General features: G+C 42.2%; 1 protein-coding gene across 3 annotated transcripts; it reads left to right on the forward strand.

The window, feature by feature from the left end:
• The first annotated feature begins 24,577 nt into the window (after positions 1-24,577).
• LOC120540425 lies at positions 24,578-109,956 on the forward strand. 3 transcript variants are annotated; one of them, XM_039771216.1, is made up of 4 exons: positions 24,578-25,030; positions 52,566-54,125; positions 54,217-54,351; positions 106,054-109,956. In XM_039771216.1, the coding sequence occupies exons 2-4, from the start codon at positions 52,625-52,627 to the stop codon at positions 108,207-108,209; spliced, it is 3,792 nt and encodes a 1,263-aa protein (XP_039627150.1). In that variant the 5' UTR covers positions 24,578-25,030; positions 52,566-52,624; the 3' UTR covers positions 108,210-109,956. The 3 variants fall into 3 exon arrangements, with proteins under 3 accessions (XP_039627150.1, XP_039627151.1, XP_039627152.1); XM_039771217.1 differs by lacking the exon at positions 24,578-25,030 and adding an exon at positions 41,696-41,808; XM_039771218.1 differs by lacking the exon at positions 24,578-25,030 and adding an exon at positions 47,635-47,830.
• The last annotated feature ends 34,223 nt before the right edge of the window (positions 109,957-144,179 follow it).

A 144,179-nucleotide genomic window follows, 5' to 3' on the forward strand; every position in this document is an offset into this window, starting at 1 on the left:
ATTCTTTGATGGAAACATTGCCAGGGCAGTAACACCCCTTTGATGGCACAAGGTTGGCTGAAATCCATGGATTGGAAAAGGAGCTCATGATGCCATTTAAGCAGACATGAGTGGTGCCATGGAAGAGCAGCTAGAGGTATGCATGCAAATAAAGAGAAACTGGCAGTCGGGTAGAAATATACTGTATTCCCCAAGAATCCTAGAAGGCAGGTGACACAACTGGAATGCAGATCTTCTTAACTGAGGGGAGATGCAGCAACCTGGGTGAATATGCACATGGCCATTCTTAAAACTGTAGACCGTTAGCCATCTGCATGTGGTCACTCCCAGACCATGCAAGACTCTACCTAAGAGACCTGGCCCTAGGTGTGCAGGAGACCTAAGAGCCAGCCTGACATCAGTTTAGCCAGTGAAATGCTTCCTCCTCTTAACTTGAAAGTGGTTCTTTCTCCAGGTGATCCATTTAAAGGCACTTCATGCAAGAAGAATATTAAGTCTGAAGAAGAGTTTAGGAGTGTGGGCTAACTTGGGGAAGGAAGAGGCATTAAGGTTGTGAAAAAGAGAAAGATGGGACTTGAGAGGGGAGCGCTTTGGTTTGGTTCTTGAGAGTCAAGTATGTGGGATGGCTGCACCAACTGATTTCCAGGTAGACACAACTCACCATACACTAATTAATGAGCCAGCAAAAAAAATGTCAGTGTGGTAAGAGAAGGGCAGTGGCTCGCCAGCATATTTCAAATAAGTAATTGACGTGCTCATTCTGGGGAGAGAAGTAGGTGCGAGTGATTGACGGAGGAGATGGCTCGTCTCTGTGTTGGTGTGAGGCCTGTGTGCTGCCTTGCCAACACATGCAGGCAGTCTGATTGTCTCGCTATCAACCCAGGGCGGCAATCACACAATCATACTGGGCAGAAAAGACCGCCAGAAGCACTTCTTAGCACACCATGGAGGTATAGGCATGTGACTAAAAGTGCACCAAGAGAACGCCTACTAGAGGGGATGGTGAGGATTTTTCATGATGGCACCCAATTTTGCTGCTGTCCTCCTTTCCACAACAGCTTCCAGTGAGTCCAGGGTTCACCCTGTGATGCAGCAGGCTTTCCCAGGTGACTGAGGTGTAGAACACCACACTGGCCTCTATGGACTGGTAGACAATTTCCAACAGCTTGCTGCACACATATAAGGACCTGAGTCTGCTTAGGAAGCCCAGTCTGCTCTGACCCTTCTACAGTGCCACTGTGTTGTCAGACCAGGTGGACTCAGGTACTTGTAGCACTGCACCACTTCCATGTGCTCCCCTGAATGGTGAGTGGTCTCAAAGGCTTCTTGGCACATCAGAAGTCCACCACCAGTTCCTTTGTCTTGCTGATGTTGAGTTGCAGGTTCTTGTCGATATGGCACAATGGTGTTAAAAGCACTGGAAAAACCAAGGAACATTATTCTGACAGTGGTGTTGCTTTTGTCCTAGTGGGAGTGGGCTCTGTGGAGCATGTAGACGAGAGCATCCTCCACAGCCATGAGTGTCTGATAGACAAACTGCAGAGGATCCAGTTGTGTAGAAACCGGAGGTCATAGATGTTTTAGTACCAGCCTCTCAAAGGTCTTCATGATATATGTAGTAAGAGCAACTGGTCTGAAGTCCTTGGGATCACTGGAATGCCCTTTCTTTCACACTGGGACCACACAGGATGTTTTCCACAGCTGTGAAGGCAGTTAAGTTGTGATTAGAAGCTGTGTAATGAACTTCAGCACACAGGCAAAATGATTAAAATCTGTATAGTGCAGGGTGATCCCCGAGAATTTACAGAAGAGTTCAGACAGCTAACCCCTAGATCTTCTTGAAGTTGCTTTTTTTTCACATACTAGGGTGCTCTGCCCCCTGCTCGCTTTGCTCGCCAACCCTGTGCGGACAGTATGAGCTAGTCACTTCACGGCTGTGCTGCTCATGTATGGGAATGCAGATGTACAATTTAAACAGATTGTTATTTTCATGGGAATTGTTGCATATGCATAATAGACCTAACTATTTTACATTACAGCGAGTAATTAACTATAGTAAAAAATAGTAAAACGTAATAATTTGAAAGAAAATTATGTTTCATGTTGCGTTAGAGGTATTCATTGCATTATACATTTTCATTCTGTTTGGCTTTGGAATTAACATACAAATACTTTTTAAACTTACACTTTTACTGTAAAACTTCAGTAAAAACAGTAGCTGGAGTTAACTTTTCTTCAATATTGCTTTGAATTTTTATTCTGTGTTTTGGAGTTACATCATGAAAATGCGGCGTATAACTGCCCGTGAGTGAATATCGTTTCTTTCTCTTTAATGAATAAACAGACTTTTTCGAATGTTTGTCCCTGTGATTTGTTGATTGTCATAGCAAAAGCTATTCTAACGAGAAACTGTAAACGTTTTAATATGAATGGCATATAAAGTTCTCCTTTGGTGTCTAATCTTATCTGCGGAAGATGTACTACATTACCTTTCTTGTCACGTGTTAAAATTTTTCGTGTCAGAATTATTCGACCAATTTTGAATACAACTAATCTTGTCCTATTGCATAGCCCATCACTCATACATAAATTATGCAATAACATTATGATACATTCCTCTTTCAACAGTAATTCCGTCAGTGGAAGACCAGACCGTGTTAACGGTTGTAGATATTTTTCGGGATATTGTAAGTTGATGTTTTCATCTTCCGCACAATCACCGCCAACTGTTTCAGCATAGTCTATTGATACGCATTTAACTAATTTGCTGTTTAACCAATCAACAATTGTTGCGTTAATTTGTTTGACTTCATCGTTTCTCGGTGTTAGGATTGCCCTTGTACCCATTTCTTCTGTTGATAACCCTTTGGGATGAAAGTCTTCAATATGATTTAGACATAATACGTCTTCTTTTATTGAGAACTTAAAGTGAGGAAAACATAACAATTTTTAAGAGCTGAGAGCGCAGGAACTGTGTCTGACAATTACATTCACACAAATGAGAGGTGAGAGGACTGTAGGTGTGGGCCGTTAACCGTAAATAGTTGAGAGGAGGGCGGGACTTGAAAAACTTTCTTGGCAATAGTCTCGTCTCAAGATTTTCTTTTATAATAGAGAGATTTGACCACTTAGATTATTATGCACCATTGTTGCATTTGTTTACTAATGCTGGAAGAATATTATAATGTTTGTTTTGTTGAAGAGTACCTCATACTGGCCAGTTCAGACAAGAGCCTGCATGTCATGGTAGATCACTTTGTGTGAGGTGACCTTGACACTGTGTGATCATTCTGTGGCGATGTTACAAGCAGGGATGTCTTACCAACATCATAGGCCCCCGGGCAAAGTAATGTACTGGGACTTTTGTTTTAACAGCAAAACAGAAACATACATAGGCATCAGAAAACGGCCAGTGCCCATACGCAAAATGGCCCTGGATACAAGTGATCTATAACCAGTGTGAGGCATTGAGTTCAGAGACGTTTTATGATGTTTGTTACTAAAAAAGGTAAACAGCAAAACTGATTTGTTTAAGAGGTTAACTGAGCACATAAAGACCACATGGATGACTGCAACTTGTGATAAATCATGTGTTTTTTTTGTAAAACATTTAATAACATAAATGCAGTGAGCTTTTTTTAATAACGCTTGTTTAATAACGGTGGGTTCTGCTGTGAGTCTGTGGCATGGTCTTTTTAAGCTTGCATTATAACATTTCTTCGAAAAAACTTTTGAGCTTCAACATTCTAGCCATTCGATGCGTTGTGCCAATTTATCATTTAAGAAAGTTACGGAGAGATGGCAAACTGGCAAAATTTTAACTCAAAATCACACACCGCAAGCCTGCTCTATTATTAGGAGCAATATTATGTATTTATGTATATATATATTTTTTTTTATGAAGAATGCTAAAATGTACTTTTTTATCTTTTTATAAATGCTGAAATAGTAGAAGTATGTTTACCGTGTGTAAAGAGTACAGTATACGCAAATATGGAAGGTTATCGTGTACTATACAGTATATTAAACTTAATGTTGTGAATACCTGCACAAAATGCTTTATACAAGAATAATGACATGATTTAAAATGACTTTTGCTAATTTGTATCCCTCCTCCCAAAAACAAATCACACTTTGCAGTGAGAGTCCTTCCTGCAGAGGTGCACCCTAAATGTTCCTTGTTGTTTCCATCTTGAACAGTAGATGGCAGTGTGTGACTAATGCTGATTGCAACCCTGGTCTCACCATGGAGTCCGATCGACACCTGAAGGGTATGCCTGGCACATTTCACAATTGCTGTGTTGGATTTAGCAGGTTTGAGAATTTTACTTTATGGGTGAAAGCGTCGCGTTTCCAAAAGAGAAATGTACTTTTGTAATAGTCCATTTTCAGTGCATACTATCAGACCCATGCTAGGATAAGCTTTTATTTTGGTATCAGTGGGACTGTCCAAATGCAGCTTTAAAGCCTTTGTAGAATTTAAGAATTTTAGGTTTATGTTACAATTGAGATGCTGTAGTATGTTTAATGTACAGTGGATTCCAAAGGTGTTCAGACCCCTTCACTTTTTCAATCTTTCATATTGCAGCCTTGTGCTAAAATCATTTTAATTAATTTTTCTCCACATCAAGCAACACTCAATACCCTAGAATGTAAGGCAAAAATGTGATTTTTGAAATTTTGCACATTTTTAAAGCTAAAAATGTGAAATCTCACATTAACACAAGTATTCAGACCCTCTGCTGTTACAATTGAAATTTGACTCAGATTGCGTCCCATTCTGTTGGTTATCATTGAGATGTTTGGAGATCCACCAGCGGTCAGTACAGTTGTTTGGACATGATCAGGAAATGGTCACACCTTCCATATAAGGTCCCCCAGTTGACAATGTGTATTAGAGCAAAACCCAAGTTATAAGGTTGGATGAATTGTCTGCAGAGCTTAGAGACAGGATTGTGTCAAGGTGCGGATCTTGGGAAATCTGCAACATTTTTTCTGCAGCATTTAAGTTTCCCAAGAGCACAGTTGACTTCTAAATTCCTCAGTGGAAGAAGTTTGGAACAACCATAACTCTCCCTAGTGCTTGTCTACCTGGCCAAACGGAGCAAACTTAGATAAGAGAGATGACCAAGATCCCAATGGTCACTCTGTCTAAGCTCTGGCAAACCTGTGTGGAGATGGAGGAAACTTCCAGAGGGACAAATATCACGGCAGCACACCACCAGTCTGGCAGAACAGAACAGAAAGAAGCCTCTCTTAGTAAAAGGCACACTCAGAGTCTACACAAAGGCAACTGAAGGACTCCCAGACTGTGAGAAATGAGATTCTTTAGTCTGATGGAACCAAGATTTGCATCAAACCAATTACCACTCATCACCTGTGGTGTGGGGTTGATTTTCAGCATCAGGGACTGAGGTACTGAGTGTTGCTTGATGTGGGAAAAAATGAATAATGACTTTAGCACAAGGCAGCAACATAGGAAAATGTGAAAAAAGTGAAGGAGGACCTTTTGAATCAACTGTACATATTGGGATATCTGGGTTGCTAGTACCAGGAATGGTGTTAAATGTGATGTGAAACAGGGTTTTACTTAACTGTGAACGCAGTTGTTCTATATAATTCTTACCGTAAGGCGATTTTATAAAGCTAAGAAAAGGGATAAAACCAGTGACTTGCTCAAAGTCTTATTGAGGTTGGACCACAGGCTTTATGTTTGCTTCCCTAGCCAGCAGACCATGATAGACAGATAGATATTACAAACAAACAAACAAACTTGAAAAAGTGTCTTTTAACAGAAGCTCATTAAATAAGTTAATATATTTCCATGTAGTATAGTAGGTCCACGGCTTAACATTTTAGTGGCCCACTGTTAAATAAATAAATAATTGAATGGCCGGTTCGACCTCAGTGGGTGGGTGTGCTCACGCAGCCGCAGGAGGTTGGTGAGGTAATTGAGGTGAGAAGCACTTACACATGAGGGTGCAGTCTGTCTCAATTGCTCTGTCGGCCTTCTGCAGTGTGCAATGGCATATAAGGGAGAGAAAAAAGGAAAAGAAGAAAGAAAGAAAGGAGGTTAAAAGAAGTAGAGAGAAAGGCAGGAGTGAACAAGAGCTGGTGCAAGATGGGAGTGAGCAGGCTGTCAGGCAGGTGAGCCCCAGGAAGGAGTTCAGGAGGGGGCCGTGTGAGCGCTTCTGTTGAGTGACCATTGTGCTTGGGGTGTGCTCTCGCCAGGAGGAGCCAGTGATTGACAGTGGTGGGAGGACAGTGCGTTCTCACCAGGAGAAGCCAGGTATCGGCAATGGTCCGAGCGGAGCAGGGCTTGGCGTCTCCCCATGGAACCTTGTAGGATTGGCAATGGGGACATGTGCTGGAATAAAATGTCTGTGCCTGTTACTCGACATCTCTCCAGGCTGCGAGGCCCAATCAGGGTAAGACAGAGAGATGTCAGTTTTTAAAGGAGGGCACCAGGGCTCAGAATAGTAAAGCACAGTTACCTGCCTGTGATTTTTAACATCGTTTTATTGGATTCATATTTACTTATTTTTAAACTCCACTTTACATATTTTTATAGATCACTGATGGAGCAGTGAACTGCTTTTGGACACTTGATTTGTTTTTTTATGATGGTTTGTTTTAATAAAAGCATTAATCATTTTTGCCCCATCCCTTGCTTTGTGTGTTGTGTCCTCATTTGCTGGCTCATGCCTTAGGTACGTTATTGACGGTAGAAGGTTTATGAGATTCCCAGGATGCAACCAGTAGCATACAGCTAACACGCACCACCACAATACACACACACACATACACACTATGGTCTGAACACTCATTGGAATGTCTAAAGAGAAAGAATACTTGCAGACATAGTGAGGCATTATGCAGGCCTATTGCCATTGCTGTGAAGGGGCCCTGTTTCTTAATACACTTCTAATGATTAATTGTTTAGTTGAAAGCAGTTATTAATAGTGTGTGTCACACTCTGGTCACAAAGAGAGGCAGGGGTGGGCGACCTTCTACTTTAAAGTCCAGTGCCTTAGCTTCCACACCATGTTGCTTGCCTGTGTGGTTCAGTGAGTATAAGCAAACATCCACCATGTAGTCATAAGTAAATCTTCGCTACCCATCCATTGAAAGTGACTGGTGGTATGGGGTTTCCCTGGTGTGTCTTTTTCTACATACAAGTTTGTTTAGCTCTGCATTGAGGCTGTGGCTAGGTCTATAATGAAAGGCAGCAGTGCCGACTAAGAGCGCCTCTACAAATAAACAGCTGAGATTTTCTCACCTTGTGCTCTTTGGCACATCTTGCCAACACTTGCCTAGGCTGTTGTGATGTTAGCAGCTTGCTGCTGCTATGTGCTGCCGTTACTCAGTGCAGGCGGCGGTGCATGTTGTCACAAAGTGTGCCAGGGTGAGCAATCTGTTCCACTTTCTTTCCCAGAGACTTGTTAATCTTTGGCTCCCTAACCCCCAGTTCAATTGTGGCCACCCTTCAAAAGGAACACAGGGATTTTGCCACTGGAAAAAATAAAAGTTCTAACCACAGCCTCCAGTACGCACCCCCCCTGTCTTGATTTAGAAAATTAAACCCAGAGAACAGCAATTGAGACTTAAGATTCAGCAAACTCATCCCCGTCACACACAGCAGGGCAGACCAGTGCGGGTGTGAAACTTGGTGAGAGTCCAGAACCAGGAAATTGTCTGGATCATATGGAAGGAAGTGACAGAACTTAAAGACAAAGCTATGCTGATAAAGTAGGTTGGCCCCAGGCAATAATTTCTCTCAGCTCTCCTGAGTACACATGCAAGCCTGTGGCTTTCTCTGTTTGTGTAGTCTTTCCAGGTTCAGCCCTGCGGCTGTTTGTTGGATAGTAGTGAAGAAATGGAGCGGGTGGGGACTGATATTTTAGGTGGAGCTACATCAACACAGACCCCTTGTGCAATGTGTTTCCTATAAATCATGCTGCAGCCTGAAAAACGTGCCCGCTTCTTTTTGAGAGAATGTTCACAGTTTGCAAGCAAGCCTCTCCGAACCCCCAGTGAGATGGCTTATGTTGAAGAGGTGCCACTTCAAAGTCAGATTTGGATGGCACTTTATTACATACTTATTAGTTGCAGCTGCTAGCTGCTTAGGAAGATCATCAAGAGGGTCTGCTTAAGAAGAGCACGGCCTGACAGTGGAAGCAGGGTAGAGAAAATCAGCTTGTGGAACTCTCCAACACTGCACTATTCTGTGCGGCCCTTTCAAATATTATTAGGAGGGCTGAGAAGAAGCACATGCTAATGATAAATATGCTCCTAGATTTTTCTGATTAGATACACCTTATTGCCAAAAAGTATTGCAACCCCTCTCCAAATCATTGAATTCAGGTATTCCAGTCACTTCCATGGCCACAGGTGTATAAACTCAAGCACCTCGGCATGCAGACTGCCTCTTCAAACATTTGTGAAAGAATGGGCCGCTCTCAGGAGTTCCGTGAATTCCAGCCTGGTACCGTGATAGGATGCCACCTGTGCAATAACTCCATTCATGAAATTTCCTCTCTACTAAATATTCCACAGTCAACTGTTAGTGGTATTATTACAAAGTGGAAGCAATTGGGAACAACAGCAACTTAGCCATGAAGTGGTAGGCCACATAAAATCACAGAGTGGGGACAGCGCATGCCGAGGTGTGCAGATGTCGGCAACTTTCTGCGGAATCAATAGCTATAGACGTCCAAGAGTCAAGAACACTGCGTAGTGAGCATCATGGAATGGGTTTCCATGGCCAAGCAGCTGCATCCAAGCCTTACATCACTAAGTGCAATGCAAAGCGTTGGGTGCAGTGGTGTAAAGCATACCACCAATGGACTCTAGAGCAGTGGGGACGTGTCCTCTGGATCCGATGGACAAGTCTGGGTTTGGTTTTTGCCTTGAGAATGGTACTCTCACCTGACTGCATTGTACCAAGTGTAAAGTTTGATGGAAGGGGGATTATGGTGTGGGGTTGTTTTTCAGGCATTGGGCTTGGCCCCTTAGTTCTAGTGAAAGGAACTGTTAATGCTTCAGCATACCAAGCCATTTTGGACAATTTCATGGTCCTAAGTTTGTGGGAACAGTTTGGGGATGGTAACATGACTGCGCACCAGTGCACAAAGCAAGGTCTACAAAGAAATGGACGAGTGAATTTGGTGTGGAGGAACTTGACTGGCCTGCACAAAGCCCTGACCTCAACCCAATAGAACACCTTTGGGATGAATTAGAGCAGGGACTGTTAGCGAGTCAGGCCTTCTCGTCCAACATCAATGCCTGACCTCACAAATGTTCAGCTGGTGTTGTAGTAACCGTGACCTCTAGGCCTGTGCCTCGGTCAACCGAACTAGAAGCAGATTCTCAACGTGTCAGCTCAACAAGCCGAAACGTGCTTCTAGAGGTGAAGGCACACTTCCTCATGCATCATGCTGTATTTGTTCTTCTGAGTGATGTCATTTACTTTTTCTTTTTTTTATTTTGGGGCTGATAACGGGTACTTACAGCGGTGGGTGGGGGAAGCAGGTGGTTTCCACAACAACCACAAAAACAAACAGACCTGAGCAGAGGTACTTTACCTGAGACCCGTCCACACCTCACTGAACGTTCAGGACAAACACAGTGGGCCCTTTTATTCTCTTTGCTACATACTTTGCATTTTTCTTCTGGAAATAACATTATAATACTCAATAGAATTTTTTTTCCAGTCAACTGTGATGACAATAATGTCCTGATGATAAGTGCAAGGAGGTTTATCTCTAATATCTAGCAGCAGTTTGTCAATCAGCAAAATAAGCTACATTTTGTTTCTCTTTTCTCCAGATAGGTGAGTTTAGCGTTCCTCTCCTTTGTCTGTGGGTCCTGTATGCAGGTCAGTTGAGAAAGTGGCAGCTTGGAGATCACCGCCTGATATGGAGTTGGAGTAAGTGAACAGCAGTTATGAGGTGAGCTGAGTATCAGTATCCCAATGCGTGTTTTATGGAGTGGTGCTCAGCTAACTGCGCAGTAGCCACGAGAAGAAGACCTTGTATTTATATAACGCTTTACACGAGGAGGGAGCCACTTCAACCACCACCACCAGATGATGCGTCAGTGGCCATTTTGTGCCAGTACGTTGGTGGTGAAGGGGTGAGCAAGATAAATTAGCCAATAAGGGACAAGGGATGATTAGGTGGCCAGAATGTCCTGGCGCTGATGGGCAATTTATCTTGGACGTCTGGAAACACCCTACTTTTTATGAAAGATGCCCGGGAATTTGTTATGAACACAGAGAGTCAGGACCTCAGTTTTATGTCTCATCTGAAAGACAGTGCCAGTTTTTACCACATAGTGTCCCCGTCATTGCACTGGGGCACAGTGGCGTAGCTAGAGTTCTTGCCTGAGTTGCCATTACCACCCTCGCTTACAAAATAAAACAAAAAATGAAAACAACAAAAAATGAAACTACATTTTTAATTATTAATTACAAGTGAGTTATTTCACTAATGCCTGTTCGTTCTTTTTTAATACTTTTTCCCTCTCCTTTTTCATTTTTCTAAAAGCAGCGCTGCTTTCTTTTGTTTGCGTCATCTTGAGATTGAGAGAATAATAAAATATTAATAATGAGACTGAAGGGTTCGATCCTTTCAGGCAAAATAAGTCAACGGAGAGAGTCTTCACACGGCAAAAAGATTTGCATTTGTTAAATTAGGGGGCTTTGCTCGCCAACCCCCGTGCCTGCGCTACATGCCAGCAACTTCCCATCTCTGCCGCTTGCTTAAGTGGATTTCACTTTCACCAAACAACAAAACTTTTAATTCTCATGGATAGGCCTCTTCATTGGGATGAATCACTACGTTTCCCTGATGGCAACAAAAATTAGACAATCTACAAGTCTCTGACTTAAAGTTTAAAGCCAAACAATATCTACATACTTCTATTATATCACCTATGTCCAAATATTCAATCTCTTTTCGCTTTTACCTTTTCGTCAATATCACATTGAATTTTGATTCCGTGTTTTGAATTACATTGTGACAACGCAACGTATAACTGCCTGTGAGTGAATATCGTTACTTTCTCTCAATTGCATTCACAGAAATGAGAAATGATTGAACCATGTGCGTGGTTGTAAATGTTTTAGATGTGGGCAGGACTTTTCCAAATCTCTTTGCATAACGTCTTGTCCCGTTGGGCTTGAAATTTTCTCTTGCACAATTTCACTTTCACCAAACAACAAATCTTTTAATTCTTGCAGATACGCCTCTTCATTGGGAAGAAACATTACTTTTCCCTGATGACAACACGACTTAGACGATCTACAAGTCTCCGACTTAAAGTTTAAATCCAAACAATATATTTGATCTCTTTTCGCTGTTCTGTTATTTCACCGAGTAATAATTTATGTTTGTTTGTGCTAATGCGATCTTTACTATCATTTTTTTGAGACTTTTGAATTTTCGTACTTCCATTATCTCTAACCTGCTTTGCATGTGTACTGCGCCAATGTTTTTGAATTCTTTACAACTTTGTCATCTACTCTTTGTCCTTTAGTTTTGTCCCCGGGTGTGGTTAAATCTCTTGGCACAAAGTCTCATCTCGTAACGTGAAAGTTATGGAACTTGAACTGGCAACCTTCTGATTTCCAGTGCAGATCCCTAGCCTCAGAGCCACCCCTCCAGATAGTAAGAAAATGTAAAAACTTTTTAGGGGTGAATACGTTTTATAGTCACTTATTTGTTCTTTCATGAAACAACCTGGATGAACAGCAATCAGGAGATGAATTTACAATGTGAATTCATATTTCATGGTGTCACACGTGTACGATTGGGAGGCAGCTGAAGGGCCTAAAAGATAGTAATTCCACGCCAGACCAGGGGGCGGCAGGGTGCACTGACTGTCTCTCTCAATCTCTTGCAGACCATCCATGGGAAATCTTGCGGGGTTCAGGTGCCACTGATGATGCCACTTCTGGTTCTGGCACCAATGATGATGTCACTTCCGGTTTTGGTGCCTTCGATGATGTCATTTCTGGTTCCAGCCCTGATGACGTCACTTCCTGTACTGGCCATTAAAGCCACCATCTTGGCTCCTTACCATCAGTTCTGTTTTGGACTCGTACCTGTGAACATCTGTGTTCAAATTTAATCAATTTTGCAGCCAAGGAACAATATACAGGTGGCTGCCCCAAACCTTTCTGTTGACTTTGAGTAACTTGTGTTTGAAACGTAACTAAGCAAACCACAGCAAGGGTCTGAGCATACTGTCATCTCAGTGTTTACGTTTCCTTGTGCACTCAAAAACGTGAACAGCAAGCAGGAGAATAGCTCAGTATTCCCCCTATTCTGAAGATAAGTCCAAGGATGGAGCTCAAATGGGAGAGCATCAGCCTGGAGCTTGGTGTCACTACCCATATTTTCCTTTATAGAGTTCAGCTCACTGAGCAGCAGCCATGACCTGAATATACTGTTCCTTTTCCACCCATTCACATTTCTTGCTATGGTGCACAAGTAGCGCACAGGAGAGTAGCTCAACATCCCTCATCCTGATTTTCTATAGTATGAAGCAATGGCCTGAGGGTGAGCTTATTGCCCATATCAATTATCAATGAGTCAAAATCAGATGAATGAGCAATCTCCAAGAGATGACCTTAGTTTACATGTGTCTAGCTGTGTAACCCGGCTAAGTTAACAGCATCCTACACATCACCCATATTCTTCTTTCTGTTCACTACCTGCTATGGGGCTTGACTGAGAGAGCACTGGCAAGGAGATGAACTCAGCATCTGGGTTTGAGCTCTCTGTTCTCTGATCCTGACAATATCTTCTACTATGGACCTCGGCTGAAGGAGCGGTGGCCAGGACATACATCACAGTGTTACTGTTTGCCAATTCTGGTATGAAAATTGACTGAGTGGGCAGCAGTCTGTAGGTGAGCTCAGTGTTCCTCTCCTTGTCCACACACATTGATGACGCTAATGAGGAGTGCACCACACCAGCAAGGAAGCTCATTTCACTATTTTTGCGATGCTAAATCAGGAGCAGGTTAATTTACGGCTGGCATTGCCTTGGATAGCCCCCTCGGTGCTCCTGAGAGCCCCTGGAAAGCCGTCAGATTAGCAATAATCCTACTAATAAACTTGAGTGTACTGACTGGCTAAATCCACTGTTTAACTGGTCTCCTGCTGGTTTCAGACCAGAATGGAAAAATAATCTTTGTGATGCATACGTTACTTGTACCACTTAGAAACCCTACACATTCAACAAAAGCCTCTCTTTGTGACCAAGGGCAGCATTAAATGTCCTGAGAAAAGAGTCTGGCAGGGGAGAAGCAGACTTGGGGCTGGCGCTCAGTTCCCAGCTTCAGTAATGTGCGCCTTGCGCTTATTTTTATGAGTCTCCACGTTAGCAGCTCACTCTGCCAAAGATCTGTATGGCACCGTGTGATGAGGGGTGCCTTGTGTGAAGTCTAGAGTGGCTGCCGCTGCACACCTGTGAAGCCGTGTCAGCCAGCATGGCACCAACCCCACCGTGATAAAGCCATTATGATAAATGATTTGTTTTCATTCCATTTTTTCTTTTTTTCTTCCACGCTCTCTCCCCTCAAAGGCCGTCAGGCAGATGGCACAGGCTGACCTCAGTAACTAAGAAATGTGTGTGTACTTTGGGGGAGGTAGTATAATATCTCCAAGAGGTTCTTTATCACTGTTTACACTTTAAAGAACAGCAGACTCCTGCAGGAAGGTCCTTGTTACAGACAAGGCCATCAAGTTAATCCAACAACACCCCTCCCCGCCACCACCAGTCATACGTGCTGTGTAGTGCCAGTAAGCAGGCTGACTCTGTCTGCTGGGCTCTGCTACTGAATATGCCAATCTCCAAAATGAGTTGCATCCCAGGAGGAAAAGCAGACATCTAAAGTTAAGAATCTAATACAGATGTGATGGCGAACCCTGAGAGCCATTATACTTCTGACCAATTCTACAAAGCCAAGAAAACATTTGTGTAGAGCAGTGCTTCTCAAGTTCAGACCTGGGGGCCCCCTGTGGCTGCAGCATTTTGTTCCTGCCAGTTTCACAATGAGCCAGTCATCATTTTACCTCTAATTGATCTCATTGTTTAACTAGTGTGGCCACAGGGGTTGGAACACCAGTTCCCCAAACCCAACACAGACAGACAGCAGGCACAAGTCCAGCAACACACACATTTACAAGGGGAAAATGCTTTCCCTTCAATCCCCCTAGAGCAAGCACAGTTCAATGAAGCACAATATGGAGCACATAATGCCTTCTCTGCTCTTCTCCTGTACCTTTTGCCTCCACTCCTCCTCGGGCAAGCTTCGTCCATCTTCCTCCCCTCTCTGGCTCCTCGAATGAAGTGAGGCGGTCCCTTTAATGCTGCACCTGAGAGTACTTCAGGTGGCCCATCAGCATTATCTGGAAGTACTCCCAGGTGTGGTGGAAACCCAAAGTAGAGCTTTGCAGTTCCCCCTGATGGCACTGATGGAACCCAACAAGGCTGTGCCATACTGCAACTCCCATGGAGCCCTGTGGGAATCCGAGATGCCACTGCCACCCATGGGGGCTGCCGTATAGCTCATCTGTTCCCCAGGCCCTTGCAGTATAATGGCCTCTATCATACTAGTCTCATTTCTTCTTATTCTTCTTTTTTTGTTTACCTTCAATTATGTTGTCTGTTAGGCTTTTCTCTGAATTTACTGTCTTAATCTTCTTTATTTATTTAGTTTGTACAATGCTATATACTGTATTCTCTGCTGTTCTTTCTTATATTCTGTAAGTGCCTTGAGCATGGGAAAGGCGCTATATAAATAAAATGTATTCTTCTTCTTCTTCTTCTTTCAGTAGTGTCAGATTAACATTTATAAGAAATTTAGAAATGTTACAACTTTTGCCACCACATTGAATACTTAACTTCCTTTTTTTGGTTTCTTATTAATTTACCTTTATGTCTCGGTGGTCTGCTAGGGAGCAGCTTGAGGAGACCCTGGAGAGGTGGAGATATCATCCAGAGTGGAGAGGAATAAAGGTTAGTAGGACCACCAATACTGAATACATGTGTGCGAATGAGAGGGAGGTCAGTGGAATGGTGAGGATGCAAGGAGTAGAGTTGGCGAAGGAGGATGAGTTTAAATACTTGGGATCAACAGTACAGAGTAATGGGGATTGTGGAAGAGAAGTGAAAAAGAGAGTGCAGGCAGGGTGGAATGGGTGGAGAAGAGTGTCAGGAGTGATTTGTGACAGACGGTATCAGCAAGAGTGAAAGGGAAGGTCTACAGGACGGTAGTGAGACCAGCTGTGTTATATGGGCTGGAGACGGTGGTACTGACCAGAAAGCAGGAGACAGAGCTGGAGGTGGCAGAGTTAAAGATGCTAAGATCTGCACTGGGTGTGACAAGGATGGACAGGATTAGAAATGAGGACATTAGAGGGTCAGCTCAGGTTGGAGAGTTGGGAGACAAAGTCAGAGAGGCGAGATTGCATTGGTTTGAACATGTGCAGAGGAGAGATGTTGGGTAGTTTAGGGAGAAGGATGTTAAAGATAGAGCTGGTAGGCAAGAGGAAAAGAAGAAGGCCTAAGAGAAGGTTTATGGATGTAGTGAAAGAGGACATGCAGGTGATGGGTGTAACAGAACAAGATGCAGAGGAGAGGAAGATATGGAAGAAGATGATCCGCTGTGACGATCCTTAACGGGACCAGCTGAATGATGAAGAAGATCTGGGTGGTCTGCTCCCTTAAGTGTATCTTAATATGATGTGAATTAACCAGAAGTGGAGTAGACATCTGAGAAAATGACAATGAATGCTGAAAGGCTGCAGTTACTTCAGTATCAGACTGACTTGTGTGGCCGCTAATAAATAATGGCTTAAATAATGAGAACACCTGAAAGAGTACAATAACAATGACAGTGATTCACAATGCCCTCCATAAAGCATTTTCTTTGATTTACCCCTCTGCTACACTGGTTAAAATTACAAATCAAACACTTCAGACATGATTACAGTGCACATTGCAGACTTATATTTAAAGGGAATTTGCATAACACCTCATTTGTTAAACATGGTGCTGGGGGTGTTAAGGATTATGCGTGTTGTGACAGATTAGGGGCTCTCTCGACCCCTTGAACCCTCAGGCACCACGTCAGACACCAGGTAAAAGTCCAGAATTCTTATTTATTATAATAATAATGTGCACAAAGCACCCTCCACTCCACAATACTCAATTAAAATCACAATCCTCCACTCCCAGACGCTTAGCCACCCTGCCTCCCAACTCAGCTCACTGCTGAGATTTCCCAGAGTCCTTTTAAAGTCTTTGACCCGGTGGTGCTTCTGAGCTCCCCAGTCCATGTGATTCCTAGCACTTCCGGGTCAGATCAAAACTCCTCCTTTCTTCAGCCCGGAACTATATCATTTCTTCCGTTTCCGTAATTGTGAATTACTTCCGGGCTATAAGGAAAGTATAAGTCCTTGGGCCTCCCTGCAGCATCCTCCGGTGGCCCCCATGGTATCCAGCAAGGCTGTTACGAAAGACTCCAATTTCCATGATGCCCTGCTGGAATTCGGGGCCCTTCTATTTTGCAGGGATGGCTCCATCTGGCGTTTTGGGGGTGTTGGCCGGGATACACGGCCGGCAATCCCTCACAGTGTACTGCTACCACAGGTGCTGGCACACTTCTCTTCATTGATGATGGAACTGCTGACGGTGAGGTGTACAGAAAACATCTTATCTGCTCAAAGTCCAGTAAATGCCCCAAACTCATTGGACGACATCCTATAACAAGATAATGATCCAAGCATACTGCTAAGGCAATGCAGGAGTTTGTCAAAGCTATAAAACAGAAAATTCTCGAATGGCCATTAGAGGCTTGGCAGAGCATCACCAGAGAAGATCCTGAGCGCCTGGTGATGTCTATGAATCGCAGAAGTCAAGCAGTCATTGCATGTGTTGGATACAGTTACATCTTGCTGATGCCGCAGTTATTCTTTGAAGTGTGTCATCCACAACTCTGTTGTCACTAAATGCTAATTTTGTAAACCCCTCAAAATTAAGTCTAGCCCCTACCTGTGTGGCGTCTCAGCAGAGCTGAGCAGGACCAGCTGAAAATTTGGCTGTCCCCGACAGGAATTGGCTCTTCTCATTCGTTACAAAGAATCGGCTCTTAGAGTCAATTTGTTTGCGAACGGCACATCACTAATGGGTGGGGGCTCCGAGGCTAAGGATTTGCGTTGGTATCTGGAAGGTTGCCAGTGTTACTGCTACAAGGGATCCTACTCTGTTGTGCCCTTGAGCAAGACCCTTAACCTGAAAATCTCTCCAGATGCGCTGTACAATGGGTTACCCTGCGCTCTGACCTGCAAAGGTCATGTGAAAACACAATTTCCTCTTGGGGACTAATAAAAGTATATAAAAAATAGTAGTAGTGTTCAGTAGAAATGGAGGTGGTGCTGTACTGTATAGTGTCAGGAGGCTGTAGGCGTGTAGTACTTTACACATCGGAAAATGGCAGTGCTGAGATCATGGTGTTGGGGGGCAAGTGGTAATATTTCTAAGTGAGTACATTGCATGGTCTTGAGGAAAAGGTAATATTCATGGTGTGGAGCAAGTGCATTGTTGGATAAAGAGCAGTGTTGTAGTGAATAACTGGGTGGCACTGTCGTATTGTATACTAGCTGAGTAAACCCACTATTCTGGGAAGATTGCGACTGCAAAACTACTGAAGTATAAACAGCATTTGGTTTAATTTTTTAAATACTACACTTTAAATAAATGTGATTGTATTATATTTATGGAAGTATTAGAATTACATTGAAAAAACTTTCTGTTATTTATGTAAAAGTCACCTGAGGCGTATAAAAGTCAGAAACCAAGCGATTGCTTCTTTGTTAACACCACTTCTCGCTGTGTTTTGTGGAGCGTAGATACAGTAAGCGAAGTCCTGTTTGATCGCACTCATGGGCCAGCAAAATGATGACAGAAACATGATAGAAACAATGTTTTCTTATATTAGTACCTGCATTTTCAGTGTCTGACATTGTGCTTTGTTTATGGTCCTAAGGAAACTGCAGACGTTTAAGACAACAGAGAATCACTTGCATTGAGGGGGATTCAAAACGAAAAAGACTGCGTGAGAAAATGATTGAAATGTTTAAAAACGATGTTCCTCAAAGAAAGATTGGAAGGGATTTGCGTATTTCTCCCGCTACAGTGCATAATATCATGAAACGATTCAAGGAATTTCAGTGAATAATGGGCAAGGGCACAAGCCTAAGATGAACACCCGTGTATCACCACATGGGAGTACAAGAGATGGCTTTGGCAAACCTTTGTCAAGGACACAGTGCGGAGTTACATTCACAAATCCCTCTTAAAACTTTACTGTGTTAACCCTGTCCAGAAGCGGCAGTGACTTCTCTGGGCTCTGAGGCATCTGGGATGGACCATCACATAGTGGGAACATGTATTGTGGCCAGATGAATTGGTATTCCAGATCTTTTTAGGAAGAAATGGACGCCGTGTTCTCTGGACCAGAGACAAAAAGGACCTTCTGGACTGTTATCAGTCCAAAAGTCAGGGTCGGTCGTTGTATGGAGTTTGTGTCACCACCCATTTATACTTCTTTGATGGCAGCATTAATGCAGAAAAGTATGTTGAGATATTAGAGCAACATATGCTGCCTTCAAGGCAACATCGTTTCCAGGGATGTCCATGCATTCTTCAACAAGACAATGCAAATGCACAATTTGCACACATTACAAGAAATGGCTAATGAAGAAGAGGGTCCTGAGCTGTCCCAAATAGAGAATGTGTGGAGAACTTTAAAATGAACAATTGGACATTGACGACCCCATACTGTTGCACAACTTAAGACAAGTCTGTAGGATGAACAGGACAACAACAAATAAAACACCTGAAATGCTTCATCGCTTGGTATCCTCAGCGCCAAAACATCTTCTGAGTGTTGTGAGAAGGAATGACGACATTACAAAGTGATGAATGCTTGACCGTCTCAGCTGTTTTTGGAATGTGTTACAGGCCTGTGAATATTAGCAAATGAAATGAAGTGAACCAGACAAAACACAAAATATATCTTGGGTTCATACTGTCTGCAATGAAATAAAAGTCAAAGTACTTTTAAGAATCACTGTGTTTGTTTAATATATTTGCATTTTCCATACTGTCCCCACTTTTTCTGATTTGGGGTTGTAGAAGTGCCAGGGAATGCCTTTTTTCAGGGTGAGAGATGTTGGCCAATTCCATATCAGAGCATTGGAATATAAGTACAGTAGAAGTGGGGAAAGGCACACAACTAAACAGCAATGCTTATCTACGCTCTGCTCATCTCTTCATTGTGCTAATTGCTCCATGATGTGTGAAAGGCCCTGCATTGAAAAGAGGCTGAAACAATGGAATCCAAAAAAGCTTAGAATCACTAAGGATAAAATCAGACAAGTCAGCACAGACAAGGCCAACATTTTGTACTTGTTGAATATCAGATGTTTCCATGGGAATTACAGACATTGGCAGATGTTCTAGGTTTTTGGATGTTGTGTATGGAAAAAGGTTTACACAAATATTTTATTTTTTTGCTCTTGTGTCAAAAAGAGCCACAGAAGAATTAAACTGTTTTCCAGTAATGTCACAGCTGCTCAAATGGAAACTTTGAAGATTATAGAAAATTCAAACCTGGAGACTGGATTCAAATTCTCAAAAGGTTGCAGTTTTGTGGAGTTTGCCTGCTCTCCCCATGTCAGTATTTGCTTTTTTGTCACATCCCAAAGACAAGCATGTTAGGTTCATGGCTGATTTCAAATTTCTCAAAAATTGGAGTGTGTCAGTGTACTGCTATGCACTGGTGCCCGTCTGAGGGTGACTTCTGCCCGGCGCCTGACACAGCTGGCATAAACTCCACTTTCCTGCAGACCTGACTTGGATTAAGCAGATTGGAAAATGGACAGGTGACTACATCCAACTTTTACACTGTGCATGGTGATGCCAAGGGATGGTGGTGGTTGAAATATTCTCTTGGAAGCTTGTTGTCAGTTGGCAGTATGATCAATTTTATCAATATCTGTTTATGTCATCTTGCACTATGAGCTTCCATTCATCCTTTTCCTTTAGCCATATTACTGTGCCACCTTTGCCCTTTTGAGTTGTGTGAAAATGGCTGGCTGCAGACTTCTGTGCCCTGCTTTAACCTGCACCCCTTCCAATATAATGATGCTCGCTGCCATCCCACTTTCATTTGTACAGACTCCCTTTTTTGCCGGTCTAATTTCTAGTTATTAAAGGTGTTCCACCAAGTCTCATTTTGCCCCGATATTTTTTATTACTAGCTGTACTTCACCGATGATATTTTGTGACACAATTGGCCTCTGCTGTATCAGAAGAACTTCTGTATGTAACTAAGTACTTTTCTGCATATAATAATTCATTAATTCTGTGTATATTTTATTAGTTCGTTGGATCTTCAAACTCTTCAACACGCTGCCATAGTTGAATTCTTGCTTTTCCTAGTGACGGATTTTGGGTTCTGTTGATGATCATTACATAACAAAGATTGACAGGTAATTTTAATTCAATTTTAATTGAAAGAATAATGGGAGTTTTGGGTATAAATGCAGTTTCATCTTTAAGTCATCTTGTAAGAACAGTTGATTCAATCAGGTTTTAATATAATGCCCTGATCTGTTATTTTGTAGTAATACAAATTTTTTCATTTGAGTGTCTGGGCTTGCGCATGTCCTGCTAATAACCAAGATCCAGGCCTTTGATGACCTCCTGGGCACAGCCATCAGCAGTGTGTCTGTCTGCGGAGAGAGTGTCGACCTCGTCATCGAGAGGTTTACTTACCTCGGTGGTGACATTCATGTGACTCTGGTGACTCTTCCTATGAAGTCAGTAGACGGATTGGGAGAGCATGAGGGGTCATGAGGTCGCTGGAAAGCAATGTGTGGTGCTCCTGATATCTCTGCAAAAGGATGACGGTCCAAGGCTTTAGAGTCCTGGTGCTTCCTGTCTTGCTATTTGGTTGTGAGACATGGACGCTATCCAGTTACCTGAGATGAAGACGGGACTCCTTCTGTACTGTGTCTCTTTGGAGAATCCTTGGGTACCGCTGGTTTGTTTTTGTGTTGAACGAGCATTTGCTCTTGGATTCCCAAAGGAGGTACATTGCCTGCATTGTGAGGGAGCGTCAGGAACTAAAGATTGCAACCATTAAGAACTGAAATAAACCTCAAATAATCTTACAAAATTGAGAAGAGTGGGAAGTCAAGTAAAAAGTACAGCAAATCGCAGCTCTAAACTTGTACTGCGGTAAGTGGCAAGGAAGCAGTTAGAAGCTTCGAGAAGTATTGGGGTAGCCCTGTTTAGTTGAATTGAACAAGAAAAGATAACTTACAAGACACTGTGGGGTTTCTCGTGCTCTGCTCTCTCTTGTAAGTGTCTCTGTCTCTTAACGGACTCAGACAACACCTTTTTGTGCCTTTGCTTTATATGGTGGTTCAGCGGGAAGGGGCGGGACTTGCTCCAGACGTCATGGCCAGGTGGGAGTGCCCTCACTGGGTGTCATCTCTGGGCTGTGGAGAAATGACAGGATACCGTTAGCAACAGCACCCCCTCTTGCCCTGGAGTTTGCTTATCTCCTTCAAGCTATTCTATGGATCACTTGGACACACATTCATGACATTAAGTATCACACAGAGGTAGCAAATCAGATTCAGCTTCAGATGTGGGATTTTTAATTTTTCTCAAGAATTTGTTTTGAAGTTTATTACCAGTTGTTTGTTCACCTGAATGTGCAGGAGGATGCAGTTTCATAGTCTTATTATTATGATTAGGTGCTTAGATGTGTCCTCCCTGGGAAGGCCTATGCCATGGTTCTGGAAAGCAGGGTCCAGCTTTCTGCTGAACCTCAGATCCAGGAAGAGCAATGTGGATTTTATCTCAGTTGTGGAGGAGTGGACCAGCTTTTTACCCTTACAAGGATTCTGGAGGGTTCATAGGAGAATGCCCAACCAGTCTGCATGTGTTTTACACACTTGGAAAAGCTATACTAACGTGTTCCTCATGGTGTCCTGTGAGCGGTGCTTCAGGAGTATGGGAAACAAGGCCTGCTCTTGCAACCTATTTGGTCCTTCTCAAACTGGAGCAAAAAATTTGGTGGTTCACATGGCTGGTGGTCAAAGTCATTCTTGCTTTGTTTGGGACTCCGCCAGGCTGCCTTCTGTCACTAATTCTGTTCATAATTTTTATGGACAGAATTTCTTGGCGCAGCCAAAGAGAGAAGAAGGCTTGCATCTCTGCTTTTTGCTGATGATGTGGTGCTGATGGCTTCATCAGGTTGTGACCGCAGACGTGCACTGGGGAGGTTTGCAGCCAGGTGTAAAGTGGCTGGGTTCAGGATCAGCACCTCCAAGTCTGAGATCATGGTTTTCAGTCAGAAAAGGGTGGATATTCCAGGTTGGGGATGAAGTGCTGGTTAAAGCACAAAAGTTTAAGTATCTTAGGGTCTTGTTCATGAGTGAGAGACTGACAGGCAGATTGGAACAGAGTCCACAGTCATGCAGACATTGTACAAGTCAGTTATGGTGAAGACAGAGCTGAGCCAGAAGACAAATCTCTCGATTGACCAGTCAATCTATGTCTCTTTCCTCATCTATGGTCATTTAGGTAATGACTAAAAGTACTATATCACAGATACAAGTGGTAAAAATGAGCTTCCCTTGCAGGGTGTCTGGGCTCAGCCTTAGAGATAGGGTAAGGAGTGCAGACATTCATGAGACGCTCAAAGTAGAAATGCTGCTCCTCTGCATTAAAATGGCCAGTTGAGGTAGTTCAGGTATCTGGTTAGGATGCCTCCTGGATGCCTTACTCTGGATGTGGTTCAAGCACACCCAACAGGGAGTAAACCTTAGGAATGACCCTGGACATGCTGGAGAGGCTATATCTCTCAGCTGTTCCGGGAATGGCTTAGTATCTCCCTGGACGAGTAGGTGGCGTGGAAAAGGGGCATCTGGGAATCTTTGTTTACACTGCTGTCCCCATGACCCTGACCCAGATAAGTGCCAGAAAATGGATGGATGGAACGATGGATAGGCAGATATGATTTTCATTCATGACCTTCCTTTGCAGGGTCACTGGGCTCAGTCTTAGAGATTCAGTGTATCCTCTTTTGTGTTTTTTTATCAGTTGTACATTTAAGCTTCTATATTTTTTCCTTACAATTTGTTTTTTTTTTTTTTAAATTTATCAATATGACTTTATCCCAAAAGCTATAGCCAGAAGATAAAGTTCTAACATTGAATAGTGTTTAACTTATTACAAACAGCAGTAATGTTTACAGGCTAGAGATTTACATGGTGCATGCAATGAAGTGAATGTGTTTAATTTTAGGGTTAGTTTGTCCCTGTAAATGTTTTGCAGCGACCTTTTCACAATTACACTCACAACCTCAAAGGCCGGCGTCCGGATTTGAGCTTTGTGGTGCACTTGCTAAGCACATCTTACTTCACTGAGCTTCCCTCCTGCTCTCTCTCTATGCCGTCACATATCATGCTGGATCTTTCGCCTTCCTAACTCGTCCACCCACCTTATTGGTCATTGCTGCTCTTCGTGTGCCCCTCCATTCACTTCTGCTGCCAGCCTTCATTTGCATAAACCAGAAAGCCACAAACAGCCAAGTGATGTGCTGTCTGTCCTGGCTGAAAAAATTATAGCCTACTTGGTACAGTATTATTAGGGACAAATATCGACAAATTAAAAAAAAGTGTGTCCTCTAATTTTCTTTTTTCTATAACATCATCAAATTTCAATGAAATCAGTCAAAGCAATTTATAGATTTTACAATATTTAGCTTTTCTATTTTTAACCCTAAATATTGATATATCAAAAATGTTCTTTCTTAGTAGCTGCTTGCTAGCCTAGTTCCAGTTGGAATACAGGCAAGTGGCATGCTCATAGTCACACAGTGCCTGTAGAGGGATCTGAACTCACCTCCTCACAGTTTGAGGTCCAAAGTCGTACCCATTATTCCACACTGTCTGCATGAGAACGCATGTTCCTGGCTCTATTTTAATGTCCTCTCTTACCTCTCACCTTCTCCCACCTTTTTAATGTGTCTTTCCTGCGGATTACACTCTTAATTGTTTTTTAACTGAACTCTATGTATGGCGCACACATTTATAGAGGGCGCTGTTCCCATGGGTTGAAAACTGCAAGTGTGAAAATATTTTTCCATCACTAAGGAATCTCTGACGTGATAAAAATTCAAGCGCAGCAGACCAAAGCGATTCTTTTGTCTTCCATGAGGGCTCTTCTAGGGTGTTCCGTTCAGCAGTTTGGTGATCTTACAGCCCCTTCGGCTGAGCACTTGAGTGACTGCCGGAGGCACTGACTGCCTTGGCTTAGGCAAAGCAAAGGAACACGTGAAGCTGCATCTAAGCTTGTTGACCCATATTAGCCTGGCTGTGTCAGAGCCAATTAGAGAGCAGGAGGAGGAAAGGGGGTGTGGCTTAAGCACTCGCTGATCTTCTTTCAATGGGCTGGTCTGCTGGGAACAGAGACGGCAGGCAGAGAGCAACAGCGGACAGCTCTGCCACAGGCAAGCGGTCTGACACGCGAGGAGGATTCAGGATCGGAGAAGGGAGATGGAGCAGAAGGACCTTTGAGAACGTGTTACAGTATCTTACTGCTTATTTACTGCAAAGAGGAGTTAAAAGATTCAAGCAGAGATATCTAGAAAACCTGGGTGTTTTTTGCTGTTTGAAGGAGACTTCGTTGCGCTATTGGAGATGTCCTGTCCAGGTTGACCGTGTGGCAAACGCAAGACCAGCGCATTCAGAAGACCCCAACAGCAAAATTTAGTTGTTCAGCTAGAGACAGGGACTCTCAGATAAGGAGTACAAGGCCCAAACTGCCTCTGTTCCTCGGCTGCACTTGAGCAGCCCACCGTGTTGCAGGTGTCATCCTTCAGCCGAGCGGATTCCTGATGACTGTCCTCACTTTGCAACTGCAGCTGTCCTGAGGTGAGTGTTTTCCTTTGGTACTCTGCATGCCAAACGTTAGAAGGAGCCCAGCTGTCCCACCCTCACTGTCTTTGGATTTAGCCGATTTCTGAGTGGCACATAACTGAAACTTTTTCAGTTACTTTTAAGTCAAGTGTGTAGATTTTTGTGGATTAGTCAGCTTTGTAGTGCCATATCCCTAAAAGTTGAGGGTCACCTCTCAGTTACAGTGCTTAACCTTAGACCCTTACATTAAACAGCAAATCTGCTCCCTTCACAGCCTACCTGGACTTTGAAGAATTTAAAAGACCACCCCGAGGAGTCCTTCAAAGAGACTCCTACATTAGGGACCCCACCCCAGTATTGTAGCTCATCTTATGATTACCTGGATATGATAGGCACTCGAAACACAAATGTCTTTCTGGTGCATTGCTTGGGATAATGCAAATCCCATACTTTGGAGCAGTGGCAGTAGCAAAGTCTAATAATTACAAGCAGCTTTTAATTAATTAAATTAATTAATTTAGTGTTTTAATTTAAACTGCGAAACCATATTCCAGCCGTCTCTTCTCCTTGTGTGAAGGAGATGAGCAGTTCCATTGGTGAATCCCTCCATTTCTACTTTGAATTAGGAAACTTGTGAATCTCCCAGTTGTCAGTTTGTCTAAGCTGGCAAGGTGTGAAGCCCCCCCCCCACCTAACATTTGGCTCTGAGAGGGCAATCCAATCAGGACAGGTTCTGTTTGGTTTGGTGAAAAAATGTTTTTGTTTGTGAGTTCTCCGTAAACCGTGCTCGGCGGTGGCAAAGTGAAACCACAGCACAAGTAACATGCAGGGAGCTGTGAGTGTGAAGTTATAGGAGTGCCATTGAAAGAGAAAGTGAATGGCTGTGGCATCATTCGCGGTCTGTGCCCGTATGTGTGCTTGAATTTGGCACGTCTGCTAGGGCTCCACATGAGATAAAGCGGGCGAGAGATAGGGGCGAGAGTACCATTTGCTGACTGAAAGCAGATTGTGGGACAATGATCAGTAAAAATAGTCTCCTTTTATGGAAACCACTAAAAATTCAGTGATGATGAGGTCACAGGTTCTGTGCAGTGAATATGTCAGTCTGCCGCTAGCTATAAACAGTAAATCACACTGTAAATCAACACCAATGTGCAGCATATGGAACTTCGCACTCAGGTAGTCACCTAAGGCCATAGATACACTGGCAGTTTGTGCAGATAGTTTAGAGAATCGGGAACAGCTGAACTGAGGGGGGATATATTTACAAGCTGGTAGTCGGAGGGCATACTGACTACCAAGCTGGCATTGTGTTTGAAGATCCAGAGTCACATTTTGCCCTGCCTGTGGATGCCTTCGCATTATATTTGAAAAAAATCAACCCGTAATGTGCCCCACAGGCTTTGTTAAAAAGTCAGGTGGCTTGCAGTACCCATAAATTCCCTGGAAATGTATTTAAAGGCTTGGAATCGGGGATACTGTACAACTGTGATTCAGTGCCAATTGTTTTATCTATACCCATAGATTAACATTGTATTTAAAGACAGATGGTCAAGGGTCTGCTGTACCAACAGATATCTGGGAAATGTTTTTAAAAGTGGTAAGCTGGTAGGGAGCACAATTGAACCTACAGATGTCTTCTTAAATTGTATGAGGGTTGTAAGCTGGAGGTGCTGCTCCCGTCCCCCACATTTAACTTGGCAGTGTGTTTGAAGGTTGAAGGAAAGGGGCATGCTGTGCAACAGATAACGTGGTAGACGGTGGTCCTGAACGGGGAAAAGTTCAAACAGCATTGTGTCTACAAGTCTTCTGGAAATGTGTCTGAAGTGCAAAGCTCAGGTCTTTACTAATGCCCAGGGTTCTGCCTCATTTTATATACAGCGAGCTGTCTCTCATCTTGCAAACTCTGGTTTTTGGTTATTAGTTATTAGTTTTAGTCAAACAATGTGTTCCTCTCTAACAGGTTAAATGCATAATGACACTGCATGGTGCTTCTCATGTACTGTCTGACGGTGGAGCTTATTTGCATTGTGCTGAAGTCTGAACTTCTTATTTGCATGGGTTGGGGCAGGAGATGAAAGACAAGGATAATGTCAGTATGGTATCTATCTATCTATCTATCTATCTATGAATCTATTATAGTGCCTTTTCCATATCTATATATCTTCCTATTATATAGTGCCTTTTAAATCCATCTATAATATGGTGCCTTTCATACTAATCTTTTATAAAGTGCCTTTCACAGCTGTCTGTTGTATTGTATTCTGTTATAAAGTGCCTTTTACATTACATCTGCCTATCATAGCTATTAATTATGTTCTTCAAATCTGTTATATAGCACCTTTCATATATCCCTATTAATTATATACTGCCTTTTACATCCATTTGTCTATCATAAGGTGTCTTTCATACTAATTAATCATATAATACCTTTCATATCAAACTAAGTGTGGTGCAGTGGGTAACAACAAGGAGACCAGAGTTCACTGTCCTGTGTCCTCCCTGCCTCTTTAGTTTACGTGTCCTCCCCGTGTCTGTGTAGGTTTCCTCCCCACGGTCCAATGACATGCAGGTTAGTTGAATTGGCGTTGTTAAATTGGCCTTTGTGTGTTTGTTCATCTTGTGGTAGACTGGCACCTTGTCCAGGTGTTGTTCCTGCTTTGGACCTGATGTTTCCTGGGATAGGCTCCGGCTGCACCATGAACCTGAACTGAGATAGCAGGTTTGGAAAATGGATAGATGGGTGGATAGCTGTCTGTCTTTGATTAAATGCAATATAGCTGTATAATATTTACATTTTATACAAATTTCCTGTATACACTAACCTGACCTCTTAGAAGTTAAAGTCACATGGTAAGGGTGATGTGTTGGGTGGGTAGCCAACAGAACTCGTCTGGGTAGCCAACAGAACTCATCTTGCCCCCCACACGTCTCCTTATTCTCTCTCTTCACTTCCTGAACACATTCCACTTCTCCAGCCCTCCATATGTATATTTCTATTTTCTCTCTACATCCACACTATTTCTGCACACCCCATATGCTGTAGATTCTCTTCTAAACCTCTTGTTGTAAAAGCCACAGATTTCCTGCCCTGCACCCCAAACTGCATATCTTATCCATATGTTGGGGTTTCATTCATTTTTATCTTGTGCTCTGAGTGTGTAATCAGTGGGATGTTTCTGATCTGCCCACAATGCCTCTTTGTTATTGTACTTCCAGGGAATTCCAGTCTTTATCTCTTGCCTTGCAGTCACTTGCCATTGTAAATGCGTCTGGTCTCTGTCACCTGGGAAGAGTTCAAGGGAGGAGAAACCCCTGATTAGCTGACCCCTAATCTCCATTCACAATCATTCTGCTATCAGTAATAAAGTAAGACACTGCCTTGCCTTCGAGCCCGAGACCCACTAAAGACTGGCTGTGCTGCTCTGGGAAGGGGGGTGGTTTGTGGCAAATATTGTGTCTGCTTAATGACTTTGAGTAACAGTACTTAAAATCGGGTGTGGCTGGATGCCTGCCAGCCAGGTCACTCTTCCTTTTCAGTCCAGTGAGGCCTCAGCACGAGGAGGAAAGTGTGTGTGTGTTTGTGTTTATAATGGGGGGAGGTTAGTGTGCTTTCCTCTTGAAATTCCAGACAAATCCTATAAGATATGTTTGATGAAAATGTCGGAGGAGGTGAGGAAGAGGAGACAGCTCTGCATGTGCTTGTGTGTTTTCAACATGGTACACCTAAGTGATATGACATAAACTGGGAAGGTCTGCCATGGACGCCTCCTCTCATGTTGCTTACACCTTTGGGTACTGGGAGGATTCTGACTGGCCCACCACATTGGCCAGGTGCCTCCGTGTCATCATGTGGACTAGTAATCTTCAGTCCAGGCACCCGAGTCCTCCTGAAGGTCTACTAAGATTATTTTCACCATATACAGTCCTCACTTTCAAAGAAATGACCACTTGGAGAGCATTCCTTGCTTTTACTGTTACTGTAAATGTGGAATGCATAATTGGAGACTTCACTGGAAATTTGACATTCAGATTGGCAGCCATGATTATAATTAGAAGTTTCTAATCTGGTATGTACAGTATTTGTTTAAAAAAAAAAACCTCAAAAATAATCTTTATATATATAAATAATAATTTTATTTTTTTCAGGATGACTTGGTAGCACTGCTCCAGAGGCCTGGGCTCAAATGGAGGCTTAGGCTATGTCCATACGACTACTTTTTCACTTAAAAACATAGACATTAATTAGTCTTCCTTTTTTGGCCTTCAAAAATGGAGACTATTAAAAAAATACCCACCAGAGCTATACACTTCTGAAAATGCCAGCCTGGTGTTGCAATGTGGACAGGTGAAAACACAGACTCAAATCGCATTCATGCCCTTCCCTGATTGGATCCTGCTCATTACATCCCCTGATTGGTCAGCCTTCACAGAAGAAAGCCCTGTTTGGCTGGGATTTGTGTAACACCAGCAGGACGAGTTAAGTAGTTCTTCCATGGGACCTCTGTGGTTTTAGTTCTATTTGAATCTCTCATGTCCATGTCTTTTTGTGGACTGCAAGTTCAACATCTCAGTAAAGATTATAGAGCCTTTACCTTCTAGAAAATGTCTGTTAAAAAAAATAATAATAATAATAATAATAAAAATAACCCCAGGTTAAACTAGATCCATGTCAATGAACATCAATCCTATATCCAATCTGCTATATCCTAATACAGGGTCACGGGGGGTCTGCTGGAGCCAATCCCAGGCAGCACAAGGCAGGAACAAATCCCGGGCAGGGTGCCAGCCCACCACAGGACACACGTACACACTAGGATCAATTTAGGATTGCCAATGCACCTAACCTGCATGTCTTTGGACTGTGGGAGGAAACCCACGCAGACACGGAGAGAACATGCAAACCAGTAAAATTCTGTCATTTGAGCAATTCAGATGGGACTAAAATTACAGAAGTCTTCCAGTACTAGGGTGTTGTATTGTGTTAGCCATTATGAATGTAGTGACAAGTCAAGTAAAATGACAACTTTTATTGGCTAACTAAAAGAGATTTCAATAAGCAAGCTTTCAAGGCAACTCGGGCCCCTTCTTTAGGCAAGAGATGCCTTGAAAGCTTGCATATCTTTTTTAGTTAGCCAATAAAAGGTGTCATTTTATTTGAGAGATCTTTCAATAATAATTACTGTTACCCAAGAGTGGCGTTTGGCAGTGGCAAATGGGGTGACCACCCTAGGCCCTGCACCTAAGGGGGTCCTGCTTTTGAGGTCTGCATGTCCTGTTCGAGCAGATTTGTCAAGTTATATTCTCCTGTTATATTTTGATAAAGTCCACGTGTTATCTTGCAAAAATTTACCTGAATACTGTAATGAGAAAATGTGGTGTATGTTAACATTATTTTTTATTAAATTCGTCCACAAGTTTATACAGTCCACATATATTGGTAACCATGTTTGTCGTAACCGGCCCTACGTGAGGTTGGTCAGCCCAAGGCCCCGCACACCCCTAAGGCCACCTCTGCTGTTACCTGACCTCCTGGTGTAAAACTAATCTTGTCCAAATAGGGCTATGGAAGAGTTGTTTTCCATGGCACTTGTTGTGTTGCCTATCTGTTATCCATCCATCCTCTTCTGCTTATCCGAGATCGGTTCACGGGGGCAGCAGCTTGAGCAGAGATGCCCAGATTTCCCTCTCCTCTGCCATTTCTTCTAGCTCTTCTGGGGTAACACCGAGGTGTTCCTAGGCCAGCCGGGAGACATAGTCCCTCCAGCGTGTCCTGGGTCTTCCCCAGGGCCTCCTCCCGGTTAGACGTACCCAGAAAACCTCACCAGGGAGGTGTCCGGGAGGCATCCAGATCGATGCGGAGGAGTAGCGGCTCTACTCTGCGCCCCTCCTGGATGACTGAGCTTCTCGCCCTATCTTTAAGGGAAAGCCCAGACACCCTGCGGAGGAGACTCATTTCAGCCGCTTGTATTCGCAATCTCGTTCTTTCGGTCACTACCCATAGCTCATCACCATTTGTGAGGGTAGGAACGTAGATCATCTGGTAAATTGAGAGCTTTGCCTTACGGCTAAGCTCCTTTTTCACCACGACAGACCGATGCAGAGCCCACATCACTGCGGGTGCCGCACCGATCTGCCTGTCAATCTCACGCTCCATTCTTCCCTCACTCGTGACCCCGAGATACTTGAACTCCTCCACTTGGGGCAGGATCTCTCCTCCAACCCTGAGCGGGCACTCCACCCTTTTCTGGCTAAGGACCATGGTCTCGGATTTGGAGGCGCTGATTCCCATCCCAGCCGCTTCACACTCAGCTGTGAACCAATCCAGAGAGAGCTGAAGATCACGGCCTAATGAAGCAAACAGAACAACATCATCTGCAAAAAGCAGTGACCCAATCCTTAGTCCACCAAACCGGACCCCCTCAACACACTGGCTGCACCTAGAAATTCTGTCCATAAAAGTTATGAACAGAATCGGTGACAAAGGGCAGCCCTGGCGGAGTCCAACTCTTACTGGAAACAGGTTCAACTTACTGCCGGCAATGCGGATCAAGCTCTGACACCGGTTGTACAAGGATCGAACAGCTCTTATCAGGGCATCTGTTATGTATCTAAATTTCCTTTTGGACAGTTTGAATGCTGCATACATGTGAAAAAGACTAATAAATTAACAGCGACAACAGATTTTCAATAAATTCAATGGCCGGCAGAAGGGGCATAGCACAGAACTCTGTGGGCTCGAAAACCAGCTTTAAAGCCCCTACTCCACCCCATCATAGGCCCTAGGTAATCATTACCCTTTTTCTCCCCACTATGACGCCTATGGCCGGTGTTATTACCAAACCTTCAAGGATTTTTCCATCGATGTGCTTATTCCCATGGTAGGCAAACATCTGTCATTTTGGTGTGGGTGGAGATGCTTTTGTAAATGATGTGAAAATGATTCTGTGGACGGAGATTGCTTTTTTTTAAAAGCACTCTATTTAAAAAGAAAATGTAGTTGTGTAGACGTAGTGTGGCGTTTGTATGTTCTCGTTGTGTATCTGTGTACTTTGCTTTCCTCCCATATCACAGACAGGAAAATCAAAATTTTCTGGTGCGAGTGTCGTCAGCCATGGAGGATGAATAGATTTTTTTTTTTATTTTCTTCAGGCACCCAAGTTTGAACATTAGAAATTTGACAAGCGAGAGGAGAGAGACCATTCACTCCATCACGCTTGTTTGTTTAGCTAAATACTAAGCTCTCCTAATATTTCAACCTGATGTTACTTAAAGATTGTCAAGGTCTCTGCTTCAATTCCATGATTTGGAGTTGGAGTTGGACTTGTTTGTTTCAGATTCCCATAATCCTTTAAGTAAAGAAGTGTTTTCTGGCTTAAGTCTTAAATGCATTTTCCTTTAGTTTCCATTGGTGTTCTCATGTAAGAATTCAGCTAGATCTTGCTGCTGGTTCTAGTCAAAGCGTGTTTCATTGATCTCAAGCTGGTGAGGAGGACAAAGGGAGTCCTTAAAAGAATAAAAGAGCGGGATATCTACTTCTGGGAATAGCATGACACACATTGCCAATCTTCTGTTTCCCTCTGTTTTCTTTGGCCACTGGCAGGATACACACAGGGGTGTTTCATGTAATTGGTCCTCTTGCACATCACATGACACAGGAGCTGTTCTAGAGTGCTGCCAGCCCATAGGTGGGTCTGTATACTTAGAGTCACATGTGCATTTTTACTGGATTATCCACTCTAAAGGTATAAGAGGAACCCACTTACAGGTTAACCAGGTGTAGAAACACTCACAGAAGATCTCCTTAACAACCACTGTGCTGCCATATTAAAGGCTGTTGAAGGTGTTGTCTGTTCCAGTAACAATGGACACACAGGGAATATGCTGTTACACCAGGCTGTGATGGACAGCAGTGCTGGGCTGACATCCCAGCCGGGATAAACTCCAAACTCTTTACCTATCAGGTAAAGGATGGATGGAGAAGGGGGCTGCCTCCCAAGAACACATACTCCCCTGACACACTTGATGGCACCATTCCTGGGCCAGTAGGCCCAGTCCTGTATCTGCAAGGCATGCAGGGAATTTTGGTCTCTACTGGGTTCCCTGGGCCCCAACAGGGTGAGCCCATGGGTTCCCTACTTTCAAGGGCTTCTGCCTGACCAGGGAGTACTTACTTCTTGACACCTTATTCCTGGGTCCAGCATAAATGGGACCACCTCCGTCCACTGGGTAGTCAGAGTCGGGAGGAGGTGGATGGGACTGCATGAGAGGTGTAGGAGGAGGAGGAGGAGGAGGAGAAGCGCAGTGCTTGTTGTGTGTTCTAGAAAGAAGGAAACTGAATCCCCATGGAAGTATTGTCTAAAATAAACCCCTTTTTTTTTTTCAAACCCAGGACCTTGTTGTGAAGTTGTGTCTGGGGGTTTTGGGTGCCTCAACGTCCCCTACAGGTCACAAGGCCAAAACTGAATTGGCCCAAGTTCATGTGTTTGTACTATGGAAGGAAGCACATGGGAACACAGGGAGAAGACACAAATGCCACACCAAAGGTACCCTGCAAGGAATCCACCTGGCCTCCAAGTGTGATGAGGTAGCTGTGCCACCCACTGTGCCTTAATTTGTTTGACATTAAAGGGATCCTCTAATAGGAATTAAACAGTAGAGTCTTGTCTACTGCAGACTGATGGGTCGATGGCAGGGCAAAAACAATCTTAGGAACAGTGCCGGTGCTTGGTTCGTTGGCGCCCTAGGCCAAGTGTATTAGTGTGTCGGACGACTCTTTGGTAGTTCACCCATGCAGCTGGGTTTTCTCCACTTATGATCTGTGCCCAAGGTGAATACCTAAATCGCCTTCATGGTGGTGCTGGCCCTGCTTGGAAAACGTGTGCCATCTTGTCATATCGTCATGCACATGATAGTTGTCCCCATGTGTAAAATGAAAAAGCACTTAGTCTTTTGAGAAAACAAATATGTCAAAAGGTGTAATAACTCGTATCTTTATTTCAGTGGAGGGAAGTGATGATTGTAGATAAAAATGCTGCGGGGTCCCGTGCTGTGTGCTCTCTTGTGGCGAGCCTGTAATTATAACTATTATCTTGTTGATGTCTGAGCTGCTTTTAATCACTCGGCCTGTGAAGGTACAGCCAGCCAGAGGCCCCCTGGTTCCCCCCTCCCTCCGTGGTCTTGGAGCTCCACAGTAATGTGGTCATTTTGAGCACGGCAGGCTAATCCTGCTTATATACTTCTTCTCTTTATGAGCTGCTCGGAGTTACTCAGAGAATGTGGAGCAGTCCCAGCTGTATGCATATTTATGGATATGACGGATCTCGCTCTTTCTTAGGTGAGTGCCATTTAAAATGAAGTCTGGTTTACCGGGGGGTTGGAATAAAGCAGAGGAGGCAATTCAGTTGTTGCTCAGTGTGAATGTGTCAACTACCGATTATAGATGTCCGTTAATTTAATTTTACATAGTGACCTCCGCAGAGCTTGATCATGCTCAATGTACGTTAGTGGTTTGCATTTCTGCCTTCCTTTAACAATTGTGGAGATAGGAGAAGAGCTGAGTGTACACTACGACCAAAAATCTGGCTGTCCTTCTGTACTCTCCACATTCTTCTCGATGATCACAAGTGATATTGGGTCGGCAATGCAAACAAACTCAAAATGGTGTGCAGCCTTGACTCTGGACTTTTGACTAGACAGCTGGAGTGTCTATGGAGACAAATGGGGATCCTGCTAGCATAGGCCTGCCAGAGTTTTATTGTCCCAAGGGCTTATTTTGTCCAAATCTGCAACACCCTGCAGTATGTTTGTCTTTCCTGTTGCCAGTTGACCTTAAGCCTAAGTGAAATTCACTACTCCCATAGCATCAAGTAGTATTTCAGTTTACGATGGAGTGCCTAGCTGGCCAGGATTTGTGTGAGGCAGCCAGAGAGGTTGGCACATATGCAGGGCTTACTGCCCCTTAGTGGCCCCTGCATGGTCACATTTGTTTACAGGATCAGGGGCACTCTGTGGGCAGGAGTCCTGATGCTGCCTTTGTCTCTGGCACCCCATAACTGCATGTTGATTGATGTTATGGACAATACTAATGTGCCGATATTCCATAGTGAACACAATACAAATTGGACATGTTTACTGAAAGAACAGTGGCTTTGTTTCAATTCTGCCAATAATATCAATAGGATGAATTTTCTCTAGAAATGATAATCCCATCCATCCTGTTTTTTGAAGCTGCGTTTATTGTGGGGGGAAAAATGTATGAGCAGGCATATTCACTTTGACAGCACCAACATACTGATTCTTTATAAACGTATTTGTTTTTGAAGTCCCAACCCTGGCTTGAACCAAGCATAGCGACCACATAGCAGTCATTACTGCCCTCCCTGCATAAACCTGTTTGACTCCAATGATATTCTGAAGCCAACTTCTAGTCATCCCAAAGTCCTGCTGTGCCACATATGGTTGTGAACTATATGAGTGCTCGCGTGGTAGACCACCTAGACCCACTGCAGTTTGCCTGTTGGACAAAGATTAGAGTGGAGGACGCAATTATTCATCTGCTCCACAAGGCTTATTCTCACCTGAACAAAGCTGGCAGCACTCGTAGGATTATATTTTTTGATTTCTCCAGTGCCTTCAATTCAAAGTATCCATCCATCCATCCCTATTAAGTGGTAAACTCTGAGATACGCAGGTGGTGACCTGGATGACGGACTATCTGTCATGCAGAACGCAGTTTGTTAGACTCAAGGACTGTGTGAGTAACACTGGAGCACCTCAAGGAACAGTCCTGTCTGCTTTTCTCTTCACATACACCTCTTGGTAGAAATATAACACCAGGTCATGTCACTTGCAGAAATTATTAGATGATTCCTACATTTATGGGGTGTATTGATAACAGGGGTGATGCAGAGTATACGAGTCAGTTGCAGAAGTTTTGTTTCTTGGTGCAGAAAGAATTGTCTGCATCTTAACATCAGTGAAACCAAAGAACTGGTGACTGACTTTCACCACCCCAAAGAGCCTCTACATCAGGTCACTAATTCAAGGAGTGGATGTAGAGGTGGCCCACTCCTACAGGTATTTGGGGGTCCACATTAATGACAGGTTGGACTGGTCTTGGGACACAGAGGAACTATACAAGACAGGGCAGAGCAGGCTGTTTTTCCTTCGGAGACTGTGTTCCTTTAATGTGGGAATTGGCATCGTTCACATCTTCAACAACTCTGTGATGGCCAGTGAGATTTTCTACACTGTGGTGGGCTGGGCTGGTAACATCACTTCACTTCAAGGGAGGTCCAGTGGATCACCCTGCTAATTACAGTAAAAGGGCAGACTCGGTTATGGGACACACTGTGGATGCCTTGGAAGTCGTAACAAAGGAGAGAATTAAAACAAAGCTGAGTGTCATTATGGACAATGCTGCACATCCACTCTCAGACACAACAACACTGAGGACTTTCAGCCATCAGATCATTCAGCAGAAGTGTCTCGGGTATCGCTACGCCAGCTCCTTTATACCAACTTTATATACTTTTATATACTTTTTAAAAAAAAAATATATATATATATATATATATATATATATATATATATATATATATATATATATATACTTTATACTGAGTCTGCCAACTTTTTCTTTATAATTTTCTTGCTTTATAGTCCTTCTGGTGTGTTTTCAGAACAAAGTGTGTGTGTATATATGTTTGTTTGTTTTATTTATTTATTTAAAGAGCGTCTCTGGAAAAGCCAAATCTCCCCCTGGGGACAAATTATCTATCTATCTATCTATCTATCTATCTATCTATCTATCTATCTATCTATCTATCTATCTATCTATCTATCTAATATAGTGCCTTTTATTGTCTGTCTATAGCGGGATTGTCTCCTCGGTCTGGCTGTGAGGCTCTGGCAATTGAAGTCCAAAGTTAGAAAGTCGTTGAAGAATATTTTGAACTCCTGATCTGACTCCAGATTTCATACACGCATAGTTTCTAGACGTTGCTTTTATAGGAGACATTGCTATTCTGTAATACTTGGCTGTTACGGTAGGTGTTAAAGTTATACGGCGAATGAGCGAGCTAACGAATTAAGAAGTGCGCCTCACATTTCAGCATTATTTCCATTAACCATTTTAATAAATTTCAGTTAAGACGTCTGATACAGATGTTAACACATCAAAGCAACTCTGATCTTGACATGTGATACATCTAACCTGTCAAAGCCAATCAGTCCGCTTCAGGCAGTATTATCCAAACCACGCGTCGCCGTTAAAACACGCTTGAAATCTCGCGGAGCGTTTGGGCTGACACTGGTCGCGTCGGCATTCGAACGGCACCCTGTTCGAGGTGAAGTCTCACTATATGTCCCCGAGGTTTTTTGTCATTTTAATCCGTATTCAAGTCAGACGACGGAACTTGTAAATACATCAGGGGTTCATTTATTTCATTGGTACTTTTCAATTGGGTTTTTAATCCGAAGTCATAATGAAAGAAATCAAGCCTATTAATTATATTACTGTCCTGACGTGTTTAATATAAATAGTGGACAGTTGAGCAATGCTGTATATGGCAGTTGTAATAAGTGATTTATGCATATAGTAATGCAAACAAGTGTTTAATTGTAGCATGTGGTTACTCTTTATAATTGTAATTATTTGCAAGGTTTTGGTAATATGGCACAGCAAGGGAAGATGGGCACTGCACTGTATGAATATTGTACATTCACTGATAATACATCTTTATTTATAACAAGTTGCAAAAGATAGTGATGATCCATCTTCCTTTGAGCAAAGTCATTTTAGATGTATGGATTCAGCTTTATTTGTCTTGGACAAGGGACACATGTCATTATTTTAATAATGCTTATTATTTTAAAATGACCAGAAAAGTTTTTATATTGATTTTTTTTTTTTAACTATGGGAACATTTGTAGTTTTCTGTTCCATTCTATCAAATGACAACAGTAAAGTTAAAGAAGACACCTTTTAATTGCCTTATACCTAGGCTATAATAGTAAGTGTAATAATAAAAGATAAAACAATGCAGTTTAAACTAAGTTTGTAGTCCCCATGTCCACGTAGGTGCTACAGTTATATCTCACAGTCCATACTGGTTAAGAGTACTGGCAATGTTAAACTGGCCTCTGTGTGTGTGTGTGTGTGTGTGTGTGTGTGTTCAGCCCGTGATGGACTGGCGCTCTTGTCCATCTTAGTAGCTGCCCTGCGCCCAGTGCTTGCTGGGACAGGCTCCAGTTTCTCCAGATGATGAATGGATGAAACATTCTGCAGTTTATCTGTGTAAGTGTGTTAGTCATGCCCAGCCGGTGGTTTAGTTCTACTTATGAAAGCCCTTGAGTGTTGGAATTGGAGTTTTGTGATTCTGACTCTTCTGAAATGATTGACTCAACATGGATGTAAGCTTTTGCTCTAACTCTATTGAAATCACTCACAATTTAGATATGCAGCCCCTGTGTCATGTGCTTTTAAAAATGGGCTCTTTTACACCTGCCAGGCAAATGCTGACTCAGTCAAAGCTAAGATGCACATTTAGTTCACTGTTCTGTTTTCACATCTGCTGTCAGGACATATGCACTTTCTTTTCTGTGTCCCAAAAAAGTTATTGGTGAATTTGTCTTGGGCTAGAATGGCCATGTAACCAACATTTTGTTTTTTCTCTTATTGCGCTTTAAAGTGCCTTGTCATAGGTTTTAAATAAAGAGAGGGGGTAATAACAAAGAGGTGCCATCAATTCATGGAATAACAATGAGTTGCTTGCTCAGAAACACAAGCAGCCATAGAGTTTTAGAGGAAAAACAAATTTGATGGGTTGGCAACAGAATGACGAATTTCACACACAGTAGAAAGAGGACTGGTGTGTTCAAAAATATGATATGATACAATAAAACACAATTTATTATTGTATAGCCCAAAATCAAACAAGAAGTGCCAATGTGGGCTTTAACAGGCCCTGCCTCTTGACAGCCCCCCAGCCTTGACTCTCTAAGATAGGAGTGTCAAACTCCAGGCCTAGAGGGCCGCAGTGTCTGCAGGTTTTCATTCTAACCATCTTCTTAATTAGTGACCAGTTTTTGCTGCTAATTACTTTCTTTTAATTAACTTGACTCCGGCCCTTTTAGTTGTTTCTTTTTCCTTAATTAGCAGCCAAACAATAATGAGACAAAAAACAAGCCGCCACATCACACAATATCTGAAAATAAAGAAAGGTGAAGGTCTTAGTAAGTCACCAAACCACTTTAATGATGTTCTTATGAAAAACAGAAAATCAACAGTTTTGGAAATGTCAGCTGTTGCAAAACGAGAGCAACAACAAGCCATGGAATTAAATAACAAGTTTAATTAACAGCAAGAATTGGCTTCTCATTAAGAAACTGGTTGGAGTTTGAAGCCCGAGTTTAGCTGGTCTTCTGTTGGCTCGTTTCACGTCTCATTTCTGTTTGGCTGCATTTTAAATAGGAAACGAACCAATTCAAAGGACTGAATCCTTCTAACAGGGCTATTAAAATGTGAATTAGCAGTGAAAACGGGTCACTGATTAGGAAAAGGGTTAGAATGAAAACCTGTAGCCGCTGCGGCCCCTCCAGGCCTGGAGTTCACCACCTGTGCTCTAAGAAGACAAGGTAGAACTCCCAAAAAAACCTTCTAGGGAATAAAATGGAAGAAACCTTGGGAAGAGGCAGTTGAAAGAGAGACTCCTTTCCAGGTAGGTTGGGCATGCAGTGGGTGTCAAAAAGAAAGGGGTCAGTACAATACAATACACAGAACAGAACACAAGTAATCCTCAATACAGTATAACAGTAAAATGAAAAAAATTACAAGTACAGAGCAGAATTCAACAGTAGATGATATCACATAATAGGATTTGGATTTGTTCCGAGTCTTGGGGACCTCGGCCATCAAGCTGCCTCCCCCTATTGGCCATTCCACAGCTGAGTCAGCGCTAGGCCAGCCAATCCGATGAAAGGGCCCCTCTACCCGATGATTCCTGTGATCCTCCATCAGAGATGACTTTACCTTAGGCAGGCAGAACAGCTTGGCAGGTCGGCAGTGACATGATCGTTCTAGTGTTGTATAGTCTTGGGCTAAAAGCATTCAGTTGTTTTCCCCTTATCAAACAACACTTGTTTCTAATAGGAGTTTATTTTTAATAAATCTAAAAAAACAATTTAAACTGAAAAATCACTTTGACACAAGTATTCAGGCTCGGGTGCTTCCCATTGCGTTGCTCATGGTTGAAGTGTTTGGAGTCCAGCTGTGGTCCGTTCCGTTGCTTGGACGCGATTAGGAAAGGCACACACCTGTCCAGAGAAGGCTCCGCAGCTGGCCACATGGATCAAAGCAAAAACCGAGCCATGAGGTCAAAGGATTTGACTGTAGAGCTTAGAGACAGGATTGGGGAAGGCTAGAAGAAAAGGCCTGCAGCATTTCCCAAGAACACAGTGGCCTCCATAATTCTTAGATATTTAGAAGTTCGGAGCAACAACAACTCTGCGGCCAAAGTGAGCAATCGGTGGAGAGGGCCTTGGCAAGAGAGCTTACCAAGAACTCGATAATCACTCTGGCTAAGCTCCAGAGAACCTGCGGGGAGATGAAAGAAACTTCCAGAAGGACAACCACTTCAACTAAATACTGAGTGTAGAGGGTCTGAATGTGTGTGCGAATTTGGTATTTCAGTTTGAAATTTGAAAAACTTCCTAAAATCCTGTTCTCATTTTGTCATTCTGGGATATTTGATAGTATTTTGGCATAAGGCTGCAACATAACAGAATGTGAAGTGAGATGCTAATCAATTTCAAGTCCCAACCACTAAATGGTGTTTTCCCTAAATTTTCCTTCAATTCCACACGCTGAAATGCCGGCCTTTGAACCCCCAAGGAAGAACTTTGATCTTGGGTCCAGAGTCCTTTAAGGCATCCATTAGGAACTGGGTTTAAGCTTTAAATCCCACCATCTAGTCCGAGCCCAGCTCCCATATTGTATGCCCACCCTTGCTCCCAAATCTTATTTGCGTCGGATGCACAAAGTTAAGTAGTCTGAAGGCAGCAACAGGACTGCACACGCCAGAGAGCAGGGGCTTGGGCGTTAATCTCTGCTCTCCAGGTGTATGCTTATGTCATCCCAGCAGCCCACCTAACACTTACATTGTGTAATATCTGCACCCTTGATTTTCTGGCACGCTTCCTCCGTGCCAAGCCTTACTTCATAATGACCCTCTTACTGAATTGCTGGGATCAAAAGTCCCTGATAGCACCTGACGGTTAGTGTGACTCATGTCTGAGTACTTCCTTTTTACAGTTTAGGCTGGAGGTTAAGTATGTGTTAGCGGTCAATGCAGCTGTCCCTTTTCGTCAAATGCTGAAATAGAAAACTGGGGACAAGTGGTTTCCTCTGCCTCCTTGCTGTGTTACCTGTTTTGTAAATTTATCATGGCAGTCTGGAGACATTCTTAAAGTGCTGGCTGCCTTTCTGATGTATAAAGGAATGGCCTTCTACCAGGAATGTGAAAGATGTTGAACTTGTGAGGAATGCTAATCAACAGCCGTAAAGAAAAAGAGGCTGACTGGTGACAGAGACTGAGAGTCCTACTCGGTGGCTCAGCACTCGTCTGCTCAGGCCTGCCTCTGGCTCTCCGAGTGGAGCTGTCAGATGAAGCAGCGAGGAGGAGAGCGTGAGTGAGAGCCAGGGATGCTGTGCGGCTCACAAGGTGATGCTGGGTACCGGCAAAGCAGAGGGACTTTCAAGGACCAGAGCACTAAGCACAAGAGAGAGGCAGGTATGAACAGACCGAGAGACACATCACTAGGGCTTCTGTGCATGCCTCCATTATTTACTTATTAGTAAGGTTAAGTAATAACAGGACTGTTTGATTGTTTTACTGTTAGTTTATGCTATACACATTTCATAAAGTCTACCCAGGCATGAGATACGTAATATGAAGCCCACGGTCTCCAGCGTTCCACAAAGGGGTATTTTTAGAAAGAGAGGAATTGTGAAAAATTCAGAGTGACTGTGCAATTGGAAGCCCCGCGGTTAGCTGTATTAACTCTCTACTTTCACTTGGCAATTTATATGTGTGATGAATGCATCAAAAATGTAAGAACAGATGTTTTCTCGGTGTTCAGCACTGGCTGACTAATGGACTTGGTGTATAGCTTTGAGATCCTTCGAGATGAGTGACTGGGAAACAGAAATGGGACAGAGGACTTCATGTCCTTCAAACTATGCAATGCTGCAGAGGAGACGCTGATTTGAATTTTGACAAACTCTGACAGCTGAGTACTAATAATCGACCGACAGTAGTACAGAGAGCTGAGATATGATGCACTTTGAACATTGCAGAGGACTAAGAACATAAAAAAATGTACAGTGTGGGAACTTCGAGTATGTTGGAGACTACATGGTCAGTGCACTTCAGGGAGCTGAACTCCATTCATTCAGTACTGAGAATCGGCCAACTCCATACAGCATAGACGTTCAGCTCCATACAATGCAGAGTGCTAAGGACCAGAAAGCTCCATACAGTGCCAAAACACACAGAGCAGCCAACTTCATTTAGTATTGTGAGCTAAGGACAATATGAGAGAGAGGTATGGCCGAGCAAACCCTATTTATTACATGGAAATGAAGACCAGCCAACTCTACGCAGTATAGAGAAGTAAGGAACAGCAAACTCCAAGTTATAAAAAGAGCCAAAGATCAACAGACTCCACTGGGAATATCTCTCTATTATAAAAGAAAATCTTATATGTGTGATGATTGATTACATCTTGCCTGAAGAAGAGGCCTGAGTTGCCTCGATAGCTTGCATACTGTAATCTTTTTAGTCAGCCAATAAAAGGTGTCATTTTGCTTGGCTTTTCTCTACATTCATAATGGCTAACACGGTACAACAACCTAGTACTAAAAAGAAAATCTTGAGATGAGACAAGACTATTACCAAGAGATTTTTCCCGTGAGACGAGACTATACCGTAATGTTATTGTGTAACTTATGTATGAGTGATGGGCTATGCAATAGAACAAGATTAGTTGTATTCAAAATTGATCGAACAATTCTGACATGTAAAATTTTAACAGGTGAAAAGAAAGGTAATGTAGCACATCTTCCGCCGATAACCTTAGACACCAAAGGAGATCTTGATATGCCGTTCGTATTAAAACGTTTACAGTTTCCCGTTAGAATAGCTTTTGCTATGACAATTAATAAATCACAGGGACAAACATTCAAAAAAGTCAGTTTATTTATTAGAGAGAAAGAAACGAAATTCACCCACGGGCAATTTATACGATGCGTTGTCACGATGGAACTCAAAACACGGAATCCAAATTCAGAGTGATATTGACGAAAAGTTAATTCCAAATATTGTTTTTACTAAAGTTTTACAGTTAAAGTGTAAGTTTAAAAAGTATTTGTGTGTTAATTTCAAAGCTAAACAGAACAAAAATGTATAATGCAACGAATGCCTGTAACGCGACATGAAACAATTTTCTTTCAATTTATTACGTTTTACTATTTTTTTGGTTAATTACTCACTGTAATGTACAGTAAAGTAGCTAGGTCTATTATGCATATGTAACAATTCCCATGAAAACAACTATCTGTTCAAATTGTCCATCTGCTTCCTCATATGTGAGCGGCAGATCCATGAAGTGGCTGGTTCATAATGCCCACATGGGAGTTGGCGAGCGAAACTAGCAGGGGGCAGAGGACCAGTCAATTGAATACAGTACGGAGAGGCAAGGCCTAGGCAGTACGGAGAGCACTGAAGCCAGTGAAACACCATTCAGTTAAAAGAGGTACGGATCGGCCAGGGCGTTGAGGGCTAGAAAACTTCATGCTAAATAAAGAGGTAGGGGTCGCACGTCTCCATACAGTAAATATTAGAAAGGACCCACAAACTTCATGCTGTGTTTAGTGAAGAGGACTTGCAAATTCCTTGACAACAACAACAACAACAACATTTATTTATATAGCACATTTTCATACAAACAGTAGCTCAAAGTGCTTTACATATTAAAGAATAGAAAAATGAAAGACATAATTATAAAAAATAAATCAACATTAACATCGAATAAGAGTAAGGTTCAATGGCCAGGGGGGACAGAAAAAACAAAAAAAACTCCAGACGGCTGGAGAAAAATAAAATCTGTAGGGATTCCAGACCATGAGACCACCCAGTCCCCTCTGGGGATTCTACCTAACATAAATGAAACAGTCCTCTTTGGATTTAGGGTTCTCACGGAAGGGCTTGATGATGATGATGGTCACGTAGACTTCTTCCTTTTAATCCGTCCATCATTGTTGGAGCATCATGAAGCTTTGAGTAGGTGGAGGTGGCGCAGGCCACCACCACAAAGAAACCGGAAAAAGAAACAGAAAAGAGAGTAGGGGTCAGTACCGATTTTAGAGCCACCATGAATAGTTGTTATGATGAATTGAACATACAGAGTATCAGGATTAAGTTAAATTACGATTAAAATGAAGTTATAAAAAGGCCATGTTAAAGTAATGTGTTTTCAGCAGTGTTTTAAAGTGCTCTACTGTATCAGCCTGGCGAATTCCTATTGGCAGGCTATTCCAGATTTTAGGTGCATAACAGCAGAAGGCCGCCTCACCACTTCTTTTAAGTTTTGTTCTTGGAATTCTAAGGAGACACTCATTTGAGGATCTGAGGTTACGATTTGGAATATAAGGTGTCAGACATTCCGATATATAAGATGGGGCGAGATTATTTAAGGCTTTATAAACCATAAGCAGAATTTTAAAGTCAATTCTGAATGACACAGGTAACCAGTGTAGTGACATCAAAACTGGAGAAATGTGTTCTGATTTTCTTTTCCTAGTTAGGATTCTAGCAGCTGCATTCTGCACTAGTTGCAAACGATTTATATCTTTTGGGTAGTCCTGAGAGGAGTGCGTTACAGTAATCTAGTCGACTGAAAACAAACGCGTGAACTAATTTCTCAGCATCTTTCAGTGATAAAGAGGTCTAACTTTACTTATGTTTCTTAAGTGAAAAATGCTGTCCTAATGATCTGATTAATATGTGATTTAAAATTCAGATTACAGTCAACAATCACCCCTAAGCTTTTTACCTCCGTCTTGACTTTTAATCCTAATGTATCCAGTTTATTTCTAATAGCCTCATTGTATCCATTATTGCTGATCACTAAAATTTCAGTTTTCTCTTTATTTAACTTGAGAAAATTACTATTCATCCATTCTGAGATACAGTCAGACATTGTGTTAGTGAATCAATAGAATCGGGTCATCAGGTGCTATTGATAAGTACAGCTGTGTGTCATCAGCATAGCTGTGGTAGCTCACGTTGTGCCCTGAGATAATCTGACCTAACGGAAGCATGTAGATTGAGAATAACAGCGGACCCAGGATAGAGCCTTGTGGAACACCATATTGGATATCATGTGTCTTGAGTTGTAATTCCCACAACTAACAAAATATTTTCTCCCTGTCAGGTAGGATTCAAACCAATTTAAGACACTGCCAGAGAGGCCCACCCATTGACTAAGGCGATTTCTAAGAATGTTGTGATCAATGGTGTCAAATGCAGCACTCAGATCTAAGAGGATGAGAACAGATAAATGGCCTCTGTCTGCATTTACCCAAAGTCATTTACTACTTTAACGAGTGCAGTTTCTGTGCTGTGATTTGTTCTAAAACCTGACTGAAATTTATCAAGAATAGCATGTTTATTTAGGTGGTCATTTAACTGCATAATGACTGCCTTCTCTAGAACTTTACTTAAGAAGGGCAAGTTAGAGATGGGTCTAAAATTTTCAAGAGCGAGGGGTCAAGATTATGTTTCTTAAGTAGGGGTTTAACTACAGCAGTCTTAAGACAGTCTGGGAAGACCCCAGTATCTAGTGACGAATTTACTATGTCAAGAACATTATCAATTAGCACGCCTGATACTTCTTTGAAAAACCTTGTTGGTATCGGGTCAAGGACGAGGTGGAGGGTTTTAATTGAGATATTATTTTTGTAAATCAGGTAAATCTATCCTAGTGAAAGAGTTTAATTTGTTTATAACAGGATGTTGGGGTTTAGGGGATCCTTAGTGTTGGGGAGATATACTATGTTATTTCTAATATCATTAATTTTTGATTGAAGAATACAGCGACAGCCTCACAGGTTTCACTGGAAGCACTTAGGAGGCATTCCTTTGAGCTACCTGGGTTTAGTAGGCGATCAATTGTTGAAAATAAGACTCTAGGATTACTAGCATTGTTATTTATAATATTAGAGAAATAGCAGCGTCTCTCAAGACGGACAGTGTTATTGTATTCTGTTATTTTGACTTTTAATATTTCGTGGTGGATAGTAAGTTTACTCTTCCTCCATTGACGCTCAGCTCTACGGCATGTTCTCTTTAAATCAGACACTCTTTGGGTCTTCCATGGTATACCAATGCTAGAAGATTTTTTCACTGTCTTTTCAGGTGCAACTATGTCAACAGCAGCTCTCACTTTAGAATTAAATCTTTCCACCTTACTATTTACATTGTCCTCGCTATTATAGCTGGCACTATAAACGGACTGATTGCTTAAAATGTTTGTAAGTTTTAAAGCTGCTGCGAATCAAAGAAGCGTTTTTAACAATATGCTTCTCATGAGTGTTTTTTATCATTATTTCTATATTAAAAAGTAGAAGAAAATGGTCTGATAGACCAATATCAATGATCTGTTTTATATCAACTTTCAGTCCTTTAGTAATCACTAAGTCTAATGTATGACCTGCTTTATGTGTAGGCTGATTTATGAGTTGTCTCAAATCAAAAGAATCCAGGAGGTTCATAAATTCTTTTACTTTTAGATCACACTGATTATCTATATGAAAATTAAAGTCGCCAACTATTAGGAGTGTGTCATAATTAGTAATTAAAATTGACATTAAGTCAGAGAATTCCTCAAAAAACGACGCGTTATATTTAGGAGGTCTATACACGGATAGTATTAGAACTTGAGAATCTCCATGAATAACAACGGCGAGATACTCAAAGGACTTGAACTTACCAAAACTGACATCTTTACATTTTAATCGGCTCGAGTAAATGTTAGCCAATCCGCCCCCCCTTTTTCCCTGGCGGTTTGAATGAGTAAAACTGTAATCCGGAGGCGCAGATTCGATTAAAACTGACGCGGCATCTGAATTCAGCCATGTTTCATTTAGTGCAATAAGATCTATTTTTTATCACTAATAAGATCGTTGATAAAAAACGTTTTGTTAGTTAAAGCTCTAACATTTAATAGTGCCATATTTAATGTTTCGGAGGTGCAGAGATGAGTACTATGTGCGTTATTGTTATTTGGAATAGGAACTAAATTATTATTATTAGCGCCGCTCTGTGTATATTTTTTGTTTAATCTGTGATCTGTTTTTATAGTTTTAATACATTGTTCCTCTAAAATAGTGATTTTAATTAGATTATTGGAGTTTATGCCGTATTTCCTAGGTTTTCTACGTGCATTGAGATTGCTTATTACAGTATTAATGGTGTGAACTTTAACGGAAGACTCTATTAAACATTCATCATGTCCTGGCACAGCAGTATTATTTCGGAAGGGGTTAAGAGCAGAGATAGATAGTCAAGAAAAACGAATTACCTTCGATATGTTTTTGGAGAGGACCCGGGCGCCGAAACTGTTCGGATGACGGCCAGCACCAGCTTACAGGGAGCTGCAGAATAGCACATAGCATGCTGTATAAAAAGCTGAGCAACTGCAGCCACATGGCATGTGGTGACAAATGCACTCAATATTGTTTAAACATTTCAGGTAAGGTAAACCCACTGGTAATAATTTATCCATTTTCTATCTATCTATCTATCTATCTATCTATCTATCTTTCTATTATATAGTGCCTTTCACATCTATCTATCTATCTATCTATCTATCTATCTATCTATCTATCTATCTATCTATCTATCTATAATTTCATTTGAGATCTATAAGTCTCTCTGATTTTACCATTTTAATAAGTAGTTTTATTTACTGGAAAGGGTTTTTTTTTATGCAAAACATAAAATGAAGAGAAGCACTACATGCAAATGGAGACAAAACAATAAACCATTTAAATTTAAGGGTAACTGTACTGTGCAATTTTTTCCGTGCCACATTATGTGCAATTTCTCCTAAAAAGTCTAAAGTGGCTCTCGTCCATATGTCGATATTAAATGTTGCTGGCAGTGAACAAGCTGGACCAGTTTTGATTTAGTCCCTTCTAGTTTGGGGTTAATGGTCATAAGCTCTTCAAAAAGCTCCAAGCAGCATCACAAGGCCAAAAAAAAGCTAATAACATTGTTTTACTATGCAAAAGAATTCTTTTTAATGTTTTTGTAAATGGCCACTAATTCAAATTCAATGCACGTTTCTTCAAGATGGAAAAAGAAACCCACAAGCCGCACCGCTGGGAAGACAGTTTTCCACACATTCTCACAAACCTGAACTGGGAATACCTGTTGGAAAAGGCGAGGTGATGCCTCAAATGTGTGCCTGTTTGTCGCTGTGTGCTTTTTTTGTTGGTTGGTTCTTCTCTCCTGCTACCATAGCCTGCATAGAGTAGTTACGGTTATGTAGTTAGTACAGCTGGAGACTACTCATCTCCATAAAATATACTGAGAGCTGAGAAGAAGCAAACCCCAATCGATAACAGAACTACTATCAAACTGCATACTGTGTGCAGAGGTCAGGTCAGACAAATGCTGAAATATTGTACGATGAGGCCTAGCAAACGTCATTCAGTATGGTACACCACATTAAGTAAGGAAGAGCAAGGATCAGAGTGAAGAGCCGAATAGTGGACTGGGACACTGGCGTCGCCCGTCTTCTGCCTCAGGCCTGGCCCTTCTGTTATTGCATTGCATAATTATTATGCCAGGGATCCTGGAATGTTTGCATTTGGGCTTTGCTATAGCCACTTTCTAGAGCTCCTTGTGTAGTGAGCGTGATTAGTGTGCTTTTCTTTTGACCTTCACTTAGTTTTTTTAGGATGTGGAGTTTGCCTAATGGTTTTTACTTAATTTAGATTTCTGCTCTTGACGTTTGGCTTATTTTGGATCCTGCCTTATGTATTGTAATTTTTGGAAAGCGTTGGCCAATGACTTTGCCACTTCTTTGTACGATTTCCTGCTTGAAGTTTAATATAATAAATGTCGTACATTAGTATGCCTGTATCTTCAGATCTGCATTATTGTTTTGCTGTGTCTTGTCTGCTGATCTCTATAGCATGTTGTTCCATGTGTGGGTTAAATTATTGTTCCACCATATGCAATTTGCTTTTGCTGTAACACTGCTTCCTTACGTAAGTTTTATTCTTTTGGTCCTGCTTTTAACTTTAATTTGTGTTTATCTGGGGGTCCTACTTTTGGATGCAATTCTTTTATCTTAACTCTGCTATGTGTTTTGCTCTATTCTGCATTTTTTGTTCTGGTGCTGTTTATTTTGTGGTTCAGTTCTTCTACATTAATTTTATTGACAGTTTTATCCAAAGCAACTTAAAAAAAAAAAAAAAGTGTGATATAATTGAATGTGGGCGGCACGGTGGCACAGTGGTAGTGCTGCTGCCTTGCTCCCCGGGTCCTCCCTGTGTGGAGTTTGCATGTTCTCCCCGTGTCTGCGTGGGTTTCCTCCCACAGTCCAAAGACATGCAGGTCAGGTGCATTGGCGATCCTAAATTGTCCCTGGTGGGTGGGTGAGTGTGTGCGTGTGCCCTGTGGTGGGCTGGCACCCTGCCCGGGGTTTGTTTCCTGCCTTGCGCCCTGTGCTGGCTGGGATTGGCTTCAGCAGACCCCTGTGACCCTGTAGTTAGGATATAGCAGGTTGGACAATGACTGACTGGCGGATTGTCTCCTTATTTCTACAGTGACAGATGAAATCCAATATTGCAATTAAACCTGCCGCCTTGCAGCGTGTAGTCCAGGCCTCCCTCATTACGCCACACTGCCCACAATATGCACCGCTGCACTCCATGTCCAAACTCGGGGAATGAAATTGCCTTGTTCCATTTTGTATTTATTGTAAATACAGTAACAATGCTAGGTACAGCAAGGAAGTACGGAGTGTAGTGCTGCTTCTTCACAGCTCCATGGACTTGAGTTTGACCCTCAGCCTGGTCATTTTCAATGTGGCATTCTCTTCTCTATACTACCCAATGATGTGCTTATGGTGACCCATAAATAGATAGATACTTTATTAATCCCAAGGGGAAATTCACATAATCCAGCAGCAGTATACTGATACAAAGAAACAATATTAAATTAAATAGTAATAAAAATGAAAAAAAAAATAATAAGCAGACAATAACTTTGAGTAATATAACATATTAACATATAACATAACTGGTCCTTTGAGTGTCCATGTGAGCACATTTTGTGATGGACCTGGCATCCCAACCTGAACTTGTTCCTACCGTATATCCAGTGCTGCTCAGATAGGCACCAACTTCTCATGTGACCCTGAATTGGGCATAAACGAATGATTCGAGGTTTTGACAGCTTTTTCCCCCCAGTAAGGGCTGCATGTTATCCAATAATCTTATCGATCTTGGTTTTGAGTGTTAGCAAAGGCAGAGAAGTGCTGTCCTTTTGTTGCGATCTTTACAGCAGGAGCATATGGCCGCACTCGGCCATTCATCTGTTTTCCAGATCCACTTTCCCCAGGAGAAGGCTATACTGAGTTGTAGCCTAACTTTGCAGTGAGGGCAGAAATGCAGGCCTGGGTGAGATGTCAGTCTGTCTGTGTCCACCCACCCAAAGTTGCTGGATTGCCCAACAGTAGATCTTTGCTCTGCAGGCCTTACTAACCACAGGTTTTATTTGTCACCCTGCCCCCTATTTAATGAGTCTTATGTGCGTATAACTTGGGCTTTTATGAGCAGCAATCCAGGAACATCTGAAGAAAAAATACAAAAAAAAAAACCAAGTCCTACACCTCTGTGTCTGTTTTGCCTTCTTTTCACAAGGGGAGATCTGGACCCTTGGTTACATAACAGTCCTGTACCCGCAGGTTGGCCTGTGCTGCAGCTTTGATGCTGCAATTATGTGTAACTTGGTAGAGAAAGACCACGTGATGGCAAAAAAAAAAAGGGACGCTTCAACACCCTGAGGTGGACGAGCATCCAGCAGAATAATGAGTAAGGCACTGACATTTGAAGTTGGCCGTTACACGAGCAGAAGGCGCCGGTGGCGTCATGTGCTCTTCTTTGCCAGTGCTGGGTGATAAGGAATAAAAGACGTGGGAAGTTTTCACCGTATGTGCACAACAAAGGCACAGAACCTGGGGGAGGTGGTGGTGGGGGGGTTTGAGTTTTAATTTGACATAATCAGGGTGGACTCATTTATGATTAATGCAGCAATCAGTCCAGCTCTTATTAATGTATGGTTAGGACTACTTTCTCATTGCTATAGGGAGCCAAGTTCAATTTTCATCCAGTGTAAGGGTGTCGGTCTGTTTGTGCAGGCATAGGTGGTCTCGTTGATGTCTTTGGTGAATCCCCTTACCAGACCAAACTGTGATAAAGTGGAAGCAGAAAATAAAGAAAGAATAAGAGGGCAGCACTTGAAAAGCCACCAATTAAGGATCTGATGGTTAGTTAAGAAATGCTGGAAAGACAAGACCAGCCTGCGTTTTGGTGCTCAACATGGAGAATAAGTGAGCTGCACTCACAGGCAAAGGTAGTAAGTTTTATGTAATGGCGTCAATAGTCGGACGTGCAGTAGTAACGCTGCCCAAGTGCTGTTTTGTCTCCCATTAACCAGATGATTCAAGGTTATAGCAACACTTGGACTCCATTCAGGATTGTCGCAAGGCTGAATCAGCTGTTAGTAGCAAGTGAATTAGTAACTGGAGGATGTGATTGATCAAGTGTTGCATGGTGGCTCAGTGGTTAGCTTTGTTGCCCCATTGAACCAGTCAGTCGGTTATTGTCCAACCCGCTATATCCTAACACAGGGTCACAGGGGGGTCTGCTGGAGCCAATCCCAGCAAAAACAGGGCGCAGGGCAGGAACAAATCCCTGGACAGGGCGCCAGCCCACCACAGGACACACACGCACACACTAGGGATAATTTAGGATTGCCAATGCACCTAACCTGCATGTCTTTGGACTGTGAGAGGAAACCAACGCAGACATGGGGAGAACTTGCAAAATGCATGCAGGGAGGACCTGGGAAGTGAACCCGGGTCTTCTTACAGTAAGGCAGCAGCGATACCACTGTGCCACCGTGCCGCCCCCCATTGAACCAGCATCCTAAAGTTTCATCAACATGATGTTTGTTTGTTCTCTCCATGTCTTTGTGGGATTTCCTCCTACATCCTAAAGACAGTGTCAATCCTAAATGGTCCCTTTATAGGTTTATGCGCGGGTGGGCCCTGCAGTTGACTGGTGCATCTTCCTGTGTTCAGATCTACTGGGATAGGCACTGCACCTTCACAAGCGGGAATTTTTATTTAGAATTTTAATGTCATGTAACTTTGCTGATCAATTCTTTACTTTTTTTTTTTCTGCCCTCAGGAGCCTGTGACCCTTCATCCACCATGTCCATTGAGTGAGTCCTTACCTTTGTCTTCCAAATGCACTGCTCTGCAGCCATGTCTTTAAGAAAGATGAGTCCTTTCGTACTGGTGATGGTCATAGCAGCCCTGCTGGATACAGTCACCAGCCAGTCCTCCACCCCAGCATCAACAAAACTTCTAGACAGCAAGATGGTTACCTTTGAACCAGGTGGTGTTTCCCGGACAACCTCCAGTCCTAAAGGGACTGATCAGACTGTTGGACAGACAACAGGTCAGTCCCCCAAATCAGTACGTCTCTCAACAAGTGGATCAATTAAAACAAGGGGCACAAAGCCACCAACAGAGATTATTCACACAAGTTCTCAGAGGACAACAGTGGGTTCAGATGTTTTCTTGGCTGGCACAATACCCGATAAAAGCATACTGAGCGCTACCTCCGCTTCAGAAACATCACATCCATATGCTGGGGAGAGTAACCATCAGAGCCTTGCAGTGACTGCATTAGAGAAGGAGACACATTTTCAGTTCACACCCACACCTCTGCCACCACAGCAGACCACAGTAAGGGCTTCTGACCAGGGGTCAATCACCAATCCTATGGAGAAGTTGGAAAGCAGTGAGCCACCCTCCTCTGCTACACCAGCACCATCCTATTCAATGATTACCACTGGGGTCATTTCGGAGGACACCTTAGGGCCATCATTTACACCCCAAGCAGAAGTCACATCTGCTCTACAAAGAGCTGACCAAACCAAGTCCTTTCCTTCTGTCTTAAATGGTGGAGATGATCACACCGAGTCCCAGGGTATAACACTTCCAAATGCTGGACTGTCAACTCAAAGTCCGGTTCAAAGTTCACTTGTGCCTGTTGCCAGAGATAAAATAGGAACTGGTCATACTAAAAAACCCACTCTGAGCTCTGATACCTTCCCACCAGAGGGCACTGTCCGAGCAGAGCCAGGAACAAATGTAACTTTTTCTGAAGCTTCATCTGCACTCTCCCCCACTTCATCACTGCCTCATGTAGATCTTACAATAAAGCCTACCAGAGACAGTGACTTCCTGCAGGTAACTCAATCAACGGCTACATTAAATCCACAGATCTACGAGGTAACTACAGTGCCTGGTCTCCAGTCAATGGTGGAAGAGACAAGTTCTGGTAACCTCACATCTTCATCTTCAGTGCAGCCCGAGGTTACAGATAGGGTGCCTTGGGTGTTCATTCCTGGCACTGTTCAACCAACTGTTGGCAGAACCTCTGAAGCCACAACTTTCACAAAGCTCGATCCCCTGTTGGAGTCTTCTACTACGACCCAACCAACATCTGGTGAACCGGAGGTGACAGGGGATGTAAGGTTTGCTGAAGCCCACACTGCCACCTACTCTGTTAGACTGGCCACCACTCAGACACAGAATATGACAACTTTGACTACACAAGCAGAAGCATGTTCTGATGGAAAATTGTGCACCACCGTCCCTCCTGCTGTCAGGAAGAAGCTGACCACGGAGAAGTTAGACACCACAATGGAGGGGTCTACACCCCAGACAGTGAGGAAAGGTAAGAAATTCCAAAGTAAATGCAGACCCCTTAGGCCATGTTTAACGCAGTGGGAAGTTGTTTCAATGGCAGTGTTTATTATGCTTGACAGGGCTGCAGAAGACACTGGGGACAACGGGGAAGACAACTGGGCACCCCTTTACAGGAATGTCACAGACGCCCCGGTCTTCAACGGTTTCAGTTGGTGGACCTGTCCTCACTACAACGGCTCCCCGGTCTTGGACAGGTATGTGGAGGTTTAGTGTTCACTTGACAAGTGGCTTACTAGATTAGTGGCAGTGAAAGCTCAGTTCAGTTATTTTTATCAACAAAGAAACATGAAAAAGGGCCAGTAACTGCTTTTCATTTTATACAGCCACTAGAGAAAAAACAGAACAAAAATTGAATCTGAGCAACTCGGGAGCGAAAATGACTGTCCACCTCCTGGGAGAGCACGTATGTCGGTGGACTGTCTGCGCGTTTCATTTTTCCTAATGCTAATCCTTCCTGTTAGCAATTGCCTGTGAAGTGGCAAGCGGTTTAGGGTCTGACCAGAATGTCTTGATGGGGGTCGTTTGATATGTATGGTGGGGGGGGCGGGGTTGGCAGCGGGTTTTTAACAAAAAAGTGTGGGAGAGGAGACAGACAAGTATTGGCTGAATGGAGAAAGCAGAGGCACAGTTTTCCTCTCGTGAGAGGAATTTTATATTTTGGAATACAAATATACAAAGTAAATGGGGCCAGATGGAAAAATGGGAGGAAGGAAGGCAGGCTACTCAGCCCCAGAGCAGAGGGAGCAGTGCTCTGTGCCGACGATGGATACCAGAGCAGCATTATGTGTTTTGAGGTGGTTTTGTGTTACTTGTGGTCCTGATTAAAAGCAGTCATTCCTGAACTCTGAAATCACTATATTTATAAATCCGACACGGATACTTTCAGACTTAACTGATCGGCACTGCGCTGGAGGCAGTGTGGTCTAAAGCCGAGGTGAGGGAGTGAGTGCAGCATGCGGAGCAGTGTGACCTCCTCAGAGGATCTTATCATTTTATTTACATGCGGGGCACCACGATCTGTTTAAGAGAAGATTCTTAGAAGATCTCAACAAGAATTGTGTTCTGTTACCAGCAAGATAGTTTAGAGATTTTAAGACACAAATTCATTTATTAATAGATTGCTGCCTGGCTTGGAAATGACGGGCAAGGGCAGAGGTGGCACACTGTGTGTAGGGGAAGCCACCTTGAGAAATGAGTAAGGATGCCAGGTTGGAACTGGAAGCTGTTCTTAATGTTCACATAAAAATGATACATTACGAGGCAACAGTCATCAAAGTGTGCCTATTAAAACCCCCTTGGAAGTTTTCCCATGTTATTATAATGCAATGTCAAATCACAGTGAATTTCATGATATTGATCAAAAGAAACAGACTCTTGTAATGTCACGGTGAGAACAGATCTCTGCAAAGTGGTCTAAATTAATTGCAGATTTAAAACTCAAAATAATTGATAACTTAACGTTTTCAGCCCCTTCAAGCCAGAGTTTAGTCGGTGCACCTCTGAGCATGTGCAAACTGCAACTGCACAGGGCCACCAAATCCCAGGGACCACCACGCCAATATATATTGAATATAAAACGGAAAGAGAAAATGAAGACGCAGCTGACAGCTGAAGCGAAGCTAGTGCACTTGGGCGAGTCGCCTTGCAAGTTAATGTTTCACCTGATACTTAATAAAGTATTAGTGTTAGCGCAATAGTCATAATGAATATCTGGTCGGATAGGGGACACTAGACATTCGCATATCCATTCTATGCAAAATGAAGAGATTTCGAGTACACAAATCTGGTTATTCGAAACGAAAGAGAGGCTTTCCTTGCGTCACAGGAAGGAGCAATCCTGAACTTTGATCATAAGTTAAACACTTGTGTCATGAGGACGTGGCCATCCGCCATGCATAAGATACATTAGGGCCTTTCAAAACTCGACTTGATGTTTTCTTGGAGGAAACAAGTGGATAGGACTGGCGAGCTTTGTTGGGCTGAATCGCCTGTTCTCGTCTGGAGTGTTCTAACAAGATACCATATTGACATTGGCGGGCGAAGGGGCCACCGATTCCTTCTCTGCCCAGGGCCGCCCCTGCTCTGAGTCTGCATACACCGGCCTCTCCCTGTCACTTTGCACATCTCTACTCTGCCATTGTTCTTTACAAAATCATGGAAGCTCTGTCAGGTTAAAGGTGATCAGCCTCCAGCCAGAATTTCTCACTTGGATTGAGATCTGCACTTTGACTTGGCCACACCAGGACATTCATATTGTTGTTTTGAAGCCATTCCTGTGTAACTTTGTCTTGCCAGAAAACAAATTTTCTCCCAAGGTGCAGTTAACTTGCAGATTGCATCAGGTTTTTCTCCAGGATTTCTCTAGGTTTTGCTGCATTCCTTTTTTTTTTTCCCTTCAGAATCCTTTCAGTCTTCCTGCAGTGAAGCATCCCCACAACATTGATGCTGCCATTACCATGCTTCAAGGAGGGGATGGTGTATTTGTGATGATGTCTTAGACAGCATTTAGTCTGATGGGTAAACCGCTTGATTTTGGTCTTATCAGATGACAGCTGACTCCAGAGTCTTCTATATGCCTTCTGGCACACTCTAGCTGAGATATTATTAGAATATTTTTTTTTTTTTTGGCTTTCTCTTTGCTGCTCCCATACAGCTGCAACTGGTGAAACACCTGGGTTGCAGTTGTTGTCAATTTCATCTGCTGTAGCTTGTTACTCCTTTAGAATAGTTCTAGGTCTCTCGGTGGCCTCCATTACTAGTCTTCACCTTGCACGATCGCTCAGTATCTGAACGGCCTGCTCTTGCAGATTTACATCTGTGCCAAGTCTTTCCATTTCTTAATGACTGACTGAACTAGACTCTGAAGGGATATTCAGTGACTTGGAGATTTTCGGGTTTCCATCCCTTGACATGTGCCTTTCATGGAGTTGTTTGGAGTGTTCTTGCAGGTTAGACCACCATACTGAGTCACCCCAAATGGGACCTTCCGGATCAGATGCATTTATACTGCAATCTGTTGATATCCCAGACAGGTGATCTCCAATGAACGACACCAATTGGCTGCACCATTCTTGATTTAAGGATGTCATATTACTTATGGGGCGGCACGGTGGCGCAGTGGTAGCGCTGCTGCCTCGCAGTTAGGAGACCCGGGTTCGCTTCCTGGGTCCTCCCTGCGTGGAGTTTGCATGTTCTCCCCGTGTCTGCGTGGGTTTCCTCCGGGCACTCCGGTTTCCTCCCACAATCCAAAGACATGCAGGTTAGGTGGATTGGAGATTCTAAATTGGCCCTAGTGTGTGCTTGGTGTGTGGGTGTGTTTGTGTGTGTCCTGCGGTGGGTTGGCACCCTGCCCAGGATTGGTTCCTGCCTTATGCCCTGTGTTGGCTGGGATTGGCTCCAGCAGACCCCCGTGACCCTGTATTCGGATTCAGCGGGTTAGAAAATGGATGGATGGATGGATATTACTTATGTGGGCGGCACGGTGGCGCAGTGGTAGCGCTGCTGCCTCGCAGTTAGGAGACCCAGGTTCGCTTCCCAGGTCCTCCCTGCGTGGCGTTTGCATGTTCTCCCTGTGTCTGCATGGGTTTCCTCCCACAGTCCAAAGACATGCAGGTTAGGGGCACTGGCGATTCTAAATTGTCTCTGGTGGGTGTGTGTGTGTGTGCGCCCTGTGGTGGGCTGGCGCCCTGCCCGGGGATTAGTTTCCTGCCTTGCGTCCTGTGTTGGCTGGGATTGGCTCCAGCAGACCCCCGTGACCCTGTATTAGGATATAGCGGGTTGGATAATGAGTGACTGACTGATATTACTTATGTAATAAATTTATTTTTCTAGTTTTATATTTGTAATTAATTCACACTTCTTTGCAGAGATCTGTTTTCACTTTGAAACAAGTTTGTTTCTAATGATCCATGTCAAAAGTGGCAAATCCCCCCCGTGATTCAATGTTGTGTTACAATTACACGTGAATATTTATATCGTACGTTCTTCTGCCATTTGCAGCTGTTACTTCTTCGTGAAATGATCATTATTTAAAGAAACAGGATCGCCACGGTCTTTGTTTACAATCCCTCAACAAGCAAACTGGTACCTGCCAAAGTTTAGCATACGCAAGAGAAAGATTTTTATCATGCAAACCATAAATTGTAAGAAATAAACATTTGGGAAGCTTGTTGATATTCACAGAGAGTCTAACTGCAGCATTGTTCAGATGGCATTCCCATTCCGAGGATATGGATATGGTACCCCAATGCCAGGAGCACAAGCGCCTTCAGTTCCAATGGGTGCTTCTGGAATCGGTGGCAGGCATGGGCAGTTTCCTAGGTGTTTTGGTGCACCCCTTGTGAATGATGGTGGGGGGATTTTACAGCATTTTCTAGGCAGGATGGCAAAATTGATTTAGAGGAGCTTCAGAGATGTTTGACACAGACTGGGATTCACGACACCCTTTCAGTTTAGAGATCTGCGTCGAATGATGATTTCAATGCTAGATGCAGATCTCATAGGAAAGATGGGATTTAATGAGTTTAAAGAGGTTTCTGTGGCTTTGAATGGCTGGAAAGAGAATTGCATGATGTTTAATCAACTGGTTACTTGATTCTTCTCATTTCTGCTGTAATTATTTTATCACTTGTGGCACCCGGCCGGAGTAGGAGCCTGGCCGGGATGCCCAGGAGGACCAGAGGAGGGCTTGTACCTCCTCTAGACCGCGAGGGGGCGTCCGTCCTGGTTACGCTGGTGGCCTCGGGTAGAGGGCATAGAAGCCCAGCCCTGTAGGGGCCTGTGGTCACCGCCAGGCGGCGCCCCACTTCCAGACCATCATCTGCCACATCCGGCTGAGGCAGGAGCCCGGCCGGGACACCCAGGAGGACCGGAGGAGGGCCTGTACCTCCACCAGACCACAAGGGGGTGTCCGCCCTGGTTATGTTGGTGGCCTCGGGTAAGGGGCATGGAAGCCCAGCCCTGTAGGGGCCCGTGGCCACCGCCAGGCGGCGCCCCGCTGCCTGAACAGCCCTGGAGCCCAGCACTTCCGCCACACCAGGAAGTGCTGGGGGGAAGACGACTGGGGACACCCGGACGGCTTCCGGGTGCGGAGCCGGCACTTCCGCCACACAAGGGCGTGTCTGCGGAGGAGTGCCGGGAAGCAGCTGGAGCCCATCCGGGTTCCCATAAAAGGGGCCGCCTCCCAGCAGTCGTGGCGAGAGTCGGGAGGAAGGAAGATGGAGCTAGAGCGAGGACGGGAGGCGGCCAGGAGAAAGGCACCAAGACTGGAAGAGTGTGGCCTGGACTTTGGGGGATCGGTGCTGGAGGCACTGGGGTGTGACTGCACGGTAGACTTTGTACGCAGTAGTTGTAAAATAAACGGTGTGTGGTGAAATTATGATGTCCGTCTGTCTGTGTCCGGGCCAGCGTTCACACACTTTTTTCATTGTATTCTCAATATTTCTTCTCCTTTGAGCAGAGGTCTCTTTTTAGCCTTTCCTTCCTCCCTTGTTCTCCTTGCCGATGCCCACATCCTCCACCTGTGACTTACCCTTAGCCCCATCTCTCACCTTTGGTTTGTCTAGTAACTTTATTTATTAGAAAGTCGCATAATGAATAGGGGTGTGGATATTTACACAAGGTGCAAGCTTTGCCTCGGCGCTTTGTCATAGACTCCCTGGAGTGATTTTTAAGTTCCTGAATCTCTCAGATTTCTTGCTTCCCATGTTTAAGATTCAGATTCCCAACACCTGCTCTCCGTTCCTGCTTTTTATACGTCACACCTCGTCAAGCTATAAAGTCAACTCACCCATAACCAATTCCATCTGTTGTCCTTGGCCTTCATGTGCCTCGGATTTTTCCTCTTCATTGGAAGCTAGGCCAAAGTGTAGAAGAGGAGGTGAAATGCAGTTTCAGAAAGGGCAGGGCTGACAACAGACTGATTATATTAAGCTAAAAAGAGGTTTGAAATTTATCAGGTAGACACCGTCTCCTTTTAATACTGGAGTGATACCGCAAAGCCACCAGTTCATTGAAACGTGTGCAGTCTGGAGTGACCTTTGAATAGTAAACATTAAAGATCTGTCAATATTAGCACTATATATCACTCTTGGATGCATTTTGTCTGGCCCGATCATTTGTTTTGCTTGGTGTGTTTAGTCAGAGTAATCCATCGCCCTCTTGCCTCTAACATGACTTGAGCACTTTTGTGACTGCTGACGTGTGTTTTACTTCTTCACTAATAAGATTTTCAGAAAAAGTGTCTAATGGACAGTCAATAGACCTTTTAATGCTTCCAAAAGATGCTTCCCTTACTTTTCTATAAGTTTCTAAATTCATGAATAATCTGGTGACACGTACACACACTTTTCTAATCCTACTGTATACACCAACATACACATCTATCTATCTATCTATCTATCTATCTATCTATCTATCTATCTATCTATCTATCTATCTATCTATCTATCTATCTATCTAAAAGTCAAATACCACTGACTCATTCATCACAATCTCCTGAACCATGAGGACTTGGCACTTGAAATTTGGAATGTAGGTTACCCTTGGCCCATTAGGTGCTTGCTAAGAAACGGTTTTAAAAATTTCGTGGTCTAAACGTGAAATTTCTAATAGTTGTTTAGACCCGTTTGTATGTCTGTCCACTTTTCACGAGAGAACTTCTTAACGGATATAGATTGGGTTTTTTCTGTGATATGCTTGAACATTCCTTTGATTTTTGCGACTTTCTCATCGTGCTAAGTATCATAGTCTGCTTGCTGTACCGATTTATTAGTGCGAATCCGTGAGAGACGCGTCAGGCTGCTGGGAGGGGGGTGTGGCCCTCCTTACTTACGTGTCTGCCTCAGGGTGTAACTTTAACTCCACTTAGTGAGCGAACGAGAGAACTACTTAACGGATTTAAATCGGGTTTTTTTCTATAATTTGCTTGAACATTCTGGTTGATTTTGCGACTTTCTCATTGCACTAAGAATCATAGTTCACTTGCAGTAGCGATATATTCGCGCTAATCTGAGATAGAGGCTGCAGGCCGAGGAGAGGGGGAAGAGTGACGTCAGGAGTAGGGAGCTGGGCCTGGCCCTCCTCACTGTCTTGTCTCACTACTACGAGGGTGAAGCCGTGGGGGACGGCTAGTTTAAAATAAGGCCAGTTTGCAACAGAGGCGAGGAACACAAAAGCCCCAAGTTGATGGAAATACTGGGGAAAAGAAACAGCTGAGCCCGACACCTTTCGAGAAGAATTAAGATTAAGTAAACTTTGTTAGGAAGCAGGCCTCTTTGGTGTTTTTCGCAGTGGTTAATGTCTACATTTGTCTTTGTTGACACTCCATGCTGGCACCCCATTCCAAGGTAAAGTAATTTAGCAATAGCGCCAGGTGTTGTATCTGGGTGGTGACAAGAAAAGGCAAAAGCAACAGTAACAGCTGGTCATAGTGATGGCCATCATTTTGTAAGTGCAAAGAAACATTTCTGAATCAATAGCAATTTTTTAAGGACTTGTCATTTTATGTTAAGTAAATACGGTAAATTAGAAACCAGGTAAGATACAATGAGCTCTAACGCATAAATCGATGTTAAAAGATAATGCTGCTTGTATAGTTTGATCTTAGCCTGCAGTCCACTAAGCTAACATTAGCCGTAGACACGCCTGTATATGGATACTTGCACAAAAACAGACTTTAAATGATTTATTTTTTCACAGAAAGGTCACAGCATACAGCACAGTCTGTAAAACACGGTATTGCCTTATGGGGCTTAAGTGGCAATTCTGAGCAAGCAGCTGACCAAATAAGAGACTTGGTCAGCTACGGTAGTAGCCCAAAGTAAGCCCTCACTTGGATATCACAGCACAGTCATTTCTTTTATTATTATATTATTGTACCTTAGTAGCAACACACTCTTCAACCCACTTAATGTACTAGGTTGTTGTACCGTGTTAGCCATTATGAATGTAGAGCCTGAAGAAGGGGCCTGAGTTGCCTCGAAAGCTTGCATACTGTAATCTTTTTAGTTAGCCAATAAAAGGTGTCATTTTACTTGGCTTTTCTCTACAACCCACTTAATGTAATTCAGGATTGCAGCTTTGGGTGCAAGACAGGAATCTGCCCTGGATCAGGGGCTGTTACATGACAAAGCCCACTTACACATACAAACAAACATGCATGCATTCATCTTTGGGGTTATGGAAGAAAAACAAAACCCCACACAGACGAGGGATATCATGTAGACACCCTAATCCCCCACCACCTCAAGATAGTACCTGCTGTGAGGTTTGGTCCCTGTGACAGCAGTGTTAATCACTGCACCTTTGTTCTGCTCATTATACCTCAGTAGTTGGTCTCAAACCACTGCAATGGAATGTGTGAAAGAGAAGGGTCTTCATCAGTGCTTCCCAAGTTCAGTCCTGGGGACCCCATCTGGCTGCAGGTCGTTTGTTCCAACCAGTTCCACAATCAGTGAGTGGGTTTTCCTCAAGTTGATCTCACTGTTGAATCAGCTGGTCTTTTCTTTCTTCTCTTAGTCTGCATGTAGAACACAGTAGTACTGTGAGAGTTAAATTAGTAAGTTGATTAAAAATATTCATGTTTTTTGCTATAATTCCTTGCGTTCTTTTGTTATTTACCTATTAATTTATGTTTTTCTGTGGCATTTGCTCCCTTAATTGTATCCTAATGGTGACGATTAGCAATAAGCCAAGTAGACACCCAGACAATTGTCTTATAGGTGAAATTTTAAACAGTATATTTTACTAATATTTGTGGTGATTGGAAGAACTTCAGGTCCACAAAAGAAAAAAAATATTGGGGCGCCACCTCAGTCATCCCCATTTAATAAGTGAGAATTCAACAAAAATACATGGCGCGAACTAAACTAAAAAGCAGGATCCTTCTCGAAGGAGCATTTCTCTTGGTTGTTATGCGTCATGAAGTCTCGACACGAAGGACCTCCGTGCTGTTTTGCGTTCTCGTACTGAGTGACGCCTCCTTCTGGGAATTGCGACATATGTAGCGGGGAAACCGGAAGGGCAGAGTCGGCTGTCCTCATTGGGCATCATCTCAACACTGAGGAAGAAGAAATACAAGATAAGGTTAACATCAGCATCCTCATCTCGACTGGAAGTGGAAGTGCATACCTCAGAAGAGCCATGAGGATGATCTGCAGACGCGCATATGTGACAGCCATAAATTATTAGTTAGGCGGCATTGTTTGAAGAAATACTGTGCATTATGAATGAAAGTAGTTAGAAGGAAAAAAGTGAAATCGAGCAGACCAGTGGTTTCTTCCATCCCCAGTCCTGGGAGACTCCTGTGGCTGCAGGATTTTTTTCCCAACCAGATTCACAATCAGTGAATCAGTTTACCTCTAACTGATGTCATTGTTTAGCTAACTGAGCTTTTTGCCAAAGTTTAAAGTTCTCAATGCATTTTCCTATTAATCCAACAACTTCTGTGGAGTTTGCTCCTTCAGTTGTATTCTTAAAAATGCCAATTAATGACAAGTGGAGGAGACACCCTGGCAAATGACACTGAGTGATGAAAGGCTGCAGGTACTTCACTGTCTGTCCCATTAGCCTGATCATTAGAAAATAGTAGATTAAGGCATCTGAAAAACTGGAAAAGAGCAATGAAAATAATGATGAAGAAAATCTTAACACATAAATGATCTCCATGTAACTCGCTTAAATCCTTGCAACATTCCAATCAAACTTCGCATGCCCAGTTTTGGTATTTCTAATGTTGATTGTTTCATGACTTTTTTGTCATTTGCCAAGGTGTTTACTTAGCTCATTGTTATTTATTATTACGATACAATTAATAGGGCAAACTCCACAGAAGAAGATGAATTTATAGAAAGTCAAGATGAGAACTTTTAAAACGATGCAAAAAAGACCAGTTAATTAAACTATAATGTAAAGTTAGAGGTGAACTGACTCACTGATTGTCAATCTGTTTGGAACAAAAGCCTGCAGACTTTCATAAACAACAGGCATGGGCTGGCATTCTGGCCAGGATGGTCCAAGTTCCTCTTACCCAGCCAGGAGGCCAGTTTAATGGAAGGACAGTGGAAGACCAATCACACGGACTATTTGCTCCCTCGATACAATAGCTGGCTGGGCTACGGTGCCTGCATGGATACCCGCAGGGTGGGAATTGCAGTCCCGTTAGGCCGCCCTGCTGTGTTCTATGGGTGCTGCCTGGGGGAGGTGTAGGGACAGACCATCCCCACTTTAAGGAACTTGTGCCTGACCCTGAAGTGCTTCCAACCTGTAGTGGAATAAAGGAAGCCACTCATCTCATCCTGGCAAGTCCGAGCTGGGAGACCATCTGGACATCACTTGGCTGGAGGAGTGAAAGGAAAGGAAGGAATAGAGAATAGGAGGAATTATGGCTGTGCTGTATTTATGAATAACCTGTGAAGGAATTTGCTAAAATAAATAAATTGACCCTGGGACTGTGTTGGTATGTTGGAGGGTTTGGGGGCTCAGTGGTGCCCTCTACAGGTCAGAAGCCACAGGGGTCCCCAGAAAACCACTGGGCTGCTTGATTTTGATTTCTGTTTCTAACTGCTTTAGTGCATAATGCACATCACTATCATGAATAATGCCGTCTTACTAATAATACAGTATATGGTATTGGAAAAATATACTTTGGATTTTTTTTAGTTATGTGTAATAATTCTTTATCCAGATGCCTTTTACCTTCACTAATGACCTTTTTAATAGTCGTGTTTATAGGTCTCAGTTTTTTTTTTTTATTAAATACTAGGGGGCTCTGCCCCCTGCTTGCTGTGCGGGCGCTACACGCTAGTCATTTCCCAGATCTGCTAATTGTGACGAATCATTCTATGCTTTTTAGATAAACACAAATATCAACTCTGTCTTTGATATCTCTGTCTTTCGAAACTATTATCACTGACTGACAATTTGTCACTTGTTGGTTTATTATATATGCGAGTGTGATCTTTCGGATTCATATAGAAATTCAAGAAAACTTCTTTGGCCCTTTTTTTTTTTTCTTCAGATAAATTTTGTGTAAAGTGCGATACTTTTGAACGTATGGATTTGTATCCATTATTGGCTGTAGAATTTCTAATACGTCCGATCGTTTAACTTTCGGTTCTGTGTTGCATCGCTTCTCCTTGATCATAAATATAAACCTGGCCGAATTATAGTTTCTTTGAAATTAAACTTGTAGTAGCTTTTAATTGCTGCGGGACCACAGATTCTCTACGCGTATGGTCCTAAATCGTGTAAATCTACGTTTTGAGCATTGATTGATGCAAATGCGAACAGATTATTGTAAATTCGGATAATTTGCCTGTAGTGTTTGTGAATGGTTGGCACGGTGGCGCAGTGGTAGTGCTGCTACCTCGCGGTAAGCAGACTCGGGTTCGCTTCCCGGGTCCTCCCTGCATGGAGTTTGCTAGTTCTCCCCGTGTCTGCATGGGTTTGCTCCAGGTACTCCGGTTTCATCCCACAGTCCAAAGACATGCAGGTTAGGTGCATTGGCGATCTTAAATTGTCCCGTGTGCGTGTGCCCTGTGGTGGGCTGGCACCCTGCCCCGGGTTTGTTTCCTGCCTTGCACCCTGTGTTGGCTGGGATTTTCTCTTTTGGCTCTGTGGATTTCACTTTTACCAAACAACAAATCTTTTAATTTTCATGGATAGGCCTCTTCATTGGGAAGATGCACTACTTTTCTCTGATGGCAACACGAATTTGACGATCTACAAGTTTCTGACTTGAACTTTAAAGCCTTACGATATCTACAGAGGGGACTGGGTGGTCTCAAGGTCTGGAATCCCTGCAGATTTTATTTTTTTTCTCCAGTCGTCTGCAGTTTTTTGTTTTGTTTTTTCTGTCCACCCTGGCCATCGGACCTTACTTATTCTATGTTAATTAATGTTGACTTATTTTATTTTATAACCGTGTCTTTTATTTTTCTATTCATTATGTAAAGCACTTTGAGCTACATTTTTTGTATGAAAATGTGCTATATAAATAAATGTTGTTGTTACATACTTCTGTCATATCGCCTATGTCCATATATTTGATCTCTTTTTGCTGTTTCGTTATTTCACTGAGTAATAAATTCCATTTGTTTGCACTATTGCAATCTTTACTCTCATTTCTTTGAGAGTTTTGAATTTTAGTACTTTCATTATCTTCAACCTGCTCTGCATTGTATCGCGCCAATGTTTTGAACCTCTTTATGATGTTCTACTTTGTCTCGTCCGATTTTTTTTATATAGTAGAGAGAGAGATTACAGCAGAGTGAAATATCTCATTTTTGTCTTATTCATCTCATATGTAAGAAATATTTTACATTCTAGAATGTGTATCCATTTTTGCGTAATTTTATTCAGCTATTGGCTTTGTAAATTGTTGCTGGTCCAACAAAATAGCCAAGAACAAGGATTTGAGACAAACACTAGTCAGAAAGAGGGAAGTGAAGTCAGCACATCGAGAATGATAATATGGACAGGACGTGTATGACACATGATTGTCTCCAGGACAGCAAGAAGAGTAGAAAGATGGTTGCCAGTAGGAAGGTAAGGAGCAGGAAGGCCAAAGAAAAACTTGGAAAGATATGGTGATAGAGGAAATGAGGAGCAAGTGGAAGAAACCTGGAGGAAGTGGTACATGATATAGAGAAATGGAGGAAGCTTTATAACGGGCAGGGACTCCACGTTGAAGATGACAGAAGTGTGGCTAATGAACTGACTAATTGACTTATCCACCTATATCTCGACTGTCCCTCCATCTCAAAGCCAGTTCCATTCTGAAAATTATAATGAAAAGTTCATGCCGGAAGCTGAAGTTCTAGAGCCAAGTTGTAGGCTGTCTAATGCGGTTCAGACAACAAGAAACATTCCTAATTAACCACCCATCTGAGGCCTGCTCTTGCAGCTCTGGCCTACTCTTAGACATCCTAAGTGATACTTGAGAACTAGCCGTTTGCAGTCCTAATTGTGACTTTGCTGGCCTTCTAAATCTTGATGTTGCTTATCTCAATTTGATCTTGTCATCCCTGCTCGCTGCGCAGCTGTACTTAGTAGTTCTCTGGCTTACTTATTGTCGTGCATTCTCACTCGACAGAGCTGGCCGGTTCAGCCAAGGGTCTGCTGATGCTCAACGGCTATTCATTCACTGTTTTTCAAGTGTTTACAAAGGATTGTGCAATTGGAGCACATCTGGATTGTGTCACAAGCTTAAATTTCAGCGCCTGTCTGCCTCTCCAGATTGGAGTGCAGCACAGTATGATGGAGTAGGACAATGATCTCACCAGACGGCCTAACCAGAGCACCAGCATGTAACGTACAGCCCATGCACTGGTGTCTGATGGTTATTAACGGTCAACCTTTCTCTTTGCCAAATGACACACAGACAGTTCAGCATACGTGTGGCCCACCTCAGAGACATAGACAGTGAAGCATGCCAATGGATAAGCAGCTTTTTCAAAATGTTGGTCTCACTCCCAGTAAGACCATTGCAAAGCTTTAGAAGACGAGACACTGTTGAAGTGGTGGAGGCTGGCATTCTTCAGCGTGAGAAGGGGAATTTATGGAGCGTTAATTGTGTTGAAAGTTCTGTTGTCCTGAATCTGCTTGAGTGTCCGCATATTTGAATGCCACTCTGCCGGCATATTTCTGTAACTGAAGGCACATCTCTCTGTATTCGGTTTACGCAAGACAGGCTTTCTGTTTGAGTCTTTATTAGGTGTGCCAGAAAAACTCAAGCAACACTTTTTTTTGTATGTGTGTGTACAACATATTTTGGGCAGCGTTTCTGAATACCTCTATATGTATTCAAGCATCCATTTAAGTGCATGTGTGTGTGTGTTTACACATGCTTGAACTTCTAGTTCTCTGACTGCTTGTGTATGTCAATATCACTTTTGTGTACCAGTATCCATTTACAATCGTGTGTGTGTGTTGACTTAGGACTTGTGTGTCATGTTCTCTATGGGCATGTTTGTGCTTTTTAATATGGGACCGTGTACGCATCCTGTTTGTGAACTAATGTCCATTTCCATACTTCGCTGTGTGTCCTAGCAACTCAGGCAGCATGTGTGTACACACACTTTTATATGCACGCCTTGTTGTGTCTATAGATCTGTGACCACATCTGTATTTGTGTGTGTGTGTGTGTGTGTGTGTGGCCTTGGAGACACGTGAGTGCGTGTTTGTGCATGTAGCTATGGGGCAGTGTGTGTATATCTGAACGAAACTGTTTGTGTACCGGTATCTATTTAATTGTGTGTGTGTGTGTGTGTGTGTGTGTGTGAGCAACTGAGTAAATATTTGTACAGCGGCCAGTTCTCTGATGCTCTCCACCTGCACTCTGTACCGGAATACTTCACATAAATAAAGAGGCTTAATGCTGACTTTCAAAGAGTGATTAGTCCTCTACTTAGGAGACATAGACAGCTAATTCTGCACAGATTGCTAGTGCTCGGCCTCCACAGCATGTCTTTCTCATTATTTGCTCATTCTTGGGTGCTGCCGTGAGTACAGAATGCATCCCACTGATGGCTGACATAGAATGGCGGCACACTAACTCAAGAGAGGTTGGAGAGATCAAGGAATGGAAGACAAAGGATGAGCTGTTTTCTTTGGGTTGAGATGTTAGGAAACAACACGGGGCTTGGGAAGCATTGCATTAATTCCAAACATCCAAACCGCACACAGAGGAGACTCATTTTGGATCACATGTGCCAGTCCTACGGCCTGCCTGTTGGAACATAACAGACCAATGAAAATGACACCGCTCTGTCACCCAGGCTGACATGTGATACCGATTATGTGCAAGCTGGTCCAGCAGGACTGCCTCGGGATGAATAAAGATGTGTAAAGTGACGCATTCCCAGTGAACACTGACGCATAGAGAGAGATAGATAGATAATGAAAGGTAACATATATGATAGATAGATACTTCATTTGTCACCTAAGTATATAATGGAGTGCTTTCACTCTCAGAAGAACCTGTCTTTGTGATGTAGAAAATAATTGTGGCCAGCTGTGTCTGAAGGGTCTGCGATACTGAGTCGGGGACGGCTACATCCATGGCACTAATGCCTTTTGCCCAACGGGTGATTTTTTTAGTTGCACGTTCACTTTTCCAATCTCAAGTCTTCTCCACGCCCCCTCAGACCAACTGCAGTGAGAGAGCAATTAAGCCAGGCTGAGAATTTGTCTCCAGGCCTTGCCAAACTTACTGGCAAAGTACGGTTTTGGAACACTCTGTTCACAGGCTGCTGCACGACTTAAGACCGAGCGACCAATTGATGTTTGTTTTTTGAAGTCAAAATGCTGTGTTTTTTTTTTTAATTTTATTTTTATTGACTTATTTAAAGGTAAAAACCCTCGGGATAGAAGAGGGAGGTGCCCACCAATGGCTCAATTTCCTTTTCTTTCTGCATGCAGACCTCTTGTCATGTTGTTGTTGTTGTGTGGAAAATTGAGAAGCAATCTGTTTTCTTTTTATTCCTCTCTCTGTATATTATTGGTTCCCGGTACTCACTGAGTCAATTTTTCTATAAGTACAGTGGCTGGAAGATAGTGGGACTTTTATGGGGAGCCTGTCTGGCTTTGTGAAACCCTGGGCAGACAGCACTCTGCTCTTCTCATCAGCACCACTCGGCTCAGGTTTCCTGGTTATTGTTATTCTCCAGGATAATAGCACTGTATGGTGTGTGCTGGCCTGAGGGGGTTTGCTCTTTGAAGATAACTGCAAAAACACTTGCAGGTGACATTTAGATCATGCGGCTCTTTTCTGTGCCCAATTAAAGCAATACTTTTTACAGAGCAAGAGCGATTAAAATTCTCAATTGCCCATTTCATTCAGATTGGCAGGCTTAGTTGGCTGCACAGTGCTGTGTCGAGGGAGCCTTTAATCATGCAGAGCGGCATCACAGTGTAGATATTTTAACTGTGTTTAATGTAGTTTGCAGTATGCATGACTCTGTAATGGTTTTTTAACACTCGGGGCTTCACCCCCTGCTCGCTTCGCTCACCAACCCCTGTTTTTGGTTAATCGGATATGCAATTTTAATTTTTTTTTTTCTACCAAGAACTTCTGAGAAGATCACGTATCGTCGCCTTGCTTTTGCTTGCCAGGATTTCTTTTTATAATAGAGAGATTACTTTTACCTTAGTCATCCTCACTGGTTTGCGCCCATTGATTCCATGATAGGACCCTGTGACCCTGAGATGGAAGAGATGTGTGTGTAGATAATGCCTGGACGACTTTTGAGGAATCTGACTCTTTGGCCTGACAGGGTCACTTTTGGTTTGTGGAGGGCTGTGTGCTTGAGAGAAAAGGCCAATGGATGCACTGAGATTTTATATTGTATCGGAGAGTGGGATCACATTAAATCATTAGAACAATAACAGGCCATTCAGTCCAACAAGCTCACCAGTCTTGTTCACATAGATTAGATTAGATAAAGTTTATTAATCCCATAGGGAAATTCAAATGCATACAGCGGCAGAAACACAAAAACAAGAATAGAGACTTGCAGGACAGATCAAACAGTCGCTCAAGCAATAAATAAATAAGCTTAACGAGTACATCGGCTGGAAGCATTGAATTGCCCGATTGCAGTGATTTGAAGGTCCCTGAAGGCCTACTTTCTCTCGTCCACACTCCTTGGTAATTTATTCCATGTGTCTATGGTTCTTTGCTTTTTAACATTTGTGCAAATTTTGCCCTTAAGTTTTCAACTGTGTCCCTATGTTTTCTTTGAAAGTCATGTCACCACTTAATTTTTGCTTACCTTAACTGAAAATACAATAAAATACAATGCAGTTTGTTTTTGTATAGTCCAAAATCCCACAAGAAGTGCCGTAATGGGCTTTAACAGGCTCTGCCTCTTGATAGCCCCCCAGCCTTGACTCTCTAAGAAGACAAGGAAGAACTCCCCAAAAAATCCTGTGTAGGGAAAAAATGGAAGAAACCTTGGGAAAGGCAGTTCAAAGAGAGACCCCTTTCCAGGTAGGCTGGGCATGCAGTGGGTGTCAAAAAAATGAGGGGTCAATACAATACAATGCATAGAACAGAACAAATCCTCAATACAGTATAACAATAAAAATATTACAAGTAGTAAAATGTTCAGCTGCTTTAATCTCTCCTCATGGCTCATATGCCTCCGGCCTGAAATCGGCCTAGTCGCCCTCACATAGACATTCACAAGTGCTGCTATGTCTTTTTTGTGATTTGGAGACCAGAAGTGTATGCAGTGTCCCATACGAAGCCTCACTAGCACATTTCTATGTCTTCAGCATAGCTTCTCTTGACTTGTACTCCACACATCGTGATATATAACTTAACAACCTATTAGCCTTCTTGATCACAGCTATCTTGACATCCGTACAGTAGATAATGAAGAATCCATTGTGACTCTTTGGTCCTGCTCACTTTCAAGTTTCAGACCTCCCATTGTGTATTCAAATCTATCATTTCTACTTTCTACGTGTAATACCTCACTTTTACTTATGCTAAAAGTTTTGTTTTAGAGGAGAAGCCCATAATTTTCAGTTGTCGACCCTAGTCAGACAGAGAGAGGAGGCTGGTGCTGGAGATAATTGTGCAAGTACTGCAGTAAACAGAATACGCAGAATAAAAGCTCATTTATTTATCGGAGTCGTCCACTTTATCTGCTATATTACTGTATAAGCAAGAAGACGCCATTTAAGAAGACGCTATAACACTCAGCCCTTTTATCCATTATCACAATGGGTGCCAATGCAAGGCAGCCATGTGTAAATTGCATTCGATACATATAACCCCTTATGAGATGAACCCCTTATTTACAATTACAAATGACATTAAGCAGTGACAAGATGGCACAGCGCCTAGCATTGCTGCCTTGCAGCTCAAGAGTGCTGGGCTCCAGTCCTTGCCTAGGCCATATCTGCAAGGACTTTGCATGTTCCCCTATGTTTTTGTGAAGCATTTCTCCTGGTACTCTTTTAGGTTTTCTTCCCACATCCTAACGACATGCTGTTAGGGTTATTATGTGAGTAAGAGTGAGTATATATGTGCCTATGTGTGAATGTGCATCCATGCTGGAATGGTTTCTGCTTTGTGGTCAGTGCTGTCAAGACAGGCACTGGTTTTCCATATCCTTGAACTTGATAAGCAAGTTCAAAAAAGGATGCATAGATTCTCAAGTAGTACATTTCAAAGAAAAAAAAAACCAAAAATAAACTAAATGGCATGTCCTCAGCTTTAGTTGTTTGGTTGAGATGCAATGGCTAATGCTATCGCCTTAACGTTCCAGCATCTGGTCAGGCTTCACGCACTACCCATTTGTATAAAGCGTCTGTGTGTCTTCTTGTGTCGCTGTTTCTCTGATATCCTGTATACATGCAGGCTGGCCAGGTTGCCACCTCTTAATTCTCCCGGTTTTGGATCAGCATGTGGTGCCTCATGTATAGCTGGCTGCCCTGGCAGGCTGTGGCTTCTTGCAACCCTATATTAGAAAATGAAATTTCCAACAAATGGCTGGCTAAAAAACTTTTCCTTTAAAATGCTTCCCTTTCATGCTTGCCAAGGTGATGTTTAAATGATGCACATGAGCTATGAACAGAAGCCATCTGGAGTTTGAATTGATGTACACTTGAAATAAATAAAATGATCTCATATAGCTAAACAACACATGCCAAAGGGTCAAGAGTACTTAAAACCCCTTACACCCTGGGGGCAGTCTCCACTTTGCCCCAAAATAAATCCTTATTATTCAAAAAATAGTCAGGACAGTCAATATTTCACAAAAACCTGACCTATAGCTTTTCACGTGATAGAAGCTGTGTTTGTGTCAAATTTAAACATTCCTTTACTTAAAAATTGCTGCTAAAATAGGGGAAAAAAAAGCAGGCGCTCACAGTAATATTTTCAAAGTTTTGTTTTCTGATAGAGTGTATCTCATGTACAAGTAATGCCAGGGCCAGTTTTTTTTTACCTCTGAAGTGTTCCCAGACATGTCAGCTGTACCTGTCTAAAGTTTCATGTTGACAACAGCAAGAGAAAGAAAGAAATAGGAATAGCATTTGGCATCATGGGTCCCCTTCTCTTATCCAAAAACTCTCAAAACGGGGATCCAGGTTCAGATCAATTTTAATTCGCATAAAACAGTAAATCCTATTAAAAGTCTGAACCCCATCCCCTAATACTCTCTTAAACCTAAGTACCCTTCCTACCCTACCTACACATTTCACATGTTTACTCCCGCTTCAAACCGCGGATTCTTTTCATTACGCACACTCTCATTGGGTCCATATGTGGACATTTGTGTACCATTGGAGACGTCCCTGGCATCCTGTAGTATAAAGTTTGTCAGTGTGTGACCTACTGAATTCGAGCTAATGACCCAGAAATGTGAGGGGTCAAAGGTCACCTTGCGATTCCTATCTCATGATTGATGTATTGTACAATAATTTGCTTGGACCTGTTTTGATCAGGAGAATCTACTCTAAGTACTCGTGTCACTTATAGATATTTGCTGTGAAGTAGTATGTGAGAGCACATGAAAAAATCAAAAGATCGGTGTAATGCGGTTTGTTGTTTTTAGTCGAATGCATGCGTTTGCTCGTTCGGTGGGGGGGTTCATCGCATTGCTTGAAATCTATGGGCCAGGACTTTTTAATTGATGCATAACACTTGGGTATTCCTTATGCAGAATAATTTTTCAAATATTTTTGTGACAATTTATGAAGCACCACAGGTACGATTTCATACCAAAATACAAGCCAACCGTCAATATTGCAACAATTTGATTACTTGGAGCGTGAAGTTGACACCCATCAGTTGCAAACGAGGTATTGTTTACGTCGGTGCTGGCATAGTTCACCAGTATGATACGGCGAAAGCTTTTTAAATGATTACTTGGCCAAGTACCAGGCTGCTCCGTGTGTCTACTAAACTACCGTAAAATCTCATGTATAATGCGAGCGATTTTTCACCATTTTTAGTTCACTAAAAAATGGAGTGCACATTATATACGAGAGATAACTTTAAAGCAGTAGTTTCTCACATATATTAACATTAAACATCTGTTGCTGCATGCTGTGCGCGGTCACCCTGTGTTAGCCGTGTCAGGTCTGCGGCAGCAGCAGTTTGGTAGAGCAGGGGCGAGGGTGAAGGCAGGGTTGGAGTTGGTGATGAGAAGCAAGCCGCTGCCGGGCTGTTTTCTGAATAACACACAAAGCAATGGTTGCACATAAATCAACAGAAAATGTCTGTTGCTTGTTCTGTGCCCACTTTTGCTGTGTGTTCGCCATCTCTGGCTACAGTGGCAGCAGCTGTGCGGAATGGGTGTTGGCGGAGGTCAAAGCGCAACGCAATATGGTTTGTACCTCTTGTCATTGTAAGTGGTGGTCTTCCCAGGCGAACGTTGCCATAGGCGCATCAGCTACACAAACGTGTTCAGCACGTCGATCAGCTGATGCTGGTACCAGACTTTTGTTTTCAATCTCAATCTCCACCAAAATCCAATTCAAAATATACGTAAAACTTCTTTCACAGAGTATTTTGCCTTTTGCATTTGCATCACACTCTCACCAGATGCCGATGCTAGTTTTGCCCTTGTTTGCTCTTTGCTACTCAATGCGATTAGACATCACAAGTCAACGAGTCTCGCATTCCTCCAAGCAAAGAGAGTCTACCTCTACCATAACAGTGAGTTTTATTTTGATGTTTATAGCTGATTATCACGCTTACCCCTCCTGGCAACAGACGTCAACATCCACCCTAAAAAGTGATAATAAAATCTTGAAAAGTTATGGGTGCGCTTTATATATGAATGAATGTCTTTTTTTCCTGAAAATTTTGAGCTAAATCAGCATGTGCATTAGAAGCGAGTGCACATTATGTGCAAAATTTTACAGTAAATAGAAGCACTTTAGAAAAAGAGGAGGAAGCCCACTGATAAAGAGGAAAGAGAAAAATGTTTAATCTTCGTGAAAATGTACAGACTAACCATCATGGCATGCACTCTTTGCGTCATGCCACCTAGCCTGCAAATGAAGAGAACACGTCGATCAATTTCAAGTTGACTGATGGGCAAGGAGACATATTTTTACATGCAAAAAAAGACACTGACGCTTGTGCTACACATGGAGTAGTGCTCGTTAAATACTCCAAATGCATTGTTTCAAAAGAAAACTGCCAACTTTTGACAAAAATGACAAGTGGCTGGAATACACATCTGCACACTTTTATCAAGTGTTGGATGAAGGAGACTTTGAGGAACAGAGGGATAAGCACAAATCCAAGCCAAGTTTGAGAGTGCAGCATTCTGAGCTGTCTGAAGGAATGGATGTAACAACATGGCAGGAAAATGAAGCGAGTCACTCGGTGCAGAAGATACAGCCAGCCGTAAGGATTTGTGCACTGGAATCATAATGCAAGAAGATGGGCTGCCGGGAGCAGATTTGTCATGATCAAGAGAGTACAGATACTAGAACATTCCGTCTCAGCAGGAAGAAAGCCAGTAGAGAAAAAAATATAAACTTCAGGAACAGTTGCACTAAAATATATGATTAATAAATGGCAGATGTTTAAAAATAAGGCAAGGTGAATTCAATACTGAAGACATCTGGGTTGCCATTGAAGTAGTTGGCACAAATAAGGTAAAGAAAGCAACTTACTTGACTGTACTGTATATAGCAGCTGAGAAGGGGGTTATTCTGAAACTGGAGGACTTGGCAACCAGTGAACGTTGGGTTTAAAGAAAAATCCAACACACAACACATTCATGCAGCATGTAGAGCAGCCTCATTGTTATCAAAGATAAAGCGACGGAGAATAGAAGTACCCAAAAAAACTGATGTGTGTGCACTCCTGGCCAGTGCAGGATTTATGTATAAGCTACACAAGCTATAGCTTAGGGCCCCCGCCTTCTTGGGGGGGCCCCCAAAACAAATCATATTCGGCACTTCCATAGAATATCTGGACTTATAAAGGGCCCCATGTCTCAAATAGCTTGGGGGCCTTATCAAGTCTAAATCCGGCCCTGCTCATGGCACCAGCGATAAAACCAAATGGAAAAATATAAATAGGAGCTGATCTAAAGAATGTAAATGAAACATTGAAAAAGGAAAGATTTATACTGCCTGCCACAGAGGAAATTCTAACTGAAGTAAAAGGGACCTCTGGGTTTTCATCGCTGAATGTACCGAGCAATGTTCAGCAGATTTCGAGCCTACTGACAACTTTTATTGCACCCTTTGGTCAATATTGTTTTAAGTATCTGCACTTTTGGAGAAAGCGTAGTTCCCAAAGTCTGCCAACAACAAGTGAGTGAACCTTTCACAAGGTTTATACGGTTTTGCAATTTGTAAAGTCAACATCAAAGTTATTAGGATGAAATGGCTAAGCATGATGAATGGTTAATACATGTGGACATACATATTATGGACAAGAGAGAACCTGGACTATTCCAGAAAAGGGAGACTAAGATGGGAAACCCCAGCACCTCTAAATGTGGGTTAGTGAAGTACTGCTTGGGGGGCAGGATATGGTGGGTCTACTGTACACCAACTAAAGGCAAAAACGATACGATCATGGACCTTGCAGCAGGCTTTCTAGTGCCCCATCCAGGGTTGGTTTCTGTCTTGTGCCTGGTGCTTTCAGGATAGACACCAGCTCCCCAGGATCCTGTCTCTGTATTTAGCAATAACAGCATATGGTTGGATTATAGCAGCTCTGAGGCAGTGATGGGCGACTAACAACTGATTCATTGTTTTGGACTCTTCAGTGAATCATACAAATCAATTCATAAGCATGAACAAATGTTGTAGCTATTGCACGTGTGTGTCCTGTGTGACGTCATGAATATCTTTGGTTTAGCTGACACGGGTAGACTTTTAAGGGCAGGTGCAAGAACCACCTGAATCATGAGGCTCAACTTGCTTCACTTACGATTCTTTTGAGTTCAAACTATATTAATATCAGTGATTCTCTCATTCATCATCTAACTACAATCTATATATATATAATATTGTCAGGGATGCCAGGGGCAATGACCCGGCTGGGACACCGTGAGGGACCGGATGTGGGTCTGCGCCCACTGCGGATCACGTGGGGGCCGCCTTCCTGGTTGCTCTGGGGGCCATGGGTTGAGGGCACAGAAGCCCCACCCTGTAGGGGCCCGTGGTCACCGCCAGGAGGCGCCCCAATGCCTTGGGGACCTGTTACCTCAGCACTTCCGCCACACCAGGAAGTGCTGGGGGGGAAGAATAAGGAGGATACCCAGAGAGCTGCCGGGAGAACAGCACTTCCGCCACGCTGGGGTGTGGCCAACGGGGGAGTGTCGGAAGCACCTGGAGCTCATCCGGGGGCCTCATTCGAGGCTAGAGTCGGGTGGAAGACGGACAAGGCAAGAGAGAGTGGAGGCGGCCCGAAGAGGGATGGTTTGTGCACTAATGAACTGGGTCTGAGTGACCATATTTGTGTAAATATTGTAAATAATAAACGTGTGGTGGTGAGAATCAACATGTCCGCCTGTCTGTGTCCGGGCCACGTCCACAATATATGTAATATTAAAAAAAAAAGTCTATGTATGTATGTTCCAGCATCACTTCCGAACGGCTGGAGCGATTTTCATGACACTTGGTGCACACATTTCTCATTGATCGACTTAAAATACTGTAGGGTGAAATCAACCCTGACCCCCCGCTTCTGGGTACGGTGGGGCTGATCTTGCGGTCATATATGCATGTTCTCATCTAGTTGACACTCCGAATGACCACCAGAGGGCAAACTGAAGGTGACTGCCAGCATTCTTTATTTTTGAGCAGCACCGTGCCCGCATGTTGCTTTTGAAATTAAATAGAGTTGGCCGGTTCTGAGCGTCAGCTATATAATAACTTACATACAAGACCGCAAGACAAACACATTAGTGAGTCTTCATTGTTTTTTAATTTATTTTTATTTTTAAAGTTTGTTTTTTTTAATTATATTTTTCACAAATAATTAAAAAAAAAATAAAAGTTATTTTCCTCCCGGGCAACGCTGGGTATTTCAGCTAGTCTTCACATATAATACGCTACCGTGGCTGTCTGTTTGTCTGTCCAGGATTTTAAATCACCTGTAGCTTGCAAACCGTTTAAGCTGTTGAGCTGAAATGTGGTACACAAACACTACGTGATGTCTACTGTCCACTTTCAGGGTGATGATTGAACTCCAAGGTTATTCCTTTTTTTATTTTTATTTTATTGTGGAATCAACTCTCGGCATCGGCCAGCGGGGCGGCCGTGCGGTGCATGCGTATGGGCGCCGTTCTCATCCTCTACCACCTTCGCCGTCACTTGCCCTACCTCTTCATATCTTAAATCACTCTTGAGGCAGATTGAAGACTTAAGTGCCAGCTTAAGTGAAAAATTAAGGAAAATGTACTAAGTAATTGCAACACAAACACTGACTTAATCAGTTTTAATGTGAAAAGATGCCAACGAAAGAAGAGAAGTAGCGGGCCGCTAGGGTGGAGAAAATAAGAGCTGCTCAGGAAGCAGCAAGCGCATCAACCTCTGAGCAAACGAATGGTAAACAGAGACAGAGAAAGAGGATGAAAACCAGGAATACTCAAGTCATAGTCATTATTATTGTGCAGGGCGCCGTTACTGGTACAGTAATAATAGAATGAATTTGTTATTGAAACTGTTTGTTTTAAAATTTAATACATAATCAATATTTAAACTAATATGTTTGTCCTTTTGTACATTCAACAAATCAGTTATACGAAACTGAACCTTATAAATGTATTATTTTAACTTATAACAATTTTCTGCTTCAACTGTACTTTAGTGTACACTTTTTGACATCTCACTCATTTACTGATTCTTTTGAGTTAGAAGTGAATTGTTACCCAAGAATGAGTTGCTCGGTCCTTGATCATTTGATTTGTGAACTGAATTATTACCCACAAACGAGCCACACGATTGTCATTCACTTGTGATTCCGTAACATGATGATATAAAGGCTTATTTTAACGGTGCGTCCCATCTTAAATGTGTTGTCATGCTTTGTGTACTGAAACAATTATTTGTTTTCAGCTTTACTGTAGTGCACACTTTTTTGTTTATGTCTTATTGCCTGCACTGGGCATGTAAAATTTGCTTATTCTTTTGAGTTTGAATTCAATCATTACCCAAAAACGAGTCACATGACATATGAATTATTGTGACACTTGAAGAAACAGTCAATGGAGCTTTAATCAAACAGAAAGCAGACTTAACAGCTTCTTAGGTTGTTTTCACCAGCAGTGCTTTCCTTCAGATTAAAGGAATTCCAAGGTCTTCCTCCAAAGCGTTCCGTTGAAGGGAGGCAGGAGCGGAGCCGCAGGCGGTCTGCACGGGACAGGGATCAAAATACCATATAAATGAGCTGGCTTTAACGCCTCCTGACACAATGTGATATATGACTTACGTGCTAGCGCCTACATTTGATCCTACAAAGGTATACTTTACGTTGTTTGAAAGAGTGTTTCTTTTGCAGCTGATTGCTGTTTGAAACCTCTGTGTGGCTGAAACCGCTCCAGAGAATGATAAGGTGATGTGATCAGAGAGGGACACCCCAACAAACCCACGCAGCAGTGTCTAATCTTGAAGAAGAATCAATTTACTTAAATGGGTAGTTATAAAGAATGGAATCAATAAAGTGAATTGCAATGCCCATCACAACCCTGAGGCAGTAAGATTCACACAGTTTCAAACAGTGATTTGGTTTTTTTTAAGGGTGGCGACTGGCCTGGACTGACATGTTTTCTCTCCCAGACAGACACAGTTTCCACAGACTCTGTTTACAAAATCCCTCCCAATATTCCATGACTTGCAATATATGGTCTGACATCTACTTAACACAGTCCAAAAAACCATCCAATTATGGGATGGAGTTGATGACTGAGATATAAGTCAACAGCCCTTTGGAAAATGTTCACTTTGTCCTGACGTATGTCGCGTATCCAATGATGATCTGTAACTGAAGCCGCGCACTCCATATGACGACGACCCCAAACGCAGAACAATCCAATGAACAAACCGAGCAATCCAGGAAAGAACTGCAGTCCTTACAGCTAATGATGAGGTTATAATCCAAAACGATATGAAAGGAAAATGAAGTTGTGAAAAGATATGAAAAAAGAGGCGATCTTTGTGCCCAAACTGGCGTCATTTTTAAACGTTAGCCCAACAACCCCTGTGCAGTAATCCCGCAGAATGCTGCAATCGCAGCCCTTCTCGAATAGTGCTGCTACGGGATAAAGTTCGATGGGCGTCATAAATGGCTTGCCATGAAAACAGCAAGTGAAGATGTGGTCAGGAGTATCGAAGGCTGTCAGAATTCATAGGAGATTAAAACACCAGTGTTATGATCTGATTCCTTATTTAACTCTTTCGTGGACTTTACATAAAATGTACACATTAGATAAAGTTTTAAAATTCAGGGAATTCATATTTTATATTGACTTTTGTTAAAAATGAATCACATTCTCCTGTGATGCCATTTTGTTTTTCTTATGGACTCGGCCATCTTCTGCTTTCGTTGCCATACCATGACAGCCAGCTGTTGGGGAGAATGTCCTGGAAGTCGCGCTGTATGACATCATCAGTACGACTATATTTAAGCCGGTTTTGTGCTAGGATGCTTCATCCTAGATTGTGGATTCTCCTCAAACATTTGTTCTTTTCTTAGTAGTTTTTGAAAGTCTCGTTTAGTCAAAGTCAAAGTCAAAGTGAACTTTATTGTCATCTCAACCATATACAAGTATACAGATAGACGAAATTGCGAAGCTCAGGGTCCACAGTGTAACAACATGATGTGCAAATAGTAAATTAAAAATAGAATAAAAATTTTAAAATTTATAATTAAAACACAAACAAACAAGACAAGACATTGTGCAAAGATAGGACAAACAAGTAGCAGCAATATTGATGTGTAAGATATGTAATATAATAAGTAAATAAATAATAAATAATAGATATAGATAATACAGAAATTATCAGTGTATGATAATAGTGGTTTAAGACGTGTGTAAACAATGACAGGTCAGAATGTTTCATAAATCCTTAGAGGTCAGTATGAGATTTTCAGTTCTTTGCAGGATAGTGGTTTTCATGTATAAAAGTTCTGTTTTGTAGAGGAGGTTGAGGCCGTGTGGAAGGTCCCAGGGGGCAGCCTGGTGTTAAGGAGTCTAACAGCTTGGGGGTAAAAACTCTCCTGCAGCCTCGCAGATTTGGCTTTGATGCTGCAATATCTTCTCTTGGATGGCAGAAGAGTGAAAAGCCCATGTGAGGGGTGTAAGGGGTCCTGCACAATGCTGCAGGCCTTGCGGACACAGCGTTTGTAAAATATGTCTTGTAGTGAAGGGAGAGGCACCCCAATAATGTTCTCTGCTGTCTTCACTATCCTTTGCAGGCGCTATGGTCGGATATGTTGCAGTTGCCATACCAGACAGTGATGCAGCTGGTCAGGACACTCTCTATGATGCCTCTGTAGAACATGGTCAGGATGGAAGGGGGAAGACGTGCTTGATTCAGCCGCCTCAGGAAGTGAAGTTTACCAGTTATGGTTCAATTTTTGTAATGTCTTGGCTCTGGTTATGTTTTCGGCTTGCTACGTTATTATTTGACTACGATTATTGTTACACATATTAAGCTTTGGTTGTTTCTAGACTTCCTGCTTATGGCTTTTGACTACAATTTACGAGGGGCATTCAAAAAGTTTCCGCACTTTTTTTTAACAGGCAGCATGGTGATGCAGTGGGTAGCTCTGCTGCCTCGCAGTTAGGATACCCAGGTTCGCTTCCTGGGTCCTCCCTACGTGGAGTTTGCATGTTCTCCCCGTGTCTGCATGGGTTTCCTCCGGGTGCTCCGGGTTCCTCTCACAGTCCTAAGATACGCAGGTCAGGTGCATTGGCGATCTGAAATTGTCCCTAGTGTGTGCATGGTGCGTGTGTGTGTGTGTACCCTGCGGTGGCATGGCGCCCTGCCCAGGGTTTGTTCCTGCCTTGCACCCTGTGCTGGCTGGGATTGGTTACAGCGGAGCCCCGTGACCCTGTGTTAGGATATAGTGGGTTTGACAATGACTCACTGAATGACTGACTCTTTTATGTCTGTTTATTAAGAATTTCAAAAACAAATTACATTCCCAACTTTTCAATACCCAATCTACTACTCCTCCCGCCTTCACCGTTTCCAACAAACATATAAAAGTGCGGAAACTTTTTGAATGTCCTTCATATATCCTAATTCCAATTTCCATTATTAACTGCTGCCTTGCCAATACAGTTGCTGAGATATTTGAAAACAAATAAAGAGCCCGTTGGGAGAAATGCAAAACAAAGAAGAAACAGCCACTGAATCTTCAACGCACTTCTATGGAGACCAAGGTAACAGACAGGAGTAGACACTTGTAAGTCCCAAGGTGAAAGCTATTTGATAGTAGTATCATACTGCTATCCCTACCACTAAAATAAATATATTTTACACTTTATGACTACAACAAGGCATGTTTCCACTACACTGTAAGCAAACTTTGCTTGTTTTGGCACACAAAGGCAACTAGTAAGTCACAATAGAACACAGTATGGGCCTGGAGTGGACTCTGTGAGCGATTAGACCCTCAACCTGCCAGTCAGGAACAAACCGAACCCGCTGTTGAGAAAGTGCAGAAGAGTCCCAGGGGAGGAAGATCCAGTGCTTGAGCCCTTGACCTACTGAGCTGCAGTCCATCTACTGCAGTCAGCCCAGCAAAGGGCTTATGGGAGGACACATTTTTTAACTTGCTGCCAGCTTTTGAAAACACCCTGAAATGGAAGTGAGCAAGCAAAGCTTTAATCTAAAAAGGAGTGTGCAAGCAAAATAAACCAACATGATTTTGAGTTTAACAGCCCTCTCCCCCTCATCAGAATTATGGGGCACTGGAGCATATCCCTGAAGCATAGGTTGCCAGTACTTAATATTGTTTATAATGGCCTTTATGCTTAACACACCCTTTTAAAATTGCAGTATTAGGAATAGTTGAAGCCTGTCCCAGTATAATTAATTTAGACAGCTAGATAAAAGGCACTATATGATAGAACTTTATTTCTCTCTAGAGGGAAATCTGGCTTTTTACAGAAGCTCTGTAAATAAATAAATAGATGAATAAATAAATATACGCAAACAATATGGTCTGAACGCACACCAGAATTACAGAAAAGGAAGAAAATTTGAAAAAGAAAGAAATGAGAACCTCTGACTTGGCAGTCTCAGTCCCAGCGAGGGATTATGTAGGTATAAAGGAGCCCCCACAGTGTTTCTTGATACACGTCTGCCGTGTGAGTGTGTCATGAAGAGGATGTGCAGCACTGTTCACAATGACACAAGGTTTTATTTTAATTCTCTCCTTTACTACCCCAGGTGGTCCAAAGATCATCCCATACCTAGACGTGCCCTTTTAATTAGCTTGTTGATTCAGCGGGCCTCTCCTGAAGTGATGTTACCAGACCAGCACAACACAGTGTAGAAAATCATACTGGCCATCACAGAGTTGTAGAAGATGTGAAGGATATCACTGCCAACGTTAAAGGAACACAGTCTCCTGAGAAAAGAGAGTCTCCTCTACTTTTTCTTATAAATGTTCTTGATTTTCTGAGACCAGTCCAACCTGTTATTGATGTGGACCACTAAGTACTTGTAGGAGTGCACCACTTCTACCTCCACTCCCCGAATACGGACTAAACATAGAAACTCTAAGGTATGACCAAAGTCAGTAACCAGTTCCTTGGTTTTGCTGATGTTAAGGTGCAGACAGTTCTTAAAGTTCTCCTCTGTCTCATTCCCTTTATCAATACACCCCATAAGTGCAGAGTCATCTGTGAGCTACACATGACCTGGTGTAATATTTGTATTCCGAAGTGTACAAAGTGAAAAGAAAAGGAGACGGTTCCTTGTGGTGTTCCAGTGTTGTTCACGTTGGTATCAGAAACACAGTCCTTGAGTCTCACAAACTGCAGTGTGCCCGACAGATAGTCCATTGTCCAGAGGGTCATCCACCTGCATATGTCTGAGTTTAGACTTTAACAGGGATGGCTGGATGATATTTAATCTCAAGGTACAGGGCACACACGTACTCAGACGGAGCCAATTTAGAGCCGCCAGTCAAGCCGGCCTGCATGTCTTGGGGATATGACAAAACACGTGGAATGGGGTAAGAATGTGTGAACTCACATAGACAGCGAAACAGAACCCTGCCTCTGAACTGTGAGGCACTGCTTCATTCTAATTCCATCCATCCATTTACTATTTACACAGCATAAGGTGCAACGCAATAATCTGCCGTAGATGGGATGCCATCTCATCAGGACATACTTAACTAAACACCCACACTCACTTGTCCTTTGGCTCAGTCGGTCCTGTTTGGCTGTGAAATTTTTATTAGGAAATTTTTGGTTTGCTTCCAGTGAAGATTGAGAATTATGCAGCAGATGTACCGACCACGCTGCTCTAAATAAATATATCTAAAAAAATGTATGTAATACAAATTAAAGTTCAAACGAATAGTAGTGTTTAGATGGTAAAGTCTTGCCAGACTAAGAGCACCACCAGAGTCACAAAGGGCAGGGGACATTCCCAATAGGGAGCTTTCGAATGGTGACCTGAATGTAAAACTACCCTGGGAAATCTTGTTTGGTTTTCAGTCTGGTGACTCGCCTACTTGTCCACTTCTCAAGCAGTACCCAACTACTTCTACCTTTTTACTTCCGGCCTCTTTCACTTTATGTCTCTTTCTGTGAACTGTTTCCTTTCTTCCATTAGCCAGACAGCTTTGGCCCCTCTCCCATCCTCACACTCTAGAATCCCTCACAGGGAGATGACTTTTAAAACCATATACAAGGAGGAGGAGTGCTGTTTGATTACAGATACAGCAGGCTAGATCTTCCACCAGAGGACAATGATTTCCTGATATTCTAAGTAGTCCACAAATTGCTGCAAAGGCAGCGAACGTAGGCCGTCCACTTGAAACTGGCAACTCAGTCCCACTTATCTCAGTCGGGCACAGGAGGAAAAGTTCTCTCCCGCAGCCAGTCCTCCCAAGTGTCCCTCCAAAACAGTGGGTAAAGGGGGGGTTGAAGTAAAGGTGGCATTCCTTATGGTTCAGCATCTTCAGCTGATATACAGAAGTTTTGAGAGGGGTAGATTTTATACTTCAAGATCTTCAACCTCAGTAGAATTTCCAGGAGATAACAGCTGGTTAGAAATGTCTAGTACTGAGAGACTGTGAGAAGTGCCGGGAGTGCATACGGGTGAGTACCAGCTGACTTCAAACACTCCTGTTACTCCAAACAGCAAAATGTGGCAGTGCCCTTACAGAGTCCTGGTGAGTGTGGGCCTGCCTCAAGCCCTGGGTCCAACTTTCCCATCTAGGATCCACTTAAGCCTCTTGTCAGACCTTTGAGACTTTACTCTTTTTCATTTATGTACCTATGGGGGCTTCATTTTTGGGTCGCCATTGATTGGGTAGGGGCTAAATCCACCCCCGAGTTACCCCTAGTCTTTCAGTACTGTCGTGGAATAGAGGTGTTCTCAAAATGCCAGTGTGTTTTTCTCTCTTAAACAGACATGAAAGGTGCAGTTTTAGACAGACAGCACATGAACCTGGATTTGTGTTGAAGACACGATCAGGTCCTCCAAGTCCTGCAGAGTTGTGGGATGTTTCACTCAGACTCTTGGTTCTTTTGGGGGAACCTCACCATAGTTGTTCCCAGGAATGATGGAAAAGTCACAGCACCACAAATTATTGGTTGGAATGTTAAAAGCCGTGTCTTTACTCAAATATTCAAAGAAATTAGATGAGGAAAGTGAATCATGGTTGTGGGTAGGCTTTTGTGTTTCAAATTGAAGAGCGTGAAATGTAACAGTGGATAAGAATGATGACTCCCTAAAGCCGAAATAACTTTTCTAAGTGGAAACAGACATGCTCCTTCCTGTTTGCAATGGTGGAGATGTTTATGGGGCACGAAGGAGGATTTGCCCAATTTGACAGTGCGCTGGCAAGCCTCCCTGTTCTGCCTAATTGATCAACATCAAGCTTCATTAACACTTAGCATCTCTGCCTTATAAAAGTATTACAAGAATTTTTCCTCTTGAACGGGATGCAGCTTTAATGAATGTATTTGTTAATGCAGCACAGGCGGTAGCAGATGAACTGGGCATACATGTGCTTCTGAATTAGACTGGAAGTGAAGGCTTGAAAGGTGGGGAAGTAAAGGTTGACTGGAATTTGAACTGGGTGGCCCGCTGCTTTCTAAACTACAGTTTTCTTTTAATTACTTGAGACCTCCAATCTGCACATTGCTGCCTTTCTTGAAGACGCAACGCTTCAGACTCAAATTGTAAACAGCGTTGTACCATTGACTAGCCTTTGCATATGAAAGATTATGACCGGCAAAAAGGGAGAACAATTCATAGGGTGTGTTGTATCTTCTGTGATTAATTGAATGCATGCTATGATGAGGCTGAAGTGCTTCTCTGGTGAATTTGATGATAAACACATTTCCTGGACAGTTGTAAAAGGTAGATGGGGACAGGCCTGTTGGGCCCAATACAGACACATAAAGGGGCAAACTGAATCAACTAAGATCTTTCAGTTTTAATGCCAGTTAAGCCGATGGCACCTTGCGCAACCACAACTCCATGTGGTATGTCAGATTTTTTTATCCTTAGTTGTTGATCACATTGCTGAATTACACTCACCTAAAGGATTATTAGGAACACCATACTAATACGGTGTTTGATTCCCTTTCGCCATCAGAACTGCCTTAATTCTACGTGGCATTGATTCAACAAGGTGCTGAAAGCATTCTTTACAAATGTTGGCCCATATTGATAGGATAGCATCTTGCAGTTGATGGAGATTTGTGATATGCACATCCAGGGCACGAAGCTCCCGTTCCACCACATCCCAAAGATGCTCTATTGGGTTGAGATCTGGTGACAGTGGGGGGCCATTTTAGTACAGTGAACTCATTGTCATGTTCAAGAAACCAATTTGAAATGATTCGAGCTTTGTGACATGGTGCATTATCCTGCTGGAAGTAGCCATCAGAGGATGGGTACATGGTAGTCATGAAGGGATGGACATGGTCAGCAACAATGCTCAGGTAGCCCGTGGCATTTAAACAATGCCCAATTGGCACTAAGGGGCCTAAAGTGTGCCAAGAAAACATCACCCACACCATTACACCACCACCACCAGCCTGCACAGTGGTAACAAGGCATGATGGATCCATGTTCTCATTCTGTTTACGCCAAATTCTGACTCTACCATTTGAATGTCTCAACAGAAATCGAGACTCATCAGACCAGGCAACATTTTTCCAGTCTTCAACTGTCCAATTTTGGTGAGCTCGTGCAAATTGTAGCCTCTTTTTCCTATTTGTAGTGGAGATGAGTGGTACCCGGTGGGGTCTTCTGCTGTTGTAGCCCATCCGCCTCAAGGTTGTGCGTGTTGTGGCTTCACAAATGCTTTGCTGCATACCTCGGTTGTAACGAGTGGTTATTTCAGTCAAAGTTGCTCTTCTATCAGCTTGAATCAGTCGGCCCATTCTCCTCTGACCTCTAGCATCAACAAGGCATTTTCCCACAGGACTGCCGCATACTGGATGTTTTTCCCTTTTCACACCATTCTTTGTAAACCCTAGAGATGGTTGTGCGTGAAAATCCCAGTAACTGAGCAGATTGTGAAATACTCAGACCGGCCCGTCTGGCACCAACAACCATGCCACGCTCAAAATTGCTTAAATCACCTTTCTTTCCCATTCTGACATTCAGTTTGGAGTTCAGGAGATTGTCTTGACCAGGACCACACCCCTAAATGCATTGAAGCAACTGCCATGTGATTGGTTGATTAGATAATTGCATTAATGAGAAATTGAACAGGTGTTCCTAATAATCCTTTAGGTGAGTGTATGTCATTTTAAATGACTGAAAATCACTACCCATGTCACATTTACCTAGTGAGTTCTGATCTTCCAGCACAGTAGTGTGCAACCTTTTTTCTGACAGCCGAAAATGTGCTACCTGACACAAAGGGTTAAGAACTACAGTGCGCACAATTGCAGTCTTGGCCCTTTTTTTAATTTCTAACATTCTGCTGAGGATACGTAAAAACATGACATTTCAGACGGACAAGGTTCTCTTCTGTTTGTGAGGCCCTTGGCATTCCTAATTCTTCGTTACTGCATTCCGGATGAGCATTCATTGGTTGTCGGCGACCATGCACACCAAGTCTGCTCTTACGATTTAAAGACAAAAATCAAACCCGGTTGATTTTGTCAGAGTGAGTCATGAACTAGTTCATCTGAGTCACTAGGAATATCACATGAGGTGACCAGCTTCACAGAAGCATGCTGCTGAATAACTCAGACTTGCTAGGATTATGTAAGTGAAAACTATGACTGAAAATCACTGGAAAAATCACCTAATGTGACAATGCCTTTATATTAGTGACCATTCAATCGGTGGGTCTGATCTAAAATGCCTTATTGCTTAATTTTCAAAAAAGGAGGCCACACAAACACTGGGATAGAGAACTTTCTGCTTTTGTAGCCTTTTACTGTATATGTCCTACATAACTGGTCAAAGGACACAAAAGGGATCAGATTGCGTAGCATTTTCTGAAGGACACCCAAATGTGAAGGACACAGAAATGGACAGCCTTAGTTACCAGGTCTCAACAGTAGGAAACAAGGAGATGAAACCAATCCTGGGACTGAGAATCTCGTATTGTGTAGCCTTTAACCTCCCATATTCTAAGTAGTCATTGTAAGAACATCTTCTGGGTCAACACTCAAACACAGACTTTGAACTGGGAGCCCCCTCCCTCCTCAGGCTTTTCCCCTATGTATTACCCATCACATTTACCGTCACTAATAGTTTTACTTTTTAAACATACACTGACCTCGTGCTGCCAAAAAGAGCTCTGACTCCTCCAGGCATGGACTCCCCAAAACCTCTGAAGATGTCCTGGGGTATCTGGCACAGACTTTAGGAGGTGATTAAGTTCTGAAAGTTACAAGGTGGGGCCTCCATGGATCAAACTTGTTTTTCCAGCACATCACACATATCCTTGATCAGATTGAGATCAGGGGAATTTGGAGGCCGAGTCAACACCTTGAATTCAATGTCATGTTCCTCAAACTATTGCTGAACACTTTTTGGAGTTTGGCAGGGCACATTATCCTGCTGAAAGAGGCCACTGCCATCAGGGAATACCCTTGCCTTGAAAGGGTCTATGATTTCTGAAACAATCTTCAGGTAGGTTGTACGTGTCAAAGTAATATCCATTTGAATACCAGGACCCAAGGTTTCCAGCAGAACATTGCCCAGAGCATCACACTGCCTCCACTCCACTCCCATAGTGCAGCCTGCTGTCATATTCCACAGATAATCAATGCACACATACCTGACTGTCCACATATCTAAAAGTAAATGTGATTCATCAGAGCAGGCTACTTTCTTTCAGCACTCCTTGGTCCATTTCTGATGCTCACGTGCCAATTGCAGGCACTTTCAGAGGAGGACAGAGAGGGGCACAGGCACCCTGAGCAGTCTGCAGTTACGCTGCGCCATACACAGCAATCTGTTAAGCACCATGTGCTCCAATACCTTTCTCTCATGGTCAACATTAAGTTTTTCATACGTTTGTACAACAGTAGCTCTTGTGTGGCATCAGAAATTCACTTCCCAATTGCATCAATGAGCCTTGGATGCCCAGGACTTAGTCACCGGTTCACCGGTTGTCCTTTCTTTCTACCACTTTTTTTTCTACGTTCTAACCACTACATACCAGGAACACCCCACAAGACCTATCGTTTTTCGAGATGCTGAGACTCAGTTACCGAGCCATCAAAATGTGGCCCTTGATCCTTCCTTTCACTTGTCCATTTGTCCTGCTTCCAACACTTCACCTTCAAGAAGTAACTGTTCACTTGCTTCCCAGTATATCTCACACCTTGGCAGGTATCATTGTAACGAGATAATCGGCATTATTCATCTTTTCACCTATCGGTGGTTTTAATGTTGTGGCAGATTGATGTGTGTAAACAGGTACTGCTGTAGATTTTTTGCTGTCTTAGGCAAAGCTGAAAATGTAACGGACAAATCAAAGAGTCATGAAGGCAATTGCTTTACATACAGTATTATTGCAGATTGAAGGGAAGGGGTTTGTGGTCCCGTTTGGTTCCCACTTTGGTTCAGCTTCAGTCTTGTGACAGATGATCTCACATTATCCTCATGCACTCTCTGGTATAATGAAGAATTCATAGTGGATTGTATGATGGTACGCTGACTAGGTCTGTGCTCACAAACCAGAACATTTTCACTGCCATACTTTATAGCTGGTATTAGTCTCTTCTGGCAAACGTATTTGGTTTTCAACTAACATGTCTTCTGGTACATCCTTGCCTTGTCTGACTAGAGCACCTTGTTCCAGAAATTCTTGTCTCTGTGTCTCTCTGATGTTCCTGGGAAAAGTCAGTCTTGCCCTGCTGTCCTTCCTGGACAGCAAAGTTTTTCTCCTGGCATTTCTCCCATGTACATCTGATATATACAGCCTCTTTATAATGGTAGACACCTGCATTTTGACTTCAACAGTGGCAAAAACTACCTGTGGGTGCCATGATGAATGTTTGGGATTCTTAGAGACTTTTTCAGCATCTTCTGTTCTGCTCACTAGCTGAACCTGCTGGTTTGACCTTGGCCTGGACAAGTTGGCAGTTGGTTGAAATCTTCTCCATTTCTATATGATCTTCTACACAGTGGAATGGTTGACTTGGTATCTATGACTCTCTTTCTGAAGGGCTTGGGGAACTCTTTTGATCAAGTCATGGCGATAACACACAACTGAAAAGAGCAAATCAAACTAAATGGCTGAGGGTTAAATAAGACAGGATCCTCTCTAATGTTGTTCTATTCATTTGCAGATGATCTGGTGCATCTGATTGTAATTTTAGGTGATGAAAGTAGGGGTGTACTAACATTTTCCACATGCAAAATTTACAAGTTTGTTTTTTTAAATTATATAATGGACTCTAAAATGTGAATGATGTTTGTTATATCACCTTTATCTACAGATACTGTTTAAATGAAGATCAAATCTTGATATGTTCTCAAATGTTAAAAAAGAAGAAACATTTCATGGTGTGCATTTATTTTTTCACACCGGTATAAGGGACTCAAAGACATCTTCTAAAGGATGCAAGAAATGCTCATCTACTGGTCCTCTTGGAGCTCATGAAGGACTAAGCACTAGCATTCAGTGTCTAAACAGAGCGAGTTTTCATAAACCTTCATGTCTCCATGGGGAGTGCCAGAAGACCAGGCTTGGAAATACATGAAAGTGCAAGCCTTGAGCAAATGCGACTTTCAGATTGAGCTGCAATATTCCAAAAATAAAAACAGAACAAAATTTACTTACAGTCGGTTTGGCAAGCCACTCACAAGAGAAGCCTCCAATTATTTCATTTGAAAAGGAGTGCGCCATGGCTATGGGGAGGAAACCTCCTTGAGCAGCAAAGCGTGGGAGCCCCAGAGGACACCACATTGTGGTCAGGGTTCTTCAGATGGGTGAACATCTGAAAATATCTTTTTGTTTCAAATGTCGTGAGAGGGCAGATGGATTTTCAAAGTCGCTCTGGCTAAGAGCAGAGATGCTGAGTGAGAGTCGCATCCACTCTGTGCAGCACTTCCAGGAACAGGCCATATGTAATGGGAATATGTGCTTCCAAAGGCTTTCCACATTTCCAATGTGTTCCATTGCATCATCTGAATTTCATTTTCTCACATCTAAAATCTTGTTTCTGACACCGTAGGGAACCCCCCACAGTCTATCAAGAGAAGCATCTGTATTTCTTCTCATTTTGTAATCGTGAGTTGAGACTTGAGAAAACCTCGGGAAAACAATTCACAGCATCAGATCCAGCACACAATGGACAGGTCCCAACAAGCAGCATTCGTCTGGGACAAATGTTTCCATTGTTTCAAAATATGAGCCACGTGTCTGGCTCCACTACGTATGCCCAGAAGCACATTTACTAAGAAACCAATGAGGCATGGAGAACGGGAGGGCAAAACTGGGCACACACCTAGATGGGCAATTGCGTTTAAGTTGCAGAGGCCATGAAGGATGAACAAACTGAATAGAGGATCTCGGAGAAACCGACTGTGAGTCGCAGTGATCTGTGGAGCTCTGACAGGCGGCTGCCAGGCCATTCCTGTGGTTTCATGCAGGCAGTATGAAACGCTGAGCCAGTTTAAGGTCTCTGCTTTTTAATTACTACTTAATTACAGAGGCATGTTACAAGACAGACTAGGCTTTTCTGGGAGTGGAGCTCATCAAACGCTGTCAGGCAAGCAATCCCAATGTGGTTAATTTGTGAGGACTCGGCAAATAACAACTTCATTCTGAGGCCCGGGCACCTCAAATACAGCAGAGCAAGTTGGTTAAGGGGCTACATTAAAAGGTGATTAAAAGAAGATCTGGCAAATGGTAGTGTCAATGCTAGTCCAACCTGGAAGAAGAGAAATGATGGCACAGGCCCTGGAGTGGAGTACTATGAGGTTGCGCACTCTTACCAAAATTATTCGTATTTAAAAACTCCCCTAGCACAGCAGACATCACCTTCTCTGGCATCAGCTCGCTTCCATCCTGAGACAGTTTCAGTTAGCTAGTAGAGATGAGTTAGAGTTAGAGATTCAATATTGAAATGACCGGGGCACAAAGAGATGCCAGTTGGGAAGCCAGCACACTTTTATCAGAGGCACTAGTGTATCCAGTAAAGAGCATACTTTAGGTGGTATCAGTGCTGTGGCCCACTGTCTACCTGGGTAAACAGTGAGGCAGAAAGGGTGCTACTTGGAAAGTACAGGTGTCAAGTCACTGTTACTGCTCACGGCTTTTGATGAAGGTCAGGGAGCAGCAAGGAGAGGGGACAGAGCACATTGGGATGACAGGCCACTTTTAACTGAGGGTGCATATAGCAGGTCCGCGGCTCAGCATCGCACATGTTGAGTATTCATAACCAGCTGTTAGTTTGTAAACAATGGCAGAGAATTTACTGTTCTTTACATCTAACCTTTTGTAGCAGTTCGTTTTAGGACCAAAGGTCCACATGTTTCACTAATATAAAAATAAAGTGCCTAAACAAACATAAGCTCTTAAAGCTTTGGCAAAATAATACAAACATTTGTTCAGTTTTTAGAAGCACTAGGGGATGAAGCCTCCTACTTACTTCACTCACCAACCTCCCCAGCCTGTGCTACACGCCAGGCACTTTATATCTCCAGCCGCTCGCATATGTGGATCTCACTTTCACCAAACAACAAATCTTTTAATTCTCATGGATATGCCTCTTCATTGGGAAGAATCACTACTTTTCCCTGATAGCAACACAAATTAGATGATCTACAAGTCTCTGACTTAAAGTATAAATCCGAACAATATATTTGATCTCTTCTTTGCTGTGCTGTTATTTCACCAAGTAATAATTTTCGTTTGTTTGCGCGAATGCGATCTTTACTATTATTTTTTTTTTGAGACTTTCGAATTTTAGTACTTCCATTATCTTTAACCTGCTCTGTATGTGGCTCTGAGGCTAGGGATCTGCACTGGCAATTGGAAGGTTGCTGGTTCGAATCTCGTAAATGCCAAAAAGGACTCTGCTCTGTTGGGCCCTTAAGCTGCAATTGCTGAGCGCTTTGAGTAGTGAGAAAAGCTCTATATAAATGCAAAGAATTATTATTATAGTGCCTTTCTATCTATTATATAGTGCCTTTCACATCTATCTATTATATAGATATTACATATTATATATACATATATTACCAGGCAGAGTGGTGGCTCTGAGGCTAGGGATCTGCACTGGCAATTGGAAGGTTGCTGGTTCGAATCTCGTAAATGCCAAAAAGGACTCTGCTCTGTTGGGCCCTTGAGCAAAAGGCCCTTAACCTGCAATTGCTGAGCGCTTTGAGTAGTGAGAAAAGCGCTATATAAATGCAAAAAATTATGTGCATCATGCCAACGTTTTTGAATTCTTTATGACATTCTACTTTGTCATCTACTCTTTTTTTTTTTTCTTTTAAATCTCTTGTCACAAAGTCTCATCTTGTGGGATGTGAAAGTATCTCTCTGAAAAAGTCACGTCTCGCCCCAAGATTTTTTTTATTATATTAGAGAGATTTGTAGGCCAGATGACTAAACTACAGAGCTGTTGCAGCGCTCCAGGATTGTGAAGTGTGTGGTCTATGGCTGGCCAGTCACCCCGGCCAATACCCCCAGGCCACCTGGTGCAGACCTCCCTGCAACATGGAGGTGCCCCAAATACCAGCAGGGAATTATGGACAATGGAGTTTTCATCCACAGCCCTGCTGGATACCACAGGGGCAACTAGATGGAGCTGGAGGAAGGAGCAACGATTATTTTTCATACAACCCGGAAGTGTGTCCTAGTCACATGGACAAAGGGAATGATGTGCTTCCGGGTTAAAGAAGGAGTTTTCATCTGACCTGGAAGTGCTAGGAACTCGCATGGACAGGGGTTCAGAAGCACTTCCATGGACTATTAGAGGACTGTGGACATTGAGACATTGAGCTGAGCTGAGCTGGGTGGAAGGGTGGCAATGCGTCTGGGAGAGGAGGATTATTTCTTGCAGCAATGGGTTTTCATTTTGATAATGTCAGGGTAGACTCTCACTGCCAGCCCATGTGACCAGAAGCACCCACTTGCAAAAGCAAGTACAGCTGAGAACACCAGATTTCTATCAGTACTTACCAGTATTTGAAGAAGACTCCTAACAGAACACGGAGACAGACAGTGATAAAAACGCTGGTGCCACATTACGTTTTCACAGAGACAATGGTGCTGCAGTTGATCCAGACTGTTTCAGCAGTAGCGGATGTATAAAATGCACGTAGTCAAGCTAGGTGGTGCTGTTTACCCAGTTTGGTGTGGCTCGGGTTTAAGAAGGTCCATTCTCCTGGAGTGGGTCCCCAGGATGCTGAGAAGAGAAAGCTATAATAGTGAGTTAGTAGCAGTCAGTGGATATGACATATTGATGCAGCTAAGAGGGTCCTGTGTCAAATAGACACAATAATGGAAGTTCACACATTTCCTGGCACTGTGTGTATAGAATCTCCTTGGTAAAACTTGGTACAAGAGTGCATTTCATCCTCACATGCCATTATAAAGACAATACCACCAGATAGTTAATGCCATGTCTTGTGTAATGGAGTCCATGTGGACAGATGGTTTATGTCTTACTAGAGAGTTCGCACCCAGCTCGCTTCACTTGCCAACACCCCCCTGGCCTGCACTATGTGCCAGGCACTTTGCATCTCTGCCGCTTGCACTGTGAAGAGGGGGGCTGAACGCACCCCAAGGAGATGCGGGCACTCCTCCGAAACTCCCTTTTAAACGGTGATACAATAGGAAACAAATACAGTTTTCTTTTTACTTTTACCTCCTCTTTGCTTGATCAGCTCCACCAAACAGCAACTTCACTTCCCCTGCAACCAGGGTGCTCATGCTGGGGCTTTCATATCCCAAGTCCCGACTCCCGCTGCCTTCCGTGGCCTTACGCGACGAGTAATCCACCTTCCGGTCACTCCCGCTCTTCACTAAATGCTCAGCGGGAACGACCACTACGACTACTCCTTGGGTCCTGGCCAAATACCCAGGCTCCCTGCTCAGCTGTACGCGAGCCTGCACTCGCTCGCTCTCCTGCACCAGCTTTCTCCTCCTGCTTCCTGCCTTCTCCTGCAACCTCTCATTCTTTCCTGTTCTCTCTCTTTTCTTTTTTCTTAACTCCCCAAACAAATGCCTCTCTCTTAACACTGCAGAGGACACTAAACTAATTTTATTTAATTGCTGGTAATGCCAGTGAGGCACATTACCACACTGCTGCCATGGCGCGTGATCTGCATCTCTCGCAGTGCTTCGAACATTTAAAAGCCTGTGCAGCAGCTGTCCTACTCTTTGTCTTTTATTGCCAGACCCAATATAATGTGTATATATACACACTGAGGAGAGGCAAGACACATGACAGCCCGCATGGAGTTTGCTAAAAGACACCTGAAGAACTCTGAGATGGTGAGAAATAAGATTCTCTGGTCTGATGAGACCAAGATGGAACTTTTTGGCCTTAATTCTAAGCGGTATGTGTGGAGACAACCAGGCACTGCTCATCACTTGTCCAATACAGTCCCCACAGTGAAGCATGGCGGTGGCAGCATCATGCTGTGGGGGTGTTTTTCAGCTGCAGGGACAGGATGACTGGTTGCAATCGAGGGAAAGATGAATGCGGCCAAGTACAGGGATATCCTGGACAAAAACCTTCTCCAGTGCTAAGGACCTCAGACTGGGCCGAAGGTTTACCTTCCAACAAGACAATGACCCTAAGCACACAGCTAAAATAACGAAGGAGTGGCTTCACAACAACTCTGTGACTGTTCTTGAATGGCCCAGCCAGAGCCCTGACTTAAACCCAATTGAGCATCTCTGGAGAGACCTAAAAATGGCTGTCCACCAACGTTTACCATTCAACCTGACAGAACTGGAGAGGATCTGCAAGGAGGAATGGCATAGGATCCCCAAATCCAGGTGTGAAAAACTTGTTGCATCTTTACCAAGAAGACTCATGGCTGTATTAGCTCAAAAGGGGGCTTCTACTAAATACTGATTTAAATGAATTTAGCAAATGGCTGCAATATAACAAAGAGTGAAAAATTGAAGGGGGTCTGAATACTTTCCGTACCCACTGTGTATGTGTGTGTATATATATATATATATATATATATATATATGAGAGAGAGAGAGTGTAGATGTAGCGGAGTCCATATGAACACCCTTTCAATTTGCGTGGTCTTATTTCATTTGTGTTCCTCCTGGCTGACTAGTAATACACTCTTCTGTATCTTAGCCCGAGTGCTAGTGTTTCTCCCCAAACCACACAAACCTGGATTCGGAGAGACAGATAGGAAGACGCATACCCTGAAGATGTTTGTTTTAATAATTAGGGAGGACGACACAGGAGAGGCAAGAAAACCACAGCACACAGCAAAGCAAGAAACGCCTGTAGGCCCAGTCTGTGCTTTGCTGTGTAAGAGCTGGGCCCCTGTTGCTTGTTTTCTTTTCTGTCTCAGTTCCCCTAAGCATCCACCCAATTAATTTTCTCATCCTTTCCACGGCTTGGCCACTCTTTCTTCCTTTGTGCCAGATAGCTGTCACTGTCATCCTCCTGCATCTAAACTCTGTTAACTCTGGAAAGGGTCAGCTGTGTTCAATCCCCCTGGTGTTTAATTCTGAGCTCCAGCTACAAAGTTAGTGTTCATTCACCAAAGTGGGGTCACCATTGGGTAACCTAATCCCATAACTCTAGGATCCCACTGTTCCATAACAGCCCTTAGACTGCCTGTCTTTGGTCGTAGGGGCCTATGTGGAATCAATGCTGCCTGATTTGAAGGGCATAACTTAGTCTTCTTGTGGTCCCCCCACACTTAATGCTTTAGGCCACTGCCAAGCAGGAGACTAGCAATCAGATCAGCTACTAAAGATTCCAATTCCTGGCTCAGATTTCCTCTCACCTTACCTGTATCTGCCCCTTTGGATAAATCACCTCCTGATTACTATGTCATCCAAAACAGCAGCAAGTCTTATCTCATCAATGGATCCCACATGTCAAGTGACTCTTGCCTCTGCCTGTCGTCTCCGTAAATGTCCAACCAGACTAGTCGCTGTTCAGCCCCACCGTGGCTGCCGTTCTGTTGTCTCGCTCCACAACGGGCCCCAGACATCTCATATGACACCTTCTTATTCTCAAATCTTGTGCTTTTATTTTTTTTCTCTCTCTTTTTGCGTTAAACAATGATTCTTTGCCAGAAGATGTGGTGGATAACTGGAAGATTTTTTTTGTTGTAGTTTTTCTGGGTTTTATCCAACAAAAAAAAAGACATAAAGAGTGAGTCATCATGTGGGGACACTAAACTGAAAGCAAATCCTCTCCCAGTGCCTCCAAGCTCTTAAACGTGGATGGCCCGGACATTCTTTTAATTTGTGTGAATGAGAACAGCCTGGCAAGAAGTTTCAGACCCCCTTGCTGGAAGTGAAAGTTTATCCCCAACACTGCTTTTAATGCAAAACCTCAAGTTATGGCTGGCTAAAAATGAAATGGAAAAAAAAAAAAGTCTCGGCAAAACCACTTAAGGAAAAGTGAAGTCTTTTTCTCTCTGGGTGGCAGTAATTAATTTTGTGATATTTTTCCTTGCCCACCTATTGTAAGGCGGTAACTGTGAACGGAACTATACAAAGAAAAGACTTTACAGTGCTGAAGGAATACAAAGCAATAATGAGCTTCCAGTGTGAGCCCTGACTTTAGTTTATGCAGTGGATGGAATCCCCTCAGTCATATTCCTTTGTCATCTCCTCAGTACTTTGCAGGGTGAGATTAGGTCAGACAACAGCCCCTTCTCTGCTGGCTGCCACTTATCTGTGCTGGCAGGCTGGAGTTCCGACGGGTGGACTGGGTGAAGTGCAGCTCTTTTCCATAACACAGCGTGAGATGACACAAAACAGACAGATGGGGACGGCACCTCTTGCAGCGCCTCAGCCTATAGTGGCAGCTCGCCACCCATACTGCGTGACCTTGTGCATTGTATGGGTGCGTCACGCAGCGTCTCTCATTTCACGTTCTGCTGTGTTGAACAGGATCTCGGTTTCATTCCATTGTTGCCTATTCACCCTGCCGCTCCCTACACATTTAGCACTCGTGTACCAGCAGTGCAAAGGCAGCTGTTTCTGTGTGACTGCACAGTTACGAAACAAGCTGGTGATGGTAGTGGGGGCTTTTAAAGTTGTCTTAAAGTAGCTGGTAATTTAAACCATATGCAGCTTGGCACTGGAGCTGTGGAAACTGTAGTAAAAAAGTCTCAATTTATATAATCAACAAAAAAGAACATTACAGGGAAACGTTGCATTGTCACAGAATCATAATACAGCCGTGATAGGGGGATCTGCCACTGCTGCACACTTAGACATGTTGGAGCCTCTAACAGGGCAGGTCAGAGATGTCCCCTGTTAATGACAATTGAAGGACAGACAGACAGACATGAGCTAGGGGGTCCCAGCTTCACTGCAGACACAAGCTAGAGCGGCCAACATTTTAGCAGGGCTGAAATCCAGACTGATGTATATGATGGACTACAAGTTCAGGACTTGAGACAGTCAGGCCCAGGGTACTCGGCAATTTTTTGATACAGAGACTCTAAATTGCCACCATTTGTTTGTTAATCATTTTGATCTTTTTCAGTTTTACCATTTGTCCACTTTGTCTGTGTGTCTGTTTATGTAAATTTTGTATGGGTTAGTAATTTACTCTTGAAAATGATGCGTAAGCACGTGGAGCTCATAATCCATGAACAAAATGAGCCGAGTTGGATAGACCGATGATTCAAGGAGGCCTCCCCTTCATCATCACTGCAGTGTGGACATTCAAACAGATAGACTTGTCCTTCAGGCCCTGCTTTGTCACTGCAGTGTTTAGAAAGAGTCAGATGTGCCCAAGAAGGACCTGGCTCAGCTTCACTACACCCCCCCACTGCATCATGACTAACATACAGTCATGCAAACACATCTCACCATCTCCAGCTTCAACATTTATTTATTAGAGATAGACAGACAGACAGACAGATGTGTGAAGGTCCCCAGCCTTATAGTGGCTGCAAGAGGAACATTCAGAAAGACGGCTATGTCCAAGACGTCTTGGCTCCATAAGCCAGATAATTAGGTGTGTCCGGGGGGGCCCAGCAGCCCCCATTAGATATATACTTTATTAAGACTGATGTTTGAACAGGTATATCTAAACCCCTCCAGCCTTAGCCTACAGTGGTGGACTGACTGGACACACAAACCAGTGCATACGAGAAGGTCCAGTTTCAATAATGCAGCATGGATGCACACAGCTTCAATGGATCCGAGTGGAGTCCCCTTCATCACGGCTGTAGCACACATAGATATTAACAGACATATGTACATTATGTTTGTATTTGATGCATACAGACAGACATCTCAAAGGGTCTCCGGCTTTATCAGTGGGGCAGTTGAGTCACACAGACGGCCAAAGATGTGGCGAGGGATGGAACGAGCTTCATCTCCGTTTAATTAGAAAGACAGAGTGGCTGTTTCTTTAGCAGAGCTGTAACAGAAACGGACAGAAATGACAAAGAGGACTCCACTTTTCAATTATGATTTTACACACACAAGCATATCCCAGACATCGCTGCTCTACCACAGCTGTAATAGAGATATGGACAGACATATCAGATGTTTTTTAACATCATCATGGCTGTAGTACAGAGACAGACAGGGCCCTGCTTTATAATGGCATGACTCCTGCCATACAGCGAAGCAGATATGTCTGTGATGCTCAGGCTTCAACTCTGCCACCAGCTTGCTAGGCAGAGAGGTCTGAGGGATAACATCTTCATAAATGCTGCTCTTCAGCGCGACATGTAAAGAGACGGATCTTCGAGGCTTGTGCTGTGACCTTCACAAGCATCAGGAAGACTTTCTCTTTGCTTATCTGCCTTTGAGCAACCTTTGAGAAGCACAGCACCCAATGACATAGTGGAGGCCAAAGTGGGCAGCGAGGAGTGGGGTTGAGTGACATCTAAGTGTACAGTGACCTCTAGTGGCAAGAAGAGTTCTGGCTGTCTTGATCCACATCCACCATTTCACCCGTCTCAGTGTTGTACAGTCTGGCCTGCCTTCTGGACTGCCTGTGACTTGTTAGCCACGACATCTGCCCCTCACTATTCTGTATCTGTGTTTGAAATGCCCGGAATGCAAGGCATGTGTTGTTCAGTTCATGCGAGGCAGCCTCTAACCTAGACGCCACTGCCAAAAGCTTTGCCAGCTGCAAGCTGTTGAGTCCTTGACCTTGTATTTCAGACTTCTTGTGTTTTAGAAAGTAAGTTGGTATCTGGAGGTTGGCAGAGGGACAGTTTGGGTCGGAATGCAAAATCTGTGACCTCAACAAGGAAGCAGGCAGGTTTGGGTGAGGAACGTCTGTTTAGGCAAATAAAATCTCGGCCAACTCGTGGTATGCGGGCTCCAAATGAGAGCTGCAATTTGCAATAGAAACAAAATTAAGAAAAAGGAAATTGAGGCACGCTGCTGTGATTTGTACGATTAATTCAAGGCAGACATCTCTGACTGTTGTAGCTTGTGGTTTCAGGAGGCATAGTCCACAATCTCCACCTCCATCTTTCTTCATTTATGCACAGCTTTGGTTTTCAAGCTACAGACTTGAATTTGGCACACAGGTTCTCACCATAAGTCAGGTTTCTGATGTGTAACGTTTGGCCACAGGGATGGGACAAGGACAAAGAAATACTAACGTGTGATCTGGCGACGGAAACGTTATACAAGTTGTGATGGCAGTTTGATGCTTAATACGCTTGCCTTTCCACCAAGAAATGCATGTTTGATTGCCCATTGCATTGAACTTTTCCTTTAATCAAGTGTTTAATTATTTTTTTGATGGCTTCGACCCAACACAGGTAGAGACATATTATCTCCAGAGTTATTTATTGCAGCTTGGGGGTCTTTGCGTCAGATGGAAACACCAAGAATGTTGTATATGTTACCGCCAATGTATGAAAGGCTGGCATTGTATAGAATGCCTAGGCAATATATAGAATGCCGAAACTTGGACGGCAAAGTATGAAACGATTTAATATGTCACACATTTCCTTGGCATTCTATGCAATGCCAAAAGACAAACTGGCAAAGTATGAAATACTCCCGCTAATGACGTTTCTATTGTCACGTGTCAACAAGTAGGTTCATATTTTATTTTCTCTTGTTTTCCTCAATAAGAAAGTCCTATAATTGATTTTGTATCTCTTTCACTTTCATATACTGTACGTCTTTTCAATAAAAGCCTTTTCATGACTCTCTTTTAATACTTTGCCTAAATAGCATTTGTTATTCTATATGATGTCTAGGTATTACATACAGTGCCTCGGGAAGGTATATATAATATTGAAATAATTTGGATATTTCGTACTTTGCCCAAAAACGCCAGGCATTCTATATAATGCCTGCCTTTCATACATTGCCGGTAACATGTTTCAGGAAAGATTCTTTATATAAGTTAAATTGTAATAAAGTTTGCTAACATTTGTGATTTACCTTTTTTCTTTTACACTTTCTCCCCTGTGCAATGCGTGATATAAAACAAAAGTCCATGCGCACCCATCTTATTCTGTGCATTGACATCTTGGTGCCCAGCTCTGTCTCCCCACTCTACTAACGGAGAGACGGAGTTTAATGATAAATTAGAAAGGAAAAAATATCTAACTAGGGGTCGCAGTGTTAGTGCTGCTGGCTCACAGCTCCAATAACACGAGTTCAAATCCTTCTCGGTCCTTACCTTTCTGAGTATATTCAGTTGTCCATGGGCACTGAGCTGACAACCTTGGCCTAACACTCTGGACACGAAGCTTTCTGTGAGTGCAGCAGGCAGAAAAGTTTGGACACCAAGATATGGGATGAAAAGGTGTATGAACTTTTGTTGCATTATTCTCAATACTTCTGTCTTTCTTTGCTGAAAAATCTTGGAGCATATGTGTCATTAATAGACTAATAGAAACAGGCACCCTTTCACCTAATGGCATTTGCGTTTCACTTCATGAAGACCTTTGAGAGGCTGGTTCTGGACTATATGAGTCCTCGTGTGACAGACCACCTAGTCTGACGTGGAGGATGCAATTATCTATATGCTCTACAAGGATTATTCTCACCTGGACAAAGCTGGTAGCACTGGGAGGATTATGTTTTTTGATTTCTTCAGTGCCTTCAATAAGGGGCAAACTTGGAGATATGCAGGTGAGGACCCTCTGGTGTCCTGGATGATGGACTTTGAGTCTGGCAGACTGCAGCTTGTGAGACTCGAGGACTGTGTTTCTGATACGGATGTGAGCACCAACAGGAACAGGTGTTTCACTTCACTTTGTACACTTCGGACTATAAACATAAAACCAAGTCATGTCACTTGTCGGAATTTTCAGATGATTCTGGACTTGATAATGCTGGTGAGACAAAGTATAGGAGTCAGGTGGAGAGCTTAGTTTCTTGGTAGAGAAAGAATTGGGTGCACTGTAACATTAGCAAATCCAGTGAACCAGTTATTGACTTTCTCTGTACCAAAGATCCTCTATGTTCGATCACAATTCAGAGAGTTGATGTGGAGGTGGTGCATTGCTATAAATACTTGGGGGTCCACATCAATGACCGGTTGGACTGGTCTTGTAACACTGAGGAACTATGTAAGAAATTGCAGAGCAGGAACTTCATTAGGAGACTGCATTCCTTCAATGTGGGAAGTGACATCCTTCACATCTTCTATAACTCTTTCTATGGCCAGTACGATTTTCTATACTGTGGTGGGCTAGGCTGGTAACATCACTTTAAGACAGGCCCACTGAATCAACCAGCTAATTTTAACAGGGCAGTAAAATCAAGCCAAATTTCCTCCTTGGGGCAAATATCGTTCGTTCGTTCGAACGATCTATCGATCTATTTATCTATCTATCCCTGCCAACTACGCTAAATTATCTATCTAGCTATCTATGATGTACTTCTCTTAAGGCAGCAGTGTGTTTTGGTGACAAAATGTATTCCAACTTTCTAAACACTAGATTAAAATATAAATGTTCTTTTATATGAGTCTTCTTATATATGTAATGGAAAGATTAAATTGTAATTATGTTAATTCAATAAAATGTTGTTTACAATGTGAAATTTCTACAAGGTGTAACAAAAAAAAAAGAATATATATTCGAATATAAATGCTGAAATGTAAAGAGCGACAAGTAGTCAGGAGTGTACTGAAGTTGAGTCCCGTGTTTTACCAAGATTAGAACTTGGGGGTGCCCTTCAAAGGCCAGGTACCTTTCTCAAAATACAGTGCTTAAAAAGTCTTCACACTCTTAGGAGTTTTAACATTTTATTTTTTATATAACGTTGAATCACAGACGATATAAATTGTGAATTTCCCCTTGGATTTAATAAAGTATCTATCTGTCTATAATTTCACTTTTTAGGCACCAATCAACAGAAAATCACACTCGAATGTCAAAGTAAAATCCGTTCTCTGCTGTGAAGTGGTCTAAATGAATTATAAATATAAAATGGCTTTTGTGGGAAATATAATATGAGGAAATGAATTTTCTGCTCATCAATCAACAGAGCATTGTCCCACAATTGAACAACTCGATGGGGTTTTAAAAACATGTAACATGCAACAGTGTACCTTTAAGAGAGCAGAGGTTTCCTCTGTGGTGTCCATTCATGACCACACCATTCTTGTCAAGTGTTTTCTCTTACACTGGACATATCAACAGAGATTTGAGCAAGTTTAAGAGACTTCTGCATGTCCTATGCCATTACTGCAGGGTTCTCTTTCACCTTCTCTATATTGCACTCTTGCTGTCTTGATTGCAGGACGTCCAGTCCAAGAGAGTGTAGCAACATCACTGAATTTTCTCAATTTGTAGACCGTCTGACTTACTGTGGACTGATGAACACTCTGGCCTTTAGAAATGCTTTTGTAGCCTTTTCTCAACTTTATGTATCTTTACAATTCATCTTCTGAGGTGCTTTTGATGTTCCTTAGTTAACATGACCAGCTCTCTCTTGAGAGATTAAGTCAGTCAGTCGATAGATAATACTTTATTTGTCTCCAATTCAGTGTTCCTTTTAATAGGACAAGGCAGGTCCAAGCCACACCTCAATCATATCTGATTGGTTGGAACACCTGACTCCAATGAGCTTTGAGAGCAATCATTGGCCTACAGGTTCACAAACTTTTTTTCTAGCCTGTACTGTGAATGTTTAAATGTGTTCAGTACTGACCTACAGAATTACATTTGTTTGTGTTTTGTTAGATTGAGCAGATTGGGTCTATTATTGTGACTTAGTTAACCATCTGATCACATTTTAATGAGTAACTAATACAGAAACCCCAGTAGTTTAAAAGTGTTCCAAACCTTGCAACCGTAACATATCCTGATCTCGTATGTTGTCTTGGGTAAGCGCCTACACCAAATATATAAAAATGCCCTTTCTCTTTCTGGAGATTTATTAGATCGATTTCTGTGTGATATTTCATTTTTGCTATTTACGCCTTTGCAATCCAACAAGGCCTGCCTGGTGAAGGAAAGGGACGGTGCACTGGCCATCTGTAATTACAGGGTGGTGATGCTCAAAACTGTTGCTTGGCCCTGAATTGCTGAAGGATTTTCTTGCTTTGGGAGAAGGAAATGTAAGAAACCCCAAGGAAAAATAAGCTATGCGATTATCAATGACTGACCTTGAAGCCTTTCCTGGTATCTCAGCTCTGCGTTTTTCATATGCACTCCTCTGAGGAATTTAGTCCTCCTTTTCTTAGATATCATCTATGACTTTTGAAAGCACACAGACATGAACAGATCTATAGCACCGGTGGATTTGTTCCCAGAAATACTGCCTGCTTATGTAATCGTTTAAGCAATGGCCTAATGCTCATGATAGGTACAAAATCCCATTAGCCAATCCTCCTCTTTATTTAACTGGAATTATAATTCCAGGGAATAGGGTTATGTGTGACTAGCAACTGGCTCAGGCTGACTTAATCCTATTGAGGGCGGACTCGGAACATGTCAGACAGGTGGGTGCAAAGTGCATGTCACGGGCAGGTTGACGCCAGCTGCCAGGTTATTTGACCGGCAGGTAAACTCTTTGCCCCTATAGAGGCAGACTGGCCCAGCAGCTTCTGAAATGAGACTCTAGTAAATATTTATTTTTGCTTTTTTTTATCTCCCTGCAGTTTCAACAACTACCCAGGAGCCAACTCACAGCCTCGATGCCAAGATGATACCTCCACTTGATCGCCTTGTGCCTGGCACTCCTGCTTCTACACCACATGGTAGGGGTCATCCTTCAGCCTGGGACCCTTGCTCTGGTGTTTGCAGCCCCCTGCCAAGTTTCAACAGGACCTCGCTCTCCTGGGATGACCTGAGGCGCACATTGGCCTTTGCGTGGGAGATGCATGTTTATGGCACTGCGTCCCTGTTTCTGCTTCTCTCACTGTGGTCACTGATCAACCTCATCGGGATGCCCATTGTGGGGTACCCTAGGTGCACATGCCTGTGTCTGACCAGTGCTCTTTTATTAATCACTGGAGGCTGTCGTGCTGGATATTTCCTAACAGATCCTTATGGCTCCAAAGAGGTTCTCCGTCGTCCTGCTCAGGTGGGGCTCTATAACCTGGCCTTTCCTCTGCTCCTTTCTGCTTTTGGAACCCTGTGCTTGCTAGCATTCAGAATGGCTCGACTGCACGTGTTACCGGCCAGTCTGCAGCGCCTCCCAGTGGTGGCAGCTGTGGCTGTGCTTCACACTACACTGCTGTTAGCAGCAGATCTTCTCTTTCTGGCGTTTAACCCTTCAGTTCAAGTTGTTCTGCAGGTGCTCTCAGTATCTTGGGGGACTTTCCTCAACGCCGGCTACCTATACTCTTACCCAAGGCTGAAGAGACAAACCAGCCCTTCTCTAGAAGATGGCTTGCGGGAAGGTGGATCTGCAGATGCTCTGGGTTATATCCTTGAGAGCTCACAAAGGAGGCAGCTGCTCGTTCTGTCCCGAGTCTTGACAATCTGTGCCATTCTGGGCCTTCTCTGCTGTGGCCTGCAGGTTTATGCAATTCTGTGGCTATATGATATCTTGGGCGACTGGCGTCTTTTCACTTGGTCATGGTGGCTTGTTCAGTTCTGGTATCGCCTCCTGGAACTGGCATGGGGCTTCTCGATGCTTGTGGTGGCAACTTGGGTCTACTGGCGCCAAGGGGATAATAGAGGAACATCAGGGAGTCATACTTGCTGGGTCAAAATTGTGCAAAGCCTGTGTAGCCGCAAGCAGCAGGGCAGAAAGTATGAAAGCAGCAACCAGTCGAACGGGGCGGGAAATGGAACTCTGGACCTACCAAACAACAGGACCAATCAAGACCGGACAGGAGTAGATATCAGCAAGAATCTGATCCGCAACCACCCTGAGAATGTTCCTCTGAGGACCCTGAAAGAAAACAATGAAAGCAAAGCCCGGCTCGCCCTTTATGCGCCGCAGGGGGGTGGCTCCACCAATTCTCTCTTGTTGCTGAAGCAAAGCGGAATCATTGCGGGAAAGAGTCACAACTTGGCCATGTTGCGGCGCTCACACAGCACTGTGTGTTTTGAGAAAGAATCGGTCCTTTCCTTGACCGACTTCGATCTGCGACCCCCGTCCCCCATCGACCTGAGCCGCAGCATAGATGAAGCCTTGTATAAAGAGCACCTTGTCAAGGACAGTATCTTTAGCCAATCTGGATTCCTGACACACCACCTTGATGCTGACAATTCAGAATCTTCTTTTCAAGAAGTGTGTCCCAATCAGAATGATGGAATATCCCAATCAGTCTACAGGCGGAGGAGCAGCGATCCCAATTATCTCTACAGCCTCACCAAGTGCAGCTCACTGGCAGAGCTTAACACAGCTTGTGGACAAGAGGAGAAGACAAATGGCGGTGTTGGTGGCAATGCAGTAGAGGACAGAAATAAAAGCCTGAGCTACAAAACATCACCACCAGTGATTATTGGAAACTCGCCTGCTTCACCTAACAAGATGTCACCAGTTGCCAAAGGGAAATCCCCAACTTCAGGCCGTGATGTTTCAGTGCAAAGTTCAAGCAGACTGGGGACAGAGCCTTCGGAGTACTCCTTAAACAGCAGCTTTTCAGGCTTGTCTGTCCCCATCAGCTTTCCTCTGCTCAGAGGCCAGGGACTCTCGCCCACAGAGACAGAAGCCGACTTGAGTGAGCCTTTCCTGCGTGAGGACTGCCTGCAGGACAGAGAAGAGTTGTGTGACCCTGATTCAGAAGCAAGGCAAACTTTTTTAGAAATAAGCCGGCAGATTGATTCAGTGAGCATTATCAGCGACACCATTGACCTGTGAATGCCTTGCCAGTGGTGGCCATACAGTGACTGCCTGATAAGTTGCCATCAATACTTTATACGAAACGTTAGTAAGATGCCAGCTTATTTCTCTGACAATCACAGATGTCCAACACCATGGACCAATGGGCAGCTAGAAAGCATTACCCAGAAGGCTTCAGAATGCATGGAGGTTCACCCCAGGTTCTGTCAGTGTCTCGGAAGAAGTCAGAGGGCCGTGTTACACCTGGTCAGCCCGTTGCACATTCCAAGTTTCCTGATCCTGACTGTTAAAGTCACAGTGTGTTTGTTTTTTTGAGTTCCAGTGGAAAACAACAGGGTATCATTGTACCTGTCATCTTGTCAGCTCCTCTTTATTGAAACTTGAAGGATTAAAATTCACTCAAAAAATAACAGCTGTGATTGAAGGAATAAACGGAAACATAAACACAGCCGTCATAAAAGTAGACGCAGCTCATTAAGATATAAAGAGTCCAATATCCTAAAGGCGTCAAGGGAAAGAGTGGACTTTGAAAATGTCAGATATAGAGATTTGGTCAATTGGAATAAAGATCACAAACAAAGGTACCCAAAAAGTATAGGAATAAAGCGGTAGACAACCAAGGTAACATCAAATATGAAGGCATAAATATGTGGGCAACCGTGTACAGCTGGTTTGGAGAACAGAACACTTGAAGTTTTATTTTACTTACATTGTTGAATCGTAAACCATAATGCATTGCAATTGCTGTCCTTTGGGTGTTTCTCAGCAGTCTCTTGAAGTGAATCTCGATTTCCGTTTCCAGTGCAGTTGCTTAGACCTGCTGTCCTTTTCATTATTAAACTGCTGCTACGCCGAGGTACACCTGTAAGACCTGAAAGACATCAACTGACAAAGAACTAAGATGAGCTCCGGTTTTGGGGTAATGCAACGGGAAAAACCAATTATCATTCTGGCGGCTCTTCACAGACTTCTTTGGGAGACTGGAAGTCACATATGAGGACTGCCAGTGGTTGTGCAATACAGATTTCACTGATGATTCCACTTAGATCTTTTTTTCTTAAGCATTTATCCAAAAGAACAAGCTGAAGCCACCAAGGGGGTGCATGTGCGGTTCACCTACTGAGGTGATGGTGCTGCACTGCCTCAAGTTGTCTTAAGGTCTTGAGCAGCTCTATCATGGCTCTAAACCTAACATTGTGTGGCTTGGGTAAGTAGTATTGTAAAAATGAAATTGGAGAAGAGCTACAAATTGGGAAGTAGCCTCACAAGACTAAGTCACAGTGTGCCCAAGTCTGAAAGTCCTCGACCTGATCTTACTATATAGCCATTGCTCCTAAACATTTAACCAGTGCAGCAACCATTCAGCTATAAACCTACAGACTGTGTGCTTCTAATGTTCTTTTCTGCGTAATCACAATACCTGAAATTATTGGTCTGTATTACAATCACCGCCTATTTAGAAAGAGAGACTTGCGTGCTTGTTTTTAACTAAATGAACAAATGACTAGATCATCGATTTATTCCGAGCACAATCGACACTTAGTTATGAATGAATCCTTTTCAGTTTTGCTCCATGGCAGCTGCATATCAAAAGCAGTCTATGGGTTTGAGTTGCGATTACCAGTTCACCAGACTCATGCAGTTTCTTCACTGATTAAGGGCAAAGCTGAGTTCAAATACCCATTGGATGGAGATTTACATTTTAAATACCGTATATACTCGCGGATAAGTTCTCCCGCGTATAAGTCGGGGCTTGATTTTACAGTATAATTTCTGGTATTTTATAATGTCAGTTGTACATAAGGTGAATGTGGAAAACTCGCGCTATTGGTCCAAGAGATTGATATGCTAACTCCCACCTGAGAGAGTAACCACGGAGCACACTGCCTGTTTTTTTTATGTATTGTGCCAATGTGACCACACGGCAATACCCAAACTATTCCAAAGTGATGTTTGCACTGTTACGTGTTTTTTGTATCTCACACCCTCATACACCTTTATCGTAAGAGCATCCCTTATCTATGATGGAGGGTTCAATCAGCAGAAAATATGAAGCTTTCTTTAAATTAAAAGTCGTTGAAGTGGCAAAAGAAATTGGTAACTGCACTGCTGCAACAAAATTTGATGTGTCTGAGAAACTGGTGCGAGATTGGCAAAAAGGATGTAAAAAAAAATTTAAATAAAATGATAGTGTTGTAGTTTGGAACGGGCATATAAGTCGGGGTCTGATTTCATGATCAATTTTTCGGGATTCAAGAACCGACTTATACGTGAGTATATACGGTATATCTCGGGTGTAAGATATATCCAAAAAATCGAACTGTATGTTAGTGAATTAAGAAACAGCGTGTTCACTAGAACAAATCTTCAGACTGTGGTTTCCAGTCAGTGTTGATAGAGGCGACCAAGTGAATAACAAGTACTTTCCATTATAACTGCTGAAGTAAACGTGTAGGATGCATTTGGCATTTTGGGTAAATTTTGTAGGCAATTCTATTGGTCAGTTTATTGTGGCTTTTCTTTGGGTACACCGGTTTCAGCTGATGGTGACTGCATTGGCACAGCATGCCCAAGTCTGGATGAGTGTCTTCTGTGACACACTGGTATCCTTTTCACTGGATGGCACCTTCTTTGTACCTGATACTGCCAGAACAAAAGAGTTTGGATAACTGATAGGTGGATAATCAGAAAGTTGTACTAAATAGTTGCCATTAAATTAAATCCATCATACTGAGCACAACCAAACAAATTCTTGCTGTTAATAGTTGTGTACTGTTGGTGGGTCAAAATTTTGAGAATGTATAGCAATAAAAGTCTTTTCTTTATGAAAGTTGATGATGGACATGGCTTTGAAGTAATGATATTTTCCAGTGGTGTTTAAAATCAAGACTGCGTGCCATTTTTGTTTTTGGCATTTTAGCAAGATTCAAATTAGGACATTTGTTTATCCTACAGGATAATTTGAACATTTTATTAGTGCCAGAAAGGAAAGGGAATAGAAATTCTAAAAAATCAACTGGACTGCCGCCCAAACTAAAATGTATTGCGAGTTTCTAGTCCTTTTTCTAAAGTGTGTGTTACGGTACAGTATGTCTTTTCAAGATACCTTGTAGAATCGTTTGACAAGATTTAGCACTGAATGCTGTCATTGTGTACTTGTGTAAGGATACTTGCAGATATGGCTGAATACATACAAGGGCCATACTCCCCTTCAGACTGTTGTCAGCGTAGCTCACCAAGTTGTACTCGGACTTTTCCTGTGCGTTTCTCGAGCTGGCAGGTGGTAACAATAGATAAGGAAAGATCTTCCAGCTCTTTCTGTTTACAGCTAGAACAATCAGTAGAAATTATTATATTTTTGTATAACAAAGTAATATGCAATTTTAAAAAAAAGGAAAAAAAATCAATGACATGCACTATATGAGTAATCTTACTGTGGATTTTTGGCGAGGAGAAGATAAACAACAATTTGACAGACCACTGCTAGATATTTGCCTTTTCAAACATTTCTTGGCTGTGATATTAATTTCTTAATGCAGCACTAATGACTCCACGTGCTGCCACAGCATCGTGCAGGGGATATGTGTGTGTGTGTGTGTGTGTGTGTGTGTGTGTGGCACATATTCGCTCCAAAAAGCCGTGCAGGCTTTCCTCTGTGCTGTGCCCGCTGCATGATGACAGGAGTTTTACACTTGTTTTGTCGAGTTTTCTTTTGGGTACTGTTCACTTCCTTTCCAGTGAAGTTTCGTGACTCTTCTTGTGTTTATGCAAAGTGCTTCACTCATTTTGTAACTGACAGCATTACTTTTTATCTGTAAGTGAAAACTAGGTTCACCAAAAAGATTACAGTTAAAGAAGCTGGTGCCAAAAGACTGGCATAGCTCGAGAAAAGTGGTAGCAGTTGGTCTGCAACTTGCCTTCTTAAGCAAGTCAAGCTTCACCTTCTTTGTTGGGGTGTTCAAGACCACAGAGAGAATGCGTGCCGGGTGCCCGGGGCAATTGGACAAGCAGGAATGGGTGCAGCGAGGAGGCGTTCTGAACTCTGTCATAGGTGTGTGCTTTTAATGGAACCCAAATTGGTTCTTTGTGCCAGAGTGTGCGCTAGTGTTAGGAGGCGCTGCTGTGGAATCTGCCCAGCCATGATTTCAATGGATTCATTATTGTGCCATCTACCCGGAACAGAACTCGAGAGGCAGTTATATAGTCTGGCTGAAGTGCAGTGCAGTGGAGTGGGAATGGAAATTGGGTGGGATTGTGGCACAGTGGATTTGCCTTAAAGAACAATGGGCCTGATTCATGTACTTGCACTGATGTGACCTTTGTGGAGTTTGCATCCCAGAGGCACACCAGTAGGTCTGGTTCACCTGGTATTAGCAAGTGCGTTTTTATAATTTGTTCCTTGCTGTGGATTGGCATCCCTTTTTAAGCTTGTTTTCTGGCATGTTGTTGACCTCCCTGTGCACCCCAAATGAAAAATGAATGGACAAGAACTGACACCTTCAGTCTCGTATATGTGACTCGTCCATTGACAACACAAATATCAAAACCTCCAAATAATTCTAACTTAACGTAAAATTCTCCAACCCTGTTTAATCCAGTTTGGGTTTGCAGGGGTCTGCAGTTTATCCCAGCAGCACTGAGTGCATGACCGGACACGAGGCCTGGTCAGGATGTGTCACAGGACCCACTCATGCCCACTCGTAAACTCGCTGTTTGCATTCTAGCCAGCACATCTCTAAAGACGGGAGAGAAGAGCCCATGTAGACACGAGGGATGAATGTGCAAACTCCACACAAACAACCAGCAGGACTCTGGATCCATGATGCAGCTCAGCTAACCAGTGCGCCACCAAGCCACCACATCCATGAAATAATTCTTGGCAATAAAATGTAACGTTTAGACAGGTGTAGAAAGATCTGGCTGCTGTGAGTAACTGATTGAGAGCAAGGGCTCAAAGAAGGTAGAGAAGATGGAGTATTGCAGTGTTGGAGTCTGAAGTAAGGGAATATGTGAAGTTGTGAAGGTCTGAGTACTGTGACCCGTTCAGTAAGAGCTTATAAAGCATTCTGTCTAAGGGACTTTAAATCCTAGAGCTGTGAATAATGTAAATTGTATTTTCATACAACTAATTTCTATAGTGCACACTAGCCAGTGGTAAGTTGTAACTTTAATTAAATTGATTACAATGTATCCTTTGTCCAATTTGGTGCACTACTAAATAATTCATCATTTTGGCAGCCTTAAGAAATACATATAATTAAAAAATGTTGCATGTAGATATGGCTTTAACGCTCATTTGTGATCCTGGGATAGTTACTTGTGGGCACCAAAGTGGCATGATTAGCCCTTCTGCCTCACTGACGCTTGAATCCTGTGCCTGGGCACTGCCTGTGTAGAGTCTGCATGTTCTTCTAGTGCCTTTGTGGGTCTTTATATGCGAGTGTGTGTCAGTGTGCCCAATGATGGGCCGATGCCTCCTTAACGGTTTGGTTCCCCTTTTTAAGCTTCCCACAACCCTGAACCGGATATTCAGGTTACAGAAAGGATGAACGGTTGGATACGACATGCTTAACGTTTTTGTTTGACTAGTGCGATCATCCTCCTTGACACAAATCTAATGGCTGTTGTTTTCCTTTTTTTAAAAAAAAATAAACGGAAGTAAAAAATCAATGGCAATTACACCACGTTTTGGTTTTCGAGTCTACAAAGAGTCTTGTCTCCATTCTAACTTTGCTCACACCTGCCTAAGCATGAAACTCGTGTATCTGGTGGCCATATCTTAGAAACCAAAAACCTAAGATCTAATTAGTCCTGGCTATAAATGAAAAGATTACATGCCCACAAGTGCTAGCGTTTTTGCGGTCATATGTTAATGTTATTTTGTGCCCGTGTAATTATGGATTGTGGCACAAGATACATACCTGTGTCCTAGATGATTATTTTTGTCTTCATAACCTCACGTGGCTGAAGTGAACAAACTTGCTCCTGAAATGCATGATGGGTAATCTAATGATCAAAGCAGGAGTAGGCCTGTATATGAAGCCTTTGGTTAATCTGCTTTTCTTTAGTATAGTCTTTTGGTTTGGACTCCTGTCAGATAATTCACACATGGCTGTCTTGCCGGGATCACAGTCTTCTTAGTCTCTTCAGTCTTTGTCAAACCCCACCTTTCTAAATGATTCTTATGAAGCTATACATTTCTGATTAACAGACATCGGAGTGAGGGATAAGCTTATTATTTAGTACTTGTTATTCACACCAGTGTTCAGCTCTCACAAGTACCCTTTGGATTTTAGCAGATTGTGACACTGACCACAGTTCTGCTACATGCTGTGTGGTGACGTCAAAACTGTGCAAATTGTTACTAAATGTTCTGAAGGCTAAACGGTTTCTCTGCCAGTCCCTTAGAAATACAGGCTGCAATGCATACCTGTACTTACTGCAGCCCTCCAAAGTGGAGTCTGCCCACCCCTAATATGTAACAATGCCCTCAAAGTGGATTCTGCCCACCCGTAATATGTAACAATGCCCTCAAAGTGGAGTCTGTCCACCCCTAATATGTAACAATGCCCTCCAAAGTGGAGTCTGCCAACCCCTAATATGTAACAATGCCCTCCAATTGGAGTCTGCCCTCCCTGTAACATGTAACGATGTTCTAAATATTCCAGAACTTTAGAATGTAGGGTTTAATGGGCATGCAAGTTCTAAACTCCAGGGTAATTTATGTGGCACAGAATTGCTATCTGAGTCAAACAATTTCTACTTATCCAGCCCAAAATACTAAACGTGAGCTGTACACCAAGGCTAAGTACTTTGAAAACCTCTGCCAAAAGGCACGTGTGATTGTTGAAGGTTTGAACTGGTAAGGACTTTCACTATACACAACAACAAACATTATTGACCCTGGAGTGGCATGAACATCGTCAAAGATGGACTGATGTATCACATGCTCTGAAAGTAGGTGCCCTGGTGTTGCACTTGTTGTCACTGTTGCCACACAGCTTTAGGTTCAAATCCTGCCCAAGCCCTGTTTGTGTAGAGGATGAACAATCACGCTGCATCTGTGTAGACTTTTCACAGGTTGTATGTTTCTTCGAATATCCCAAATATGTGCAGGTTAGGTTGACTGGTAAACTGAAATTGACCCAGTGGGTGTGAGCACAAGATTGTCCTGCTGTCCACTGCCATCCCATCTACAGTTCTGGTTTTATTTGATTTATTTTTTTATCTTTCGTATGCCCATTGCTGTCAGGATAGGCACTGACATCTGTGACACAACCTCTAATGCGATAACAGAGTTTAGGAAGGGGCTCGATGGATGAACACCACTCCTGCTAAATGGATATGTACGGAGTGTTGCAAAGCCTCGAATGAAAAATTGCAAAGAATGAGCACAAGGGTTTTTAATATTCGGTATGCACAACGTGAATTACTATTTATATGACTATCAGTATTGATATTCTGAATAACAGCCATAACATTTCCAGAGTCTTAAATAATATGCGAGAAGTTTCCAGAATGGAGATTTCCATGGGTTGGGGGGGTGGGGGTTTACTGTATTAAGCTTATTAATGTGGATCTTTACCGGCTCTCCTTACTGTAAATAAAAAAGATTTGTTTTTTTACAAATAGTGTGTAAATTCCATATTTTGTGTAATATTTATATATTATAAATAAATATATATGCTTGTATTTGCTTTTTTAATTGAAGTAAGTAAAATAAAATATAGGGTGAGTCAAAATTACGTTTACAGTAATGGTACTGCTATGTACTGTATATACATATATAATAATTTATGTGCCACATATGGTACACGTGTTAAACGTGAGACATTCTTGTAAATCATCTTGCACATATGAAGTATGTTTTGTGAATAAATTGTTCCCGCCATTCAAATGTTAACATAATTTTGACTCACCCTGTACTAATGCTATGTAGTGAATATGTATGAATGATTTAACTGATTGTATGAATGATTTAACAATTCCCTTCTGATAGTGGGCTTTTCAAAGAGCTGATGCGTTCCATTTCATTTTGTACAAAGCCATTCAATTATCATTCAAGATAATGAATCAAATGGTCAAATATTATGGTGAGGACACCCTTAACATTTCATTACTAATGAACTCACCAGGAAGATCGCACAACACAAAAAAATTGGATATTTCACCACCATATTTTGAATTTCCCCTTGGGATTAATAAAGTATCTATTTTTTCAGTTTTTGAGCATGCATTTTAAATCTCAACTAAACAACAAGTTCTGCATTTCAAAAATCACCACAATGCAATATAATAAATAGAGAATAAAATAGATTATAATTTATTTGTTCAAAAGGGGAAATTAAAATGTTACAGAGCTGCTGCAGTCAATACCAGGGTTGTACTTGGCAGTAGGATGAGGTCAGACCTACTGTTGGCATGAAAAATTGATATATTTGGTTAAACATTCCTCTGTACCACATATTCTCGACTGTAAAGCACCAGAGTAGGCAAGATATTCTTTAAAATTTTTAGGAAGTGCTTAACTTTAGAACAAATTTCATGTGGCAAATGCATATAATACCATGTTTGTGAAGAAATAACTTTGACATAAAAATGATGAACTTATCCATATATATATATATATATATATATATATATATATATATATATATATATATATATATATATATATATATATATATATATATATAATAGTGGCAAAAGGATCTGAACACCAGACTGACAACGAAGGCACAGGTGAAAAACAAACAAAAAGGTTCCCCATGTCCCACAGGCCCTACACAGTCCCCAAAACCACACCAAACAAAAAACACACTACTTCTTCTTCTTCCAGGCAGCTTTGTCCTCCTCCTCCCAACTCTGGCTCCTTGAGCAGTGACCGTAGGTTCCTTTTACAGCCCTCCCAGAAGTGCTCCAGGTAGCAATTGGCCTAATTAGGCTGCACTTCCAGGTGTAGCTGCGTTTCTGCTCACACGGGCTCAGGAAGCTGTGCAGCTCTCCCAGGCAGTGGCCACAGAGCCCAACAGATATGAGCTCTAGTATTCCACAATAGTGACTCCGATGCAACCCAGGGGGGCTGCCACCAAGTGTTCCGGGGTAAAACATTAGAACACTCTCTAGACGAGAACAGGCCATTCATCCCAACAAAGCTCACCAGTCCTATCCAATTATTTCTCCCAAGAAAACATCAAGTTGAGTTTTGAAAGTCCCAAAAGTCTTACTGTCTACCACACTACTTGGTAGCTTAATCCAAGTGTCTGTAGTTCTTTGTGTAAAGAAAAACTTCCTAATATTTGGTTCTTGGCAAACTCATTTTTAAAATAACAGTCTCAATCCACTGGACTAATTCCCTTCATAATTTTAATCACTTCAATTATGTCACCTCTTAATCTTCTTACTATTTCACTGTCTGTGTCTTAATTCTCCTTTGATGCACTTGACCTCCTCCTTAACTGTTCGTTTACTACTAAAATACTGAAAGAATCTCTTGGGGTCTTCCTTCACCTTATCTGCTCTATTCCTCTCCAACTGTCTTTTAGCCTCTCTGATATCCTTCTTAATGGTTGCCCTCATTTTCTCATACGCGCTACGGTTCTCTTTGCAGTCATTAGTCTTATATGCCTTATAAAGCAGTTTTTTCCTTTGCAACTTCTTTTTTAAATCTTTATTAATCCACCGTGGAGTTTTGTTTAGTTTCCTATTAATTCCAAATGTAGGTATGTATCTGTCCTGCATTACATGTAACACATTTTTAAACCTGTTCCACTGCTCCTCGACTGTCTCCACACTTAAAAGCTTATCCCAGTCTATCCTACTTGGACTTGTATATATACACAGTACTGTGCAAAAGTTTTAGGCAGGTGTGAAAAAATGCTGTTTCATGTTTCTTGAGGACAGTTTCATGTTATGGCAAGAGCGAGCACAGCAAAAAGACACAAGGTAGTTCTACTGCATCAGCAAGGTCTCTCCCAGACAAAGATTTCAAAGCAGACTGGGTTTTCAAGATGTGCTGTTCAAGCTCTTCTGAAGACGCACAAAGAAACGGGCAACGTTGAGGATCGTAGATGCAGTGGTTGGTCAATTAAACTTAGTGCAGTAGATGAAAGACACATCAAGCTTATTACCCTTCAAAATCGGAAGATGTCCAGCAGTGCCATCAGCTCAGAACTGGCAGAAACCAGTGGGACCCAGGTACACCCATCTACTGTCCGGAGAAGTCTGGCCAGAAGTGGTCTTCATGGAAGAGTTGCAGCCAAAAAGCCATACCTCTGATGTGGAAACAAGGCCAAGCGACTCAAGTATGCACAAAAACATAGGAACTGGGGTGCAGAAAAATGGCAGTAGGTGCTCTGGACTGATGAGTCAAAATTTTAAATATTTGACTGTAGCAGAAGGCAGTTTGTTTGTCGAAGGGCTGGAGAGCGGTACTCATTATTGTCTGCAGGCAACAGTGAAGCATGGTGGAGGTTCGTTGAAAGTTTGGGGCTGCATTTCTGCAGGATTAATGGTGTTCTCAATGCTGAGAAATACAGGCTGATACTTATCCATCATGCAATAGCATCAGGGAGGCGTAGGATTGGCCCCAAATTTATTCTGCAGCAGGACAACGACCCCAAACATACAGCCAAAGTCATTAAGAAGTATCTTCAGCATAAAGAAGAACAAGAAGTCCTGGAAGTGATGGTGTGGCCCCCACAGAGCCCTGATCTCAACATCATCAAGTGTGTGTGGGATTACATGAAGAGACAGAAGGATGTGAGGAAGCCTACATCCACAGAAGATCTGTGGTTAGTTCTCCAAGATGTTTGGAACAACCTACCAGCCAAGTTCCTTCAAAAACTGTGTGCAAGTGTACCTAGAAGAATTGATACGCTGTGTATATATATATATACTCACACTTTTAATTAGTTTCAGATCAGAAAAATTGAAAAAAACAAATCAGCAAATACATTACCTCTGTCCAGGACCCTGAACTGGATTAACTGGACTAGAAAATAGTGGTATGGATTGTTGGACTCCCAACTTCTAAAACTTTTTCCAAAAAGCCACTGTCAGAATGCACAACTGTGCCAGACCCCTCAAAGACCTCCATGGAGACGTAGATGTCTATAAGAGGAAAAAACACATTAATAAAAAATAAAAGTTGGATAAAGTCAAATTACACAGTGGAAGACTAGCAAAGAAGAAAAACACCATTTATTGCCATAACAATGATCATTTTAAGTTCTTAAAGGCTTTACATTTCAGTCTTCAGCAGGGGTAACCAAACATTTTAGAAGAGGTGTCCATCTCTTTTTGTAGCTGCCCTTGGCAGGAGACACTGTTACATCAAACTGTGAGGTGACAATCACAGCAGTTTCAATTACAGACCTTTAGAAAATGGTCAGCACTTCCTGCGACACTTCATATTTCTTTAACTGTCTCAGACAGACAGGCCTCTGATGAGCCACCTTGAACATAATAAACACGCTGTTCTCCAATGCCGGAGTGCCAGAGATGGTGGAGTTCAGTTTAAGGTGCTTCCAGCTCAGCGTTGCCACCAAAGGATCTATCCTGAGTGTAGCACTACCGGGAAGGTTCTGGCACAGTTTAAACAAAAGATTCAGCCCAAGAGGACCACTTATCTATCATTAAGATGGATAGATGCCCAGCACTGACTCACTGAGGGCTGCTGTCTACTCCCACAGGGTGGAAAGTAAAGGCAATGCCCCTGATTGGAAGCAAGAATGAACCCCCTAACCTAACAACATCCTGGCAGTTTGCTCCTCCACGCATTGGGGCAACCATTGCCTTCTACCACCATTCAACCATCAAATCAGGTCAGGTCAGGTCAGGTTGGGGAGCGTGCAAAAACACCTGGCTGGCAAAAAGGGGCAGACATGCAGCTCAGTCCAATTCTCTGTAAACTGCCATTTATCAGGTGTTTAGAGGACGTCCCATTGGCCTGGTCCAGCCGCTTGGGTCATCAACAATGAGGATCCTGTCGGTTGGATCATCCCTGGGTAATCGCACCACATGGCCATAGTGCCGTAACTGATGCTCCCTCACAATGCAGGTAATATGCCTCAGTTGGGACTCCACGAGCAACACAAAGCCAAACCAGCAGTACGCATGTCAAACAGTAAATGACGTGCTGTCACACCTCCCATCTGATTTTGATTTAATCATATCGCCTCCCACCCAACACTTTCCATCTACTGGCTGTTATGTTTAAGTGGGTTCCTTATATTCAGTAATCACTCAGGTCTTACCTGACCACATACTCTTCTAGTCCTCTTCTTGGATAATTCAGCTATTTTTGTCTGGCCATATTCCTTCAAAAATTCCACCAGCAACTCTCATCTTCTGTTGGTTTGAGCCTTCCACACCTACTTAAACCTGCAGGCTCCAGCACTGAGCGCCAGAGAGTGGGAGAGAATGCTGAGCATCAAATGCTGAATTCTGCTCAGTAAATATAACAATTGTCATGTGCGTTTTCCCTGAATATTACTTCATGTGGGTGCCACCGTGTACTTACACAACAGCGTCCCCCATGAGCCTCTTTAAACCCAGCTTGTTTATCTCAGGTCTGGAAGGCTACGGAGACTAAAGGACCTATTCATGTTTTATAACTGGAGGTCATTGGCTGTTTTTAGTTGAACTCTGGTCAGTTGTATACCACCAAATATACACTTAGCGAGCAAATTATTAGGACCACTATACTAACAATGGGTAGGACCTCCTTTTGCTCTCAAAACAGCCTCAATTCTTTGTGGCATGGATTCCACAAGATGTTGGAAATCTTCCATTGAGATTCTGCTCCACGTTGACATGATTGCACCACAGATTTGTCAGTTGCACGTTCATGCTATGAATCTCCCGTTCTACCAAATCCCAAAGCTGCTCTATTGGATTCTGACCTGGTGACCGGAAACACTAAACCCGATGTTAAGCTCATGAAAGCAGTCTGAGATGACTTTTGCTTTGTGACATGGTGCATTATCATGCTGAAATTAACCATTAGAAGATGACTAAGTCTGCGGTGGGTTGGCACTCTGCTGGGATTGATCCCTGCCTTGTGCCCTGTGTTGGCTGGGATTGACTCCAGCAGACCCCTTGTCCCTGTGTTCGGATTCAGCAGGTTGGACAATGGGTGGATGGATGGAAGATGACTAAATTGTGGCTAGGAAGGGATGCAGATGGTTAACAACACTACTAGGATAGGCTGTGGCATTGAAGTGGTGATTGATTAACAGGCACAAAGTGTGCCAAGAAAACATTCTCCACGCCATTACACCACAACGATCGGCCTGGAGTCTTGACACAAGGCAGGCTGGGTGCCATGGATCCATGCAATCTGTGTGCCTCCGCAGAAATCAAGTTACATCAGACCAGGCCACGTTTTTCCAGTCTTCAGCTGCCCAGGTTTGGTGAGCCTGTGCTTTCATTTCTTGGCTGACAGGAGTGAAACCTGATATGATCTTCTACTAGCCCATCAGCCTCAAGGTTCAAACATATTGTTCATTCGGAGATGCTTTTCTGCTCACCCCAGTTGTACGGAGTGGTCATTTGAGTTACTGATGGCTTTTTGTGAGCTGGAGCCAGTTTGGCCATTCTCTGCTGACCCCTCTCATCAAAAAGGTGTCTCAATTCACGGAACTGCCGCTCACTGGATGTTTCTTGTTGTTCGCACCATTCTGAATGAACCCCAGGAGCTCAACAATTCCAGAAATATTCAAACCAGCCCATCATGCCACAGTCAAAAGCACTGAGATCACATTTTATTCCCTATTCTGGTGTTTGACATGAACGTTAACTGAAGCTCCGTATGATTGTTACCACACAACTGCCTGATTAGAAAATTGCACAGATAAGCAGGAGCCCTACTGTTCATGATAATTGGCTCAGTGTATAAAGTATTTATATATATTTGTTTAAACATGCAGGATTGTCAGATATTTCTGTCTCTTTATTCATTACTTTAGAGGTGGTCCTCACAGTGGACATATAAAAAAAGAGCCGGTGTCAGAGAAGTTTGTTTTCCTGATTTAGGCCCAGAAACACTTCGAAATGGTTAATGTAGCAATATTTTCCAAATCGGTGAGTGTCAAGAACGTAAAACACTTAACCCTGACTATCCTGTTATGGGCACAAAGATGTCTTATAGTCTGTCTGGGACAACTAAAGGTGTGTAGAAAGTGCGAGCTGCAGGCAGGGCTGGACTGGGAAGCTTATTCAGGCTAGGAATCCCAAGTCTATCCCAGCAGGCCACACAATATACATCCATTTTCTTATACAGTACAGGCACAGACTCAAAAAACCAACAAACATTTTGTCTTGGAATTTGTGATGAATGAGAAGACAGTAGGTTCAGCTTTTCCACATACATTTCACTCTTAAATATTAGTCTCAAGACAACCTGTGATAAAGTGTGGAACAACATTTTATAATCAATAAAACCTGTAGTTCTATAATATTTAGATCAAAACAAATGTGTAAAACCACTGGACCACAAAAGTAGTTGTCAGTGGAATCCACAGTGCACAGAGTATTTTAGCAATTTCAACTGTGAGTCAGGAATCTCCACAGCCGAGTTGCTGTCAGTGTCTGGATGGTGAGGCTGAATACTCTTCCATAAAGTTTGAAGTGTTGGTCAAAAAACACCACTTTGAATTTCTTCAACAGACAAAAGACTCAAAAAATGTCTCAGTGCCACAGAATTCTGTCAAGCATTTTTTAAAGAATGAACTTAGTAAACAAAAAGCTATGAAACATCTTGTGTAGCCTATTCAGTCACTCTCTCATCATAGCGCGAAGGTTCAACTGTGAGAGCGCGAAAGACACACTTTAAAAATGTTAAAATAAAGTAAAAACAAGACACGTTCGTTAACAAACTTAACATGAAATAAAGAACAACAGGTACATTTAAAAACACAAATCATTCCACTCACATATGTTTTTCATTAATAAAAAATAATATAAAACATTTCATGTTACCTATTCAGTCACTCTGAGGGGAAAAGGAGAAAAAAAAAAAAACGTTAAAAATGTGACCATACGCTACACTTCATTAAAATTTGAAATACAAATAAAACAAAATAAATGCACAGTAACAAATACCAAAACCCATCTTAATATAATTCAAAGTATATTATAAACCTTTAACAATTTAATCACAAAAGCACCAGACGTACACACCACCTGTTTAACTGTCTGAGCGCAAGACACACGTGAAGTCACAACTTGACTTGAACAAAAACAACAAACCATCCAACCAGAAACCAGAAAAGAAACCCGCCATCGTTAAACCGAAAGGATTTGTGCGCACTACAGAACAATAACGCCTGCTCGTTTCTCAGTATAATAACATTATATCATTTCACCATTAGTTTATTTCACTGGTTGCACTAACAGGCCTAACAGCAGGCCACCAGGAAAGCTCCCGCTGATTGTAAACATCAGTCCGGCTCTGGCTGCTAGTACACGTGATGGCCAAACACTAAACACAGAAATCTGAACAAATTATAAAGCAGCAGTTCACTCAATTAGAGAATGTAAAGAGGAGATTATATACAATCTACTGTATGCAGAGTTGTATCTCATGGTGTCCATTACAGCCCACACTGTTAGAATCGAGCTATCTCTAACATGGGAGAGAAATACAAGCTGAAGTAGTATAAATCTAGAGAGCATAATACAAAGTAAAATAAAGTAGTGTAGGAGCAAAGGAATATAGGGAAAAAAACAGGAATAAAGAACAGACAGGGAAAAAGAAAAAAAAAAACATCACAAGAATCAAACAGCGGATATAGAGACCTTACTAGAAGGTGCAGCAGCATATAATGATCTACAAAAAAAAGATGCAGAAGATAATGAAAATGGAAAACTAGACAAGGAAAGGAAGGATAGGGGTAAAGCAAACCTCTCCACGGACAAAAGGGAACAAGAACCTCGAGAAAGTACAGCTACCTCGGAGTCAACAGACAGTTCAGGCCTTTCAACTGGCAGCCTGTATTTAAGAATTCAAAAGTACAATACAATACAGTTTATTTTTGTATAGCCCAAAATCACACAGGAAGTGCCACAATAGGCTTTAACAGGCCCTGCCTCTTGACAGCCCCCCAGCCTTGACTCTCTGAGAAGACAAGGAAAAACTCCCAATAAAAACCTTGTAGGGAAAAATGGAAGAAATCTTGGAAATGGCAGTTCAAAGAGAGACCCCTTTCCAGGTAGGTTGGGCGTGCAGTGGGTGTCAAAAGTAGGGGGTCAATACAATACAATACAATACACAGAACAGAACAATTCCTTAAGACAGCATAATAATAAAAATTTTAGAATTACGGTTTAACAGTAGATGATATGACATAATTAGGTTTGGATATTTTTAGAGTCCTGGGGCCTCATGTATAAACGGTGCGTACGCACAGAAATGTTGCGTAAGAACTTTTCCACGTTCAAATCGCGATGTATAAAACCTACACTTGGCGTAAAGCCACGCACTTTTCCACGGTACCTCATGTCTTGTCGTACGCAAGTTCTCCGCTCGGTTTTGCAAACTGGCGGCACCCAGTGTCAAAGCAATGGTACTGTTCTTGTGTGATTACTCATTATTTTCATGACGCGGCTTTATAAATACACAGAAACTAACCGCATATTGTTTATTAGTGTAATGCATCTGATTGTAATTAACTCGTAACAATATAATGGTCCAGGGAACAGCCATAGTATTCCAAATACCATAACTGCTTTAGCGTTGTTACTCACTGCACCTTCTCCTCTTCTTCTTCTTCTTCTTCTTCTTTCAGCTCTCCCATTAGGGTTGCCACAGCAGATCATCTTTTTCCATATTACTCTCACTGCACCACTCGGAGTATTTATATCACTGTATCTGAGTGTGAATCACAGCAGCAGCTGATCGGAAAGAGAATTATCGGTATACAGCTTTAAGGACACGCTGTCTCAGCCACTGCAAAACATTTCAAAGCCTTTCCTGTACGGACCTCGCGGTTCAGAAACAGTTTAATCCCAAGAACTTTAAATGCACTCAATCAATTGCTCCTTGTAGAACTGTTTGTACTTATAAGTACAATCACCCCACTGTAAACTTGCACTACAGTTATAATATCTACACAACCTGAGCCACTTTATAAAGCGCGATTTACATATGATGACGATATCATTTTTAAGGTGAAATGCAGCAAAATATGTTTGTTAAATTATACACATAAAACTTTAACTTCATTTAAATAATCTATATTCTTCACTGGGAGTGTCATGAAGGATAGAATAATTAAACATGTACTATGAAGATATTTCAATGTTTTTTAAACGTTTTGAAGAATCGGCGCTAAGCTTACAGATGACTTAACGTCTATTACAGAGCTGATTGTGTGGCGATCGGTTACTTGGGGAAAGAAAAGCAAGGACTGCAGTGGCGGCTACGCCAATATATATTGAATATAAAACAGAAAGAGAAAATAACAACACAGCTAAAACGCAGCGACAAATTTCGACAAAAGATAAATGCTTGTCATGAGCACGAGGCTCATGAAACACATGTTTAATAATGTGCTTTAGCTCCTATCATCATGAAAATGACATCACGTATACATCTCAGTATTTTAGTTATTCAGAGAGCTGTAATATCACAAATGTAATGGACTCTGTGTCCAGTTGGAGGAAGAGAGCCAGTTTAAGAAGCAAGTAGTGATTCACACACATAGAGCACATAGAAGATCAAATACAAAACAAAGCATTTAACGTGCTACTTTAAATACGATGTAATTTGAGAAACTGGTTAATTAAACGATTTTAAGATGAAGTTTATAATGTTCTACTAAATGACAAAATAAACTACGTGATTAAAGTGGAAATGTCGAGATTGAAGTTGACATTTCATGCTTTTTCCCCACCGTGTGCCTTTTTTCTCTGTACCCTAATAAACTTTCATATGACACTAAGACAGTGGGCTTACAACTCTTCTTTCCACGGCAACTTTGATATGTGACTTCTTTTTTATTTCCGGCACTGTGCGATTTGTGAATGTGAGCTTTCAAGTTTCTCCAACACGCTATGTCACTCGATCAACTTCATTTTGTTGATTATACTATGGTTTATTTGAACAAATAGTATGTTTTTCCTTTGCCTCCACTTGGTATTCGCTGAAATTCTTATATTTTCCCGTGCTTTTCCCATTGTCTTTTCACAGAAGGCTGCGCTTAAGGGCGATTTATATTGATTTGCATATTCAAATAGGCGTAATTCTGGGAGGATTTGGGGCGTTACAAAATGCGCGTGCACAAGCGTTAGTTTTCATGCTGATCGGGATTTATGTAACGAAAGAACGTGGAAGTTGGAGTACGCACAGATTCCTGCATCTGGATTTTTCTGTGCGTAAGCAGATTTCGGCTTTTGTGCTTACGCCATGTTATAGTGCGAGTTCTACGCACGGCGTTATACATGAGGCCCCTGGAGACCTCATCCATCTAGCTGCCTCCCCATTTGGCCCTGCCACGGCTGAAACGTTGCTCCGATGAAAGGACCCTCTTTCCCATGATTCCTGTGATCCTCCATCAGGGATGACTTTACCATAGGCAGGCAAACAACTTGGCAGGTGGGCCGTGGCACCAATTGCCACATTTGGGTACCGAGGAAAGAAACAGAATAGGTGAGGGTTAGTATTCAAATATAATTATCATGGTACTTATGTTTTAGTGCTAATGACTGACAACAGAGATGCAGTATGTACAGTAAATCAGCAGCTCTAGTCAGGATATGCTAAGCTGAAGTAGTGAGTCTTCAGCTGAGATTTAAAGGCTGAGACCGAGGGGGCATCTCTTATAGTAGCAGACAGACCATTCCACAGTTTAGGGGCCCTGTAACTAAAAGCTCGACCTCCCACTGTTATTTTATTAATCCTTGGATTCATAAGCAGACCGGCATCTTGAGATCTTAATGTGCGCTCAGGTTTGTAAGTCATGATACGTTCAAACAAGTAAGCTGGACCTTGGCCATGTAATGCTTTATATGTTAAAAGGAGGATTTTGAAATCTGCCCTAAACTTAACTGGGAACCAGTGTAAGGATTTAAGAACTGGAGTTATGTGTTCATATTTTCTTTTTCTTGTAATAATTCTTGCAGCCGCATTTTGGATTAACTGGAGGCTGTATAAAGAACAGATTGAACAGCCAGTGAACACCGCATTGCAGTAGTCAATCCTACTAGAGATAAATGCATGAATTAATTTCTCACAATCCTGTTTATTTAGAAAGTGCCTTAATTTCCTAACATTTTTAAGAAACATGTTTTGGACAACTTTGTAATATGTGCTTTAAATGACATGCTAGAATCAAAGAGACTCCTAGATTGCGGGCTGATTCAGTAAAATTAATTGGGATTCCAACTGAGTTAAATGACTTTTTAAATGAGTTAAAAAGTAAAATCAAAACATCCCCAAATGAGCCATGAGAATTGCTCTGACCTTCAGATACGAACATTGTGAATATATACTACTTACAGTTAAGGATCAAATTATGAGCCCCCAAACAGGAATAGATCATTTTCCGTAAAATCCTGTCCAATGTTAATAACATTCACAAAACCTTAGCGTGTAAAACATTCATGGCCCCCCATTTGGTACATTCTAGACTTTGTAAAAAAATCTCCTAGATTGCTGTATACAAATGTATTAAAAATTGGGGCAGTCAAGATTATTAGCCCCCATGTGAATTCCTCAGCAAATTGATGTTTTCAGGTTTCAAACCATAGGACTCGATAGCCCCAATCAATCGGCGCTGAGCTCGAATAAATGGACTCGCATGGGCAGGGCTTGTGGCACTGGAAGACCAGACTGAGGGGCACCACTCATACATTCTTGGTAACAAGTAACTTCATCACGCCAATAAGCAAAGAGAGAAGTCTGGACTTCAGAAAGAAGGTACTGGGTGTCCGTCTTAAGGGGGAAGGCTATACTGCAAGGGTGTATAGAAAAAACAGCATCACAGCTCTCCATTAATGGGTTTTCATTTATTGTATTATAAAGTGCTCTCCTCACATGCAATCGAGTAAAAATCAAAAGCACAAGGTTTATCTGGCACTTGATGTTTTAAGTTAGTTAGCTGACAAATCTTCAATTTGCCACAAAACTGGGTTTCTGGACAAGCAAGTGTTGTTGAATTCCTGCATTTTCTCCGGCACATTATTCCTACGGCACTGTTTTATAAAGTCTGAGAAAGGTTTCCCGTGTCGGGCAGTGAGTTGTGCTGCCTCTTAACTTGCTAATGTGGTATTTTCTTGTGTTTTGTTAGCACGGAAAAAATTTGCTTAACTTTCTGTTCTCGCTCGGCACCAGTGTATGACGTGTAGGTCGGATGTTTGGTTTCGTAGTGTCGACACACATTATACTCTTTCATCACTGAAATAGCTTCATTGCAAATCAAATAGACACACTTGCCTTTGACTTCTAGGAAGAAATATTCATTTTCCCACCGTGTCTGAAATTTTCTGTACTCACTTGCTATTGTGCGTTTCTTTGATTCTGCCATTTTTGGTCACCCATAGCAAAATTGTTCATTGGTTGCGCTTGTTTGTGAAGACGCTGTCTTGATCAAGACAGTAGCCCTGCCTATATGAAACCTAAGAAGTACAATACAATTAAGAACAAGCATATTTCATTATGCTTTTAGAATTTGCTGCAGGCCAATTAAAAATGGACCACGGGCCACAGTTTGGACACCCTTGCCATACTGCTATTAGCAAGCGTTTCATTGTTCTAGAACAGCTGCTGGTTACATCATTGCAAAGTACAAGGAGATGAATTCTGTTAGAAACCAACCTGGGTATGGCGGTAAGTGTAAGGTATCAAAGACTTGAGAGGAAAATCAGAGACATCACCAGGAACCCCAAGAACTCTGCAAAGATAAATATCACTGAACAAGATATGAACAAGACTGTTGTGGAGGCTCTTCATCCTGGTGAGTTTGGAGGTCATTCCCTAAGGAAAACTCACACAACAACATATGAAACCCAGGCTGAACTTTGCCGGGGATCATCTGAAACACGGGGGTGAGTTTTAGAAGTCTGATCTTTGGTCTGATGAGACAAAACTGAAGCTATTCAGACATAAGGATGTCACTTTTGTAAAAACTGTAAAAATTCAGTTACCACAATTAAACAGTGAGAAGTCAAGCAAAATGACACCTTTTATTGGTTAACTAAAAAGATTACAATATGCAAGCTTTTGAGGCAACTCAGGTACCTTCTTCAGGCAAAATGTAATACAGAAACTGGAGTTCCCCATGCTTATATAGACACTAGGACAGATAGAGCATTGGAGAACCTTTAGGTGAGACATGTTAGATGTAAAAAATGAATAGACCTCTCCAGGCTAAGATTCATTTAGTAAGAGAGGAGAACAATGTCTAGAAAAGATCTTTGGATAAGATAACTAGTTGTCCAACAAAGTCTTTTGAAGTTTCTGATGAGTTCTTCAATACAATGTGGGTCTGTAGTCAGGTTGTCTGTGTCAGTCCGAGAGATGCAAACCACCCTCATATCTGGCCGTAAAACTCTTGTCTCTATTCAAATCATGTTGTAATGTGTTACATTTTAAGTACTGAAATCTCTGTTTCATTTGGTGTGTATGAGCAGAGATTAACAATGCACGTCTGTTGCTCTTTGTTTTTCGCTATTAGGTGACCAGCTTTCTCTCGAAGTCTATGCAGCTTTTTCTTTTTGTTGACAATAAGGAGTTTCTGGAGTCTTTTGTAATATAGCTGTAGCTCCTTTACCAGGTGGGATTATAATGCTGTGGGGAAACCTTCAGGAAACCTTGTTCAGGGACAAGGGATTACAAAGAAGAGACATTATGTTGAGACTTTGAGGAATAATGTGAAGAAATCTGCTGCCAGTATGCAAACCAGATGTGTGGTTTAGGTCAGCATCTTCCTGGAAGACCCAATAGCAACCTAAACCACACATCTTAAGTTGGTCCAGAACTTCTAAAGAACATCTATCCATCCATCCATTATCCAACTCGGCATATCCTAACTACAGGGTCACGGGGGTCTGCTGGAGCCGATCCCAGCCAGCACAGGGCGCAAGGCAAGAAACAAACCCCGGGCAGGGCGCCAGCCCACCGCAGGGCTTGTAAAGAACAACAAAATTCAAATCCTAGAGTGGCCTTCTCAAAGCCCAGATCTCAGTCATATTGAGAATCTTTGGTGGGAGTTCAGGGTTAAGGGGCCAAGCCTGAAACCCACATATTATTTGGTTGCGCTACAGCAGTTTGCCATGGAAGAATGAGTGACGATCCCTCGAGAGACATTTTTGTAGAGACTACAGCAGAAGGTTGTGAGAAGGTTGTCAGAAAGGGTGCAAAATTGACTATTAACTCTCAGATGGCTAGTAACTTTGGTCTTGCCATTTATGTTTTTCCTTGTTTCAGCTCACTGCATAAGTAAAATATCTTCTTCAAACATTTCTGGGGTTTTATCTTTATTCTCTTGGAAGTATTAATTCTGTAAACATTTTTGGTACTGGTCACCTCCTTGGTAAAGCTAATGATTTTATTCCATTTCTATTGGGGGACTAATAATTTCATCTGTAACTGTATAACAGGAACATTATATATAAGTTTGAAAAATGAGTAAAGGCAAATATAATTGCATTACCAGAATGTGAGATCTTCACAAACAACTTGTATGAAGACTACGAAAAAGCATTAGAAAAAGGGAAGCCTTATTTCCGGAATTAATACAATTAAAAATATGATTACATCCTTGACTTCACTCTAATTATAGTAGGGAAATTGAGCTATGTAATTGATAATAGTAGAAAAAAAAGGACTGATAAAATGTACACACGTGCCAATAAACGGGATTGCTAATTGTTGGGGCAAATAATACAACGTCATAAACTGATGAACATTAAACAAGAGAGAAATTTTGGATGATTAAACACAAAGGGGGGGGAAAGGAAAAAAACAGACAGCCAGATAAATGTCTTCTCAGACAACTACTTAATAGGAAGTTAAAAAAATGGAAAAAAAAGGAATAAAATTAATTTGTTAAAAGATATTCATAAAATCGAGAGGAACACAAGAGATGTTACATATACTGGATATTACTGAAAGGCTGTTAGGAGGCAACTGGCAATTGTTTGGATTTAGTGAAACATAAAACCAATGCATTTTCAGGAAGAAGGAAAAAAACACAAGCTGATAACATTATAAAAGTAGTTAGAAAGCCTGAATACTCCAGAAAGGAAAAGGGCAGATAAGGAAATACGGCTCAAAGTAATTAAAAGAAGTTCGAAAGCTAGCACATAAAAGCAGCGGAAAAAATAAAATTCCTTAGAGGGGTATAAGAATTAGAGGAAAATTAAAAATGTGCTATTTTTTTTTAATTAATTGAAAAAAGGAGGAAAAGCTATATTTTCTACAGCCATAGAGAGAAATACAATATTTCAAAAAGCAAGTTTAGAACTGGGGGACCCCTGGGGCTGTAATTCCTGTTACAAACAGTTCTGCAGTTAGAAGCCCTTCTCATCCCAAACTGCTGCGGCTGTGCCGTGTGATCTGCGAACATTTAAAAGCCTGTACAGCAGCTCTCCTACTCTTTGTCTTTTATTTCTGGCCCCGTGCGTGGTTAAATCTCTTGGCACAAAGTCTTGTCTTGCAGGACGTGACTTCTTGATATTTTCTAGTTTATAATGTAAAAACTGGAATAAGAATCAGAAAACTTGGCAACATCACATTAAAGTTCAACAAATTTTGAAAAGAATGGTACCAAACATATATATGCAGGTTTTAAAATAAGCTCAATATAAAGCGTGACAAAAAACATGACAGAAAAACGTTACATAAAATCATTGCACAAAATCATTGTACTTTTAGGTTTAGGATTTTATATATATATATATATATATATATATATATATATATATATATTTACAGAGTAGATAAAAATAATGGTCCAGGGTATTAATGTGCTGCTATTCTTTATTACTTGATATAGCGGATAGTATCAATTATGACATGTGATACAACAACATACACAATTATTTTAATACTACTACTAATAATAAATACTAGAACAACTATAAATAATAAAATAAGAACTACTACTCCTACTGAATGTGGTTAATAAACGTGTTTAATGCAGTAAATACAGACTCAGAATGAAGCTTAACATTTATATATTTAAAAAATGAACTTGTGAATATTTCACCCGCACTAATGAATTTCTCTAAACTTTATTTTACACAGATGTTCTAACTTTGATATGCAAAACCGCAATTTCTATGAGAATGCCAATGACATCAGTCCAAGATTTCTGCAAAGTATTGGGATCTAATTTAAATGTAAAAGGGAATTGAGAGAAATATGGAAGATGTAAGAGTAAAAAGTTATTTGAATTTTAGGAATCAAATGATGGGCGGCACGGTGGCGCAGTGGTAGTGCTGCTGCCTCGCAGTTAGGAGTCCCGGGTTCTCCCTGCGTGGAGTTTGCATGTTCTCCCCGTGTCTGCGTGGGTTTCCTCTGGGCGCTCCGGTTTCCTCCCACAATCCAAAGACATGCAGGTTAGGTGGATTGGTGACTCTAAATTGGCCCTAGTGTGTGCTTGGTGTGTGGGTGTGTGTCCTGCGGTGGGTTGGCACCCTGCCCAGGATTGGTTCCTGCCTTGTGCCCTGTGTTGGCTAGGATTGGCTCCAGCAGACCCCCGTGACCCTGTATTCAGATTCAGCGGGTTAGAAAATGGATGGATGGAATCAAATGTGGAGAGAAGAAAAGGGAAATGAGGAGTGGAAAGAATTTGAAGCAAGATAAATAGATTAAGAGGTTTATGAAATCATGATAATTACATCTTGCCTGAAGAAGGGGTCTGAGTTAACTCAAAAGCTTGCATATTGTAATCGTTTTTGGTTAGCCAATAAAAGGTGTCATTTTGCTTGGCTTTTCTCTACATTCATAATGGCTAACACGGTACAACAACCTAGTACTACAGAAATCATGATAACAACATGGGTTAAAAAGAGGGAGGTCGTGTTTTACTAACATGCTGGAATTCGATGAGGAGGCAACAAAAGGATATGATCAAAGTGGAGCTTATGATATTATTTATCTGGACTTTCAGAAAGCATTTGATGAGGTGCCACATGAGAGGTTGGGCATCAAACTAAAAGAAGTGGGAGTTCAGGGTGATGTTTTTAGATGGGTGCAGAATTGGCTCAAACACAGAAAGCAGAGGGTGATGGTGCGAGGAACCTCATCAGAATTGGCCGATGTTAAGAGTGAAGTTCCATAAGGGTGACTGTTAGGGCCGCTGCTATTTTTAATATATATAAATGATTTAGATAGGAATATAAGTAACAAGCTGGTTAAGTTTGCAGATGATACCAAGATAAGTGGATTAGCAGATAATTTGGAATCCGTTATATCATTACAGAAGGACTTTGACAGCATACAGGTTTGGGCAGATTTGTGGCAGATGAAATTTAATGTCATTAAATGTAAAGTATTACACATAGGAAGTAAAAATATTAGGTTTGAATACACAATGGGTGGTTTGATAATTGAGAGTATACCTTATGAGAAGGATTTAGGAGTCATAGTGGACTCTAAGCTATCAGCTACCCGACAGTGTTCAGAAGCCATTAAGAAGACTAGCAGAATGTCAGGTTATGTAGCACAATGTGTGGAGTCCAAGTCCAAGAAGATTCTGCTCTACCTTTATAACACACTGGTGAGGCCTTATGTGGAGTACTGTGTGCAGTTTTGGTCTCCAGGCTACAAAAAGGACATAGCAGCAATAGAAAAGGTCCAGAGAAGAGCGACTAGGCTGATTCCAGGTCTACAGGGGTTGAATTATGAGGGAAAATTAAAAGAGCTGAGCCTATACAGAAGTATAAGAGGTGACATGATTGAAGTGTTTAAAATTATGAAGGAAATCAGTACAGTGGATCGAGACTTGTGTTTTAAAATGAGTTCATCAAGAACACAGGGACACAGCTGGAAACTTAAGGGTAAATTTTGCACAAACATTAGGAAGTTTTTCTTTACACAAAGAGCGATAGACACTTGGAATAAGCTACCAAGTAGTGTGGTAGACAGTAAGACGTTAGGGACTTTCAAAACTCGACTTGATGTTTTTTTGGAACAAATAAGTGAATAGGACTGGCGAGCTTTGTTGGGCTGAATGGTCTGTTCTCGTCTAGGGTGTTCTAATGATACGGAATGAAGGAAAAGCAAGACAAGTAGATAATAGGTTTATGGTAAACCAGTTAGTAAAGGAGAAACGTTCCTGTTAATCAAAGCAATTATCCTGCTAAAAATAAATTATTTCTTGTCTTTCTTCTTCCACCAAAACTACTAGCACAGTTCATTACACACTTTTCTTTTTACTTCTTTCAAAGGGTCTCTACGTGAAAATATATCCAGAAAAAAAGTTTGATAACAAAGGTAAAAGGATTGAAGGTCTTTGATAAATAAGAAGCCTTTTACAAATAAAGTACATAGTGAGAGTAATGCATCCAAATCATGAAGTGAAAGAGAAACTGGAAGATATGATGAGCTACAAAGCTAGAGTTAAGAAGATATGGTATTTAAATTGCACCCAGTTTCAAATGGCGAAACAATAAAAAGAATGGAAAATGCTATCTAAAAGCTAAAGAAAAAAAAGTGCCTGTAATAACTGGAACTTTTAAAGGAAAATTTTAGAGGTAAAATAAGAGGTGATATGTTTAAGGAAATATCAAGCCATAAATCCAAGAAAGCATGGAAAATAAGTGTAAAAAGTATTACCCAGTATTTTGGCGCATTGATATATTGGATATAAATGAAAACAATTAAAAAAAACAAAACAATTCTGAGTATATAATGTCCATGTGTAATGGAGTAGAAGATGCTGAACACGTGAAATAGGTTTGAAAAAATAAGGGAGGGGGTCCAGAAGACCTTATTAGCCAACATCCAACAAAGTGAAGAAAAGTATTGATAGTAAATTCTAAACACCGCTAACAAAGGAAAATAAAAATCTCTAGCCAGGAATAACATTTTATAAGAAGTGCAAAATGTGAAACTGGAAGATTGCTGGCAATCAAAGGAAAACAATGTCAGGTTTAATTGTTTTAGCAATGATAGGAAAGAGAATTAAAGAATAGCGAGGGCAAAGTACAGGTAAGTATTACCATGTCACGTTCTAGAAAATATTTACTATTAAAGGAAAGACAGGTTAACCCCAAAATTCCTATCTGTTGAAATAAAATCATAAAACTGGAAGTGTAAGTTTATATTACATTAAGGTAAGATTTGAAAACTTTTTTTTTACTACTTCTAAGTATCAGGTTTCTGCTTCAGCAGCTTACTGGCAGGGAATTCAGTAAAAAAATCTTACAGACAACTGGTGCGCTGACAGGGTAGGCGCCTGCCTTGTGCTCGATGCTGCCAGGATGGATTCTGGCATCCCTGACCCTGAACTGGCTTAAGCAGGTTCAGTAATAGATAAAGAAACTTCCTATGACTGCCACTGCATTGTCCAGGAATGAGATTGTTGACCTCTGGAATAAACGTTCTGCCCTGGCCCTTCTGTTTTCTTTGGCGTCCAGTAAAATGGGCTGGCAGGTTTCCTTGGTGCTCTTTGGTGTTTACTCAATGGTAGTGTGTCTGGCTTTATACATACCCAAACAGATCCATTTTAAATGAGCAGGACTCTGTGCAAATAGTGTTTACTAATTATGGCGCTATTACCGCTGACTATATACAAGTGTGACCAAACTACCTTAAAGTCCATATCTTCTACAAGAGAGATCTTTTATTCATCATAGTGAGTGCCAATACTCAACTGAATAAGGCATGAAGACATTCCCCAGATAGCTGTATAGAAGGCACAAACCATAGATATACCGTATACATATAGATGCCAAAATGGCCGCTATTCCTATTGGCAGTGAAATTCTACACATTTGACATATCGAGAGACTTTCTCTTGCAAGCATATACACATGTAAAGAGATATGCTGAGTTCTCATGTTAAAATTAGCTCTAACTTTCTTATTTCTCAAGTGATTACCACAAAGCAGGTTTTGTTATAACTGCTGCATATTGAAAGCCATCATTTACAATTCCATGGTGCAGTGTTTATAAAATGTTTGTCATTAATAGTTTCCTGAAGCAGTGATACGATATATAAATAATAACTACGTATGTAATATTTTCAGTTTAATGCAAAGGAACTTAAAGGTAATATTGGGACACCTCTTCAGCATAGAGAACAGAGAAGATCAAATACATCTTAAATTCCACCGACAACATCAAGTAACAAGGTCACAACATATTGCATGGTCTTATCCAATAAACACAAATTTGGAATGTATTACATTAAAATATCTCATTGTTGTAAAAGATCTGTTTAGAATTTGCAAATTCCATTTCATTTTACTGGAAACTGAATAAGCCTCATGGGCTAGACAAGTGTACCTTTTCATACTCATATATTTGTACCAGCAACAACTCCTACCATATTTTTTTGAGTATGCACAGATTAAGATAGAAGGAGAACTGGCTGGGGGCGGCACGGTGGCACAGTGGTAGTGCTGCTACCTCGCAGTAAGGAAACCTGGGTTCGCTTCCCAAGTCCTCCCTGCATGGAGCTTGCATGTTCTCCCCATGTCTGCATGGGTTTCCTCCGGGCGCTCCGGCTTCCTCCCAGAGTCCAAAGACATGCAGGTTAGGTGCTTTGGAGATTCTATAATTGTGCTTGGTGTGTGTCACCCTGCGGTGGGCTGGTGCCCTGCCTGGGGTTTCTTTTCGTGTGTTGGCTGGGATTGAGACCCCCATGACCCTGTAGTTAGGATACAGCGGGTTGGATAATGGATGGATGGAAGAACTGGCTGGTCAAGGGTCCCAAAGCCATCCCATGGCAAGTAGTGTGAGGGGCAGCACTCCTGTTTAACTTACATAAACAACAACAACACGTCTTAAAACATTGTCAGACAAATAATACAGACTTCTTGGAATAGCTTTGATGATGATAATAAAATGCAATTAAAACCCGGAACCCCTACCTTTGCAGAGGAGTGCTCCAAATATTATCAACTAGCGACTCAAATATTTTGCACACAGCAATTAGATTTAACAAAGCACTTTCTGGTGTCTGATTTACTGAATTTCATTTAAATATACATTGTTTCTGCTATTACTGAATTAAATAATAAAGATAATCTGACAATTGACTAAAAATACTTGGCAGGCAGTGCAAATGCAATTCACTCCAAACTCAAAAGTATGGATATGCTCAAAACAATCTCATTTCGCATAGCGTCTTTCCTAAACTGCCAGACTGCAGTTGTACAAGGTGCAGTCTGGCAGTGTGGTATTGCCTTAACTTGTAGAAGCTGCTGACAGCTAAGGTGATGAGGCAAAGCAGATGATTATCAGTGACATATTGAGTTTCATTAATACGCTCTTAAAGACAAAAGAATTCTCCGATGACCTCGGTGTTCAGTTAACGAGAGACGTGCTGCACTGATGTACTCCTGATAAAATGTTGCTGGTCCATTGAACGTAATGCTGTGTGGAGCTGATCACCTACGCAGTACCTTGTGATGGTATCATCAGGCCCCTATTATGTTTAAGGTCAAGATCTAGTAACTATCATGAAACGATGATGGTACAGCATTAGACATCAAAGTATTTCTTTACGGATCACGTGACAGCTTTCTCATTAGTTGCTTGACAAACTCTGCGATAAGCACAAGTACATTTTTCACAAGACTCTCAAAGCCTTGAATTAATTACAATCTTGTTTAGTTTTTAAGGCTGCTATTTTTGGCAAAGTTTTCATATACAATTTCAAATTCCAGACACAAAAACAATGCCATTAAATTTACACGGATGTACATAATATTTGGCCAATACTGTATTAGGTTAACAACACACACTGATCAGCCACAACATCAAAACCCTGACAGGTAAAGTTAATCACATTGATCATCTTATTACAAATGGTACCTGTTAAGGGGTGGCATATATTGGATGGCAAGAGAACATTAGAACGTTACAACACTCTAGACGAGAACAGGCCATTCAGCCCAACAAAGCTCGCCAGTCCTATCCACTTATTTCTTCCAAAAAAACATCAAGTCGAGTTTTGAAAGTCCCTAACATCTTACTGTCTACCACACTATTTGGTAGCTTATTCCAAGTGTCTATCATTCTTTGTGTAAAAAACAAACTTCCTAATGTCACTAATAGTCACTTCTTGAAGGTGATGTGTTGAAAGTTGAAAATAATTGGCAAACACAAGGATCTGAACGACTTTGACAAGAGCCAAATTAATGATGGCTAGACTGGCTGGCTCAAAGCATCTCCAAAATGGCAGGTCTTGTGGAGTGTATGCAGTGGTTAGTGTCTACCAAAAGTGGGCCAAATAAGGAAAAACCAGTGAACCGGCGACAGCATCATGGGCACCCAATGCTTAATGATGCACATGGAGAAGTACGATCTCACAGTAGAGCTACTGTAGTCCAAATTGTTGAAAAACATAATGCTGGCTTTGAAAGAAAGATGTGAAAACACACAATAGCATCACAGCTTTCCGCATATGGGGCTGTGTAGCTGCAGACCGGTCAGACTGCCCATGCTGCCTTCTGTCCACTGGCAAATGTGCCTGCAATGGGCGAATAGAAGAAGGTGGCCTGGACGGATGAATCATTTTTTCTTTTAGATAATGTGGAAGGCCAGGAGTGTGGAAGAGATGAAATCAGGATGCACTACGGTAAGGAGGCAACTGCTGGGAAACTTTGGGTCTTGGCATTCGTGTGCTACCAACCTAAAAACTGTTGCAGGCCATGTACATCCTTTCATGGCAACAGTATTCCCTGATGGCAATGGCCTCTTTCAGTAAGTTAATACGCCCTGCCACACTAGAAAAAATGTTCACGAATGGTCTAAGAAACATGACAAAGGGGTCAAGGTGCTCACTTAGCCTCCAAATTCCCCAGATCTCAGTCTAATTGGGCATCTACAGGATGTGCTGGAAGTCTGATCCATGGAGGTCCCACCTCACAATTCACAGGACTCAAAGGATCTGTTACTAACGTCTTGGCCCCAAACACCACAGGACACCTTCAGAGGTCTTGTGGAGTCCTTGTCTCGATGGGTCAGAGCTTTTGGGTGGTATGAGGGGGACCTAAACAATATTAGGCAGGAGGCTTTGATGTTGTGCCTGATGGGTTTATATTTATGGCTACATATTCCTGACTTTCAATATTTATATAAATAGAACAAATTAAAGTCACTATACAATTTATAAGTAATAAGCTTGGAGATGGAGAAACATTTCTAGTTGAATTATGGAGATAGGACGTCAACTTCTTTTTTGAAATTCTGAAACAAAGTACTTCACAAGGTAAAGCTTATTAATAGTCTTAAAAAATTCCTTTCTTTGGTCGTAATAAAATATTTTTGAGTCATTAACCAAACCTTTCCCCAAGAAACAAACTATTAACAAACTTGGTCAGACACAAAGTTAAAACATTTCAGAAACAACCTCATTTGTAACAAAGATCAGATAGCTTGGTTATTGCTAATAAGGACTGTGAAAAATAAATTGTTGCATAAGCTGGGTCAACAGGATTAACTAAAGGAACAACATTAGGGTAAGAAACAGCCTTATGCAAAATCACTTAGCTATCATTACAAAGGCAAATTCCTTAGCTGTAACAGCAAAATTAAAATAACTGGTAAATTCAGTTTAACTCGTGAGAGTAACCTGTGGGTTCAACACCTGAGCACACAAAAAGGATACCTTTATCAAACCAATTGTTTAGGAAAATACACTTATTTTTGTGCAAAATATCACCATTATTCCAAATACAATAATTCTGAGGATAAACAAAATGTGCTTGTAAATAATCTTCGACGTCAATAATGCCTATTTATGCAATTCTGATAGCTTAATAGACATTTTATCTATTCTATAACAGCAAGTTGAAATTTCTTATGTGTCTTTTAAATGGAAAATTGACCGCTCCAAGATGTCGGGGCTGTTGACGCGCCTACCTAAACCAGACGCGGCTGTCAGATACGCATGCGTGAAATATCTGCGCACTCGTGTGCAGCGGGACTGCGCGCCAAAACCGGAATCAAACACGCAAAGGTCAGAGGAACTCAGCGTTGCTTTGGCAACGACAAACAGTAACAACGCTAAAGCGAAGAGACTGCAGCAGGTAAGAGCTGTAACTAGGACTTTAATACATACAAAGTTTAAACAAATGGACGTGGAGTGTAAGATGGGTTTTAGCAGGATGGTGTTGTTGTAAAATGTAAATGACATGCAAAAATAATCAGGAAACCCACAGGGTTAGGTTTGAATCATACTTACCTTGCATTAAACAAATCGTCTTGAGAAACCAAGAGAGTAGAATAAAAGTATAAGAGATGAGCTTCCCCTCCATGCTTTGTGCTTCATTCCGTTCTACGTTTGATATTAGCTATTGTTTCTGTGAAGACATGATGTTGTACCCAGGCACGTTTTACCCACTCGCGGATCTGCTGTATATTGGAATAACTTGTGTAAATTGAAAACGGATAGAACTTCATTTTCCAGATATGCGAACAATTAACACACACAATAATCACGACCTTTAAAGCTGTACAGTGTACACAGTTGTAATCTGTGAAGGTAAACAGATAGCAGTATGTACTGGCTGTGTGGAGTTTTCTAATCCTCTCTGTGGTTTCTCTGCATAATAAAGCCTCTCCCCACACCATGAAAATGTGCTTGTTATCTTAATTTAATCTTACATAGCCTAGTATGAGTAAGGTAAGCTAGTGCCATAAAATAGTGTGCAGTCAGGACTTGCTTACAGCCTTGAACCATGTTTGCATGAATAAGCTCTGGCTCCTTACATGCTGGTACTGGAAAAGTGGGTTCAACAAATGGAAAGTGGGCACAACATGGTCTGTTACTAGTTTATGAGATTACAGGAAAATTGCCAGGACAAGATTGGTAAAAAAAATTAAAAGGTCACTCAACATCAGAGACTTACCTGAAGTTAACATGTTATGTGTGTAGTTGTGGTGAGAGCATGTAGTCATCTGTGCTTCTTTGGGAACTTAGCTAGAGACCTTGCTGTTACAGAAACGTTTCAGGTTTCCTTTCCAAATTGCTGTGCCTTTTCTTCGTAGCTCTTTTTTGCATGACTGTTTCTCAGGGACAACGCTGTGCTGGTTCTGGCATGGTGCTTTAAAATCTGTGAGGCCAGGTAGAGCTTCTGTGGAACAAAATTGTGAAAGAGCTCACCCACCATCTAGGAGCTCATTAATACCAAGACATTTTAATGGATTTACAGAGGGTGCTCCTGAAACTGTGTTATAACTGTGATTGCTGATTCATTATATGAGTATGAATACAGATCTAAAAATGTAGCTAATGTGAACATGGCAAGAATGCTCAATTTGCACATGGAGTAAGTGAGTTGACAATGTAACTCAGTCCTTGGAACTGTGAGACAGTAACTCCTGTAAAACAATGCTGGCTACTGCTATAGTCTAAGAAGTAAATAAATAATAAATAACCAAAGTTGCTACAATGTACAGTGATATGACACACATTTTGATCAGGGCCGTCTTAACGCATGGGCATGCTGGGCAGTTGTCTGGGGGCCCCATGCTAATCTACAGTGGTGTGAAAAACTATTTGCCCCTTCCTGATTTCTTATTCTTTTGCATGTTTGTCACACAAAATGTTTCTGATCATCAAACACATTTAACCATTAGTCAAATATAACACAAGTAAACACAAAATGCAGTTTTTAAATGATGGTTTTTATTATTTAGGAGAAAAAATCCAAACCTACATGGCCCTGTGTGAAAAAGTAATTGCCCCCTTGTTAAAAAAATAACCTAACTGTGGTGTATCACACCTGAGTTCAATTTCCGTAACCACCCCCAGGCCTGATTACTGCCACACCTGTTTCAATCAAGAAATCACTTCAATAGGAGCTGCCTGACACAGAGAAGTAGACCAAAAGCACCTCAAAAGCTAGACATCATGCCAAGATCCAAAGAAATTCAGGAGCAAATGAGAACAGAAGTAATTGAGATCTATCAGTCTGGTAAAGGTTATAGAGCCATTTCTAAAGCTTTGGGACTCCAGTGAACCACAGTGAGAGCCATTATCCACAAATGGCAAAAACATGGAACAGTGGTGAACCTTCTCAGGAGTGGCCGGCCGACCAAAATTACCCCAAGAGCGCAGAGACGACTCATCCGAGAGGTCACAAAATACCCCCGGACAACGTCTAAAGAACTGCAGGCCTCACTTGCCTCAATTAAGGTCAGTGTTCACGACTCCACCATAAGAAAGAGACTGGGCAAAAACGGCCTGCATGGCAGATTTCCAAGACGCAAACCACTGTTAAGCAAAAAGAACATTAGGGCTCGTCTCAATTTTGCTAAGAAACATCTCAATGATTGCCAAGACTTTTGGGAAAATACCTTGTGGACTGATGAGACAAAAGTTGAACTTTTGGAAGGCAAATGTCCCGTTGCATCTGGCGTAAAAGGAACACAGCATTTCAGAAAAAGAACATCATACCAACAGTAAAATATGGTGGTGGTAGTGTGATGGTCTGGGGTTGTTTTGCTGCTTCAGGACCTGGAAGACTTGCTGTGATAGATGGAACCATGAATTCTACTGTCTACCAAAAAATCCTGAAGGAGAATGTCCGCCATCTGTTCGTCAACTCAAGCTGAAGTGATCTTGGGTGCTGCAACAGGACAATGACCCAAAACACACCAGCAAATCCACCTCTGAATGGCTGAAGAAAAACAAAATGAAGACTTTGGAGTGGCCTAGTCAAAGTCTTGACCTGAATCCAATTGAGATGCTATGGCATGACCTTAAAAAGGCGCTTCATGCTAGAAAACCCTCAAATAAAGCTGAATTACAACAATTCTGCAAAGATGAGTGGGCCAAAATTCCTCCAGAGCGCTGTAAGAGACTCATTGCAAGTTATCGCAAACACTTGATTGCAGTTATTGCTGCTAAGGGTGGCTCAGCCAGTTATTAGGTTCAGGAGGCAATTACTTTTTCACACAGGGCCATGTAGGTTTGGATTTGTTTTCTCCCTAAATAATAAAAACCATCATTTAAAAACTGCATTTTGTGTTTACTTGTGATATATCTGACTAATGGTTAAATGTGTTTGATGATCAGAAACATTTTGTGTGACAAACATGCAAAAGAATTAGAAATCGGGAAGGGGGCAAATAGTTTTTCACACCGCTGTATGTATGTTGTGACTTGCTGAGTGGTTGTGTAGGTAGGGACCCCAGTGCACCGTTTTACTCAGAGGCCCTATAATACTGTTAAGATGACCCTGATTCCGATATCCCAGTCACTTGGAAGGAAATAATCAAATGCAATTAGGTAATTTCACACACACTTTTAGCAAAAATTACACTAGACAAGTATCAATATGTACTCTAAGTAAGTGTCCTAGAGGACATAAAGTACTTACATAAATAAATGGAGTAATAATCAATACCAACAAGGCCTTCCTGGTCTGGGTCACTGGGGCAGAAGTCTAAGCAAAGATGGGAGTGTAGGAGATGCTGAAGATAATGAGACCAAAAATTATGAAGCTGTCTCGAGCATGAGAGAAATCCAGAAAATAAATTTACCGGGTATCTCTAATTCATGAAAGGCCGGGTCTTTGCAAGATGTTTTGTATTAGAAAGTCTGTTCTGGATGTGAACAAAACCACTGTAGGAGCATGATATTCAGTGGATATCTGTCATGTTACTAAATATGCATATAAGAAAACACTTTATAATGAAATCCAACTCTTCCCAAAGCACAGACCTGTGTATAAAGACTACCACTGAAAGATGATGGCTTATTTCCTTTTGTCATCATACACATACTATGTAAGAAACCATAAGGTAGCAGCTTGTTACATTATGCAAGCATACACTTTATTACACAATACTCATGACAG

Source organism: Polypterus senegalus, chromosome 12 (assembly GCF_016835505.1).
Source record: "Polypterus senegalus isolate Bchr_013 chromosome 12, ASM1683550v1, whole genome shotgun sequence".
In the NCBI taxonomy this organism is placed as follows: Eukaryota; Metazoa; Chordata; class Cladistia; order Polypteriformes; family Polypteridae; genus Polypterus; species Polypterus senegalus.

Bases quoted from the DNA above. Each gene is read 5' to 3' on its own strand.
- LOC120540425 (XM_039771216.1), top strand. From the start codon at position 52,625: ATGCACTGCTCTGCAGCCATGTCTTTAAGAAAGATGAGTCCTTTCGTA. The intron at 54,126-54,216 runs GTAAGAAATTCC...TATGCTTGACAG, and splicing joins ACCCCAGACAGTGAGGAAAG to GGCTGCAGAAGACACTGGGG. The intron at 54,352-106,053 runs GTATGTGGAGGT...ATCTCCCTGCAG, and splicing joins GGCTCCCCGGTCTTGGACAG to TTTCAACAACTACCCAGGAG.